Here is a 144179-nt window from a genome sequence, read left to right as displayed (position 1 = left end):
AGTGAGTTGGGCTGAGAAAGAGTGACTGGCCCAAAGGCACCCAGCCGGCTTTCATGCCCAAGGCAGGACTAGAACTCATTGCCCCCTACTTTCTAACCTGGAGCCTTAACCACTAGACCAACTGGCTCTCTAATTTCTTCCGGTATTAAGTTAATTGCCATACAACTGCATCCCTTTCAATTGCCTATTCATCATTTGAATTTAAATTTTACCACATGAAACAGAAGAAGGTTTGCATGTTCTACTCCACATTGAACGGGAATTGCAAGGACTCCAAATGCCACATTTCTCTGCAATATACCAATATTGAGCGTTTTACTTGCTCCACCTTCCAGGCAAGTGCTGAGTGGCTCCAAAACTTTGGGGCTACGTTGGACTGGCTCCCAATAGATCCAGAAGAGGGCTTGTAAGTGGCACACATTTTCAGAGCAGTAATTTGTTGTTCTTGTTATACATGGAGGTAATGATAAAGGAAAACCAGGAAGTGCAGGGATGTCCTTTATATAAACTTAGCTGAATTGTGTTCTCCAGTCTCAAGAGAGACACTCACCTAACCTAGTCTTCGGGGAACTGAGATTTCTTGATCAGTTCCTCCCTTCCAAATAGTTCTCTGCAAGCCTTCCAGTAGTAAGCTTCAGTTGAATCCTTGAAGTACATTTTCTCCTTCTGCCCTGCAATTACCTTTCTGCCACAGGATGTTCACATCAGAGGGAGGGAGGGCTCACTTTTATTCTAAATTATTGTTAAACTGTACCACACATGGCTGAAATTGAAAAAGTTACTTACCAGCAGCTTTCTGTGCCTAGTACTGATAGTCACTTCACTTTATTTTATCCTTTTACATGCCATATCACAAACTGATTTGGAAAGTCCCTCCACCTCCCCTCAGTTTCAAATTATTCACCTAAGTCTTTGGATCCTGATTTGTATATGCTCCTACAGCAGGGCACAATTTAAATTCCTGTTTTGCTTTTATTTTTCAATGCTTTCAGCAAAATGGGAAATGTGAAGAGACAAGGAATGAAAACCGTCATCAACGTTGCCCTCAACACCAAATGAATCAAATAAAAGTGCACTTCCTGTATAATTATAAAATGTACTTGTTGAATCAGTAAAAATAAATAATTTAGCCCAACTGAGTGTGTTCAATTTATTATGTGGGAGTTGTATTCCCCTAAAGCAGGTCTCCCCAACATAGTGTGCCCCCCTCCCAGATATGTTGAAATTAAATTCCCCTAATCTCCACCCATCATTAGCCATGGTCAGGTGGAATGGAGCATTCTGGGAACTTATCCAGAGGCCAGGAACTTGAGAAAGGCTGCACTAAAGAATCAGATGAGTAGTTTGGAGTGATCCTGGATTCTGTAATGCCCCTAAAGGAAGAGGTGCCTTCAGTGGATCACATCAGTTTCAATCAGGTTAGGTTGCTATATTAATATGTTCCTAGCTAAATACGTTTTCATCTTTCAGAGAAAATTCTATAAGTATCCCCTCTAAATCTGATGGCTATTAGAGAATCATATTTTCACAGAGGCTGATTTGGTTCCTGGTTTATGGACTTGCCAGCACTGGGCAAAAGCTTTCCTATTTTCCCTGACTTTTCAGTATTAAATATATTAATATAGTTTACAGCTGTTTTTATGCCATTACCCACCACGGGCTTCACCCTCATTTTATCCTCTTTAATATATTTATTTTCACACCATAATTTGGTATGAATTTAATTTTTAATGGCAGAGAATTTATATTAGTAGTGCATATACAGATATTGGAAATAACAAAGTATAGGATATAAATACATTTCTTTATGAACTCAATGTGTTTTACTCATTGAATTAAATAATTTCTAGCCATTTCTTAGGATGAATCATGAGAGATAATCAGAGAAAATCCCAAGTAAATAGCTGTTTTTGCTTTCTGGGAATTTGCCATTTTCTTTTATTAAATCTGGATAACTTATCTTAGAAAGAGTTTTCTGGGATTATCTCTAAAGTGAAAGGGACAATGCCTTAAAACATCTTAAAATTAAAATAATAATAGTAGTAATATGCCTGGCCTCTTTCAAAAGTACATCAACATTTCAAGCTAAGCACCAATGTTCAACAATTTAAATAGTCCCCACGGTTGTTTAAAACTTTCTTTCCAAGATTTCTTTTCTTTTTCCTCTGTTAATTTTTTTTCCAGTGAAGAATGAAGTTAGTCTGAACATTTGTCTGTGTCACAGCAGGAGGTCATGTCACTTTTAGGCTACCCTTTAAAAATATGCGGCAGGAATAGCACAAGAATTTGAAATGAGCACTAAAAGGCCAGACCATACTTTGGAAACCATATCTTGTGTCATCTTCCTTTCCACATGCATTTATTTTTATTGTATTCCACTGCTATTTCAGTAATGGCTACAATTACCTTTCTCCAGATGGAAATAAACTCAGGGTTAAAGCAGACATTACTTGTATTGCAGGGTGTGCAATCATGCCATTTTTACAAAGCAAAACAAAGCCCCTAAGTCTTGGTAGGCATGGGAAAATTGGAATATTTATCTAGATCATAGTTGGTGAGAGAAGGTGTATATACCCTGCTATCCCAAGCTGGTTGATGATCACTTTCCCTCCAGTTTCTAGAGAAACATTCGTTCCTAATAACCTAAGACAACCCTAGTTCTATTGATTAAAAGATTTCCTTCCCCAGTCCAGCCTTCTGATGCCTTCTGGATGTGTCAGGCTATGATTCCTCTCATCTCAGCAAATGACCACACCAATAACACTTTTCTAAGGTTTGAGGCAGGAGAAGCCAGAAGATAAGGCAACAATGTCCCATCTGCTGTTGCTGCTTTGGGTCCTAAGATAGTGCCTGTGAGAATCGGTGTGAATACTGATACCTTCTTCGTTGCACATTAACCTTCTTTCCTCCCCAACATTTGTTTTTAGTTAACAAAAGGTAAGTGGGAAGTGGGAGCGCTGCAAATTGCCAGGCTACTAGCATTATCGTTCTTTCTAAGGAGGCTAATGTGCACATACTTAAGGATGAAGACTGAACCCAGACTTTCTGTATTAATTTAGAACTAAAGAAGATGAGTGTGACTGCCTTAGAAATATATTTTTAATGACCCTGCAATTAATTTCCATTTTAAACACTTACAAAATGCAAAGAAGCTCTTATGACTCTGACACCAGGTGCTCATCCTTCCCTCCTGTGTGCCTACAAAGCAAAAGCAAGTCTTCCATCCATCTGCAGAAGTTGCAGGTAGGCCATTAATCAAAAACACAGCAGGAACCCTAATGTCATTCCTGCAGCAGGAAACGGTTAGAAGAGAATGCAAGACCATTATTTCTACCCAGACCCAGTCAACCTGAGTGAAGACCGGGGTTAAACAAAAGCCGCTTTAAAACAACGCTATCTTATATGCTATCTTATGTTAAATGTTGCTCATTGCTCTAAATGACTAGAATATTTATAATTTCATTTCTTTTATTTTTTCAAAAAACAAGACTAATAAACATAGCTTCATATTGCTACTGAAAAACAAACAAGCAAAAAAAAAAAATCATCAAACTGCTCACATTTTAAATCAGTATTAACCATGAGTAAAAGAGAACACAGTTGGGAATAGTTTGAGGAAAGGATCATATTGTAAGTCCTGTTTGACTTCAAAGAGACAGATTCATGGTATGATCATGTTCTCAACTGATGCCTATGGGGAGGAATAGAATTGCTCCCAAATCTATTGGCATTAGTAGAACACAATTCCAACCCTGAAGAAAAGAACATAATTCATAATTGTATGGCTAAGGCAATACAAATGCTAGCAGGAGTCTACTGCCTTTCTAACTCTTATTATGGTGTGAGTTTACCAGTGTAATTTTAAGTCCAGCCCAGATTTTCTGGAAAAGCTTGTGAAAATTATTAAATGTATAGATAAATTTTGCAGGTATTATTACATCTAAAGCTCTTGCTCAAACATGTGGCAGCTTGAAATGCAGTAGAGTGACAACCCGTGTGTGCTAGCCCTGCTCCTTATTCCTTTCTACATATTCACCTTATAGTAAGAGAAACCAGCATGAATGCAATGTTCATAGGACCTAGAGCCCAATGTCTATTACCTGTGCTATAGACTCTGTCTGAGCAAATGGGGGACAAGAAATTGGAAACTTACTGGATACCCAAACTAATCAGTGTTCTTTTGCTTATACTAGGTGCTATTTCTCAAACTAGTGAACATCCCAGAGAGGGAAAGTTTGCCTTCATATATTGACACAATGAAAGGTCTTCAGAAGGGTTTCACAGCACTAATACAGATTCAGATTTCACAGATTTCACAGCACTAATACCAGAACATGTCTAATTAATAGATCACTGATAGATAAGGACATTTCTCTAAATATCATAGTTAGATTTGTATGATTTCGCTGTTCCATTGCATAATACCTTTTTGAATAAACAGATTATAAAAGATTAAGCTTCAAATTCTAAAATCACATTTCCATAGGAGAAAGGAGAGCCGTACTCAGTCTTTGTGAAATGCTGAGGGCCATGCTCCCAAAGGTAAGAAGCCAGGACAAAGAATGAGCTGGCCATGACAAAAACTAAATTTGATTTGCTTTAAATTAATTAATTTACATTCATATTATTTAATATGATTGCTCTTTATGTGTTTAATCATTTTCCCCTTCTGTCATATTAAAAATTCAATTCATTAGAAAAACTTTTAGAGGATAAATGCAGATCTCTTGTCTCAGCTTGTGCACCACCTCATTTGGGATAAAATGTTTTCTACAATCCTATAGAAACTGTTCTGAACTATCAAGCAGTTAAGATTTTTAAGGCATGTCAAATGAGAAACGTTGGTAAAGCTGGTTAGCAACCAATATCATCAAATTCTATAATTGTTCATTGCTCTACTCTAGGATGCTGTGATATTATTGAAGATTTAATTTTATAAAGATTACCACCTTGAGCAGCCCTATAGCTTCAATGAATGCATGAAAACTTTCCTGACACTGATTTTCAGAGACAAATCTTAGTTTTTATGGCTCTTTCACTGGGTTGACAATGCTAATGCTGGAAGAAAAAACATCTACAAGCTCTGGAAGTGAAATTTTATAACTAAATAATTCAATAGTGTCAAATATTTTAAATAAATATTCTGTCATTATATTAATTTCAGTAGCTAGACTGACATTACTAAAGAGGACAACTGATCAGTTTGAGTATTAGAGCACTTATTGAGTTCTGAACTGGAAATCGGAAACACTGATTTTAGTTAAACATACCACACGTTACTATTCCCTAATAATTATTTTATCAGTGCTGTGACCACTTCTATACATTTTCTTGAAATTTAATTAGGAAAATAAAAAAGCTCTGAAAAGTCTATTTTTTTTTTCAACTTCTAAAATTACATTCTAATTCTTAATGTTCAATAAAATGACGTTAGGTATGGAGCATCAGGAGTGCTTATAATAACATAAGAAAAATATGGTTTAAAGTCATTTTCAAAGCATTTCCAGCAAATGAAAGGGAAGGGTTCATTTGAGCCAGTCATTTTATCATTTTCAACGGGTTTCTTCTAATGTGCTATTGCATGCTAGAATTAAAGTTGAAATTAATTTATGGTTTCACCTTGATCAAATGCATAAGCAGCTTACTCGTTATATTGCACTGTATTGCTGTATTGTTTTCCAACACATTTTCCACTCAACGTTGGCTGTGAAACTATTACATTCTGGTATGACAAGGAGAAAAAGAAAGAGTCCCACACCTGTCTCATAGCCATTAATCAGTATTCAATATGCCTGTTAATTAGTATGCACAATGAATGCTATCCCGGAAGACTCCCAACTGGGTAATGTCATTTCTACATTAACCTCATTTACTCCCAATGTATTCCTATTATGAGGCCATTAAGACTGGAGGTTATTCACCTTCTAGCCTTATATAACCATTATTATTTCTCCCTAAAACATTATTTCCCATCCATTATAAAGAATCAATGTGGTTCTACTTAATGTCTTTGAATATAGATTGGATAGTGTTGTTTCTAAAAGTATTACTACCGCTTGCACAGTATTTCTGTGGCTAATGTCCACTTTTGGTCCCTGATTTGAGGAATATCATCTGCTTTATAAAAACACTAAGTAAAAAGAAAACATATGATGTGAGGGTGCAAAGGAGAGAAAGACTGAGAGAAAAAAACTGTACGAGAAACAATAGCTAATATGATCGAGCTCTTAAGTATTACGTTTCTTAGGGGCCCCCTATTTCCAAAATTCATCTTAAAGCAGTATCTTTGAAAGGCCAGTTAAATCATCATACACACACACACACACACATACATATACGTGTGTGTGTGTGTTTGTATTCTTTAAAGGTGTTCATCAATGAAAAGCAGCTTTGGAGACAGGGAGGTAAAAAAGGCTGATGATAGTGAAATTACCTAAGTTCCATCTGTGATGCTCAGTCTGAATCCAAGAAGGTTCCAGGACACTGTGGTGTTCAAACAAGCAAGCAAGCCAAGAATTGTTTTATAGCATCTGCTGAGTCAGATCACATAAGCTCAGGGGTTGTCACTTGGATCATCCCTAAACAGTGCCTCAAGAGCTAGCCAAGGGCTCACCCAATTCTATCTGCAACTGTGTTTGGAAAACATTCTATAGTCCTGCTTGGTCCAAAGTGTCCAAAACAACTTGATGAAAAGAATATCATGATGCTATGTGGAACAATTCCAGCCATAAGTGGCATTGTTTCATGGCCTTAATGTTAACTGAACTTCTGGCCCAGCTTTGTTTTGTCTGCTTTTTTGTGTTGGGGAACACAGTAGGCAAACTGAAACAAAAGCTTTAGGTGATGAATGCTGTGGAAAAGCAATGGCAATCTCTAGCTTTGCTTTCTGAGTAGCTGCAGCTTTTCCCTTGGTTGCTGGGCAGAACTGCGTGTGTTGTGACCTGTTCTGAACCCCCTAAACTCATGACAGTTCCGAGGAACCCTCACCTGTATGGAAGTAAGACTCAACTCATGGCTCAGTCAGTTTCTGTCACTGGAATGGGAGAGGGAACATCATTTTAGCCTTGCCTCAGGGGGCAAATTTGGGTTAGGGAGCAAAAAAACCCAACCCTATGTCAGAAGCCTGTATTATTGCCTTATGTGTGGATTTCTAATAAAGTCTGTCAACCATAGTACCTTTCAACCACAGTGAAAGGGAAAACATATAGACATTAAGGTTGAGTTGTCATTGTGCACATGAAGGAAAGAGACTATTTTATGTCACACCAACCCCAAAATGATATGTTTAGAGTGACTGAAAGAGGACTCCACATATGCCACTGTAGGTCTTTTCAATGGGCCCAAAACTTTGGGTTTAGGAATATCTGCAGATTCAGGTTTTCTGCACAGATCTGGTAAAATTTGGGTGAAACATTTCTAAGAGGAAAAATTAAAGGAACAGAGAAAAAGCAATCTGTGATATGGAAGAAAATGAATACCTGGAGTTCTTTCAGTTGTTTGCAACCTTTTTCTGTAAACTAAAGCAATGAGGTATTTCTTGAAGCATCATACAAGCATTCTATGCGTTTTAGATATTTGTAATTCACACATGAAGTTTTAAATTATTACGATTTTACAATGTGGTAAACATAGAGTAAAAGAAATAGGAAAACTATTAATTCAAAGGAAGAAAGAAAACTCCCAAGATTTAGTGGCATGCACATGACATATTACTCAATTAATACTTTAAACTGTAGATTGGGTCATGTAAACTATATTCGGTACTTACTGCATATGTATCTAAAATACAGCAATTTGTACTTTTTACTTATCCAAGAAATAATGTGAGATAAATTACCTAGTGGCAGTAAGTACAGCTGAATATAGCAATGAGTCATTATAGTGAATAGCACATTTGCATTTTGTAAATTTAAATGAAGGAAATGCCCTGAATTTTTATTTCCTAAATAAATGGAGGGGAGGGGAGGAATGGGGGGAATCCAATACTGTGCCACAGAAATGCTGCTGTTGCTATGGCAACAAAAAATACTTGAATCTCTTTTATCACCTTTGTCTTCCTCAAGCATGCCCCTTTTATATCACTTAGGCTGTAATACCATATCCTCTTATCAGAAGGTAAGCCCCACTGACCTCAGTGGGGTCTAGATGTGAGTAGACATATATTGGATTCTTCCATAACAATGCAATCAGTAATAGCAAGACATTTCCCTGGAGTTCATCTTTGCTGAAACCATATGCATTTTTTCATATTGTTTATTATAGAATTTTCTTCTATGTTAATTTTTGTTTTTATTGGTGCTATATGTTTTAATTAACATCACAGACAGCTGTATCTAAAATTGTCCTTTTTAAAAGGTGAAGAATGCATGTGTACAAATGAAAATAAAATATTTGCCATTCATGTAACCACCCATCATCAGTTAAATCAAATAAATCCTTACTGTGGTCATTCATAGCACCAGTGAACAGTACAAACAACACTCAAGAAACATATATAGCAAGAATAGCATTTTTAAAAAGGAAATAGATTGGGGTAGAGAGTTTCATTACTTCACAATAGGGCGCAACTACTTTTTATGTATTTATGTAAGAGTGTTATAGCCTGCTTTAGCCGCAAAGGACTCTATGTGACATACCACAGACTGGCTGTGAAATCACTAGTATTTCTCCTGTGCCCTCACCTACCACCATCACTGAACTACAATAGTCGGTCCATATACTGAACATACAGAGTTACAATGCCATTTTTTCTTTCCTCTTCATTCTTTATTCCTCCAACCTCCATGCATTCGTCTGGAGAGTGCAAAAAGGAAGTTTAATTGCAATCACTGCAGCAAGTACAGTTTTATATTAAATAAATATAAAACATTAACTGCACTAATCAACCAAAGAAAAGCAGAAGCACGTATAATAGCATTAAAGATCAACATAACTTCAACATGATAAATGCAACAGTAAAAAAAGAAAAAAGGGCTGGAAATTATGTTTTAAATAGAACACCTCCAAAAATGTTGATCATATTACTCAAGTCTTCTTCCTTGTTCTCTTCTTGAAAATTAATTCAAATGTTGACAAACAACATATATTATTAATCCATTGCTGCAAATCAGATGTGGGTTACTGCTCCCTGTGTTATATAATAGTTTCTTTAGCCAACATTAATTCACAATTTCAAATGCACCTTTAACATACAGGAACTGATCTAGAGTCATATCTTTATCTTTATCCTCAAGGTGCTGGACTCAGCCTAAGTCATTGTATGCTTTTTAAAAATCATTAGATTACAGAAGTGTATTTTGTTTGTAGATCTCTTCAAGAACAGTATGGAAATTTCAGTTGGTGGTAATCAGACCTTTTCCATAGGTGAGATATTATGGTTTCAATATTGCATGTTCTTCATTGATTACTGGTTCGAGTGATTCCCATATCAATTTTTTATATCAATGTTTATTCTTTATACTTCAAATAGTCCACAGTAGAGGAAAGCAATAAGTAATCATAGCCACTAATAATAGAAAATTCCTTTGGTGCTTACCTTGCTGTCTGTCCCATGTGATAGTTTTAAAAAATATATTTTGATTAAATAAAAGGCAAAGTGGCATACTGAAGATCACAGTATCCACCTCTAGTATAATGTTTACTTAAAGAATCTCCTGAGGTTACACGTAGGTGCCACAGGCATTACTGACAATATAAAATGTGGCTCACTGTAACCCAATGTTTTGTTTGCAAACATGTCCAGCTGAGAGAGAAACAGCTTGCCTGCACACCCCCTTGTCCCAACCCTGAGATGGTCCCCTTCCAATTTGTCAAGGACACAACTGAGCCTTTCTCTCAGTGCCCACCTGCTATTGAAGTGGACCATGGTGATCCAGCAGAAAAAGTGATGTTTTTCATAGGAATATGGAGGAAGAGCTCCTATGTGGAGAATTCAGGTCAGAGAAAGATCTAGAGAAGAAGAACCTTCAGAAGGTCAGTAACCCATTGGGATCCAATTGTTCTGCTGCAGGATTGCCCCCCCCCATCCAACCACAGGTTGCCAGAAAAAAACCAGAGCATTACTTGGTGACTAATTACTTTCAATGGTTGGTTTGTTTTGGTCAGAGATGTACTGATCTTGCAGAAGACCTTCCATGAGGTTGGTATTACCATTGGTTGGTCATAAGCAAGACAGCAAGTTATGGACTGGAGCAGGAAAAGGTATACGTGATGGGCAACACTAATTCAGCAGCAGATAACTTCTTGCTAATATCTTGCTGCAAGCGTTAAGACTCCCTGGGAGTTCTGGCATGACTGCTAGAGAGAATATCATGCAGCAGCAAATTCCATACTTCATGCTTTGTTGCATATCTTGATCGCTTTTTAAACATGGTGTTCATTTTTCAAAAAGTATCTTTTTCATTAACAAATGGTCCGTGACTTCTTTTTAGAATTTCCCGTGGTAGATAAACAACAGGAAAGAGATCTAGTGTTCTAGCTTCACAGCATAACAGAGGGTCTATATCCAGATAGCTCCAGAAAAATGTATTGTATAAAACATGTCCCTATTATTATTGTCACCTCCATTATTGCTGTAATTCCTCCCTTCTGACCTTGAACAAATTTGGGGGAAAAAATCTTGTAACTCAGCAACAGTTCCCAAGCCCTAATTGAAGGAAGAGGGGAAGGCAAATTAGCACATTTTTCTCTTATCCCAACCCTGGTTCTTTTTCTATGGATTTTTATTTTATCATTTCATTTCAGCTAGAGAAGAGCCTACTTGTGGATCTCCTCCCACTGCAGAGGCTGTTTCAGCCTAATTATCTGTGGGAATTATCACACAGTGCATTATGAGACAAGGCAAATGTTGCATCATGCTCTCCCTCCTGATACAGCAGATGGCTATTCAGAAGGACAGAAATCTTTACAAGAAGAGTCCACAGACAACATTGTGCCTCCTTTAGCCCAGTCATGGGAATAGCAGCAGGAGTATTTGAAAGGGAGAAGACCGTGGTTGGTGTTTGATTATTCTTCAGGCACTACATGTCACACACATGGACTAAAACTTTCTTATATCTTACCAGTTGCTTTTGGGAATGTTTGCTTTGGGAATGTTTTCTGACGGGCCACGCCCAACAAGTCAGATGTAAATAGCAGCTTGTCATTGCCATTTTGTGAGAGCGTACATGACTTGCTCACAAAATTGTAAGTATTTCCACTGGCTCCCCAACCCTTGCCTACTCCAGGTCTTAAAGCAATCTTTAGGAAGCAGTTTCTTCTATAAGAGAATGCCTCAATATTAATGTTAGTATCTATTGGGCGGCCTTTTCAAAACTTGGTGTCCTCCAATGTTCTTCAACTCCCTGAATTTTCCAGTCAGAGTAATATTTTCTGAGAATCCTGAGTCCTGAAGTACACATGCAGCCCTATCAGCATCTGAACACTGTCCAGTGGGAAAATCTGACTCCACTATAATTTGTTTTTGGTTGTTGTTTTTTTCAGGACAGTCAAAATAAGACCTATATATTCCATCCATTATTTTTTGACTGACTTTTCATCAGTGCTGATCTTCTGATAGTATCCCTATCCCAATTTTTAATGCTTATTTATATTAAATGTGTTCAAATAATGTTAATGATTTTATATGGATCATACTTAATATTATGATGGAACACGTTAACCACTCTGAATATTAACATGGAAAAGTGGGGTTAACAAATTCAAAAATATATAAATAATGTTAAATATGTAGCCTGCTTTTTATACTGGGCTTATATGGTGTCATAAGCTACAATAAAATACAAGAATGCAAACTATTTTTGCACAACTTCTGGCTAAAGTAATTTTTGAAATTGAATGAAATAATTTGTAAACTATCATTATGATTATATTATTATGATACTTATTTATATTAACATCTGGAAATTCTCATCACACACATAGAAATAGTCAAATGTTAGACTTACGTTGTCAAATGTCTGAAAAATATATCATCAATAAACTATGCAAAAAAATAAATATGAAGATAGGCCAAGTTTAAATCATAAGAATCAAAATTAATTTTTTATAGAATCAAATATTAATCACATACAAATGAGGCAAAATGGGCTAATGTAATTATTACATTTGATTTGCTTTATTTTAATTTCTTCCACTTTTATCTTTCTTTTCATTTTATTGACTGACATTTTATTAAAGTAGTACATATGCCACACTTACATTCTCCAAGATGTTAGAATGAAGTACTTTTCACTGTCTTCTGTCTGTCTTTTATTTAAGAACATGGGAACTTCTCTATTTTTTTTTCTTCCAGGATGGTCTTATAAGAAATTAAGATTCGTTGTAGGAGAGATCTTGTATGTTGAAAACAGGATGCAATATCTTCACATTTATGGCAATGAGAAATGTCTCTTTATGTCACACTTTGGCTGTATTATATTTGAGACCATATTGTTCCTGTGATACACACTTCATTATTCAAAAGATTGTTTAAAGAGTACTATATTTTCTATAGAAAAATCTCAATTATTGTTTAATTCAGTGACAGGATGCAAATTCAAATTCCCATAAGGAAAAGTGGCTAATGTCATTTAAATTGGTTGTAAATTACATATAATACACTTGAGATTGAAACACAGATTGGTTGAACATTATATGAATCCATTCCTTCAACTTATTATGATCATAATATGGAAATGAGAGATACCATACACATAGACTTCAATATTTATTTGTATATTAATATATTTCTTGGAAAATTTTTGGAAGATAATTCCAGCTTAACATTGCAAACATTCTATTTACCCACTCTTATCCACAGTGTAACAAAATAACAAACCCTGTCATAGGAAAGTAACTTTGCATATTTCCTTCCAAACTTCTATACTCTTTTCCCTTTTTGTCTTTTCAGAATATGTTTTATTAGAATATTGTCCAGAATAGCTTTAGATGGAGCATTCATAATGCAGTCCACTCTTTTCTCTGAAAAAAATAAAGTCACATTTCAAAGCTGCTGCTAATCTGAACAGAAACAAATAGGCTAGATAAATCATTTGTCTTAATATCTTCATATCTTCATAAAGATACAAACAGCTATCTTGAAAATAATTACCTATAAACTGGTTTGATAAGTCCCAATTACAGATGTGCCAGATATTATAGTTTTATCTTCTTTGGTAACTTTTCCATGACTTCTAATCATGGTTATATAAATATAACTAAAAGTTGCCACCTTGTCTTCCAAACTCTTAACTGGTATTAAGATATCTGGATAATTGTGTCACAGTTACTTTGTTTTTCAATGATAACATACCTAACAAGAAAAGGACAGTCTAATGAATCATCGCTACAGGGTTTCAAATAATAGTTTAAGTGCATGATTCTATTGAACATACTATTCAACAGGAGGACTTAAGCTGATCAGTTTCCAGATTAACCTCCCACATCCTTGTGCCTTCCAGATCATAAACGGGACTATAATTTCCAGATTTCTGTAGCCCCACATATTTGCAAAGCACCAGCTAGTCCAGATATGAATGTACAGAGGCTCAATATAACTTGTGTAGAAGCCAAATGTAAGCCCAGTACAGCTTTTTGAAAGGAATAAAATAAAAACTACGAAGATCACACCAATAAGACAACATGAAAAGGTTGTTAGACACTTTTCTCATAAGGATATGTGTTGGATCATGAGATTAAGTCATCAATAAATCTTTTTCAGGTACTTTTCATCCAATGTTATAAAGGGTTAACTATATACTTTTCTAACTTGGTGGTGCAATAAATTTTGGGGTACATCAACACACAATATTTGGTCTTGGCCTTTGACCAATATCATTTTGGAAAGAGATTTCAGATGTAAAGATATTAATGTTAAATTATATTCTAAAAATTTGGAATTCAGCTATCTATAAAAACTTTGAATGCATGAGCCTGAAGAATTGCAAAAAAAATTATATGTGCATGAAAACATGCTTGCACCAAAGGTTGGCTTGATGAAATCTATGTCCAGTACATTCAGCCTTTGAATTATTGCTTTATCAATTAAACAGGAAGAATGTGATTTCATGCAGCCAAAGTTTGACTTTTTTAAATTTAATTTTTTGTTTTTTTAAAAAAATTAAGCTACACTATTTTTTCAGGCATATATTATTTGTTATATTTGATTCAGTTATTGTCTATTTTTTTTCCTTACTGGTCAATCTTGTTTTTTGTTTTGTTGTTATATTAAAGAAAGAAGAAAAAAAGAAAGGAAAAAAGGATGCATGTATATGAGGAAAAAAAGAACATGGTGATGTACCTTTGAACATAGGCATTTAGGCCTCATAAGTTTACTAGGGGAAAGAATTGTGTGGTACTTAACATTCACACTGAAGCTCTTTTGCTCAGTAGAAAATAAGCAATTAATGTCAGGAAAGCTCCTGGCTATATTTGTAAGTACTTCAGTGAACTGAACAGGCACAATAAATTATTGCTTCAGAAGTTCCTCTTTTTGTCTCCATTAGGCAAATTGGAAAAGGACAATCAAATGAGTTCCTCAAGGAGCAGAACTTCTGAGCGTGTGAAATTTCCCCAACTGCCCTTTTTCCATCAGTTTTCAAATCTGACAAAGCAACTCTGAAATGCAATAATTGTATATTAGCTAGGACACTACTTTCCAAGGTTATGAATATATTTGAAGTCTGTACCTGAATTATGTTGTTAAAAATCTTTGAGGAAGGATGTGGCCTGGATTTCATCAAGATTCCAGAGCTTATGGCCACAACAATGGTGGTATTCTTTGTAGGAGAATTCTGCCATTGTAAGACAATCAATCCTTGTTTGTGGAAAGAGGTGGACTGGATATTCCTGGACTTTTCCATGCAACTGATCAACAATGACTGATTGATTCCTATAGAGGTGAATGAAGTTAACATGTACCAAGTAAGGTTGTTAATAATTATTTCATAATGGGTTTGTTCCACACAATATAAGCAGATTATATGGATCCTTTTCAGTCAGGATTCAGACCTGGGTATGGTACAGAAACAGCACTGGTTGCACTTTTGGATGATCTCTGGCATGGGCGGGATAGAGGATGTGCATCCATCCTTGCCCTACTTGACCTCTCAGTGGCTTTCGATACCATTGACCATGATATCCTTCTAGACTGACTCAGAGAATTGGGGTGGGTGGCACAGTATTGTGCTGGTTCACCTCCTTCCTCCAGGGTCAATTCAACTCAGCGGTGATTGGGGAGGAAAGATCCTGCCACTGCCCCCTGCTACGCATGGGGCCACAGGGGTCAGTGCTCTCACCTCTCCTATTTAACATCCACGTGAGACCACTGAGTGAGCTCATCCATCTCCATGGGTGAAGTATCATCAGTATGCTGATGATGCTCAATTGTACATCTCCACCTCTGGCATCGTAAGTGATGCTGTAGACATCCTATCCCGGTGTCTGGAGGCTGTGAGGAATTGGATAGGGAACAGCAGGCTTCAACTGAAGCCTGGCAAGACTGAGTGGCTTTGGGTTTTCAGCCCCTCTGGTTCTAGGATTTTACCATCTTTGGTACTGGATGGGGTCATACTGCCCCAAACAGACCCTGTGCACAATCTGGGGTCCTCCTGGACTCAAAGAGCAGGTGGTAGTGGTGGCTAGGAGGGCCTTTGCACAGCTTTGTATTGTGAACCAGTTGTGCCCATTCCTAGATCAGAGGGACCTACTCATGGTCAATCATGCCCTGGTCACCTCCCAGTTAGACTACTGCAATGCGCTGTACGTGGGGCTGCCCTTGAAGAGTATCCAGAAACTGCAGCTGCGTGAGCAGTTATGTGTGTTTCTAGTAGGACACACATTACACCTCTCTTTGTGAGCTGCATCAGTTACCAGTTTTTTTCCATGTCCAATTCAAGGTGTTGGTGTTGACCTTTAAAGCCCTTTATGACATGGGGCTGGGCTGTCTGAGGGATTGCCTCTCCCCAGTTTCATCTGCCCATCCTACCAGATCCAGCAAAGAGGGCATGTTACGGGTTCCGTTGCCTAGGGGGCTACATTTGATGGGCCCCAGGCAGCAGGCTTTTTCTGCTGTGGTGCCTGCGCTGTGGAATCTTCTCCCCACTGAGGTGAGGTTGGCCTCATCACTGTTGAGCTTCCGGAGGTCCCTTACTTGGTTATGCCAGCAGGCCTGGGGACTCCAGGGACGGGGGAATTAGCAAGGTGGCTCCCTTATTTTTAACATCCTTTTATTCTCTGATTTATTTTGTCTTTTATATTTTTAATGTATTTATTGACTGTTTTTAGCTTTGTTTTCACCACCCAGAGTCTGCGGTGGTGAGATGGGTGGCTCTCTAAATTGGTTTAATAAATAATAAATATGCTGAACCACGACCTAGCTAACCACATTTAACCTAGTGTTTTATGTGAAAGGTAGATTTAGGCATAAACTAAGCACATTACAACTTAGAGCCTCACAGTTTGAAAGAGCATCTCAAAATTTCAGAATTATTTTTCATTTGTTACCATTTTATTATAATTTCATATATGAAAATATACATGAATTAAGGCTTATATGACTCTCATTAATTGATTAAGATTACCTTTGTTTCTGTATGCATTCATACCTTCTCATCAAAGAGGGTTCTCCTCCATGCCCTCATGGGTTTGTTATGTAGCATTCTTCCCAAATTCAGTTATTATCCAATCTTATTCTTTGTTAGCATTTGCCAAACAGAACATCTATAACTTCCCATAGTTCATCATGTCTTACATCTGACCCTATATGTTAACCTAGCCCAGGAGGTTAACCTAGGGTTCAGCATGTTATACAAATCCAGAAAATGTGGTCAGATTACTACAGTTAACTGTAGTAGGTGTGTATATGGTGTTTATATTTTGAGGGCTATTTACCTTAATATTCACTCTGTAAGAAAGAAGTATAATGCATATAAAAATATTATATCAATAAAAAACAATACTTTTCTATCCTCTAAGAAAAATAGACCATTTTGAACTCAGAAAAAGAACTAAGCAACGTCAAAAAATATTCAATCTGCATTATGTAATATTAAATATAACACTGTGTGCTCAGATCAGTGGGATAACATAAGGTTGTTCATCTAGTACAGCAGAGAACACAAGCATGTCAGAGACAGTGGAAGATATGTAGCTTAGTGGAAGAAGTGGGTAAGTTTAATAACTATTATTTTCTTACCAAATGCACTGATTGTTGTGCATAGAGATAGATCTTCTTTAGCTATTTTTTCTGCAGATACAAGTACACAGATACACAAGTGGCTCCAGCAGTACATTGTAAGAGTCATTGCAGCATCTTGTCACAATCAGCTAACATGTTAGATGTCCCAACTGTTAAAATTGAGACCCTTGTTTTGTCAGGGATTACATCTCAGATACAATATAACATGGTGAGTAGTTGGTCTAGAGTTGAGCACTAGCTCAAATCAATTCCTGTTGAAAGCCAGTGCTGATCACCTGCCTAAGAAACGTCCATGTATGATGCTATTTAATGAGCTTACATTCCACCTTTTTATCCAAAGGCTACTTTGTAAATAGTGGAGGTGTCATGATGGAATTATAGGGGCTATCACTTATTCATGAAGTCAGCAACAGAAATGAGATCATAACATTTATTATTTTTGTTATGAATCATTATTATCTGCAAACTACCTAGAGTTCCTTAGAACTGAAGCAGTGGATAAACTGCACATTTATAAAAGAATACATGAATGAATGAATGAATGAATGAATGAATGAATGAATGAACAAACAAACAAACAAACAAACAAATGAAATATGCAAGGGAAATCATGTACAAGGACTATATTCCATGACCTGCCACTTCTAACTGCCCTACCAGTAGTGGTACCTTTACAAAGAAGCTGATCACATTAGAAGAACATGAAGACTGGTTTGCTGGATTCGACCAGGATTGTGTGTGCTCTATCTAACTGTAGCATTCAGTTGAGGGAGACTTCATGTCCGCAGAGTCAGTGTTCATACATGAGCATGCCCTTATTTTTAGTTCTATTGTCATAATTAATAAAGAAGCAACTGCAGCCCAACTGGCGTTCTTAACAAAAGCAGGATCCACTGACATTCTTCCATGTTGCCTCATTCCTGGCTAGCTTATTTCATTTACTGAATGCTTTAATGTTGGCATGCCGACATTCATGCCGAATGCTTTAACATTGACATGGCTTGTTGCTCTGTGATGTGATGGGGTGAAGGCAACTCCAGAGTTTGGTACATTTTAAAGATACCTTTGAGAGAATTTCAGGTTTATTACTAACCTTTCGAAGTGTTATCTCAAGAAGAAGAAAAAATATTTATAGCTTTCCTTAAATGTCGCCGCTAAGTTGATGGTTTTAATGTATACTTGTCCCATGGGCTTCTTGCCCATTAAGATAGATTGAGTGACTATTTCTAATAGTCCGTTGCCCTGTGGTTCAAGGCTGACTGGGGATAGCTGATACTCAACCGTATGAATCCCTGCTGAGCATCTAAATTCTATGAGCTGTGGTGAATGGATTTAATCTACATAAAAAGAACACAAACTGATGTTAACCTCTTTTTTCTTTAAGCCTGGTCATCAGGGCAATTTACTTCGTACATTTCTCTACACTTTGGAGAGGTTAGAGTGGATGTTTCCTCTTCTCCCATTGGGGTGTCAGGTGAAAGCAGAAAGCTTGCCTTTTGATGGAGGGCAGTGGACGACTCTCCCAACTCATCCATTGCTCATAATTAATGCTGACTGGAGTCCTGCCAGGCAACTGATAACAATAATCTCTAATAAGGCACCAGCTATTCAGCTTTATTCCTGGACTGGCTCAGAGTTTGAAATTAAATTTGTTAATTAAAACAGGAGCTGTAAAAATTGGGGCCAAGATTTTATATCTCACATGGAGGTAACACAGCTATTCACAGACCACTTACCCAGTTGTCAAAATTAGTCATTTATTCAGGCACATCTATTTGCATATTAAGTATAATATTATACAAATACTGACTGTATTTAAGTACACATAAGAACATTGCTTGTTCAGTCATAGCTAAACACTAAAATAAAAGCATTCAGTGCCTTATACATACATGGATAAAAAGATTTATCTACGTCCATGAAAATGTACATTCATATGTGTGTGTGTGTGTGTGTACACACACATACACACACACACACAGATATATATACACTATAAAATAAAATGTATTGAATGGAATGGAACTTAGAGCAAAACTTTGAGAACATGTTTAGAAATCCATTGTTGGTATTTTCCTTCCTTCCTTCCTTCCTTCCTTCCTTCCTTCCTTCCTTCCTTCCTTCCTTCCTTCCTTCCTTCCTTCACAGATGTATATGCTGCACACATTACCCTGAAAATACATAAATATTAAAACCATACATGTGAACATTTAAAAATGAGCTATGTAAAATCAACTGGGTAAAAAGACTGTAGTAATGCAGAGCCTTATTTAACTTCAGCAAAAAGCTATCCCTTAGCTTAATTTTAAAAAAAAATATTTACATTTCTTAGTGACAAATAATATTTTCAGATTAAGGCCACTTCTCCTAAATGAGACCTGCTAATCTAGTATTCCTTCCTTTCCATAAATCAGACCGGCTTCTGATATTTTGTGTCCTGCACTGGCATGATGGGATTCAAGAACCATTCTCTGTACCTCTAGCTGAACGAGGAGGCATTTCATACACACATCTGCATATACTGCACTGTTGATTATGAAACAGAGAAATCACTAAATCACTCTAGTGCACTAGCAGAGTATTATGGGAATACCATTAAAAGAGCTCACATTCATTAATCACTAAGTGCCTACTGATCACTAAGTTCCTACTGATGGCAACATTTGTAGCTGTGCCACACTCAGTGGGCATAGCTTCCTGCATCTGTAGTAGCAAAGATATCAATATGGATTAATCACATGGACATAATACTAAGGAAATGGCCTAAGAAAAGATCTGCACAGAATAGCACCAAATAAATATCTACTTACAGATCTTTATTATCAAGAAGCCAATGAGTGAGCTGAAAGTCTTTATGGAATGTTGAATGAACAAAGAGACTATTAAAAAGAACTGTTCTTTTTTCTTTTTAAAAACCTTGTGAAATCCAATGCCCTTGTATATGTATCAGGAGAAAATATGCTCTTTATTAAAAACAACATCATCATGAATTCTAGAAAAGGTAAATACTGGATGGAGGGAGGCAATGCTATACCAGATTTGGAAATGCTCCCCCCTTCCCAAAAAATAAAATTCTGGATTACCCTACAAAATTACCCTTACAAAATTAGTTGCAAAACTATGTAATCAAAATAGAATATCCACAGAACCTGAACTAAAATTAATGATCTATGTAGAAGAAACATATTGGGTCCAAAAATCACCATGCAGTAATATCTTCCTGAAGAGAATGATCCCACTGGCCCGTTCTACATGTTGGCTAATACAATATTCTGGTAGCTTTTCGATAGACTGGTCCCCCTTTTTGTTGACTCAAAGGAAGATATGTTAACCAATGCATAGACTGACCCATTCAAAAACTCCATTAGGTAACAGGGAGCTGCATTAGCTGAAGGGTAGAGAGGCCTGCTCAAAAGCCTATCGGTCTGAGATGAACACCATCTGTCATGGTGGAGTGATGGAGGCAGCTAACTAGCCTATTATTCTCATGCCCTCAGTCACGGGTAGCCTACTTCAGCCTGCCACCCTGTTTACAATACCCACCCCCTTTTCTGGGGCCAGTGCATTTGCATAAGCTACAATCCCTTTTCATAGGCCCAGATAAGAAACAGAAGCAAAGTAAATGAACAACTGATAAATTCTAACGAAGGTGGCAACTCCTCGCCTATAATTGCTGCTATGCAGAATGCTGGAATCTGAATCTGGAAAGCATCCACAGAACCTATAGCAGTTAAACGTTTTTATTAATGCCATTCCATACATTCTCCTGCAATGAGATTTGATGCATGAAAACCTGCTTTTGAAAACTGCTCAGAGAAAAAGAGAAATCTGAAGGAAATTTTCAAGAACCTTCAGAATGGAGGAGGAGGAGGAGGAGGAGGAGGAGGAGGATCATCTTTCTGAAGAGAAGCAAACTTTTGAGAAATGTCATTGGAAATTTCAGCTCAGAATTAGTTTTTACTGTAGTTCTCCAATTGAAATAAATGCATACTTACATACATACATAACACAGATTACCCATTCTAGTATGTTCTATTTCAGTTCAAAGTTTGACAGAACCTCTGGACGTATATGCTTTTCTTCTACATGTGGCGTAGCTGAGAGCTAAAGCCAAGAGCTTCATTATTAATTTAGTGGGAGATATATGTACAGTATATATTCCTGACTTGCAACTGGACTGATTAGGATGAACAGGGAAGTCTCCATACACAAGAAATCTCTGCCTGCATAGCACGTTATGCATATCTACATCCACACCCACAGCCAGATACGTCTGTGCAGGTTTGTCACTCATCTAAAACTAAACTTCTTTATACTGCGAACATTTAAACAAACTGGGAAATAAGAAGTCATGTGGTTGCTGAATTAGCTCTGTTAAAATAGGTCAAGTATACCATGTACTCTTTTTCAAAATGTGCTTTTAACTGCATTAATCATTCCATTTGTTGTAATTGTTGTTCCTTTCCTTTTCCACTTCATAATAGGCTTGTATTTGTCAAAGTTCATTTTTTAAAGGTACTTTCCCAGGCTTTCCGAAGAATTTTAAGCTAGAAACAAATAAGATTTTTTACTACATCTTTAACATAACATGGTGGTTCCGCTCGTAGCACAGGAAATATAAACAAATAGTTTATTATGACAGTTTCCATTCCCTTCCTTCCTTTCAAAGAGACAGAGACACACACATATTGCACGTAAAAGTTGTCACCCTGTATGAGTATAGTTAGAATTTAAGGAAAATATAAGATAGAGTGACCTGCTAGCTTCTTTACCCAACATATTCCGGCACAGCATACCCATATGCATACATTTAGCAACTACTTTAGATAAGGTTGGTTCTCAATTACCATGGTGATGAAAAAGGACCTTTGTGACTAATGCCTGCATTTATGACAACAAAAGACTTCAGTGTGAAACTGATTAAGGTCTGGTCAGTTTCAAGCAGCAGCTGTGGTGGGAGGTTCTAATCAACTAATTCATATCAGAGAGCTGAGCTTGTTAACTTGAGGTTAGCACTTTTTAGGGATGCCATTGCAGAGAAAAGCAGCTCAGAGAGAGATACCTTGTTTAAGCAATCTCTCTGACCTGCGAAGGGGGAAAAAAGGGGGGGGGGGAAACGGGTCAGGCACAGGACACTGTAGGAGAGAACTTTATCTAAATCAGATGGCAGCAACCAGCGATCTTCACAATGTCTCTTTCTCTCTCAGTCATGTGGTTCACTTAGTGACCATTTCACCAAAACCAATTGCAGTCACTAAATGAGTCCTACCCGTACATATTGTACGAATCCATTATGCATCACTGGAAGATTATATTTTGTTATGGATTAATAAAGTGACAGAAATGGACATGCTATTTCTCAGGTTTTGATCCAGCAATTATTCTACTCTGCTTTCATCTCTTTCCATTTTACATTCCAGCTCCCACCTCTTTTTGGCCTAAATCCTTGGATTCAGTTCAAAGCCTTACCACTGGATTTCATTTCCAATGCATATAACTGGCTTCTGTCAGTAGAAAACTAGTTTTTCAAATCTGTTTGAAATAATTCAATGAAAACTTCAGGTTGAATGAACAAGGATAGGGTTACCTGCAGAAGGCTGCAAAAATCCAGATGACCACTAGATAAAAGCAAAGAAATTCAGAAAAATTTTAACTCTTTGCTAGCATCTCATGGTTGTCTGGACTTTTACAAGCCAGATCTGGTACCCCAAAACAGGTTGTCTGTGAACTAAAATAGATTTACGTACATCCAATGGTGTATGAAAAATACAAAAGGAAACCAGAATGCCTAAGGACAAAGCCTCCTCCAAAGCTGAGGTTGTGAAGATATAATCAGGACTGTCCTGGAACACAGGGACATTCCTGCAGTTTCTCAAACTGCCCTTTTTCAAATTTACCCTGGTGAATCGTAGCCTGGAGAGTTGTAACCACTATATATGTTCAGACAGCCTCTGTGGTCTTATCTAGGACCTCTGGGAATCTCGACTAATGTTTTAAGATAGCCAGTATCCCTTGAGATAACTTAGGAGTAGGACAGAAACAGAACGGGGCTGAGAGCTGTCATAGCAGATGCTTTTTTTCATATCACTCCAAGCTCCCAGGGTACAAAAATAGATCAATGGGGCAGACCTATATGCCTAACCTTCACATTTAGAATGCGACCGAATATTATATGCCTACTACAAATAAAGAGATAAATCTGTTTTCTTTTTACCTTGGATCTTGGTTTTAAAAAATGGCTATATCCTCACAGCATAACTAACGCAGTGTGTGTACTATTGTGAACTTATTTTTTTGTGCGAACATTTATGTATTTATTTTAATTTTCTGGGGGGTCGTTATAGCACTGCACTCCACAAAGACTCATCATGGTTTGCAGTTAACACCCAATAATCGCCAAAAACACTGCATAATACATAAAACATCCATTATTTAACACCAGCCAAATTGATATTAAAGTTTTCAACATTTAAATTATATAAAATTTCTTTCTAAAATTCAGCCTTCTGGGGAAGGCGACTGTAATCCAAAATTATTTGTAGCTAGTGGTCATTATGTAAACCAAACCTAAGGGCAGACAGGCCACCTTCTTGAAATCAGCATCTTCCTTGTTACAGAAAAACACAGGAACAAGAAATGATTTAATAGTTTTGAACTGCCCGTAAATGGACTCCATGTACGAAAGCAGTCATTTGCTGGAATTCTTGTATCATCATGGCAACTTTACTCCTAATAGATCTTATCCCAAGCTTAGAGAGAACTGGTCCTTGCTTTTCTTCTCCAGTCCTGATTGTTGCTAGGGTGATATGACAGCTATTCCAAAGGGTTGGTGCCACAACAACAAAGCACAACCTATTGTGCTATAAATTTAGTATAGAAAACATTCTTAACCATTATCCATTTTATATTAAGAATTTTATATGAGACTCTGGAAACGTTCACTTCCTATTATGCAAATGTAATTTCACGGTATCACACGCCCATAGTGCTGTCCTTCTTTTTCCCTTGTGGCAAAGTATGCATTTGCTACATTAATGCACATGATATATTGCATTTGATGTGATTTCAAATGATATTTACAGTCATTTCTGTAATGTCATTAACTGACATGAGACATCCCTTGCTATTTCATTTTCTCTAAATACTAAAGAATGGAAATCATAATCAGATTGCAAGGTAGCTTGGCTGTCATTGGCCCTCCTCCCCCCACCCCCATTGTGTTTAGACTTGGCTACTATTAGCCTTTGGAAGATAAAGATGCTGTCACTAGTAGTATCGTCACCTAGAAATAATGTCTTCATAGTTTTTGCATGTATGTTTACAAATGAAAGGCATCAAAAAATTATTGGGGAAAAAAACCTCAGATAATGAGTGAATGACAATTGACAGCTCCAGGAATTGCTATTTTAAGCAGGAAGTATTCTGTACATCAAATGTACAGGCGGGGCGGGGGCAGAGAGAGAGAGAGAGAGAGAGAGAGAAACAAGCAAAAGATTTGCCTTTACATTTTGGCAGTACAGTAACTCCTACCTACAATAGGGGTATCAGCATTGGACTGCAACAATCCACCTGACCACTAGGTGGCATGGCAGCAAGCAGTTCAAGGTTTTTCCAACTGGTGCACTATTTGGTGGTCCTTAGGATTTCTGCAGCCAGATGTGGGAGACCTCGCCTTCACAGACCTGCTAATTTATACTGAAGGGGTTCAGCATAGGCATCCAGGACAGATTACAATGATGCACAAATGAGAAAATGCATATTGTGATGCAATGACACAAATCCCATCCTTTGTCAGTCACAGGGTTTGCATCGTGATGTACATTTCATCAATTCCCCTGTTGTTCCCCTGCCCCACCTTAGATAAGGTGCCTATTTTCAGACAAGCCACTTCTGATAGGAGTGACCTAAAACCTGAATAAATAAATAACAAAATGAAGAAAAGCCAGAGTGTTTACTGAGGAACCCAAATACTTTAGATACAGTTAGAAAAAACATATATAAGGATAAACTAGAGAGCCACAGTGGAAGTGTTACAAGGCAGTCTATGCAAGGTATCATATATATGTCCAGAGGGTGAAGAAAATACAAGGTAGATGTTGGTTGCTCTGAGCTTCCAGATTTTGATATCTTGAGACTAACATGAAGAAGCTGAAGAGACAAAGATATATAAAGTATGTCATCAGAGACATACTGATTATTGAAAATTCACCTCCTGGCTCAATAAGAAAGATGTTGGGAGAAGAAAGTGTGGCTGCATGAAATGAGTCTGACTTAATGAAATACCTGCAACTTTGTAGGGCTATACATTCTAGACCAAGAGATTTTTAAATATATTCTTTTGGTATTGTAGAATTTCTTTTAAATATCCCAGTCTGTTAAGTGATTCAATCATTCTTGGAAGACTGTGAACTGATTGTTATGTTATCTTCAGAACACATAGCAAGTGTTTTATCTTAAACTTGCTATTATTTCTCTCCTGTTGCCCAGTCTTTAGTTGAAGCTGCTGCTAATTATTATCCAGATATCTGAAGTTCAGAGTCCAACATATGAGGAAAGTAACTTAACTCTTTGTCTTCATCTGTACCAGGAGAGGCCGTACAGGTGCATAACACTTCATAGGAAGCAGGTGAGTTGGATGAGGATGTTATACAGGAGTTGCATCTCAGTGAGATGGAGGTGGCTTTAGATCTAGGGTTAGAAAGGTTGCCTGTCCTGGATAGTTTGCCCTCCTGCAGAGGGAGCAGGTGTATAGCTTTGTTGCAGAGGGGAGAGAATAGGGAGAACTCACTCATTCCAACTTATCACTAGATACATTGGCAGTTTCTATGGCCATAAAACCCAATGCCCATGTTTACTGGCTTGTGAACAGCAACCTACCTGGATGGGAATAGCCTAATCTAGACTTATGTCCTCAAAAGGTTACCATTGGATTTCTGCAATGCATTCTGCACAGAGCAATGCTTGAAGGTGGTCCGGAAGTACAGCTGGTAAAACATGCAGACGTCTGATTGTCAGGAAAGAGACTAAATGGGACTACGGTAATTCTTAAATTGACCTGTGAACTGTTCCACTCAACTGAAGGTATATTAGTTAGTATTAATTAATTAATTAATTAGTATTAGTGTATTAGTCTGTAAAACCTTTAAATGGCTTAGGATCTAAAACTGTAGAAGATCCCCTCCCCAATTATCTCCCAACTCATGTTTTAAGAACAGCTGGGGAAAGGCTTCTTGTGGCCCCAATTTACTGTATAGCAGCATTTGGCAGCTTGAAGATGTGTGGACTTCAACTCCCAGAATTCCCCAGCCAGCATGCTGGTCCATGGTAATTAGTACCCAGCCTTCTCAGTGGCAGCATCTTATCCTAGAACGCTTTTACTGGAATAGTAAACTGACACCCCCCCCCCCCCCGGCTGAAATAGTAGCTGAAGACTACTTAATTATGTGAGATTTACAAGTGACAGGGTAGCAAGGAAACAACTCTTACAGAACTGTATGCTGTGTTTTGTCATTCTATTATACATTGCACTTCTCTTATTTCTACTGTCTTGTTCATTAGCGGATCATTTTACTGCTTGGTTTTGTTGTGCTAGGTACTGTCAGAAGAAGAAGATGTTACTATTAATTTTGTCTCAACATGTGGCAGCTTTGGACAACCTTGTCTAGCCTCAGAAATGATCAGAGGCAGGAATGGTTTATATGTGGAGAAGAGATCCCTCCCAGGATCTCCCAAGGTTAAATGTTTGAGCTGAAAAAAGCATTCCAGAAGAAGCAATAGCAAGCTGCTTCTGTACTGTCATGAAGGAAACTGCATGGTTGTAACAACCCTGATTTGAGGGAGTTATCTTCATCAACATGTTGTCATTATTGCTGAATTGCTATGACACTAAAGTGACTTTCCCTTGGAAAGGTGCTGATTGAACTTTGTCAATCCCATCCAGCATGAAGAAAGTGTATAGGACCCTTTCTTTTCACCGAAAGACTGCTCAAGGACAGCACTAGCTGAATTTACTGGCTGCATCAGGTACACTCCTATGCACACACAATGTATATGTGTATCATCCAGAGATTCACTTGTGGAGAATTATTGCTAAAAACACACAGAACTTCTGACACATTCTGAATGCGTGGGGAGTGGGGATCATGACAACTGACTGCATTAGCAGTGGAAAGCACGTGGTAGCAGGAGAGGAACAGTCCAATCATCTCAACTGCACACTCATTCAATGCACGTGTGGAGAGCTAGGTGAATTTCCCAGGATGAAAGCTCATTTGCAGCACAACTGAATCCATTCTATGGCAAGGAAGGAGAGGAGAAACTCTTCTCACTGAATTAAATTTGGGAATAAATTCCAAATAAAGGAATGTAAGATTGTAACCTGATGTAAGATTGGGAAAAAATAAGGATTACTTAAATACATCTCCATCTATACACAGCCTAGGGAAACATAGTTAACTTAGCAGCAGAGAGGTGTTTTCACTATAAATATAGCTATATAAATATTAATATAAAGAACCTATAATCTGATATCTGCATTAAGTATCTGCAACATGTCAGACTTATTTCTTTTCCCTCAAGAGGTGTGTGCATGCCCACACTTAATAAACCTTGTGGCAAGCCCTAGACAGACCAGCTCTGCAAGGCTTCTTTGATAGGAACTTGCTACTGTAATTTGACCTTGTTTTCTCTCGACTGACCTGCGGCACACACAAGCAGAGTTCCCGGAAATAAGGCAGCAGATGAACGTTAATTGAATAAAAGAACCATGCTGCTTCCTGCTGGAGGAGAGCAGGCACCCGACTGGCCCCCCACCGTTTCATTCACACTTCCTTGCGAAATGTTAAAAGTCTTTTTTTACAAGGAAGATGCTACATCCATAGGGGAACAGGGGGAGGGTCTGCTTGGGTTTAAGCCAAGGAATGCTCACTTAGCTAGCTAGACTTATTACTATACTGCATCTACATCTGGAGATAGAGGGCATTGCAGACAAGGGGAGGGAAAAAAAGAATGGTGTGATGTAGTAAATAGTTTAATACCCTCTAGAAAGATCTATACTGATTTTCTAAGTTATTACTGACCAATGTGACCAGTATATAAAATTCACAAATGGACAACCCTATACACAGTTTTGCTAGAAGACCTCTTCTTTTGACTCACAGCAATCAGCAGAAAGAGAGACAGGGCTGGAAGAGAAACTGTTCTTCTTACATATGGTGATCCAGAGGATAACTGTTACATTTTCAGCTTTCTAAATTAAACATATAATATAATGATTTATTCTTGAATTCCATACAAAGGGAATCCCTGGCAAAGCTAGGAGAAGTCAAGAACATGGTGCTCCTACAGCTGAAATCATTGCTGCAGAGGAAGGAGTAGAGCATCCTGAACTTCAAGGTAAATCTTTCAGATATGGATCCCAGTAGTAACAGAGCTCAGCCCTCTCCAACTCAAGCTGCAGCAACTGAAAGCTGGTGAGAGAAAGGGAGGAGGAGGATGGTCACATGACTACTGTGGGTCCACTGCTGCCTCATCATCAGCATCACCAGTGATGTTGAACCCCATGAGAGTCTCCCTTCAGAACACCCACACAAACCTGGGTCATTCTCACTTAGATTTGCCACATCTAAGCTGCAATATTCTGGACCGCCATTAAATGGCAACAGCAACAAAAAGAATTTTCTATTACCTTTGCTGCCTTCTGTTGGTTGGGTTGCAACCCAGAGATGATCAGCCTATTTTCTTGCCCTTTGTTTCTTTACAAGAGGAAGGAAGAGGGGAGCAAGAAGAGGAACAGAGTAGGAAGAAGTGATAGCTGGAGAAGTTGCCCAGGTTTCTGAGGGCTCAACTTGTAGTGTGGGCTGCTTTTTCTGAGACAAAGGCTGAGTCAGAAGCAGCAGTGGAGGAGGAGCTGGAATTTGTGGCAGTGACTCTTTCTTCACTTGCCCCTCCATCTTTGTATGCTGTCCTCCTACAGCTCCTATTGGAATCCCATGCATGGCCTATCATATTTGGGCTACCAGACTTGTCAACAGACTCAAATTCTTTGCAACCATCTAGTGGTCATCTAGACCTTTGGAGCCCAGATAAAGTAGCCCTATCCCACATGATCTGGATCTTTGACTGATTGATTGATATGATTGATATGGCTGCCCATCTCAGATAGGTGACTCTGGGCAGCATACAAGGATTAAAAGCTCAAAAACAACCACATAAAAGTCCCAGGGCCCGAGGATGAAACAATGACCCCACTCACAAACACAAACACACACACACACACCAACACCTAGACCTCATCTAATCTCCTGACCCAAATGCCTGGGGAAATAGTCAGGTCTTCAATGCCTTATGAGAGGCTAACTAGATTGGGGCCATCTGAATCTCTGAGGGGATGCTGTTTCATAGGGCAGTCACTGTTACTGAGAAGGCACAACTCCAGGGTCCAACAAGTTAGCATTGTTTGGTAGAAGGGACCCGGATCATGTCCCCTCTGCTAGATCTAGTGACGCAAGCAGAGACATGGGGCAAGGATCCAGTAGAAATGGGGATCCTGGCAGGTTTCCTCTGCCTACTGTCCCCAAGACCATCCATGTCTTCACCATATTTGTACCCCTGCATTGTTCAAAGAGTTTGCTTCTGCTTCTTGCTAGTTTAAGTGAAACCACCTCAAAATCCAGTTAGTTGCTACAGTCTGTCCAGTAGCAGCTGGCCAGACTTATGTTGCTCTGCTTATTAATTTCCTCAGTAGCCATATCAATGGTATTTTCCTGTGTTACACTGCAGTTATAGAGCTCATGAGAGACTTACAAGATACTGTTCCACCAAACCACCTGCTACTCCCTTCTGAAACTCATAACTGGATTTTCACCAATCATTATGGAAACAAATCTTAAAAATATTAATTTCAGCATCATTTCATAATCTCTGAGGACGACAATTGCCCTTACCCCAGTTGCTTAGCATTTTGTACCTGGAAATGTTACTGTTATCGTGATCTAATCTATAGGCTATTATTTTTTTTAAAATCCACCTGAAAAAACTATATGACCTTAGCATCACCATGGCCCATTAAGGTTACATTATTTTCTAAATGTCACTGTTGTAGTTTGAGGATTTTGTGTTTTCCTGCTGTGTCTTCGTATCTAACCTGATATTCATATTAAGTTTGCACTATATACATGGAGCACACAGGTCTTCAAATGAAAACTGTTTTGTCTGGTTTTTTTCTGACCCATTTGATTGTGTTAGTAAATGGCATTTATGATTTTAAAGCCTGGAATTCAATTTTCCAGAGTAATCATGCAGAATTAAATGGGATTTGAAGGTAAATTGCATGGATTACAATCATAATGCTCTTGTAATATCTTTTAAAAAATAAAATGTTATCAAAAAGAAAAAGACAATTCTTAGCATGGATCACTTGCTTCTTTTTCCTGTGCTATGTGCTGCAGTGCAGTGGGGTAATAAATTCATAAAGATGCAATGTGCCTAGGGATGATCAGGGCATCAGACAAAAGGTCGCCCATCTTCTAGCCTCAATTTCTCAGGAATAGACATGACATTTAAATTGTATATAATTTTGTTTATAACAAAATACCATGTACTACTGGGATCATTTTTACATACATTATGTAGTCTGATATATTATGAGCTATTTGGATCACTCTTTATTTGCTTCATAATATAATGTCATGTGCCATCACCATGACATTAGCTGCTAAGCGCAATAAATATAACTCTTCTGGAGCTGGCACTGATTGTAGGAGCTGTCACAGACTGTGCCAGCATATTCTGAGATTTCAAGCATCAGTTTAGGAGGATTTTTATATACACAGCTGGAAAAATAATAAACTGATGAACTAATCCATATCTAGACTGTGAAATGAAACTCATTCATTTATAGGTATGATTTGTACATAGAACCATTTGTTCAGATAGTTCCTGAAAAGTACCATGTTTAGTAATCACATTAAAAGAATGATTGCCAAGAAAAAACATGCCTTAATACAAAGCGGTACAGATCACAAAATTGTATCTTTCTTCTGTGTATGTTGATTCAGAAGTAAATCACATTAGACTTATTCTCAGAAAAAATGTGCATAGAACTATAGCTTAGACAAAACTCGACTGCACCACCACCATTGAATTTACTTTATTTTGAACCTACTCATGAAGCCCTGTGTCTTGCTTTTCATATTTACTCTTTTGCCTTTTGTTACAGCGCTTGACCTTCTAATGTAATCTGTAATGAATTGCATAGCTTTTGTTGCTGCTCAGTCTTCAGCTGAAAATATAGTAATTCCAAAAATATTTCAAAAAAATGTTATAAAATACGCCTTGATTATTAACATATATCACACTACTGTCCCATTTATCTGAAAGCTTTGGAAGAGATCCAGAAAGCTGAACACTGAATAACATGACATTTGGATAAAAAAGAAAAATTCCTCTATAGGATTACCTAACCAAGACACAATTAATTGGAATGATGCAATTGTTAAATAATGTGGATTTAAGGAAAAATATAATTTTTTCAGCAGTGAAGGATATCATACAGTCTCAAATAGGAATGAGCAATGTTTGACCTCCAGAAATTGACTTCTCCCAGCTATAACCAAGATGGTCATGGGGAAGAATAGTGCTAAAGGTACACTAAGCTGTTCTACTTCCACAAGTAGACCTTTACAGGAGTGTAGCCAGTTATATTGAAACCACTTTCAGAAATTCTTTTCCTTTTTATTCTCCTTGGGATTCTCAAAATTCATAGATTATGGACTGACTGCAGGATATAAATTTAGACTGCATCCAAAATCTGTTGCTGAGTCACTGTTTCTTATGATGGAAATTTACAATAGGTCAATTTTATTATTCTGATTAAAAATCTGTTTTCCTATTTGGTACAGTTCACTTATTGCAATAATTAGTACCCTAAATTCTGTGCTAGTTATTAACGAAGCCAAGGACTGCTAGAAGTGCCTGGTTACATACAGGCATGGGTATCCGTAGATGAAGATAAGTCTTCTATTTTTCCCAACAGTTTACAACAGCGTGCATCTTTTTAAAAAGGTGAGACAAGAGAAATCATTATAAAGTAGTGTTGAAAACATGCATGGGGCAAATGACACGTGCATCACACAATCAGCACACAAATGATGCAGCTTTGATGCTTGTACCAGACATTGTGACATAATCACATCCTTTGCATCATGACGTACATGTCACTGTTTTAACATAATTGCTGAAAATATCCCATGCATTTTAGAAAGGGAAAAAGAAATAAAACAGAAGAATTAGAATGCTGATTATGCATCCCAACATTACCTGAACAAAATGGTCCAATTCCATAAATTACTACATTAGCAAACAAAGCTGCTTCCTCTAGAGCCAGTTAAATTATCTGACTTCTTACTGTTTACTTTAGTAAACACTTTAAATACATAAGCAAACTCATGCATGGCATAGGGATTTATAAAGAGATCCAGAGCAGTATTCTCCTCGTGGTAGGTTGCTTCCAATTGCCATAGACAGAACATTGTTACAACATTGAAATTCCAAATCTCAATCCATTATTATATCCCCAGTTAACCTTTCATTGCTCATCCAGGCTGCTGTTCAAGTGTTGCCCAAACATTGTATTGTGCTATAAAAGTTAGGTAAAGCATTTTCATCTTCTATTCATTACCGCAAAAAACTTACTGCAGCTGACTTTTCTATCAGGTGGATGATGGTTATCAGCCACTAATTTATCTTCTGGACTGCATTTCAGCCTAAGCTCTCTAGCTTTCTGATTCTTTTCAGACTTCCTAAGATTTCTTTTTTCTTCCTTAGATTCCTTCTATGAGTGTAGGTTTATAACTTTCCACTATTATTAAAAGCAGCAACAGAAGCATTATATCATTGTGAATAATATATGAAAATTGTGGATGTTCAACTTGTTTAAGTCATATGGAAGAACCATTTATGATCTAAAATGCTACAGATCATCCACAAGTTTTAACATTAACATTTGTGTGATAAAGTCAGTATAGTTCAATAACTTTGCAATTCTTAAAAACATGTAGTACGTGTTTCAATTTCTAATTATCTTTACAAGTTATTAGGTGACATTAAGCATTTTGTTTTCTTACACAGCTTAGAAACTACCTTACAATTTCTTGTGTGGGAAATGCTGATTGCCTATAAATGCTTGTATCTATAAATGCTGACATTCAGATATGAGGGAGCTGAGCACATAAAAATCTGTCTCTATGTAGGTGTTTCTAGACATGGTCTCTCCCAATGATTAAATCAACCAATATTGAAGGATATCAGGAAGTTTGGTGAGTGAAGAAAAGATGCAAGCGTTCCACTTCTTGACCGAGTTGTGTCTTTCCACCTTTCCACTGAAAACAATCAGCAGCAGATGCTGTCAGGATTACTGAGACCAAAATAGGCTGAGAACTGCTTTATAGATGTTCATTATTATTGAAATAAGCATAAATAAATAAAACAAATAAATACGTATATACTGAGCTCATAGAGCCATCTACATTTATACACGTCATTGCATTTCGATCTAATCTTGTAAACTGGATACAAGGTGAACTTTTTTCAATGAACTTTTCAGTTGCCTGTTTTGAGCATCTTTAAGGTAAACTCCATGGCCACGAGCTGTGTAACTGGCAAGACACATGATGAAAAATCTAACTCTAAAAGTGCTTAGAGCTAAATTAATAGATCATTTACAGTTTACTGTGTTTATAGAGTATTTGGTGCTGGGATATACATAAAAGACTAATGCAGTGTCTCTGGAAAGATAAATTGCTTCCTTTCGTCAAGACTGTTTGATAATCTTTCTTGGGGGAAAAAGTGTTTTTGTAAAATGTATTCACATATTTTACAATTTTACCAATTATTCTCCTCTTCAAACTAGCAAGTAAAACTGAATATATAAAGCTCCTTCAACAAGTTAACATTCAGTGGTTTGGAAAAGGGACCTGAATTGTCTCTGTTCTGCCTCCTGCCATTCTCTGTCAAATAAATAGAAAAATTTTAATCTTTTATAAGAATTTCTTCCCAAAGTCTCCCCGTGAACTTCATAGAGGTTTAACCTTGAACCTCCCTGATCTCATGCAATTCTTTAATCCCTATGAATGTGTGAAGGACACCATGTGACAAAACAAGTATGTATATATCATATTTTGAACTAAAAGAAAGTAATTGTAAAATGGCAGTCAGAACTTCAGCAACAAATAGATCTGCAACTTCTGCAAGCATCTTTCACAGATATTTTAAATAACTCTACATTTCAAGCTTCGTGAGAAGTACAAATCATAAAATTGTTTGGCTTCTGTAATTTACCTCAGTCATAAGGGACTGGTGATTCAGAATATGTTTTATTGTGATTTTGTTTCACCCAGGGATATTGTAATTTGGGATTTAGAATTCAAGGAGTAATAATAAATACTTTGGCATAGTTTAGTTTACATATGAAATAAAAATGCATATTTTAAGAATATCTAAGGAGCTCGATACACATATGTACAGGGAACTATCTAGCCTTACATGAGTGAATTGCTTCAATAAAACCCCGTTACTTTTCTTCTTTCTTTGTGTGCACAAATATCTATTCCAGAACTTCATTTTTGCAAAGCAAGTTGGAGGAGGGGCGCAGAATAGGTAGGTGGGATGAGAATTAAGAAGCCATTTCTCAATTGGAACAGTATCTGCCAATAGAATTGGCACCACCGGATATAACCCATAGTAGTGGCAGTTGGAACCCAACAATGAAGCCCCTGTCTCCCATATTGCTAAGGCCTGAGGTTTTATACCTTGATTTCCTCAAGAGGTGTACAGTTAAGTGACACATCAGTTTTCTATCTCAACTTTTCAGTGAAACTGACCACGGCAAGCTTGTGAGAAGATTAGCATCAGATATGTGAACAAGGCAACCAGCTGCCATCAACAGAAGCTTTTTGATTCATTTTAAATTAAGAACACTGCCTTAGGCCACAACTAGATTTGATTATTTCTGACATATTTCAAGTATGTGTTAGTCTGTTCTTCTTTGTGGGCAGCAGTTTAATATAGCCAATGAAGCAAAAACACTGTAACATACCACATGCAGAAAATTTAACATGGCATTATTCTTTTGCAAGACAGGGAGAATATGATCAGATAGAACTGTTACATATACACACACACAAACACACATACATATATACATACCCCCCCCACACACACACACACAGACAAACACATATATATTTGCAGCAATACTCTATGGGCACATCTTTATATTCCCATAACAAAGACTCAAATATGCCTCACTAACCATTCTTGAAGTACATGTCCTCATGACACAGACTTTCCCTCATTCTTAACCTTAGCCCCAGACTGCCTTGTTTCATATTTTCTGATCCAGTGTTAAAGTGGCATAATCCATCATCTTCCAATACAAGCCTTGCTATATGCACAATATGTGGTTCTTCAGTGGCAACCATGGCTGTGACATAGCAAGAGCTGGAAACTGCCCAGTTTCTATTGCCTATTTTGGCTGCTGCAGGCATGGTCCCTCTCCTCTGGTCATTGATGACTTCCCCCCATAGCTATTTTGGTTTGGGTAGAAAAGAGTAAACAGGTACCATACATTTGCTCTCATAATGCCTGTCTGGTGCTTCACAAAGCTCTGGTCAGACACTATGTTAGCTCTGTATCATCATTTGTAAAAAAAGTGACCCAATTGCTATGTAGCTCACACAACAAAGCATTGCCAAAAATCCACCTGACAGCACCTATTAGCGGCTCAAAAGCTGCCAAGTTGTTTTTACACACAATGAAAACAACAGTAAGAGTGTGAGCAATTGAAGGAATGAGAGGGTACACAAGAAATAAACAAGTGACTGCAACAGGTCAACAAATGAAAGAATGATCAAGACAGATTAGTGCAATAGAGTAAACAAGGGCATGAGACAGATAAGCAAGTGAGAAAGAAGACCCACAGAACAAACCATGGAGTAAGTGCAAGAGACAGAGGAGTGAGCAGGAGAGGTAAGTGAGCAAGAGCAAGAGTGAGCAACAAACCAAGAGGAAGCATGAGAGATGAGTGGGAAAGGCAGGTGAGAGAGACAGAAGAGCAAGAGAGACAAATGAGTCAGAGTGAGTGAAATGGTAGAACCAGAGAGAGAAATGAGGGAGAGCAAACGGAACAAGCAATAGGATGAGAGACAGAACAAGAGTAAGACTGAGTGAGAGAGATAATCCAAGAATATTCAGTGGGAGAAGAGAGTCTCTCCTGCAGTGCATGATCTGGGAGGTGAATGTAGGCTTTCAAGTAGAGCATGAGAGAGCGAGCCCCCCTCCACCCCACAGGGCAGATTCCAACAAATGGCTAAACTCATGAGTTTAGCCATACGTCAAAACTCAACTCTTCACCCAACCCCACCCTCAACCAATATTAAGGAACACCACTGCTGGTGGTTTTTCTTGCCTAGCAGATGAGAGCAGAGACCCTGGTGGAAACACAGCCGCCATTCGCTTTCCCTTAACGTGGCCTGCATTAATCTTTCAGGAAAGGACCTACTCCGTTAACAAGCAGAGGTGCAACAGAACATTGTACTCATACAGTTATAGTAGGCTGGAACTACTATGGCTAATATTCTATAGGACACTGGCCATCACTTAGGTTCCCAGAAGAACTCAGTCAAATGATCAGTCCTTATACTACTCTGCAAACACACGTTCTTGGAAACATGTTGATCTAATTCTTTTCTTATTATGCTAACACTGATAAGGCCTTAGGGCTAATCAATAAACTTTGATTTGATTTATTATGCTAACAATATTTTTAATGGGAAAAGCTGCTAACTACAATGATACCTTTTGCCATGTACATAACCAGAGTCCTAAAAATAAGAAAGTCAGTACAGTGTGGCTGGAACGACTCATCATACCAAAACAGAATTTATATTAACTTTAGTTTATAAACTATCTTGGCTTGTATTTTCAAACCATTAAGGAAAATAGCAACCATCCCACTGCTGAGAGACCTTGGTATTATTTCGGTATCACCACACATTATGGGAGGACTGGAGGTTGATGCAATAGGTAGCGGCAGGCAGTTTTATCGTGGTGATTTTTAAGGCAGCAAATTGTTCCTTCACATATACGGCCTGCGGGATTCCCCGGAGTTCGATAGAACCCTTCCAAATAAAATGCGCGACCTCTGGGTCCCCCTGCGGTGACCGTCTCCAGCTTTACAGCCCTTTCTCTTTACTTCCCCCCTGCCTTCCGGCTTCTTTTTCTCGCTGCCCTCTCGGTCCCTTCGCAGAACACCGGCAAACAGACACGATCCCTCCCCGCCTTCTTCTTCTCCTTCTTCTGCCTCCTCTTCCTCCTCCTCCTCCTCGGAGCAACTCCACTCTTCGCCATCGAACTGCCTCTCGGAGGTGCATTTGCCTGGGGAGGGGAGGGGCGCGTGCCCGCCTGCTGCCTGCGCGCGCCGTGCAGAAGTCGGTGGCGCGTGCCAGCTCTGGCTCTAGCCTTCGCCTCTCCCGCCGGTGGCAGGCATGCGCCCTAGCCACCCACCACCAATTTGGAGGCGGGCACAGGCGCTGAGCTTCTTACTGCCCTGCCCCGCCTCTCTTCCCTCCCCAGAGGGAGCGAGAGAAAGACTGACGGAGACCAGGGCTACTCAGACGTCAGACCGCACAGCAGCGGCAGCAGCAAGAGGAGGAGGAGGAGGAGGAGAGGAAGAGGAGGAGGAGGACGACGACGACGACAAGGCTGAGCAAGGCAAGGCAAAGCAGGACAGGGAAGGGCGCCTGGTAGCGGCACGTACATTGGTTCCTCCTTGCCAACCCGAAGCCGCTGGCACAGCCTGACAGATACGTACGCTGCAAGGACACGGAAGGAAGGGAGGGGGTCCTTCATCTCCTCCAGCTGCAAGAGGGGAGAAAAGGCTGCTGCTGCTGCTGCTGCTGCTGCTAGCGAGGCTCCCCAGTCCACTGAAGCAGCTAAAGCAACCCCAGGCGAAGAAGCGGAGGTAAAAAGCTTTGAGATCGGAAACAGATGGGGGACAAACTCCGGGGCTAGAAAAGAGAACTGGGAGATCCGCCGCCGCCGCGTTTCGCCTTCCCTTCCCTTCCCTCCCTTCCCTTCCCAACGCCTCCCCCTGCCGACGCTCTGCGCTGGGAAGGGAGGAGGGCTCGGGAACTGAAGGTTAAGGCGGGCGGAGCAGGCGCAGGTTTGCCTGGTGGGTTTCTGCCTGCCGCGGGGCTCGGGAGTGATTTGGGGCTGAACTGGGCAGACTCTGCAGGGCGGAGCGGCCGGCTGCCCCGAGGTGACAGGTTGCTGAAGCTCTGGGCGGAATGAGCATTCCAGCTGCGGGACCAGAGACGCCCGTCTCCCCTTGAGAGGATGCTCAGGAGAGACCCGGGAGATGAGGAGGCGAAACGGCGTGCATTTGCGCGTGGCTGGGTGAAACCATCCTGGAGGAAGGCCTTGCCCGCTGTAGTCCAGGCTCATCTTCATCCGATCTGGTCCGGGAGAAGGAGGCTGAGATGGTTGTGAAGCATCCATTTTGCCATCTGATGGGTCTCGGTGCACCGAAGGACGGCAAGCTTAGTTTTAAAGGGATGCTTTGGAAAAACCTCTAAAGATTCTCCCTTGGCAGGCATCGCTGTGAAGTTGTATTTTTGCTAAATATTGGAGGAGGAAAGGAGGTGAACCTAGTCTGTCTTCCACAGCATCTGCCTTTTGATGTAGCAATCCCAAATTTGATCTGAAGTATCTGTATGCATTTTCCAAGAATTGCTCTTCTATTCTGGGAAACAGCATAGAATGAGGAAGGAAGAGAAATCGAAGAGGTAACATTAAAATATGAGAACTGCATGGCTTTTACTGAAACAGATGTATGTATCTATATAATCAACCAATTTATGGTGCTTCTATTTCATATGTCCAGTGGTTCTGCTTCTCTGGTAAAAAGTTGAACCAATGAATTTGGATCTGCCTGTGTTTACCCCCACCCCCACCCCCACCCCATGTATTTCCCTAATAAAATAGTGGCTATTGTTTCTCTCTCGGCACTGAAAGAGGCCTGGATGTTTAGTGAAATGAAATCTGATTGCATTTGCTGTTTAGGGTTAGAAATGTTGCCAAACAGCTGCTGCTTTGTGTTTCAATTGCTGAGGTCCCAGGAGTGGGTTTTGGACAGGGAGGGACATGGTTTGTAAACGATGAAGGAAGAGGGAGACAAGGGTCAAGTGTAGATTTATGGCTCCAGAGATCTCCTTCTGCTAAACTTTGTGAAATAATAATTTGAAAAGATAGTGGAATACCACAGAAATGGGTTTTTAACATCCAACAGTTTACCAGTAGTAACATTTCCTCTACCACATAGTTTGACTATTTCCCTATCCAAAGTAAATTTTATTATAAAAGTATACGTGCATCTTTTAAAAAAATGTTGGTAATAATTGCAGAAATTTTTTTAATGCCAACCACTTTTAAAATAATTTGAATTTGCATTCATAGTCATTTGGAATAAAAATAATTACTTTCATTTCACCTCTGGTTTATTTGTTTTGGCAAAGTAATTGTACATTTTTGTTTTCCTATATTTATGGCTTTAAGGTTCTTTATTGTGATTATTTAAGCATATGTAAACACTTAAGAAAAAAAATTACATCAATAATATGCTACTTTGCTTAGTATATATTGCAGAAAAAAATAAACATTGTATTTTACCACATTTTAGTAAAAGTCTTTCTTTTTTGAGCTATATTGTGCTCCTTGATTTCTAATGCTGTGCATTTGCTTTTTAAAAAAATAGATTGTTTTTAAGAGAAAATATTTTAGGAATTCTTGTACTAAACTTCTATTTTTTTTCCTGCTGTATTATATTCTCTTTTTGAAACAGTTTAAAATAAGGCTATCTTGTACTTAGGAGTAGATAGTTTTATTTTAAATTGTTTCAAAAAGAGAATATAATAGAGCATGTATGTTCCCATTTTCCGCACATCTTGCTTGCTGTTTTGCTGCAAAAATATATATTTGGTTTGTTTGGTTTTCCATATTACATATTCCGGTATGGAGATAAGAGTTCTTTGTCTTTGAAATGGAATATTGGAGATGAGCATAGGAAGATCTACTGGACCCAATGGAGCCTGGAAGGGTATATACATAGTAAAAAATATGCTTTACCAGACTTGTGATAGCAGCTACCCGAGGAAACAGCAAACTTAGTCATTCCCTTTAATATCTTTAATAGAGATCTTCAGCTGGGGGCCTCACTCAATTGCCCCTTAGACCAAATTAAAAAAATGTAAATATAAGAGAGTCAAAAGGTGAATCTTTAGTTTTTATCATTTCATAACAACTGAAACATGTCAAAATCTGGGCTATTTCCATTGCCAAAGAAAATTGCTAATTGAGGAATACAGAGGTCAGTAGTGTAGTTTTTGAATTGATTCAGTTATTGTATAATAGGATTTTATAATTTTAAAATTATAATAATGTTGCTATTTCTGAAAGGACTTTTAAGGACTGAGACAAAATATACTAATAATTTTAGTAATAATACAGGTATAACAATAAAAAGATGTCATACACAGCCATTAGATTTTTCTGTTTATGGTTTGCTGCAGATTTAGATTAATGTTGTAATATGAAATGAATCATTTCTTGGGCACAGTTCAGCTATAATGCTAAACTATGGTTTAACAAGAGCAAGTCATGAGCTAGATTCATACATGGCAAAAAGTCATTATATTATTTGATTTTGGCTTAGTATGAGAACCCAGATTTGTAGATAATTATAGTTTATGACAAAGGTGGGTATTCACTGCGGGGTCAGCCTCCCAGCCTCTTGTTTTCCAATTTTCTGGAGGGTAGCCTAGACTGTGATTAAGTCAACAGAAGGGGCAGGGCCAAAATTTTTCACCTTGCTTTTTCTTTTCTTTTTCTTTTTCTTTCAGTTTTATGGCTGGGAAAGGAAGTGGAAGGCCCTAGGAAGCAAATCACTATTACCATCTTTAACTTTCTCCAATACAAAAAACAAACAAAAAAGCCCTAAAGTACACAGTGATTTCAAGCCATTTTGGGTATCTTAGGGTTGAGAATGGAACTGACTTGTCTTTTAGAATTCTTCTGCTTCTATTGCTATCATTTCTTTTCAAAATTTTAAAAAAAAAATGTACCACTGAAAATCAGCCCTTTTGCTTCCAAATTTAGGTGATGCAATTTCAGAGAGCCAGTTTGGTGTAGTGGTTAAGGCACCGAGCTAGAAACTGGAAGACCATGAGTTCTAGTTCTACCTTAGGCACAGAGACAGCTGGGTGACCTTGGGCCATTCACTCTCTCTTAAGTCTAGAAAGCAGGCAATGGCAAGCCACTTCTGAAATCTTGCCAAGAAAACTACAGAGACTAGTTCAGGCAGTCGCCAGGAGTCAACACTGACTAGAAGGCACTCATACAGTTTCAGCAAGCTGCAAGTGGATGCTTGAATTATTGGTTGCCCACAGCTAATTTGTGGCCTAATGTTGCATGTAAACCAGGCCATTGTACTATGTTCAGCAAACAACAGCTTGGTACAATATGCAAAGTCTGCCATGGTTTCCTATCATATGCCAGCTTGGGAAACACTGAGTTTTCCAATCCTGCTCAATACAAATGAAACAGGACCAAACCATTTTATTGCAAACCAGAGTTTTCTGAATGGAGTTATGATAGGGCCTTGTGACGTATACAGAGCCAGAAGTCGTACTTTCTCCTGAACTTTCATCATTTGAGAAGTGCAGTACTGTATAGCAGGATATTGGACCAAAGGTAGTAACTGGGGTTATGTTTGAGCCAAACATTTATGGGTTATCTTTGTATATACCAAAGCTGTGAATGTTGATTTACTTTTCATAGTTTTAAAAAGGAAGCAGATGAAAAGAACTCCTTCATGAGCAGACATTTTTCTGATGCCCACGGGCAATTTACAACTTGGGAAACTAGTTATGGGCATTCTCTCAAAATAGCTGCTGTTGGTAGACATGGCTGTCCCAAAGCTATATCTGCTGAGCACCAGAATGTTAAGGCTATTCCGTGCTGTCCCTTCTAAGCCAGTAGAACTTAAACTGGGGAAAATTTGGGCAATTCCTGGGGGTAATGGAGCAATTTGTAATTGCTTGTGAGTCGAGGGTCCAGTTTGGGACTGCTGCTGCCAAGATCCTTGTGTAAAACAACAGTGTCTATTTTCTGTTTTTTGCTGGGCGGGGGGGGGGGATAATGACATTATATGAGTCTGGGAAAAGGGGTAATTGGGTCAAGCATTTTAAGAACCACTGCTCTAACCTCTTCTCCCATTTACTTACTCCCATTTGTATTTTTCCTGAGCATATGGAGAGACTTGTAAGCATCGTTCTTGGCTCAGTTTCTCCTTCTTTTACTTTCTAAGAATGCTTGTGTGACTAGTGGCATTAATATAAATAGGGTGGTTGGTATAGGCTAGCTCTTTGATTTTTAGCAAGCTATTTTTGAATGAAAATAAGTCAAGTGGACAGGAGCCGGTGAAGCTTGCAGGTGCTGGGGTGCAGGCGCACTGCTTACCTGTGAATGTATGTGCCTTCAAAAACTGGGGAAAGAATCAACTCAGGGAAATACGAACACTGAAACACATTAAGCAGTTTATGTTACTCACACAGGGAAATGAAAAAGTGGGGGAAACAATCATTCACTCTTATAAAAGAGAAAATGATTTCATTAACCAGCCTACCTCCCTAACATGTGGCCTGACACATTAATTTTAAATATCTTGGCCTAAATACAGAAAAGATGAAGAGAGGGGGGAAAGGATTTACCAAATATGGAGGGGAAGGTGGTGCTGTAGGGGTTGGACTGCTACACAGATCAAGGAAAGTGTCTGGTTAAAACAGAGTATGAGAAGAAAAAGAATAGATTTGGGAGATATGTCTACACAAACTAATGCAAACTATACATACCTTTCATGAATAGATAAAGATTTGTGTTCTTAGAGAGGAAATAAGAAAGAAATAGAGTAAGGATATTTATCATCGCCTCTTCCAGAGAAGGAGAAATGCAAAGGATTTCACATATAGGTGATTCATGAAAATAGTTGCTGAACAGAACAGCATATTCTAATATCAGGGAAGAAAATAATTACCTTAAAATACTTTTTCTTATAAGGCAGCTAAGTATACCAATGAAGAGAAGAGAAAAGTTGGTTCAGGAATAAATTATATTAGATGAGGATCACCAGGAATTTGGTTTGTCTTGAATGAAATCAATGTGCTTTCACTTCTAAGCATGCAACAAGTACACAAGACTAGATAAGAATTACCACAGTAAAGAATGTCCTTGGAACTGGACAATTAATGTCTAGTCTCAAGGGTGGCTATAAATTTTTGGAAAATGACTTCAAATTGCTCTGTGAATCAAGGCTGTGCCCAATAAGAGCTGGAATAAAGAAAATAAGAGACATGCCCTAACTTACGAGCAACTGCTTGATTGTTAACCTGACCATTATTCAGAAAATAGCCTACTCTGTGCAAAAAAGACTACTGTTATTCCTATAGCTATTCTACCATTATGTACTCCATTAGAAGGTGATAACTTTTCACAAGTTCCAATTCATAGGTCTGGATTGGCCAATTTAAGGCTTTTATGTCTGTTTATTAGCAGTGTGGCTGCCCTTAATCAGTTACCTAGTAGAAAATAGTACTATTTCGGGAAATCCCTATTAGCTTAATAACTAGAAGGTATCGCTATCTTCTTAATGCATGGAGGTAAGAGATGAGCAATCAAAATATTTTGTTCCTAGTGTTGCCACCAACTTTTTATCAGCTGGAACTACTATTTTTCAGAACGAGAAGCTGACCAAATAGAACAAGAAGCTGACCAAATAGAAATATTTTATACCTATTTCATTGAGCCAAAGTTTCTGAGTAATGTAATCAAGTATTTGGCATCAAAATACAGAGATCCAGCTAATCTGAGTTCTTCAATACCAAGGCTGCCAATAACCTATTGGAGCTGGTGATGTTATTTTTATTTACTTATTTATTATTTGAATTTATGAGTCGCCAAACTCCAATGGACTCTATAGCGAACAATTGGATTTTTAAAATAATGACACAAGGATAGTGGCTGATTTTTCTTTAAATAAATAAAACTGACTGTAATTAGGCCTAAATTAGGCCTAAAAACTGCCTAGACTTAATGGATACAGATTTATTTAAGATGTTTCTACTTGCAAAACTATAAATAGATTTGAGGAGTTCTGTGTGGCAAAAATATATGCTACAGCAATTACTTTACATAAGTTACGTAAGTCATATGCACTTTGCATATGCATCATTGAGATGTCTGCTATGTAGGGACTAGACCCTCATGACTGATGGTTTCAGATGAATACTTGAGTTCCATGCCATGTTACTTCAACAGATCATGCCCTTTATTCAGTTTCTCCCATATTGCCTTTTTTTAATAGCAATTCAAAACATTTTTACTCAGAAATAAGTTCTGTCTTTATTCAGCTTTATTTTTATGCATGAGGTTTATTATAACAATGGGTTTTTCTCTCTAGGCTTCTGCTCATACGTGCATTTCTTTATTCCCTTTTCATTACTGAGCTGTTATGGTCTGATGTACCATTTTACTAGTTATTCCTTTCTATTCTACTGCTCTCTTGACATGAATATCTTAAATGTTTAGCAGCTAGAGTCCCCAAATCCCTTTGTACATAAGTGTAGACACATTGTGGGAGGCGGGTGCCAAATTAAAGCAGAAACAGTGCTGTTTTTTTTTTAAAAAGAGAGCAACAATATAGAAGATTAAAGATGTCCAGTGTCCAATGTCCATTCTCAATACAGATGTTCAAGAACAAGGGAAAGTTTTATTTCTGATGAAAAAAGACTGGTGGTTTGCTTCCGTGTCTGTCACAGGAATGGAGATGCTTTTTACCTTATAGAGAATTTAATGAGGATACAATTTTGCAGCAGTGATGGTTGTCTAGAGTAAAGCTCATGGACCGGATTGTGCAGAATCTACTTCTGTTTGCAGGATATGTGAGGGAGCAGAAGCTTTTCTCATCTCATCTTATCTGGGCTCCAAATACTACCAGTCAAGATGCATTTTTTATACCTATTTCATTTTTCCCTTTTTCATATAATTTGTTTGTAGGAAAAAGATGGTAAAAGGTGGTAAAATACAGTAGTACCTTGGGTCACGAACGCCTCTGTTCACAACCAATTCGGGTCATGAACAGCACCGTTCGCAAAATTTTGCTTCCGTCTGCGAACTCCGCATTGGGTGACGAACAGGATCTGTGGCCATTTTCCCTGCCATGACACGTGGTCGTGGCTTCCTGTAGGGAGGGGGACTCTCCCTCCAAGCAATAACCGCCTCCCCACCCACCTTCCTGTCCTCCACGCCAGAAGTTGCCTCGAGAAAGGTTAGCGTTCTCTCTCTTCGTACTGCACTGTACTGTATTTTGTTTCATATTTTTGTGGTTTTAAAAAAAAATACATATGGTTCAGAACGGATTAACCGTAATTACATTGAACCTTATGGGAAAATTTGATTCGGGACGTGACCAAAATCGGTTGGCGACCAAATTCAGAGGGGTCAGAACGGATTAACCGTATTTACACTGAACCTTATGGGAAAATTTGATTCGGGTCACGACCAATTCGGGTCGCAACCAGAGTCACGGAACGAATTAAGTTTGTGACCCGAGGTACCACTGTATATGAAACATACTGTACAGGTGGATACAGTAATATCATTATGTGGGCCAACTATAAAATTCTGTGAATGAGGCAGGATGATAGAATACAAAAAGAGCTTCATTCTTTCAGTACAGCTAAAATGTCTCTTGCATAATTAGTGAATGTGTGTAGTATCAGAAATGGGGCTTTTCAAACAAGGGAATATATTAGTTATTCAGTTTCCTGCATTAGGTTAAAATATTTCATGAAGTTAATGACATGTATAAATAACTAGGAATTATGTCCTATGGAACTCAGTTGGGGTTCCTTCTGACTAAGCCTTGTAAATTGGATTTACAAGAATATAAGCCTTAAGAATTAGGATTGCCTTTGTGTACTAAAGTAGCTAAAGTGAAAATGGTTTTCCAAAGATCAATTGATTAAAAAAGAAGAAAAACAATATAGGTCCCAGCAAATCTTCTTGTAACGGCACTGTTATTGACAAATTATTTCTGTGTGTTCCCCAAGCTGAGCAGAAATAGAAAATGAATTTGCTTTGAATGGTTTTCTTTTTAGGCCCAATTGCATGCACTGTAACTATTACAGCCTGGTTTTAAAAAAAGATTTTCCTTTCTTTCTTTATGCCAATACCCTTAAACTCTTATATGCTGAAAACTTTTGATTTGAATACATGGTTTAAGGACTCTTTCTACTTAGTAACTGCTAATATTAATTTAACATTGAGAGCAGTTTTTTTAAAAAATAATGATTTTAAAAATTACATTGCAAGCATAATTTCATTGCAACTTGATTGCTATAGCAGGGTGCCTATATTTTTTCATATAACAGCCAAATTTGGCTCTTGAGTGGCAAGCTGAAAGTCAGGAAAAAAACTAAGTTTGATTTAATTAGGTTTAAATGTTATACCAATGACAAGAAATATAGTTAATAGGATTCCTTCCATACACACCATCTTTCCTTCATGTTTTATTAAAACTTGTAAATTAGGCAGCAACGTTTGTGGGTGCTCTAGGGGCCACATTCCCATTTATAGGGGCTGCGTATGTCTGTGCTATGGCAGTCATCTGTAATACATTGGGATCTGTACACATACAGCTCTTTAATGCAATAATGAAGAATTGAACAATTGGGAAGATGTGCTCCAACATCCTAATGTTGATCATTTAAAGCAGTGTAAAGTCTCAATTTTATCTCTCCTCAGTCATAAAGAGTTTGAAAGAGTAAGAAGGCTGGTATTTTCTCTTAGTACTAAATGCAAGAATATTGTAATATGCTTTCTGTGGCAAAATTCCACAGATGTCATCTGGAGAAGAGTTTTCTGTTTTCTGGAGATCTGGTCAGAAGGCTGAGCAGGAATATGGATTAACACTGGAAGGGATGAAAGCATACTGGGTAGATAAGAGCTCAATCTAGTGCCATACAATTAATATTTTTAAACAATATCACAATTTAGTGTTTTGTAAATCTTTGATTAAACACTGATGACTTTAATTTGAAGAAGCTTTGAGCATGGTTAAAAGTATCTCAATCTCATGCAGTTCACATCACACTTATTTCAATGGAACGTTTGATTTTATTGAATTAATGAAGAATTAATATTTGGAAAGGCGACTAAAAAATCTCAAATCAAGTTCTGTAGATGGATTCTGTTTTCATGGTCAACATTAGACTGCCGTATTGGTGGCAATTGAAAATTTTCTCCCAGGTGCAATTAGTTATCAGTATGCTGTTGTTTAATAAAATTTTCTGTGTTGCTTCCTGAAGGAGGGGATAGTATCTAAAATCCTTGAGTTATGTAAATATATCTTCCCAAGAACACTGATTATATATTATAACAATAATCTCTAACCCAGCACGTAGAGATATTTTATGTCACTTAAAATTAAACACAGGATATCTATTTAAAGCAGAATTCATAATTTGCTGAGTAACTTCTGCAGGGTTTTGTTTTCTGTTTTTGGGTGTTTTTTGGTGGGGGGAGAAAGCATTAAAAATATTTGATGTAAAAGCAGGTTGCATTTACTATTATTTAGGCATTGTCTGAATGCTCTAATGTCTGAAATGTCTTGGGAGTTTAACTCATAATTTACTTCTAAATAAACTTTCCCAGCCTGTCACTCTCAGATGTGTGGAGGTAACAACTCTCAAAATACCCGGGTAGCACAGTCTTCAAGGATTGCATCAAAGTGACATAGATTATTATAACAGGAAGTTGCTACTATTATTCAGGATTCTTTTTAATATTATGATGGGAAACTGTTTTCTTCCTATAACATTTGATCTTTCTGTAATTTGATAGGCTTGGACTTTAAAATGATTGAAAGAGTTAAAAATCTAAATAGAGATACTTATTGGTTAGCTAAACAAGAGGGAAACAAACAAACAAAACCATGCTTGGTTCTCAATTTACAATTTATTTTAACAACTAGTTTCCTTGGGAGTCAATGTTTGCCCATTGAGACAATCTCAAGAATTCATTCTTCTTTTTGACCTTGAATCAGCTGTGGTATGATGCATGTTTAATGCTAATTATTTCCCCCTCCTTGATCAGGTTTAAGAGTCTTTCTTTAAAATTATGATTGAAATTAAGTTTAAATAAATATATTATGTATTTATATAGGTACTGCCAGTGCTCCCCATTCCTTACCATTTGTGCTCCACTTTGTAAATAAGGAAATAAGTTATGAGTTATAAGAAGAGAGAAAGTGGTATCCTTCAATTTCTATTTAGAGATTGTACTATCCTAATAATATGGATAAGTACAATAAGCATTGCAATATTTGAATCTTACTGATGTTTCAAACTTACAATGATGTCTGCGCATGGACGTGTCTGTAGACACCTGGAGAATACCTTCAAAGTAGTTGTGCTGACTCCTCCAGAGGACAGTACTGCTTTAATGCTTTAAGAGGTGGTCATGCAAATGTCAATGCAAAATGCCCATTTTAATTGCTTTGCGCAAACCTCCTATCGTTTTGCTAGAGATGAGAGCCTTAAATTTGCATCATAGTACTAAGTCAGAAATATTTAGATGCTTTCTATAGTTAGAGACTTGAAGGCAGTTGTTACTTTCTACATATTTATGGGCCATGCAAGTAGAGTTGGTAGTACAAAACTGTTCTCTACATATGGCCCTCTAGTATGTAAGTATGTCTGTACGTATTTATATTCCATGCCATTTCAAATCACAAAGTGATTCTAGCTTGTTTCTTAAGATTAAGAATGCAGTTCTTCTCTGGGAGTTGTTGTTGTTGTTGTTCAGTCATTAAGTCATGTCCGACTCTTTGTGACCCCATGAACCATATCGCGCCAGGCCTTCCTGTCCTTCACTGCTTCCCTGAGTTTGCTCAGTTTCATGCTCATTGCTTCAGTGATGCTATCTAACCATCTCATCCTTTGCCGTCCTCTTCTCCTTTTGCCTTCAATCTTTCCCAGCATCAGGGTCTTTTCCAAAGAGTCCTTTCTTTGCATTAGGTGACCAAGTATCTGAGCTTGAGCTTCAGTATCAATCCTTCCAATGAGCAATCAGGGTTGATTTCCTTTAGGATTGACTGGTTCAACCTCCTAGCAGTCCAGGGGACTCTCAAGAGTCTTCTCCAGCACCACAGTTCAAAGGCATCAATTCTTCAGCGCTCAGCCTTCTTTATGGTCCAGCTGTCACAGCCATACATTACTGCTGGAAAAACCATAGCTTTGACTATGCGGATTTTTGTCGGCAAGGTGATGTCTCTGCTTTTTAATATGCTATCTAGGTTTGCCATAGCTTTCCTCCCAAGGAGCAAGCGTCTTTTAATTTCATGGCTGCAGTCTCTGTCTGCGGTGATCTTGAAGCCCAAATAAATGAAGTCTGTTACTGCTTCCATTTCTACCCCTTCTATTTGCCAGGAATTGATGGGTTCACATGCCATGATCTTAGTTTTTTAAACTTTTTTTAATCTCTGGGAGTAAATCTTAGCAATCATATTCCTGTATTTGCACAGAAGTTTAATCATGATTTCTTCATTACTTGAACATTTGTGATCATATATTTGTTCATTGTTCTTTTTGAGATATATTTGTTCTTAGTGCCAGCAAAAAATGACTCTTGCAATCAAGGACATGTTTTTTTTAGTCCATACCCAAGAATTCTCTTGAAATAAATTATATGCATAATATAGTTAATTAATTTTCATAATATTACTTGAAAGTAATTTCAGCACTCTGAAAACTATTGAAGGACTAGGATTTAAAATACTGTAAACATTGTAGGAGGAGAGACACATTAGTTTATGATTACCCATAATTAGACTCTAGTAGCACTTTTTCTAACAAATCTGAATAAAATTTAAAATGAAATGCTATTTAAAATGAAATAAAGCATGAATTGTACATTGTACAATTGTACATTGATCAACTACCTAGATTTTGTTTAAATATAAAGAAAACTTCTAAAGTGAACGGTGGAAGAGACTTTTTAAGAGGCTATGAGTTCTCCATCTCTATAAGATTTTAAGAGGGGCTGGACTGTTCTCAAGGCATGTTTAACTGATTTTCCTTCACATTACTAAAGGTTGAGCTAGATAATCATTATGATCTTTCCAACTCCATAATTCTATTATTAAGAATCCCAGCCACAGATTATTCAACTCAGGCTATCCAGGCATCTTAAAATTTACTGAAATAAATAAATCCTGGATGTTTATTCTTTATCAATTTTGTTAACATCAGGTTAATATTTTAGATAAAATGAACCTAGGCAGTAACATATTACCTTCTCATCATGATTAATTATGCAGAAGAAATACAGTGGTAATTGATTACCTGTTTAGTCCAGCCATAATAATGATCAAATTTAGTAACAGACTAATCAGTTAACAGAAAGGAATTAAAAAGCAACAGAATATTTTGATGATAACTATTGTGTGCTCAACTGAGGAGAAAGTTAAAATACTTTGTTGGAAACAAGTACTTGGATTAGTGGGTATGATTTAGTGACTTTAAGGTGTGGGTGGCAGTGGTTGTGCGGTCATATCAGAGATTTTAAAATACGGAAGCTGAAGGCTTAAATAAATACAGTGATTAATGTAATTTTTAGTGTATAAAAAGTGGATTGCCTTCTGGAGCAGTGTTTCTCAACCTCAGCAACTTCAAGATGTGTGGACTTCAACTCCCAGAATTCCCCAGCCAGCATGGGTATGGGAATAGCATGCTGGCTGGGAATTCTGGGAGTTGCAGTCCACACAACTTGGAGTTGCTGAGGTTGAGAAACACTCTTCTAGAGCAAGAGAAAAGCTACAGAGTGAAAAGAAGTGAAAATCTCTTCTGAAAACAGGACATCTATGATTATTGGAGTGAAGGTTCTTATAAAACTAGATGAAATGCCAAGGAATTGCCAGGACCAGATAGCATTCTCAATACAAAAGAAATTTCCTAAAATAATGTTCTAAAATAAGTAACAGACTTTGGGTGATTGTGTGCTGATAAGTAAAGATAAGTAGGCAATACTTTTTCTACCTATTTCTTTTAAAACATGGTAAAGCAAACTATTTATTTATTTATTTATATTTCAAATTTGTCACTGCCCATCTCACTCTGATGTGGATTGTTGCGTGACTCCACATGAAGAGTAAACACTTAAGTGTTGCATTTCCACATAAAACACTGTATAAGAGCTGAGAAAGATCCCCCTAACCCTTGGAGAAATGACTTCAGTTAGTTCCTAATAACTTGTTTTATTATTATTCAAGAATATCATAAATAAAAAAAGTGGCTGGAACAGCAGCTAAAGTAAAGCTTTTCCCTGCTGCTCAAGTCTTTCTGGAGAGGAGGTTGCAGAGCACTGTGAGTAGCAACGGGGTCTGGGAGGAGATTGTTAGTCAGACTTTGCCCACAGGTGATTTTCTTCCATTTTCAACCAGCAATGGGAAAAATGGATCTCTGGGCCTTTGCCTTTGTGAGCTAGGACGGGCTGTGAGACAGCCTCTTCTACTGCACTTCCTCTGTAGTCCTGCTGCCATCTTCACAGAATTAATTTACTTTCATGAGAAAATCAGCTTGTTCTCCTACAGAAAGGCAGACCTTTTACAGGCCTACTTTGAAAAGTTGCAGACTTATAGTTTGAGAGTTTGGGGTGAATCCAGCCTTTTACTGAATTTGTACCTCAAACTAAGCAATAGTTTACTTAAACATGGTTAATTGAATAAATCACAATCGGTTGGGTCCACATATTAAGCAAAGCCATAAACTATAGTTTACACACTACATAGGCTGATTTCAAACAACATTCCTTGTCAACACCCAATAAACCATGTTATATCTTAATGTGAAATCTTGTCAGAAATTCATGGATCTGTATTTTTGTCACGACACCTTTCCTGCTATTACGTTAATTGAATATGAATTAATTCAATTTATGATCCTATAAACTAAAGGAATATAGTGAAACTGTCTGAAATGTGATTAAATATACTGCTGTATCTACCCTTTCAAATAAGGTTTAAGTTGTTTTTTTTATAGAAAACTAATCACAGTAAAATCATCAGTAAAATCACCATTACAATGCAGTACAGTTAATACATAAAACAATATGTTCAGATAATTTTCTTGCCTTTTTTTCTAGTAATTATAATCATAAACATGGAACAATATTATATACATATATACATATCCATCAAACTTACTTTTTCTTTAAATGAGATTGAAAGCACAGAAAAGGAGCAAGAAACACCAAGCCAAAGAAATTAAAGGCCTGAAATAAAAAGTTGTGCAGCCAAATCTGGATTACACCACTAGATATTATACACTTGTGCATATATTTGTACATAGCTATGTTTGCTTCTACCTCATCCATCTTTGTTCTTTAAATTTATTAACTCTGTTGTTTGAGAATTTCATCAATTCCATCCAGCCACAACTTTCTTGGTCTTCTCTTCTCAACTGATTAATCTGATTTCATTTATTTGTTTTGTAATTTGATCCTCATTCATTCTCTCCAGTAGTAAAACCAACACAACGTATTGGATATTCATTTTTGTATTCTGTCCATGTTTATTCAACTTCCTTTCATTCTTGATGTTACCACCTCAGTTTTACCACACAGACCTTGTAAGTGCCCATTCCATCTCAACTTACTTACATGTTTCTCCTGACATATCCAACTCTCATTGCTATATAACTAAGTTGGCAAGACTCTTGCTCATAGCATGGGTATGTTAACTTATTTCTACTAACATCCATTCTTACAAGTGACATACTATCCACTACCAGCATTTCATGTTTTAAAAATTCTCCATCTGTTTTCCCCATTTTTAGTAAATATTTTACTAAGGTACACACATTAATTTACTTGCTCTAGCTTTTCACCATTTACATATAACTATTAATCATTTGTTCATCTTCCCTGTCAACATAGTTATCTTGGGCTTTGATACATAAATTTTCTGGTCCATTCCTTTGTTGCATTATTATCTAACTTCCACTGTAAATCATTTGGTTCCAAGTCAACAGCACAGTACCTCTGCATACAAAAGTATACATAAATCCATATCCCTAACTAACACACCTCTAGTGTTAACACAAACATGTATGTGTAGCCATAAATACTTTAAACAACCAGGAGGACATTCTTGGTTTTATTTCTATTATATGATACTGACATTATTCACCTATCTCAATTTATGTTCATGCAAAAACATCTGTAATTCAAATCTATTCATTTTATGATGGTCTTTCTCTAAATCAGCAAACATGATTTTCTTTCTCATATTCATACATTTCTTCCTGCTGAAGAGCAAAAATCTGATCTGTATACCTTGTCCAGCGTAAAGCCACACCATTTTGTTTATTGTCACTTCTCATACCCTTTTGATTAGCATTCTGTCAAACCTCTTTCCAAACTCCCTTTACAAACAAAACCCATTATAGTTTTTGTGTTCACTCTTGCTACCCTTTTCCCTTTGTATGGGGGAACAATAAGAGTTTTCCTTCAATCCTGACGCACAGATGCAGCCTTTGCACACGTGATAAACAAGTCACCCGACCACTCCATAAGCAAACGTCATTTTTAGCATTTTTCCAGGTACACACTCTATCCTGACAGATTTACTATTTTCCAACATTCTCACAGAAGTTATGCTTCCTCTTGACTTTTTTCTTGTATATTAACATTTATAGCATTCATTTCACTTCACTCTTTAACATATAATTATCATTCCCATACCAATCTCTAGAACACTCCTTCTAGCATTGTCTCACTTCATTTTCATCCCAAATCTTTTAATTATTTTCTCATTGCTTGAGATTTGTTATTTGTTTTCATCACTTTTTAAAAAATCTTTTTTGTTGTCTTTAACCATTCCTTTTTCTCCTTGATGCATTCTTTGCCATTGTTTTCACTCTATTTACATTATATAGTATTCTTTTTTTTTTTGCAGCAGCAGTTATTCTGTGACATGCATTTTTTTCTCATTCACAGCAGTTTCCACATCCACTTTCCCTTCATTCTGTTGGCAGATTAATATACTCACTGGTCGCCATTCTCATGGATTCTTGGGTCTCTGAATGACCCAATCACTTTTTCTCATCTTATTCTTGCCCACTGAAGATGCAACTTTAATCATTAAGATCACAGAAAGCACCTATGGTTGCAGATGATTGTGTAAACTTATTTTAATTTAGACAGTAGTAAGATAACAGAAAATAGGATAAAGGAACTCTACCATTGTAAAAATGCTTGTATAGATTCTAGCAAGACATGCGTGTGCACACACACGCACACACACACAAACACAAACACATACCCTGGCATCCCTACTTTTTCCCAAAGAATTCCAATTTGCCATGAAATAAGTTGAAACTGACACAAGTAAATGGTATCTACCATTCTTTATTCCATAGTCTATACAACAGACGCTTTGCATTTGATGTATGATGTAACCTATTCTTTAGTGCCTGGCCCAAGGTCACCTAGTGAGTTTTCATGGTTGAATGTAGACTTGAACTCGGGTTTTCCTAGTCTAACTTTGTTATACTGTCTCTCAGTGTTGTCCCAAGGTGTAGAAGTAGGTAGGTATAATCTGTGGGAGTTTGATTAAGTGTCAGACTAAAAAACCAGATGAAAACAGATTGTGGGCATTCATCTGGAATTTAAGTGTGTTTAAATAGACCATCAACTGTTACTGAAACAAGCTTACACCTTACAGTTGTACCATAGGCGTAGCATTTTATGTAGTATGTATAGATACAGATTTGGGAGAATACTGAACATCTCCCAGTACCAGAAAATTCACGTATCTTGTCAGATAACTTCAGCTGCTGGAATTGTTGATTAGAGTATAGGAAGTTGAGACACTTGCTTCATTGTAGATTAAATAATTATTTTGAGTCCCAAATTTTGCACTGACAGAAGTGTTTATATCACATCCAGTTCAAATACTTGTATAATAAATCACATGAAATAATAGTGCAGATAAGTAATAAACTAAATACATTTCATTTTATTTACCTGGGCAATAAATACTGAATAGGATCCCCTCTCTGTGTAGTTTGTGTTTTTTGTTCTGTGTATAATAATTTTTGATGTAGGAAGTGCAAATTTGTTTACTTGTTTCAGTGTGGCATAAATCCAATAGGTGTCTTGTTGCCAGCAGGAGGTTGTCGTACTGGTAAAACAGCTACATACCTTGACATTTTGCACATCAACAGCCTTGATACCTGCTATTCACTAATAATAAACCTGCTGTATCAAAGGTTTCCAAAATAATTATCTTGTTTAAAAAACATTTTTACTAGAGAAGAAAAAGAAATGATGGACAGGATTCATATCATGTGATTGTCCATGCCTTTTAAAAAGCCAAAGTTTTCTTTTAAAAAAAAAAAATCCAGAATGAAACCTCTGATTTAGTAGATGGGGGAGTATCTGTATACACTGACAATAACTTTTATCACGGTTTTGTGAACTTAGTTTATTGGCTTAAAATAGCACTTTTTGTATGTGTGTGTGTGCATGTCTTCAAGTCAGTCTTGAAAAGACCGCCTGGCTTTAATTCCTTTCTCGTTTATTCAGCTGGTTGTTAACGTCAGGAAGTAATTAACTCCAGATCACAGTAATGTGAGTGCTATAGCCTAGTATTCTTGTGACAGGATCATCCTAAGTAATTGCAGGGCAGTTGTTAGCTTTCAGTTGCAGCAGGATGACTCCAATCCTGTGAAGGGCTGAGTTTGTGCCCCTGTGCTCAAAAATCAAGGGTTCTGAAGTAATTGTAGTTTGCCAATAGAAAATCACTGCTATTTCTTAACCTACTAGGCTCCTACTAAGAAAGGAGAAAAAGAACTTCTTAGCAAGACTGCATGGCAGCCCACATTTGCATTATGGCAGCACCAGTAGATTCTGACAAGCTGCTATTAGTATGGGCACAAATCTGGCTTTCCTCATCCTATAATCTCCCTTGGGCACAAGAAAGCTCTCTAGTTTTCTTTTCTTTTTTCACAGTCATTCTGACAGAATTCACAGGTGTTTTTAGCCCAATACTGTAACATTCCCCTTAGTTATGGGTATATATTTATTCTCTGGGCTCCATTAAATATCATATTTACTATGAATTATTAATAGAGTGAGGAGGTTAATAGCCAATAATTATATCAATGATGAAAAAAAAAGTTTCTCCTACTACAGAAGCAAAACTATTCCTTCCATGAGAATAAGGAAAAATGTTAATATGTATTGTGTTTTAATTTCATTGCCTTAGTTTATTTCAGATTGCTTGGGGAAATTATTTATGTCAGTGCATAAATTGTTTCATTTGTCTTGTTCAAGTCAGAGTGTTATAGAGAATTAAGTCAAATTATCAGCATCATAACCACGACCATTGTTCTAGTAGATCTTTATGAATGGGAAAGGTATAGGTGGTAATGCATGATTGTGCCAAACGCTGAAACAAATACAAAAGTGTCTGTTAAGAATAGTATTCATAGTTACGAATTAATAATACATTAGGTATAATGTGCTTTAATGTAAAGTTTAAACATTACCTAATTTTCTGCGATAGAAAAACATTTTCTGTCTTGAAGGTCAGTCTATAAATTCACCCTATTAAAAATGCACCTCTTTATTTGATATTTATAACCCACTTTTAAAAAATCTGCCTTATTTAAAGCATTCTGGGGGTTCCCTGAAAGGAGTTGAAAAGTGTTTGATCTGGCCTACTTTTTCTTCTCAGCAGGTCATAATTACTAATGGAGAAACTTGAAGGAACAGCATTATTGAAATATCCCCAACCTTCCTAATAGAAAAGAAAAACGACCTTTCCTTTGGCAGTTCAGTTTGGAGTTTTACATTCTGCTAATGTCTTAAGGAACATTGTTTCCTGAAAAGGACAGTAGAACATGTTCTGATTTTTCTGTTATTGTATTGTACCATTTTTTTGTGTTTTAATGTGTAGTGCATACAATGCTATCCTGAACCATTATCTGGTGATATTAGATAACATTTATTGTAATATGGTACGTGATAGTTGCTCAACATAAATTATAAGGATTTTTAAAAATTTTCTGATAAATTATTCAGCTTAATGGTGGTGATTTGTTTTTCTGAACACTAAACACTTAGTCAGACAAAAAAAAAAAAGTGTTTTTCCAGGCAACATACGATTTTGTGAGATGTTCCATAATTACTTTTTTCCAAATATAATGGAATATATTTATGCATCAGCTTCATCTATAAAAAATGAAATTAAAGTCTTAAATTATGCAGTTTATCTTTTTGCATTAATTCCCTCATAGTGATATACATCAACTACTCATGTTTTCATTAGACCTCCTCTCCAAAATGAAAACAGTATTAAAATACAAAACATATATTTATAAAACTAGAACAACTTCAAAGTGTAACTAGCAGTTGGATCTCAAGGTCTAAATGGAACTCTGTCATATACAGTATAAACTTGACACAGTCTGATCTTCTTCATGTTGTTGTAATCCATGAAATGATTGATTGAACTAATTCAGTTACCAGTCAGGTCCACTTCTCTAAGCTATGTGCGTGCAAGTCTTCAGAGATCTCCAGATGGCACATTAGAAATTTCAGTTTTTGTTAATATGCATGCTGTCTTTGGTTATACCATAATATGTAATCAAATTACACTTTTATATTACTATATTAATATATGGTTTTTAGCCCATAGTTTGCTTCTGTTGCAGCCATATTGCTCTCAGAACTGTGTGAAAATGCACAATTCTGATATTACTAGGATTACAAAAGAACTTTAAACTCTGAATGTGTATAGAAGAGTGTAAGCATATGATCTTTTTAAAAACAAAAACATATTTAAAGGAATAGCAGTGAAAATTAATGAGTCATTTGAAGTGTCTGTGAGCATATGAAATATTAAGAGCATATGTGCTTGGTGATTAAAGAATGTGGCAGGTAATTGTGATATTGCCATGTAGTTTCCTGTGAAATTATATTCATCATAGAAAAATCCTATTATGGACATTATATGGAAAGCTTAGCATTTTCCCAAATTTATTTTCAATGCTATAAGTACATAATCATGAATAGTTCTGGCATGATTGTTCAATGTTTAGCAGTAATGTGGACATACTTATTTATCTGTTGTTATTATATTTATGTTCTGCTTTTCTTTTGGCAATCATTAGCATCTTCACTGTAACAGCCGTGTAATATACCAAACCCAGCACTTCTTTAAAATCACATCCAAAGCATTGCACAGCTATATTTTATAGCAACTTTTATAAGCTAAAGTTGTTATCTATTATGTAAAGGAAGAGAGTTCATCATTGCCACCCTAGTTGCCCTTCCAACTATACCTTTTTTTTCCAGCTATTTTGATGAAATGCAATTCTGTAGTAAAATGTAAAAAAGAAAACTAAATAAGCTATGCACTCACAAATCCAATCTGCCTTTATTATTTTTATAAATAACTCAAGGCGGTGATCATACCTAACACTCCTTCCTTCTCCTATTTTCCCCACAACATCCCTGTGAGGGGAGTTGGACTGAGAGAGAGTGACTGGCCGAAGGTCACCCAGCCGGCTTTCATGCCTAAGGTGGGATGAACACAGTCTTCTGGTTTCTAGCCTGAAGCCTTAATCACTAGACCAAACTGGCACCTTTTCTTTCTTAAGCTTCCTAGAACCCCCACCCTAGATATTTTCCCAATCCTTCAACAGGTTTGGAGCATATGTAAAAGGCTTCTGGGCAGAAGAGGAAGTGTCCCCTCCTTGTTTCTATAATTAAATAGATTAATTACAGAATCCTTTATAAACGACCCTATTACCACATCATGGTAGTAATTTTTCATCATGCAATAGTATCATATCAGAGGGTATAATTATATACAATTATATGCAATGTAATTCATGAAGTAGGTGTTGATCCTATGCAATGTCAGTTAAGGATAAGTGTAACAGACCAACTTAAAGATATTACCTTATTAAATCAGCAGGAATTTAGGATGTCCAGAAGGCTAAGGGAAGTAACTGGGCAGCATGATCCTAGAAGCCTTGTTAGGTTATTGAGTTACAGTGTTCTCTACTTCGTTACAGAATACTATATTTTCCGACTATAAGACGATACTTTTTTCTAAAATCCTTACGCTAAAAATTGAAGGGCTTCTTATTCAAGGAAGTAAGCTGAGGAGAGAACCGCGTGGTTGCAAAACTGCCCATACTTTGTCTCTGCAAACAGGCTTCCTCCTATTGCTAGCCTCCAATCACGAGTGAAATAGCTTGACTCTGCAAACAGGCTTCCTCCAATCACAAGCCTCCAATCACGAGTGAAACTGCCCATACTGTCTCTGCAAACAGACTTCCTCCAATCATGAGCCTTATGTAACTGACGTCAGCTAATGCTGAACAAACCAATTGGAGGAAGTCTGTTTGCAGAGACAAGCTATCAGCAGTTTCACTTGTGATTGAATGTAATCAGTTATGCAAAAGATCCTGGAAATAGAGCTGCAGAGAGATGGTTTGGACCTCCTCCCACCGAGTGTATCAGGTAAATGTTACCTAATTACTAAATAAAAATGTGTTCTGCACTATCTTTAAAATATTGATTTCTTAATTTGGGGTTGGAAAAGTGGGGGTCGTCTTGTACATGGGGGCGTATTATTGATGGAAAAATACGGTACCCTATTGTCATAGTCTATCTGACAAGTTTTGTTCATAAAATCATGTTCTCTGTAACTCCTCTATTTTTTAATAGTTAAATTGGTTGGACAGGAGGACAGAAGGCCTCTTGAGTCCTACATGATACTCAGTGTCATACAAAGAGTACAATTAAGGAAGCTGCAAGATATATAAAATTCTAAAGAATAGGAAAGGAGCAGTGACTTTTTAGGCTAGAGCAGGATTTAAATACTTCAGATACGTTGTACTAGTTGTACAGATGTGTCCATTTATTAATAGTTGCCCAAAGGAGCTGTGCAAATTTTTCAAAAGAGTTGATTTGGAAAGCACAGGAGCATGTATGACTCACATCTTTTTGCATCGGTAAAACGCCATATTCTTTTCCAGTTCAGCAGCTGCTTTGGCTGTCTCTGGAAACCTGTGCATAAACAGCTACTTCACTCAGCTGGGGAAAGAAAATACAAAGTGGCTCAAGTTAGAATGAAATAAAACATCAATCCAACATAGGGTTGGTTGATTGATGCCCATAGTCTACCTTGGAATATAATCTTAAATTTTCTGTCTGACTGGGAACTTATTTGCAGATTACGAAAACTATCTCCCCTAATGAAAATATTTCCAATTCTTCATAAGAAATATTATCCTGAAAAATTAAATCTTTAACATTAAATTGAAATTGAAATGAACAAAGCAGCTATGTAACATTAATAAGGTTTTTTTTAATGCTTTAAAAGGGAGGCAAAGTGGGTATTTGGTAATAATTGCAGCTGAACTTGGTAGCTGTTTTAAAACAATTTACTCAGTGCATCTTAAACATTTATCTGTGTTTTAGGAGTGACCTCATCAGTGTTTTGTAATTTAGAATCGATTTGTTTAGGATTTCCCAGTATTGTACTTTCCCAGTATTTATTCTTTCTATTTAATCACGCAAACATTTGTGGATAAAACCACTAATGTGGTTGTATAATGAAGAAGGCAATGAACAGACTGAAATTATATATAATTTTTTTTGGTGCATTATATAGGTGTATATTTTTCCATTGGTTTAAAAAAGTAATCGCTCAAAATAGATGAATATTTTCATAATAAATGTGTATCATCTAGGAAAAAGTGGTTGCACAAAAGGGGCTGTAATGCGATAAAGGTGATTGGCAGCCAATATTTGCAAATAAAGTGATACCATGTCATCAGGGTGTATACAGATGTATAAATTTGATTAATATGAATAATTTGTCAATCCAAGAAGACACCCTTGTTCTGCACATGTTGTTCTCCATACATGAAAGTTCAGGAACTGGCCTGGACAATTTATGATAGATTTATATTAAAACAAGCTAGATAGGTAGTTGTTTATAAAACCTATTTATAGGTTATGTAGCCACTGTGTTTCTCTTTTCATTAGGAATGCAGTTTGTGACGTGAAAGTGTTGTGTATATACGTGTATATGTGTGGTACCTAATTAACGATGCACATATAGACAGAAAGCAGGACAGAAAGCAGGACAGAAAACATGTCACTTATGCTTTTTCCAATAAAACATCATCAACTTGCATTTAATTCTAGCTGTAATAGTCATGTTTGTAATGTTTTTCATCATTTTGTTCTCTCTCTCTCTCTCTCTCTCTCTCTCTATATATATATATATATATATATATATATATATATATATATATATATATACACATACATATACATATATATATACACATACATATAAATATACATATAAATATACATATACATATACATATACTGTGAGATTTCTTTTAATGACACATTGCTCTGGCTTGCTTGCTTTCTCTCCTTTGTTTTCTCTCTCTTTCTATAGAGGTTTATTGTGGAATTTGACCTTTTAGCTTGCTATACTCAAAGAGCTTGAACCAGATTAACAGTATATTGACATAATGTTGGCCTTTGGGAAAGTTTTGTTCCTAAAGGCTATAAAATCTAATGAGCAGAGGGATACAAAACATAAAAAACAAAACTGTGTGATAATGTTGCTGCTTGGTTATAACACTGTTAAGAAACATCCTTTATTGAAATTAAAAATGTAACCTTCCTTTTAAAGGCCAGATATCAGATAATACTAGTACCAGTGTTACTATGATATATTTCATGACAAGAAAGATTTGTGCATAGAGTTTTAAGAGTGAGCCGACTGCTCTCAGAGATGTGAAAATTTCTCATGGCTTACAACAGAAAAGGGTTTTTTCCTGACAGCTTGCAGTTAAGATTAAGTGTGTCAGAGTAAATGCCATAGCTGCTTTGATATTCTTGAAGATTTTATAAGTAAAATTTTTGGTCTTGTATTGGTATGTGGTTGTATAACTATAAATGGAAGGGAGGCTATACAATGAACCATCAGCATTTGTAAATTGTTGAGTTGTTGGTCTAATATGGGACATCACTTAATGCTATCTTTGAGCATATTCCAAAGCAGGTTTAAGGATCTTGGCAGGCAGGCAGGATGTGATTCTTTCAGTGTAAATAAAACTTTCCAAACCAAAATGAATAATTTTATCATGAGTTATTTTTAGGGGACCTTAATTTTGGGCTGTTGTCGAGTGTAAACAGTGCAGCTGCTTCCATATGTCACATGATACCATTATATGAAGCTTTGTTTAAAAGTATAAAATAACAGCCTGAATTCTTGCTCTGCACTCTAGCATTTTCTGTAGCTACTTCAGTCTTTAAATTATCTTTGTTTACGGCTAAGTTTAAGTTCCCCAGGACTCTTCATATAACACTCCAGAGATGTATGTTCTGTATAAGTATATATACTGTACACATAGCTAGGATATTGTGTGATTAAAAACTCTGTCCCCAAAAGCTAGAAACACTTAATGTTCTATTTTGGTGACAGGCACCCTTTTTAAAAGCTGCAAATGTTACTTTAAGCAAAGGATTTATGCATTGCTTAAAACATGTCTCTGTTTTGCAGACCAGATAGTGTTGATGTGGATACTTTGGGCAGCTTGGAGATAAAGTGGATGTCAGTGACAGCTATGTAAACTACAATTCTGCAAAGCCCCAGAAATCCTATAAAATGGAGGAACTGTATAAGGATGCACAAAACCTGCCCATGGATGTTACCACCTCACCCTCCGCGATTGCCAACAACAAACTAGAAAATGGAGTTGCCCAGCTGATAACAGCCGAAGCCTGGAATATCAATTCATCAGACCTGATGAAGAAAGCACTTTCGCCGCTTGTTACTGTGCCTGCTCCATCAATATTAACACCACCAGCAGAATCCCAAAGCGGGGTTGCTCTCAAAGTAGCTGCCACAGTGCTTCAGCCAATTTGTTTAGGAGACAGCCCTGTGGTTCTTCCAATACACTTGCAAGTAGCAGGAAGCACCACTCCTCAGATTGCTCCCAATAGTAATACTCCATATGTTATGACCACTCAAGGCCCAGTTCCATTGCCTGTTCTTTTAGAGCAGCATGTATTTCAGCATTTAAACTCTCCATTAGTATTACCTCAGAGTTCACCCTGTGCTCCCGGTACCATTCATAACAACCTGTTCCAAGGTTCTGCTGGTCCCATTGGACAACCCCAACTGTTGGATCAGAAGCCTTCCAATCCAACTCAAGATTCCGTCCTGCCCCCTGTGTTTCAGACACCAGGATTCGCTGCTGTGCTGCAAGATCTCTTTCCCACTCAAGGTGCTTTAGGCTCTTCACCCTATCAACCATCTCCAGACTGTCCTCTCCCATCTCAGCCTTTCAGTTCTCCTTTGTCTCCACTGGTTCCCCCAGCCACCTTGTTGGTGCCATATCCTGTGATTGTTCCTCTGCCAGTCCCAGTCCCTGTCCCTATTCCCATTCCCATCCCAGTTCCCCATGGTGTTGAATCTAAGGTTAACTTAGACTGCTCCAAACCAGCTGCTTCCTATGTTTTGCATTCCTGCAAAGGCACCCAGACTCCCTTGGAGAAGGAAGAAACTAAACCGTGTGATTTTATCCACCACAGAGGAATTTCTCAGTTGAATCGGCACACTGTCATTAAGATGAGTAATGAAAATGAAGTCCTTGATCTTTCTATGAAAACAGCTCCTTTCCTTAAGGAAAACCAGGTTAGTTGCCAGAATGCCCCCAGTGATGGTGCTTTGGACTTGTCAATTGCTTCTTTTCGGAAGGTGAGCAGTACTGAAACAACAAACATGAGCTGCTCTGGGTCCATGATGGATGGAATTGCTCATTCTGTGGCAGATAAACCTCATGAGGTCCCAGCAAAGGCTGAAAGCAGAGTGATCAGTTCCAGCTCCTCTGAACTCCTAAGACAGCAGTCCAAATGGCTGGTGGATCAGAACAACATTGCAACCTGTGAACCCACAACTGGCAATAATATTGAAATTGTGAGCACTTCACAGACAGCCAAAGTGATAGTTTCTGTCAAAGATGCAGTACCAACTATTTTCTGTGGCAAGATTAAGGGCCTCTCAGGGGTTTCCACAAAAAACTTTTCCTTCAAAAGGGACATGCCTCAGGACTCAGTGCTGCAATGTTATGATGTGAAGAATCAGCCCGAAGTCCGGGATAATGCAGAAGCTCTTAGAAAACCTATCAAAAACAGGAGTGTCAAGTTAAAGAAAATGAACTCACAGGAAATCCACATTCTTCCCATTAAAAAGCAGCGGCTTGCAGCCTTTTTTCCAAGAAAGTAATTTATGAAGTTTTAGATGTTTTAAGGTATAATTATTATGAGTAAAGAGATGCACTTCATTTTAAATTACATTTAAACTTTAAACTATATTTAAGTTATTTCAAGATGGAGGATGAAAGAGTGGGTGGGATGGGGAAGACAGCAGAAGATTATATCTTGATATATATTTCCAATGCAATGCTTCCCCCCTCTCCATGTTTTGTTCTAACTTTTCATTAAATAAAAAGCAACATATTTTTCAAGTGGATTGCACATTTTCAGCTTTAATGGAATATAACAAATGAGCAAGTCAGAGGAGTAAGAGCTATTTTCACTGCCATAAAGTGCTTTGATGATGTAATTCTGAACAACAGTGAGTAGAATGGAACTTTCAGAATAAATGTTTGTATGTGTAGCTTGGTTGTTGCATTTCATATTTTTATAATATGCATAAATCTGAAACTGTATGACAGACATTATATTCATATTTATTTGTATTATTTTCAGATTGTTGGGTTATTTTCCCATTTTCATCCTTGGTGCTCTTCCCCATGTATAGTAATGATGTAGTTTAAACAATCTTTATTGAAACAAAATTCTATTACAATGTAAATCTTTATTTGCAGAGTCTAACAAGTATTAATCTTACAGTAATGACTTCTATAACAAAAACTGAGTTCAGTCTAGAGCAAATGCTAAAAGAAGGATGTACTTGCACAAGAATTGAAGATCACATACATCGTTCATCCAGCTTAAGTTGAAATATTCATTGTTGGGTTTTACCACCACTTATATAAATGAAAACAAGGAATGATAAAATATATGTTTGGTTACAAAGTAAATATCATCCAAAGAAATAAAAGGAGGGCATAAAATTAAAAGCCACCTAGGTTACTGTTGGATATGCATATATGGAAGCATTTCTTTTAAACTTACAGCATTGCAGCTGTTAGCAGGGGCTAGAAACTGGTAAAAACAATCATATAACTCAAGTATGATTTTTTTTTAAGATGGGTCTCACACTTAACTGTCTTCATGATACGCTTACTAACATTACCATTAAAAAAATCCCAGATGCTCTTCTAATATCTTCCATTTGCTGACCTATTTTGGTGCCTCTTTTTGCTGTGCTATATTTGTGCCTTGCTAAAAAATCCTAACATTCCTTGTATTGGATTCCTGTGATTTAAGATTAAATTTAGAGACATATCTCAATAATGCTGTCTTCTATGCAGATGTCACTACAATGAAAAATGCTGTGCTTTATTCTACTGTACGCTGCATCCTGAGCCTCTATTCTGACAATAATAGTTTTGGTATTTGAGGGATAACAAAATAAGTAATACAGTGGAACTTGAAATGGAAGTCTGATATTGTGTTTAGCAACTTGTCTCTAACTTATACAAGGATGGCATCCTAGAGGTTTACAAATTGTTCTGATTCCTAGTAATTCTGCAAGATATTTCTAGTTACATGCCTTGTTTTTAAAATGAGGAACAGTTCTGAGCATACATCCACAGACAAAAGGTAGGACCTTGGTAATGAAATGGATGGGAAAATGACTTAAGTCAGTTGTAGAACATGACCCATGATGGATCTTACTTGTTATGAAGACTCTAGTCCATTTTCAAAGCTATTCTAGAATGGGAAGACAAAATTTACTTCTTGTATCCTTTGTATTTGGAAGAAGTTAATCAATGGAACTTTTCAGGATGGTAATTGATTTTTTATATCTGGAGTCACAGGAGAGTTGGAAGAAATATTGGCTGCAACGGTCTAACAATATTCATAATACTTCATGGATAAAAATCACTCATGCTTATTTTCAGTTACGTTTTTCAGGGAACTGGTTGATGAACTTTCTTCAGTTGTTTATTCTGTGATTATGGCTTCTACTCATAAGCCTGAGTGGTGTGACTATGGTCCTGAAACAATGAAAATGTTACCATATCCTTTTCTTGGTTTAAGGAAGCTAATTGGAAAGTTGGTGGTGAGAACCAAGTCTTTGTTATATGAGGATTTTAGTTTAGCCTGTCTTAAAAGGGATATCATTTGACTTGAAATCTTCTTTAAATTATAATTAGAAATATAAAATATTCCACTGTGTAAAGTGTTAATGCATGTAATTGTGATAAGTCAAAGAACTGGATCGAACATTATATTGACTCACTATGGCCTGGCTTTTACCTTGGTTTGAGCATGAAAACAATAGCCACCGTTGATTTTTTAGCTAAAATCCACATAGAGAAAAGATATGTTCTTGGATTTCTGATGGACTTCTGAATGGCTCTTAGTACTATTGATTAAGGTATCCTTTTAGGTCTTCTTACTGGGATAGGAACTTGGGAGACTATGGTGAACATAACTCATGGTTTGTTGGCTTCTGACATCTGAAGGGTTGAGTTCTTTATGCTTTTAAATATCTACATGAAATAATTGGAAATTCCATCCAGGACATTAGATGGATTTTCATTACTATGCAGATAACATGCAGTTCTGTACATTTTTCTTATCTCAATATGGAGGTGATATAAGATTTGAAACAGTACTGATGAAATATTGTTTGAAATTCTGGTGGAAATCTTTTTCTCAGTTTTAGTTAGTGCAATGCTTCTCATGAAATGCTTGTTTTAACTGTGGTTTCTTGGTTGTTTTTTAAAAATTATTTTGTATGCATTAACCAAAATATTGCAGTCAAATAAAATTGGTTTTAGCTCCTTTTAACATGTTGAAGAAATGAAACCATGTACTAGAAACTTTTATCATAAATAATGAAACCGATGGTTTTTTTCCTTTTATCTATCACAGTAAGTGCAAGCTGCACTTCTCAGTTGCAACATACTGAAGCTACAATCACATCAAATTACAGTGTTTTATAGCTGACTGCATTCATTAAGACAATCCACTCGTATCATAAAATGCAGTCAGGATTTATCAATTTACATTATTTTTTGTTGGGATGGTACCACTCCAATCTTCTGTCACACTAAAAGGAGCTATTACTTTTTTTTTTTTTGGATTGCAGGTGTTGAACTGGGAAAAGTCTTATAATAGTTCTGAATACGGAATACAGAATCCACATTTATTTATGGGGGGGGGATCAAGTAATAGGAACTCAGCTTTGCTAAGGGCCAACTTCCATTCACATATTTGCTATGTGTACACGTGCATGTTTTCAGCATGAACTGATGCTGCAATTTTTCTAATACTGCGGTAAGGCTGATCGACAGATTTTGAATTTAGAATCTTTTTGCTTAACTATGCTGCAAACGCTACTGTAGGATTTATTTTGCTTGAAATAACATCATGGTAAAACACTTTTTTTTTTTTTCCTATGAACCAACATTTCATAATTTGCTATGTGGTAAATGGCTGAGTTAACTACAACTCCTGTGATAAACCTAAGATATAAACATAGCCAAATAAGGAGCAGGACATAGAAACTGCACAGAACTGCATGAAAAACTGAGCAACTTTTTTGAGGTTGCCATAATAAAATATCCAGTAATTGTAACTAAATAATAATCATAGTATTTGAAGTTGGTTCTAACATTTGGAGGTCTACAGCAGTTTGTCTAGTTTTGGCAGCTAATGAGACACCTACAGAGCATCTTAATTCTGTGCTTAACAATCTAAAATCCTTTACTGAATGCTTTACTTATTCAGTAGGCTCGATTTCCCATATCCCCATCAGTGTATATATACTCAATGCTCCTAGAGTTACAGTGATGGTCCAATAGGGTGTTTTTCTTTGATCATTTTCTCATTGGCCTGTAGCAAAACAGAGTTCTGCTAGTTAAACTATTCTTGTTTTGGTTACATCTATTATGTTCCTATAAGGAGATAGCAAATACTATTTTGATGACATCTTGTTTCCATTTCATGATCAACTGATTTCATCGTGGCTAGTCATATGGTTCATCAGTACAACAGGGGAATTTAGAAAAACTACCGCTCTGCACAGGAAAGCAGTATCTGCAGTTGCAAGCAGCCAAGCCTTATTAAAGACTAATCCCTACTGCTTGGATGCTTGGAAGTCACTCCAGGTTGCTGCAATTGTCCTTATTCTCAGAAGGAAATATCTGTTCTAAACTAACCTAGTTTTAGGCTTTGTTAAGAGTAACAACGATCATTAAGATTGCTTCAGCAACAGCATTGCATTGTTTTATACATTACTTTAAGTGGGGTGACTGTTTGGCATTCCATTCTGTATTCTATGGCAGGCAAAATGTAGCAAATACTGGAGGATCAAATGCCCTTTGTTATAGCATAAGTATTGTCCATCTATGGACAGACAAGAAACCATTGACTTACAGGTTTACTGCTGTTTATAATGATTGGCAGAAACCTAGGGGTTTGACTCATCCTGGAAGTACCTAGGAAATATGACTGAACCTAGGACTTTCTGTATGCAGAGAATTTGCTCTGTCACTGAACTGCCTTCTCTTCCCATTGTTTCATGTGTACTGATAAAATGAGTTAGAATTTAGAGTCCCAATTTATTTATTTATATTTATATTCTGCCTTTCCTCCAGGGGCTCTAAGCAGCATGAATAGCACTCTGTCCAACAATGTTTGCCACAACAGTCCTGGTTGAGAGTGACTGGCCCTAACCCTCCCTGGCCCTAGTCAACACCTTCACCACCACACTGCATCATCTGAACATACCCCCACACACACATTAAGAATTCAAATATTTCATCAAAAACCGCTGTGCTAAATTGGTGCAAGGTCTTTAGAAGATCTTTATTTTTAATTGTAGCATAAGCAATTGACGAACAGATTGCCCTCTAGGTTTTACTCTTGCTTCTTCTGACAAATTCTATGGATTATGCAACAAGAGCATTTAGAATTTCCTTGAAGCAGTTATCTCATTTGATATTACAATCATCAGTAAAACGCATCTATTTCTAGAAGTGTTCACATCCAGATTAGCTGATCCTATTTTTGAAGGAAGGTGATAATTTATGTAATGTCAGTGTCTAGAATTTCACTTTATTAAAGATTCTTTGTGTTGTTTCAAAGATCAATATATAATACAAGATATATATATAGAGAGAGAAAATTAGTACATGTGTTAGGTTTGAAAGGATCTAATCAAAGTATACTTTAATTGATCTATTAGTAAATACCAAAGGTTGGTTATTTAGTTATGTAAGATGTAAGTAGACATTATATTACAAAAAATAACTGACAAACAGCAAACAACTTTTATTTTCTCCTTAGACGAGAACATCCAGTTGAAAATAGTGAAAAATATATTCTGTTACAAACACCAGACAAATTTGTATCATGTTATATACAAAGTTAAAATTTCAGTGGCATTCTTGTTTCATATGTAGGTTTGTATACATGATGCACTATACATTATTTGCACTATTCAAAGACACATTAGCAAAATGAATAAGACAAACCTCATGGCATAAAATATTGTGTTTATAAAGTTTTACAACCACTTTTAACTTATATAAAATTCCTTGAATAACATTTATGAAATTTCATCTGCAATTGAGTATAGAAAACAACAGATGTGTGTAAAATTGATTGGTATTTGAGTACAATTTTAAAATATCCTTTAACAGTGTGTGAAACAAGCCCTACTCAATGTCTTCTTTAGTATCCATATTTGACTGTTTTCTCCCACTGCCAACATGTCCTTCAAATCTGCTGGATTCTCCAGAATGAATTTAGAAGCATATAGATTCAAGACGAAGGAGAACAAGATAAATTCCCATGGCACTAGTGGAAGTTCATTGGCATAATATATGTCACTCTTAAAGAACACAACCACTATGATATGCCAAATATATGCTATCATAACATTGACTGAAAGAAATAAGCATCAAAAGATATGAAAGATATCACAGCCTTTACAGCTTGTTTGTAAATACCTGAGCATATATAAATAACTGCAACAGTTTAACAAAGCTATATATTGGAGCTGTTGTACGCTCTTATGAGAAGCAAAATTTTGCTGGTATAATATGAGTGCCAGAATTCCATCAGAAAACAGGACATCACCAAAGTGATCTCATTTAAATTCCGCCTCAGTAATTTAAAGAAATACATCTCTTCAAAAATGGTTTAAAATTTTGCCATTTTTTAAAGCTAAACCTGAGTAATTAGTGTATTACTAATAAATACACTAATACAATAAACAAGGCATTTTTAAACAACTAATGTGTGTTTTTTAACTAGAAGTTTTTTATATAAAAAGGCAATAAGAAATATAAAAACTACATTCCTTTCAGGACTATATCTTTCCTAGCAACACTTGGACAAACAGAACATCTGATCCTCTACTCAGAAAAAGTACATAATTGTCCCTGATATTATACTGGCAGTGACGGCAAAGTGTTTTACCATCAACACTTTTTGCTTATGGACAGAGCACCAAGGTTCAGATAAATTATACATCCAAGTGTAATTCAATTCCTCTGTTAAAAGAAGTCCCTGACATTTTTATATTTGAAAGACATTAGGGAGGCAAAGAGAAAAAGACATCCAGCTTCACCTCTCCCCATCACTCCATTCTTTTCCAGATACTTTCCCAGAATAAAATGGCTCAGCACAACATGAGAATTCAGGAATATTGCATAGTGCCAAAAGTTCCCCTGTATGAATCTGTTCATCAGTTATTTCTTCTTCTCCCATTCCCCTCCTCTCCATCCCCCACCATGAAATGAGAAACAAAGCAGACAGGCGTTAGTGAACAGTACGAGGACACATTCATCCAGCAAAGACCATTCACATGCGGTGAAGGGTGCCTGAAGGTAAAGCCTTACAACTAATTAAAAACTCTACACACGCTGAAACCCTTCTAGATCATACACCTGATAATGGGTTTCATTGTATTCCTCCCTGGTGGCATAAAATCATGTTTTAGAATGGGAAAGGAAATATATTTAGGCAGTTGTCTTCCACATTCCACCAGCAGGGAATCTCAACATTATGTGACCCTGTGCTGTACTGGAACAAATGTGATGGTCTTAGGACACAGCTTGATGCTATATTAACACCTGTAAACTAGTGACAAAATGTGTAATGCACATTTTGTTTACTGGTTTAAAAACAAAACAAAAAACAAAAAATTCTGCAGTTTATCATTTGTCACAGTGCAAAAATACCTTTAAAACACTCTTTAAAGAAAAATTGAACACTATGTACAATATATATATGCATGTACCCACACACATAAATATACAAGTGCATGAACATAGGTTTATGCTAGATGGAATGTCTCAATACAATGTTTCTTGTATCCCTGTGAGCAAACTGAAAAAGTATTTGCTCACCTTGGGAGTTGGCTGCTCAAATCAGCCATCAAAAATTCCTTCTTAAAAAAAAGAAATATTTCCCCCTTAAATTGTCAACACTGCAAAAATGTATTCTCATAATTTAAACTTGTAAAAAAAAAACTTATTTGTTTTTCTGCACACAACATATACTTACAATACAATTCATATGGCTATTCTTTTTATGGAAATCTGCTTCACATAATATATATATATGTGATTATGTTAACTAAAGAGTTAATCGATTAAAAATAATACTTCCCTCACCCCAGCATATAAATTCAGCCACTTTTACAAAAACTTCCCTTTTTTTGTTTTTTGTTTAAAAGAAAAAAGATCCTTTGGAATTCAGCTGTTTTGGTTCTGGATGAAAATGCATCGGTTGAAGCTGAACAGGTGAGAATGTATTTTGCAGCTGCTCATATAAATACTACTTCTCTGCACATTTTAAAAAGTTTTTAAATATAAGAACGTGAAACTTTTGACATTAAATTTCATGTTTAAGAAGTATCTGTAAAACAATGCTGATTTAGGACATTTCTTTCTGATTAGAGTAGTAGAAACAATATGCTGGAAATGCCTTTGTGAGCTGAATGAAACTATTTTTGATCCATTCAATCAGGCAACATTTCTGCCCTATCATGCTGCCTTTGGAACCTGAGGGGTTGTCTACTTAAAATACATCATCACTGTGCATTTACTGCCTAGAACTTTCCTTGTTTAAGTCTTTCTATATGATAACACAGTTTTAATGCTGGGCCCAATTTCAGACCCATATACTTCATTATCATATCACTCCTCAGTAACAGAAGAGCCTTCCCATCAATTTCCTGTGAGGAAACAAGATAGCAGTAATTAATGACTAGGTTTCAGAACAAGAATATTACTCTAGACTAACACAAACACAACTTCCCTCCCCCACATCATCATCTCTTCCAACAAGAGAAAAAATGGAGAGTCAAATCTGAACATCTTGGAAATTATCATAAGAGATTGACAAACCTTCAGAATTTATATTATTTATTTATAAATCAAATGTATATGCTGCCCATCTCACTATCAGTGACTCTTAGTATAATTTGTGTATATTTAATTTATTTACAGAATCAGTTATTTGTATAGAAAGGTGCAGTATTATGATATGAACTAGGCAAAGCAGCTTTGGATCTGGTATAGTTGCACCCTGTCCACTTCCTTAATGCAGAACATGGAGGAGCTTCCTGAGCCTGCCCATATCCTGTGTAAGCTCAGGAAAAAGTTCACCCAGGCATTTGGTGAGGGAGAGTAAGACCCCTCACTTGCCATCTTTCATCTTAAATTGATTTAACTGCAATTTCTTTGTTTGATTTTTGAGCTGCCCAGAGTTGTTGGGAATCGGGCAATATACAAGTTTAATAAATAAATAAATAACAGCTGTTAAGGACAAGCAAAGGTGCTCATGCCAGATCAAAAGCAACTTTGCCTGCTTTGGATCTGCAGGACCCTATTTCTGTGCTATTTCAGTTCTCATTATTTTTTTAAACAATTCACTTCACTGGCTGTCAGAGGGCTCCACTGAATCCATCTCCATGGTGGTGATGGATAAACATTTAACCTTTTTTTCAAGGTCAAATTATTAGTGGCCTGAAACATCTCCAGATCCTCAACCCACATCCGTTATATCCCTTTTTGACCTTTCTAATGTTAGGAACAGTTGACCTCTGATGCTGATGGAGGAAGCAGGATCTGGAATTTGAAAATCTGATTTTTTTTCAGTTCTATCTCTGATCTAAGAGGAGGTCTAATGAATTCTTTGTCCCTATAACAGTATCTCAGTGGTCTTACTCACCTATGATATCAGTTTGGAAAACTGAAACTAACAAATAGGTAAACTAACTGGAATCCATTTTAATCCTATCAAATTCTTCAACAGGGAAGAAAGAACATTTTGCATGGATCAAATTATGTTTTCCTGTTGTAAGATTTTTCTCTGTATATTTTTGTGTAATTAAAAACAGTTGCCCCCAGGCAGAGCAAAAATTCATGGGACATCAGGACTAAATCTATTTTTAAGGCTAATTCTGCATCAAGTAAAATTTACATTGACACAAAACTCTTTCCTAGTGCAAACTTTAGTGCTGGTTTCCTACTTTTAATACTCTTTTGGAGAAAAAAATCCTATCAGATTTCAGAGATATACTGGAATACTTCTATTTCATATGATTCCTAGGCGTTATAAAAAATAAGCTCTGCTTTTCTTACATGTCTCCTGAAGAGTTCTGCATGGGGTGCTAATGCCTGAGGATCTGCTTCTTTTACAAATCGCATTACTTCATCAATTGACCATGTCGAAGGGTCTTTGCTGAAGAGACGGGAAGGTTCCTGTTTTAGTGCACTGAGGTCAGGTCCTGTTGTAGAGCTTGCAGCTTAAATATACAAAAGGATGAAACTGAAGAAGCTGGAGAAATATCTTTGATGTAACCCATTTTGGGGATGTGTGCATGCATTCACATAGCTTTTATATTTATTGATTAATAGAAAGCAAAATATATCATAAAATTACCTTTTCCTGCTTTATGAGCATAATCTGAAAATACCTTTGCTACTGTTAATGCAGTGGCAAACAATACATAACAGACACACACACAAAATACAATGTGGGAAGGCAGCTTTCCCAACCTGGTGCCTTCCCAGATGTTGACTCCCAAAATTCCTAGTTATTATGGCTTCTGAGAATATTAGTTCAAAATTCTGTAAACTGTTATTTTAACCCACCTAGAGAGTACTAGGTTTAGAAAAGCCATGATAAGAGCTTGTTTCTGCTAGTACTTAATCATACATGTTTGCCCTTAAAACTCCTCTGTGTTGGATTTTTCTACATGGAACAACATGTCAAGTAGCATTTACAAAATAGAGCAAAAATGTTCATTTTGCCTGAAATCATAAGTTATGGTTTGAACCACAGAATTATGTTGCGATTCAAATAAGGCATAGTGACTACCTCAAGAGACATCCAGAAGCAGAACACAGATAAGCACAATTTGTGTGATTCTTCTTATTCTTATTCGCTTGCTTGCTTGCTTGCAATAAATGTTAAATTACTTGGCACAGGCTGGGGGTAGCTAAAGAATGTCAGTAGAGCAAAGTAAGATTCTGGTTTGGGCATGTCTGCTAAATTTGCTGGCTCCTTTTGCACACTTAAAATATTAAAGTGCTTTTAGGGCCAGTTTTGTGAATATACATATTGTTGTGCAGACAAACAAAGCATGTACTTTTAGAAAAGGCTCAAGTATACCTTCGATCCTCTGATGCAATCTGTTCCTGCCAACTTCACAGTAACTTCTGTTTCCAGTAGCAGTTGATAATTTCTGTAGATTTGGTGCTGCATTTGAGGTAGCAGATACTGAAGGAAGAGAATGTCTGAAATAGGCTGTGTTCCCTGAGGTACGATATTCAGTGGAACTCTGATGGCTTGGACTTGATAGGGCGACTGAATTAAGTGCAGAATCCATTGAATTCTCAGCAAACCTCTGCTCCTTGGATGTACCATTTTCTTCATTTGGCAGGGTTTCTGCTATACAGAATTTAATACAAACAGATTATTAGTAAGAGATAGGCTTTAAAGTGATGTCTACTACAAAGATTTTACTTGAAAGTTTGCCTTTTCTTTAACTCCCAGGTGTAAAATGAGAATAAATATTCCCTACTTAACAAAATATTACCAAGATAAATAGGTTAACAGCTCTGTAGGGAATATAGTATGACTAACTTTTCAACCTTACTGGCCACTCCATGTCATTTAAATCGGAAATACTGTGAAAAAGAAGGGGAAAAAATGCTGAAAGAGAAACACAAAAGAAAATGATCCAAGTATTAAAATCTAACAACTTATCAAATTTCTTGACATTGGTAGTGAGCTGTCTAAAAGGTAAAGAAATAAGAATGGATTGTCAAATTGAAGCCAAAGTTTAGGAAAGGCACTTTTGCATGCTTATATGCACCAAAGCAGAATCCTGTGTTGACTCCCAAAACAATAATTTATTACCTAAATTTATGCCAGTTACTTCTTAAAAAATGCACAAATTGATTAATTAACTGAAAATTGGAAGAACAGTGGGGCAGGTGAAGATTCTTCTGAACTGTTTAAAAGGAATGTGAATTGGTAGGCTATGGCAGGTCTCTCTCTATATGGATAGGCAAACAGCTTGCCAACTTCAAAAATGATTTGAAAAGAGTGCTTTGGGCTTCATGTACCTCTCTGATATTCAATAAAGCAGATTGTCTTTCTCTATGATTCCATATGAGATTGAAAAAAATGCTTTACCCCTACTGATCCATTTCCATTATTCGTACACATGTCATGGTCTACAGTGAGGGAAACTGCACATATCAATTCTTATGGCATGTTGAATGACACCCTTCTTCCTAATAAGAGAGGCTGCTAAATTTGGATTTAGACCTCTCAGTGATTTTCAGAACATCAATTCCCAATTTGATATATCACATCAAAACAGCTCTCCTTCCTTCTCTCATCCCTGGTACTATTGTTGTTTTTTGTCTGGAAGAACTGAACTCATTTTGATACTTAAAATACATTCCTGAGTTTAGAAGTATTTAATTCTAATCTGGTTGGTGGATCTGAAATTTCCATTAACAAATAAAGTAAATTCTACAGGCCTAAACGCTTCTCACTGCTACTGTATGGAAGCCTTGACTGTGTGTAAAATTTGAATGTGTGCTTCTGGATAGGATGTCCAGAAACGTAGTGAAGTGTGATTGACTGACTTATTTATTTTGTACATTTGAATGGACAGCTCCATCATATGATTTGTGGCAGGATCACATTTTAGGTCCTTTGGGTGCCTTAAGTCTTGCAAAGTTTTAGCATCTCTTTCACAGAAAACCAAATAAATGGGGGCGGGGGCTGTTTTCTGCATAGGGCAAAATGTTTAACTTAAGTCTCTGCAAGACTTAATGCACCAATTTCAGCCCTTGCCCCTCCACAAACTGATCCAAAAATATCAATTCCACCCAGCCCGTTGACAGCACAGCAATGACCCTTAGCAAGAAGATGCAGAACATCCGGTTCCTAGAATGAAAAAGGTAGTTTATCCCTACTGTAAATGAAGATATTTAATTTTCAATTACCTTCAGATGGATGAGCTTCAGTTCTTAGAAGCTTAGGAGATAGGGGGACAGCATAGGGGGGTGAATCCTGAGAATATCGCTTTGTACTTCTGCTGTCTGATATTTCTTCTTTTGCTGTATAATCAAAGGGGATTAAAGTTCTATAAATACATGCAATAATTCAAATATATACACAGTTAAAGGTTCACTTTACAAAAATTTCAAATTTCTATGGTAGCAAGTTTCCTCCAAGAAATGGTTTAGAATCAGTAGATACGGCAAGATGCCCCAGATTAGCAGTCACAGCAGGTTCAAGAAAGCTTCTCTAGACACACATGGAATACAAGATGGATGGATGAAGGGCTACATTAGCTAATAGTACCTACCTCATCAATCTTTCCATGGAAAATGCACATGGATCTTTCACTTCACTGTGATACAATTCTTTCAGCCCATGTATTTTTCTACAATATTTACTTCAAAGCATTCCCAATGAGGAACTTAACTATGAGAAATAAATATGATATAACTCACACAAAGAGTGGACACTTTTTTCCATAATGAGGACTAAATCAGAAGCACACCACAAACTAGTGAACTGAAACTAATTTTCTCATTTTAGTGTGTAATTGGCAAAATAGGCAATAATTAAAACATCCATATTGAACCACCTTGCCCCTTTTTTGTGAATATGCAGATGTCACGTATATGCCAACTTTCAAGAATGGGGAAAGAGACAAATAGTTATGGGCATAATTAGTTTTTCTCTATTTCTACATTCTCTAACTTACGCAAGCCACAATTTTGGCAAGCACATTGTTTGTATATTAAATTGCAAAGACACATAATTAGAGGATAATATGAAGTCCATCAAAGCCTCTGGTGAGCCCCCTAACTCTCCACATGTTACCACTCAGTTACAATTTTCAATGTTACAGAAGGAAGTTTTAATAAAGTGGGAAGAAACTGCATATCTGTCCTGGCACTGCAAGGTAATTTAATGACTGTAATGAAAATTCCTCTCCATAAACTAAAGGCAAAATATAGCTATAATTAAAGCTACGAGTCCACCACAGTTTAAAGATCAATCTCAAATACATACAGGGTAGTATTTTGTGGGCTGAAATGTGAACATCCCAAATATCATTTTGAAAGAATATCTGTTCTGTTCTTTGTATACAGCATGTGGAATTAACATCGGTTTAATTATACTTAGCATATATTAGGCTTGTTTCTTTTCAATTCTAATAGAAATCCTAATATATTTATATTGTGAAGTCCACATAACTGCAAATTGTCTGTGATCCAAGCATTTAGCATTATATTTATAAGGCTATGCTCCAGCACAGCATGAATCCTGATCCCAAAGCAGAATATAGTAAGCCATGTGGTTTTTAATTCACCTGAAATAGGACAGAACTTACTCATCCAGTTTCTGAGTCAGAATTGTAATATACAGGGTTTACCAAAAGCCAAGCCCCATAGGCCAATAACCATGGTTTATTAATTTTTTTTCAGAAGAAATGTTACTGTACTTAGGAACGTTTAAAGGTCATGCATGAAACAAGGAAGTATTTAGAAGAAGATGTAATGTTAATGTAGTTTATATAATAAACTGTCTATGGGGCCTGACTTTTGGAACATCCTGTATAATTCAAAATGTCAGTGTGTTGTTAAGGGCATGGCGTTGTACTGCATGCCAAAAATAGAAGGAAGGTATAAAATAGTCATTTTTGGCACCTGTTCATATAATATCTTAGTGAACCGTAACTGGTCTTTCCTCACTGAATGATCCTTGCAATCGGTCATCCTAATCATTGTGGTTTGGGTAAGTGATGATCAATAAAGGTATTATTGTTGTTGTGACAATCACATCTCATTGCTGGACAGGTTTTCTTTATGCATGGTGATATGCTCAATAACCCTTTATTGTGAACAGATTTCTTCCTTAATTTCTCCTATTCTCACACACGGCTGGCATCTCAGACAAATTGAACTGGCAAAGGATGACTTGGAATGCTGAAGAAAAGCTCTGAAGGAGCATGTGCTATGCTCAAAAAACATAGAAAACTGATTTCTGTGCAATTTGACATACTTCATCCCATCACAGTAGCTCATCTTTCCTAGAAGTTTTGTTCCATTTGATGAAGAATAAAAAGGTTATGGACCATAACCCAAATGTGTAAAGTATACGTTGGAAATAGCTGCACTAATTTCTTCCACTAAATTCCATGTAAATGTTATTCCATGTTAAAACCACCTTTAGGGTTCTTTTCCCCTTCATGTTAGATAATGAAAGACAACGTTCTAGTTTTTCCAGTTCACCAGAATCAGGAATAAAATGAGACAAGTCTCCTCCCTTTGGACAAGACAAGTCAGCTTCCAAGCTGGGGGATCTGGCTGTGAAGCAAGTGGTAAGTCTTGGCATTGCCCTAGTTTTGATTATATCCATCGAAATAGACAAAAATCCTTGGTTGATAGCCACAATGCTAGTGGTTGTTTGGTCATTACAGGAATAAAGCTAAAAACCTGCATCGCACCTGATTAGCTGACTACAAGCAAGTAAGCAATGTGAAATCAGGACTGTGTAAGCTAAGCATTTAAAGGCATAAAGATCTACAGATACTTATTTCAGATCAACAGATTTCAACAGGCAACTGTAAACTAAAGAATTTATCACCCTATTTTCTTCTCTTATCATGGTAGTCACATATCCATAGTAGGACTGTCCAATAATTTTGATTCGGAGGGGAAAAGGTGTTTCTGAATGGATGTGGGAACTCACATCACAATGGTCGGCAACTTGTGAAGGAAGCTGCATCTTTTCTGGGGCTCCTAGGAAAACATGTTTGATTTAAAGAGCTGCCAATAGCTATAACATGCATATTCTGAATCCCATTTTCTTCTTTGAGTATGGATTGTTTTGTAGCCCTAATACAGTGGTTTTCAGTATACTGTACCTTACTTATAATTCTACAGTGGATAGCAAGAATGGCTGACCTTTTTTGGGCTCAGAAGCTAAATAGGGTCAGTCCTCCTTGGTATTTGGACATCAGACTACCAGGAAATACCGTGTCTGCAGACTACACTGGGAAGTAAACCAAACACAAAATCCCTGAAAAAAGTAATGGCAATATCTTCTGTATTGTTGCCAAAAAAAATTACATGAGCATGTCCCGTAAGTCAAAGGATACTTTAAAACTTTAGAACTTGTATTTACACATACGTGGGTTTAATGTATGGAGAAAAAGCAAAACTACCATCTACTTTTTAAAATTCTCACTAAATTACTTTGCACTGGGATTCAAAAGGATTGTTCTACTGTTGCAAATTGCTTTTTTTGTTGTTGTTGTTGTTTCTAAATATAAACCATAAATGCTAAAATATGCAAGAGCTACAACAAGGAAAGGAACTAAAGTAATCAGCATATTACCTGACTTGTTTTTATCCTGTTCGATGGGACTATGTGCATTTCCCATGTAAGGACTAAAGGGCTGGCTACTGAAAAGATTATCACACTGTAGGCTGTGGCAGAGTTTCTCCAAGAAGCGCAGAACAAAAGATGCACTATTCACAGAAGGAAGATTGATGGCATGTTTCTCCCCATCAAAAGAGGCTGTCAGTAAAAAGTTTTTAAAAAAAGCATACCAATATTATTAAATACAATTAAATACCACCAGTGCCTAACAGAAGCCATCTCCCATTCAATGAATCTTAGGAATAAAAAGAAGGCAGCAGTTTTCGCACTTTTCTTTACCAGGCTGAGCCCCAATGCTTTGGACCGTTTAGCTCTGTGCTAATCAATATGCTCTTTTTTTTTTTTTGCCAAGTTTGAAAAGCATGTTTAAAAGCTGTTTAAGTTTAAAAGTATTTGAATAATATTATATATTTCCTGAATATATAATGTTATTCAAATACAGATAGTTCTAAGGGTTCCTCCCTGCCTCTCTGCAAATCTATGTTCTGTTTGGGCTATTAGTAGCAATTAGGAACACCAGCTCATTTCTACTGCCCTAAGGCCTATGCTGCCAATCTGAAACTATTCGTTTTATACTTGGGAATGGATGGGCAATCGATTCCCAACCAAGAAAAGCACAATGACCACGACTGAGAACTCTTGTTCCACTTTCACAAGGTTAAATAATGTTACCTGAATTTTAAAAAAAATTATAAACCCCCAACTAAGGAATAGACAACATGCAAAATACATCCCACTAAAATATTGCAATGAGTGAAGAAAGTCTATTGCAATTCAGTATGGAAAACTGAAATGTCTAGCTCTGTCATACTCCATTATGCCATAAATATTAGGGCTGTGCAATGCTTTATGTTCAAAGGCAAAAGGATTCTTTGGAGTGCACAGGGTACAATGAAGAATCTGGGTACAACTCTTTTAAGAGCTTTTTCCAAGGCTGCTGTCTATAGCTATCATAAATCCTGGAAAAAAACATGCTTGATTTAAGGAGTTGTAGGCAGCTGGTATGTTTGTGCCTGCATTATGCTCCAAAATTCTTTTTAATCTTTGAATCCAAAGCAATGCACAGCCAAATAAATATTCTATGTAAAATAACATTATCTTACAAACAAGCATTATTCATAACTCTGAAATTTTGCTATGATATCAAAAGCCTATCTTTATGTGTGGAAACATCTATAGAACATCTGTATGAAGATGAGTGTCTTCTAGAAGATACCATTTAATCATGCTAGATATAGGGTGTGACAACTTAATTAACCACAGAAAATTGTCTCATCTGGCATTAATATAAAATATAACAAAGTAAGGCAACCCTTTTTTAATCCCAAAATTATAAACAGGCATCCAAATGTGTATCCTGAAGACAGCTTTTGCCAGAAGCAAAGTGACAAGGAGCAACTCTAATTTTGAATTAGAGAATTATTGACTTCATAGCTGTTAGGGCACACAGCAATTAAGGAGGACACATTATGTAGAACTCTGACTTTTCCAAAACAGCATTCAGCTAAGACATAAGCTCATAGTGGGAAACTGAACACATTAGATTTTTTAGGTTAAATGTTTTCAGATAAAGCACAAGAAACGGAGGTGCTTTTGCTTTTACATTATAATATTAAATATTTCTGTGTGCTTTTTTGGAAAAACAAGACAAGACAAATGCAGTCAATTTGAATATAACTCATATAAGAATAGAGAAAGTTACAGGCTTGTTCATTATCAAGTATATAGAGTTTTTATTCACTTTTAAAATATTCCGCTGTCTGCTGCTTTTTTTTAAATACTGATTTATTATGGTTACTTTACAAAAATAATTGGCTAATTGCTACTGAATATGCCATTAACAACAAGCCACAAGTCTGGCTTATCCTGTATGTTAACATTATGCTGGTGCAAAAAAACTCATTTACTTCCCCCTCTTTGTACAAAAGGGTAAAATGAACCAGAAATGAACAGCTTCATATAGTATTAAATTACGGCCAATTAGCCAAAAAATCAAGGCTCACAAACCTAAAAGGGATAAGTGAAATGAAAATGTTCACCAGAATTTCTGATTTATTGTTATGCACAAATGCAGTCTATGCAAAAATATGAAATATAAAATATAAGTCAAGTAGAATAATGTACCAGTGATAATCTCTCCTGCATGATGCCCTGCCTTGAGGAATCCAAAGACAATTTTTGATTGATAGGCACAATCTACACAAGCTTGGACAGCCTGCTGAAGTACTACATTCACAGGACCTGGTCCAAAGTGATCAGGAAGTTGCTGAACTTTCTTTTTATCAAGATGAGGCCCAGAATTTCCATGTTTGTTAACATAGACACAAACTAAAAAACAGAACAAAACACAGTGTACTGGTTTCAAAGCTGAAAACATCTTTATCTTTATTAAAGGCATCCCAATGACATAAAATGTAGGTTCTCTCTGAGAAATGAACAGCAGCAAATAAAATCCATCTTTGCCTACCCAAGAAATTCTTATCCTGCCTTGACTTATAACCCCAAAAGGAACTGGGATCCCAGCATTCCACTTATAGGGTATATCTAGATGAACCACAATGTACACATTAAGTACATGTTCACATTTATTGCTGTTCCAATCATGTTTTTTGCTACAACATTTCCCAGAGTTAAAGAAAAAACAGAATGCCCTAATATAAACTCTTTTTCCATCACTCTTTCTTTTGTTCTCCCTTATCAAACATCTGCCTCCCATCCCCACCCCAAAGTACTCCAAGGTTTGGCTTCCACAACCAGATATGGAATAAGCAAATATTTTGTCAAAATCACATTGAATGCATTCACAACTTAGAATCATCTTATCATATCTGAAATTCAAAGCAGAAAAACTGGATTAAAATAGAACCAAAGATGACAAATGACTATTAGCAATAGGAATGAAATTATTATTTTTTTTGCTCTAGGTTGACTAAAATAGAAGGATAAAAGGGTTGTGAGACAATGATAAAGAGGAACAGGGATAATAAAGGTACATATAGTCAGAAGACATAATCAGTGGGAATAAAAGAGAAAGAAAAGGGAAATTTAAAAGGAAATTTGAATGTGGAAGACAAGAAAAGGTTGGTTAGCAACTACACAGAAATTTTGAAAACAAGAAAATAGTTGTGAAAAAAATAAAATATTATCAGGAGATTAGACAGATAGAAACCACACAGCTACACTGAAGATAGTTTGGAAAAAAGTAGTCTTATTTATCTCAGGCACTATCTACTTGTTCTAAGGACAGAAAATAATGCCACAGAAGAAACTGGTATTAAGATTTCCAAAGATGCATAACTTAATTCCATTTAACGCCATATACAATGTGTTTGTTTAATATATACTGACACTTGCATAAAGTATTGCTTTAAAAATTGCACAGTGATGAACACATATTCAGTGTTTTTCAAACTGATATAAAATGGCAATGCATATTTATTTTTTATTTATTTATTTATTAAATTTATCCCCGCCCATCTCCCCCTAATGGGGGACTCTGGGCAGCTTACAACTCATTAAAACAATAAATAAAAATACAATTATATAAAACCTAAAAGCTATATGAAACAATTACTAAAAAAGAAAGAGTCCAGGAGGCCGATGGTTCAGAGCAACAAATGCCAGGGCTCTAAGGGGCTAGCCAACCCCACACCTGATGTCTTCCCTCCCTACCCCAGGCCAGATGGCAGAGCCAGGTCTTCAAATCCCTCCGGAAGGCCAGGAGTGAGGGGGCCAATCTCACCTCCGAGGGCAAGATATTCCAAAGAGCAGGGGCTACAGCAGAGAAGGCCTGCCTTCTGGACCCTGCTAGTCAGAGCTATTTTGCCAAGGGGGTCTGGAGCATGTCCTCTCTGTGTGATGGGGTGGGACGGGTTGAAATCATGGGGAAGAGGCGGTCCCTCAGGTAACCTGGTCCCATGCCGTGTAGGGCTTTAATGGTGATAACCAACACCTTGAATTGGACCCAGAAGCAAACTGGTACCCAATGCAGCTCATGGAGCAACAGTGTTATATGGGTCCTTCTTGGGACTCCAAAACCTCATAACTACTTTTAGAATTGTTTTTGTCCCTCTAAAACACCATAGTACCTTAGAAAAAATCTAGAATAATCAGAATCTGCCATACACAAGATTTTTTTAATAGGTAAGTTTACCTGTTGAAATAACAGCTGCCATTGCACCAGTGATACCAGGGGCCTCTCTGTACATTGGAGAGGTGCTGTTGTCCACTTTTGCAGAAATAAGAGGAGGAGGAGGAGGAGGAAAGGAGGGAGGTTGCATTGCTGTGTTTTTTTTCTGTTGAAAAAGAATAACTTTTTATTAACGTAAAAATATATATTTTTCCGCAAACAGTCAAATCACCTTTAGGTCATTATCTGTTGACACAAAACTCTATTACAGTGAATCACTGAATGCTGTCAAAAGAGTATAAAATCTGCAGCTTTATATCTACAATTTAATCCTGATTTGAGGTACTCCAGAAGGGGCAGAAGCATGATCTCAGCTATGACTAGCAACCATATGAGAGCTTTCAGAAGCCCGGCCATCACATAAAAAGGCAACCACTCCTGTGTTGCAAGGGACATCTTTGGCAGATTTAGTCAACTGCTATAAATTTATGCCTCAGCAAGTTTTTAAAACCAGAGTAGAAATTATGGTAAATGTCCTTTTGACCAGTTGCAGAAACATGCTGATCTATAGGACCGCTATTCTATTCCCATTTCCTTTGAATACCTCCCACTGAAAGGAAGTTCCACTGAGTTCAGAGATTGCGTGTATGTGTGTGTGTGTATTCATATACATGGGGGAGAGGAAACACAGTGTTAAATTAATCAAGTTCAACTCATTTCCATTAAAGAAAGTTTCTTTCTTTAAATAGCATGAGTAGAAGAGAATCAACAAGAAAAATGTAGACATATTTTCTTTGGCAGTCACTTTCAGATTAAGAAAAATTAGTAGCTCAGGAGGACAGATTTTAAAATCTGGCAATTTAAGTCCAAGTAAACTTACTTTTGCTTTCGATACATTAAAATAATAAAATCTATAATTTATAAATCATAATTTGCATTTGCACAGCATTAAAACACTTTGGAAAATGCTTTCAAAAATAATATGTAAACATAGGAAAAGTGGGTTTGGAAAAGAAACATTCATGCACAGGGCAGGGGAGTGCAAGTTATTAATCAACAAAACAGAAGTTCTCCTACCATTACACCTATGGAAAAAAAAAATTACTAACCTTTCTTCCTGGTTTTAAGCCCTTTTTCCTTTTCTTGAGGTTTTCTTTGTGAGAAATGTTTTTGGCCACCGGAATATTTTTGGGAGACTGGACTTTCCTAAGGACAGTGGATAGAGCCAGTGGTTTTCCCCGAGTGAGTTTCTTGCCTTTGGGTGTTGGAACAGGTGAAACCGATTTCAGTGGAGGCTGCACCGAGCACCGTGTTCCTTTGGAAGGAGACGTCTGTGCTTTGGTATTATTCTTTGCGCTAGAAACTGTGGAAAGACACAAGGACCATCTGTATGGAATCGTTAAGGTAACATCCAACCAGCAGGATCCCCAAATGTTTTTAAAAACCTCAGTTGCAGTTTAAAAGAGGCTTATGATCAACCTTCAATTAATTTTAGACTAGCTTTTCAGCGAGATAAGGAAGCACGCCATTTCCAGTAATGGTGTTCAGAAATCTGCTGGTGCGCATGTTTTTCTATGCTAAGAAAAATCTCATTCCTGTATATAAAACTTGCTAGAAGCACAACCGCAGGCCTGGCTCTTTTCCCACCCTCAGCCCTGGGAACTCCAGCTGGGATATAACTGGATTATAGGAGAATTTAAGGTCAAACTACACGTTACTTTAAAGATGCGATAGTGATTAAGACTTTGGCTTTTTTATTTAAAGTAAATGCAGTGAACTCGACTGGATCAAGAAATACTATTGTGGGGAAAGGAGGGCAGTTTTAGCTTTTCTGCCCCCACAGTACTTCCTGTCTGGGAGAAAGCCTCACATTAGCAATTTACTTTGTCAAAAAGTGATACAATGAGCTTGGCAGGCACTTTAAAAATTAAATGTATATATAAATAATAAATGATACAATTTACACATTTCAAAATACATTTCTTCTATCCCTACACATCTACTAATCAATCACCAGCATGCATTTTAAAGTTACTTAGGCTGGTGTTTGATATGTTTTGCCTTTTTATTTAAAAGTAATAAAAAGAAATGCTTCATATCAAAATGCATGATTAAGATTAGATCATAAAGTTCATTCAATCAGAATTTAATTATCATTCACCTTATATAATCTGACATTAGATTTGAAAAATTTAAAAAAAGTAAATGAGACAGCTATCTATAATTAATAGACCGCTTTGCTTGGTAGTCTGCAGTACTGATAAAATAAGTACAGATTTCATTGTACGCACAGAACATGCAGGGAAAAGAAATACATTATAAGCTACATGAATAAACTTAATCTTTAATAACTACCTCAATTTTAAAAATGGTTATCATACAAGCAAAATCAAAACAGCAAATGTACAAGAAATCATTACACTAGGCAGATGCATACAAATACAGTACATCCATGGAACAATGTAATAAATCTGTTTAAAATACTGTAAGACTGATTTCTTTATAGCATTTATGCTAAATAAATACCAATTGTTAATAGGTTACATAGGAAGAGGTGTGGGTTACTGTCTTAGCTGGGTTATTCTAAAATGTCAAAAGCTGATAGACCAACAAATTTCACAAATACAAAAGGAACAATTTTCAACGTCAAGGGTATAGAAAGGGTATGTTTCAAACTTTTTCAAACTTTTACATACACATATATGCATTCGTTTTCTCCTCTTGGGTCACTGCTATTCCAAAGGTACAGATATAATAAATTAATCTCCTAAACATGCCATATAAATATTTCTTTTTCCTACCTTTACATTCCAGAAATGTAAATACCATATATGTTAGCCACTAAGAAGATTCAGAACCAAACTAGCAGGAACTTTTTTTTTATAAGGCCTGAGGGGGAAAATGCTGCTTGACTACTAGAGTCTGAAATATTGCTCTAGCAAATCAGGAGAAAGTTATTTGCATTTGTTGATTTAAGAGGAAAAGAAAGGGGAGGAACAAAGTGGACTGGAAACTGTTAAAGCAATTTACATATTGTCTATGGGCTCTATTGACAGTGACCGTCAGTCCCCTGCTTATACTTCCTTCACGCTGCCTCTAGGAGAAGAGCAAAGGTTAGGGAAGGTCAGGAATTTAGAAAGCAGTGAAAAGCCATGCAAAGAAATTCAGCTACCAGCCAATACATCTGTAGACAAAATTTTCTCAAGTGAAGTACAGGAACCAAAAATCTTAAAACAACTTGGTTACTTTAGAAGAATTTGTTTCAAAAAGTCAGTGTATTAAAAAGACAAATTGACACATCTCTTTCAAATTAATACCAAGCATGCAGAAGGGGAAGGACAGAAAACACTTTTGTTCTTTCCAGGGCATTTCTTTACATCATAATGGCCCTTTCAATTCCACAATCCAAACAAAACATTTTGTTTCTTGCTGCACTACCAAAACAATTAAGACATCAATTTTTCAGGTCATTTGTGCACTGTCTAGTTATGCAGCAGCCTGTGCTTATACATTACCAACAGTCCTAAAGAACAACTTAAATAACAAAATTTAAACTGAAAGTGCTTGAAATTACTAAGGCTATTTAATGCAGCCTCCAGAAACAGTAGAAGCAAATAATGCTAATGTATACTTCTTCATTTGTAGTATTGCTAAATTGGTGTACAGGAGCGCAGATTTTCAATAGCACAATAATAATAACTGTTTAAATTAATGTCTTATATCAAGCAGGATGTTTCAGTCCCTTGACTTTCCACTAAGGAGATAAGCTATATTTGCAATTTTGCTTTTTAAATGGCTTTTAGTGGTTTTGTATTTTAATGTTCTGATGTGACTTTTTAAATTGTTCTTCACTAATTCAACTAGTTAGCTATATACCTTGTGGAAAGACTAGAAATAAATGAATTCAATTATTTCCACAAGTATCATACCGATGTTCTCACATGACCACAAGCTATTTCTAAGCATTTTCTACAAATTAATGAAAAAGAAATTGTGTTCACACCTAAAAAAAAAAATTCTACAGATATCGGAACATTATTTTTATGTATCGATTTTAGGATCCACACTAAGATCGTTCAATATAATCAAACTCCAGCATAACCAGCTACTACTTCAGTTATTACTTAACATTCTTTAACATAACAACATATCTTTTGTTGTGTTTCATGGTATTTAAATTTTGGCTGCACTTTATGATTAATTTTCAGAATATACACCATAAAGATGCAACTTTAAAAGCTTAATCAATCTTCTTAGGCACAGACCATACAATTTTAACACATAAAGATTCTTACCACTACTTCCTGGTGGCTGCAGTGCATCTCCTGTTAAATCACACCATCCAACTGGAAAGATATCTCGAGAATCATATTTACACCAATAGTCAAATGCCCCACGCCAGCCATCAAAGGTTATAAAAACTTCGTCTCCTCTGACATCCCCAATGGTTGCAGGACATATTAAATAAGGATTTTTTCTGTCTATTGCTTCTAGCTTCATTCCAACCTTAAAACAGTTTTGAGAAGGCTTTGGAGGTTCCTATCAAAATAAGAGAAAACAAGCCAATAAATGGATATGCAACTTTTACTTAACCAAATTGTTTCTTATTTATGCTCCAAAACATAAGCATAAATGTTCTGGAAATAAAGTATTAACATTTTACCATTGTTATCAATTTCCCAAGAATCCTCAATGAGAAAAAAATATATACATTGAAATTTAATTTACATGTAGGTTTTATGGAGCATAACAAAAATTAAAAGAAACCCAAGACATTTTTACATTTTTGAGAATTTAATAAAGCTTTATTTTATTAAAGAAAGATCTTATTACTAAAGAGACATAGCTGTCAAACTACATAATATTTCTATTACCTTATTTATGAAAACAGGAAGTTATTAGAAAGGCAAAAGAGTTTTCAGTGACACACTTGTCAATGTCAGAAGTATGAATAGGTCATTTACAATCACTAACAGTGTTTCTCAACCTTGGCAACTTTAAGATGTGTGGACATCAACTCCCAGAATTCCCCAGCCAGCAAGGGAATGGCTGGGGAATTCTGGGAGTTGAAGTCCACACACCTTAAAGCTGCCAAGGTTGAGAAACACTGCTCTAACATGATACGTAACACCATGTTTGTAAACTAGCAGGAGAGATTGTTAGAAAACCATTCATACTCAAATAATGTGAATTCAATAGATGTTCAAGTCATAAATTACTACCATGGAGGATTTTTGTCCTTTCTTACTCTTAATCTTTTTGGTTAATTTGCAAGTTCAGTGAAGGGAAGCTCATATTTTCTATTAACGTATTCTAAGTTAATAGTATTTTATCTGTCCAATTACCAATTCAAAAGTTTCTCTTCTTTATAAAAGGTAAGTATATATAGCATTGACAGTTCTGATTCCATTAGTTTTAGTGCTGATAGTTTTGAACCATTATTTGATAATATGGACATGGTGCCAATTTGCATATTGACTCATATATTTTCTACTAACTTCCCATTTGATATTTTACCTCTTCTACCCCATATCCTAGTTATATTCAGTGCCTTTGGCACACTGCTTTCTCTACATAATGTGAGAATTCTGAGCATTCCTAATACAAGAATACCACATTCTGAAAACTACAGAGACTATTGATCCATTTGCCTGAACACTCATTCCACGTACAAGGTTTGTTTTGCTTGTTACATAAAAGATGCAAAATTTCTTATTAATACAGCAATAACATTTTGCTCAGAGAAGAAAACTCATAACTGACTACCCTTGACCTTGGAACAAGATATAAATTGACCATATAAGAAATAAATAATATTTTAAAAACTGATAAAACTACTGAAAGATAGTTTGAAAACCATTTCTTACTCATTTTCAGTGAATTTACTATGTAAGTAAAAATATTCCTAAACAGAATTCTATGTTAAAATACAATGAACACGTATTTAATATTTTAAAGGGAATGTAAAGTATTTATAGATTTCTCTGTCAGAACCTCCAGCAATCAATCTATCTGCTCATTAGTTGCTTGCTTCGTTTCTACCATTTGTTTAGGAGGGGGGAGGGGGGAGTAAGGATAGAAAGACCGTTAACCCAGATGGACTGTTATCTGAAGCCAGGAATGTACAAGGTCGTACCAGCATGAGAACCCAGGGCTGGCAGGGGAGAAGGAGGGGTAACGAGGGGGTAAAAGTAGAGTGAGAAAGCGCGGGTTTTTAGTTTCAGCAATACTTTGAAGCTGTATGTACATCTCAATAAATGAACTTCTTTTTGAACTTCTTATGAGTTTCAAGAGATTTTTCTTCATTGGGATTTGACATAACAGACCTGACATTTTGCTGAAACTAACTCAAGCACATTTTATCTGAGGAGACAACGCACCAAGGAAAATCCCATAAATCAACATGCCCAAGGAGGAGAAGGGAATCGAGGAGATCCTGGCCACCGAGGGCGGATCCACGGAGATCGAGATGGGAGCCGCGGGCAGGATCGCGAAGGAGCCATCACCCCCGCTGGAGATTGAGGAGATTCTGATTCCAGCCCAAGCGATCGAAGCCCAGGTAGTGATGAAAAAGATGGAGTGCCGGCGTGGCCAATTATGGGAACCTCAGAGCCTGCTGGAATTTTGGGAAGCCACCAAAGAACCGCCAAAGCCTTCCCAACCCAGGTGGTCAGCGGCAATCGGAGATGTGACCAGGGCTACGAGAGCTGCCACCAAAACGTGGGCCCATGATTCCAGATGCTGGAGGGGGAGGTGTATGCCCTCTGCAGTGAGATGCGAGCGGTGAGGGAAGAACTGAAGCCCTTGACAGCCATGCTGGGGAGACTCCTATCAACAGGGGGACAAGGCCAGCCACCTGCTGGACCGGACCTGGGCCAGCAACCTATGGCCGGGGGGCAGCACAGCAATGGGAGAGGCTCCAAACCCCAGGGTCCCCAGCTGGGGCCCCAGCGACCAACCCTGGGTTCAGGGCCGCCCGGCTGAAAGTGAAGGCAACCTGCTGAAATGATGTGGCCTCGACAAGCCATATGGGGGAGACCGAATGAGCTGGCCGGTTTCCTGAACCATGTCAGGATCTGCATGGGGAGTTGCGGTCATCTCGTCCTGAGCGATGCCTGGAGGGTCACTTATGTGTCCCACTATTTGGTGGGTTGAGCGGCTGACTTGCAAGAAGCCGATGCCCCAGAGCTGGAAGACTTCGACAGGTTTATGACAGCATTGCAGGATCAGTTCAAGGACCCCTGTGCTCATACCCAGGCGCAAGAAGCTATCAAGGAGCATAAGCAAGGTACCCGGTCAGTGACCAAATATGCCTTGGAGTTTAGACGACTCGCGGCAAAACTCTGTGATTGGCCAGAGTCCTTCAAAGTGTGGCAATTCCAGAAGGGGCTGAATCCCAAGCTATGGGAATTGGTGTTGATGAGAGGATGTCCTACCATGCTACAAGGATGGATAGCCCATGTTTCCATGATGGAGTCCTAATGGATGGCTGTTTGGGGATCAGGCCCAATGACCCAGCTGAAGGCAGAGACCACTTCCCGCCCACCAGCTTCTAAGGGAAGTGGGAAAGCCATGGTGACTGGAGCAGGTGCCCGGCCGGTGGGAAAGTCCTGTTTCAACTGCAGAGAAGAGGGGCACTTTGCATCCACCTGTCTGAAAATCTCAGCCCAGAAGCTGGTCAGAAAGCCTAAGCAAACTGGTAAATCGACATAGCTGGTGAAGCCGGAGAAGAAAGGAACAGCCACGGCAGGTGAGGAGGAACAGTTCCCAATTCAACTGATGATTGAAAGTGAACCAAAAGATGAGGAGCAGCCGGCGGAAAACTCCAGCTGCCTGCTTTAAAGTATGCCCGAAAGCAGGCAGAGGACCCGAGGCGTGAGGAGTCAAATCCCAACTCAGATGACAAGGACATTCAGGTGAGTCCCATGACGGTTGGGGTGAAAATAAAGGCTCTGCAGACTACTCGTAAGGTGGAGTTGACAGCTTTAATAGACTCTGGGTGCTCCCGATGTTTGAGTAATCCCATTCTGATGAATGGGCTGGGACTATGGGTGTGGAGACTAAACATCCCATTGCCTTCAGGCAGTTGGACGGTTTAACTGTGTGAGGGGGACCTGTGGAATATTACATGGAAGTTTTTGAATTGAGGATTGGCTCTCATCAAGTGACTTTAAAGTGGTTAGTCGCCCCCATTGCGGGTCACCCCTTGGTCTTAGGAATGTCCTGGTTGGAACTGTGGAGAGTGTATGTGGACTGGGGCACCAAAAGCATGCTTTTTCAAGATGGGACAGGGACTGGAAAAGGGGAGGACGCTAACGGGGCACCCAGGATAGCGGTAGCAGCAATCAGGGTGCCAGTCCTAACCCCAGTGAACTCAGGAGCTGCTGTATTAGTTCCGGAGGAATACCGGGACTTGGCCAAAGTTTTTAGTGAAACCGAGTCGGATCAGCTGCCACCTCATCGCACTACTGACTGCAACTGAACTGGAGTTGGGGGCAAAATATCCCACCCCAAAAATGTACTCAATGACTCTGAAAGAAATGGTGACTCTCAGGGAGTTCATTGATAAAAATCTACAAAGGGGTTTCATAGAACCCGCTAAGTCCCCACTGGCAGCACCTGTGCTATTCCAAGAGAAGAAGGACGGGTCATTAAGACTATGCACAGATAATAGGGGATTGAATGCCATTTGTAAGGAGAACAAATACCCCCTCCCACTAATGAAGGTTTTATTAGCTCACTTGGCGAAGGGGAAAATTTTTACAAAACTGGACTTGCGAGATGCTTACTTTAGAGTGAGGATCAAGGAGGGGGGTGAATGGAAGACAGCATTCCACTGCCTCCTAGGCTGTTTTCAATATGATGTGATGCCATTCAGGCTCTCAGGGGCCCCGGGGGGTCTTTATGCAACTGATAAATGAGTTGTTACATGAGCATCTGTATAAAGGAGTGTTGGTTTATCTGGACGATATTCTGATCATACTGAAAATTGGGATGAACATGTAAAATTGATGAGGGAAGTGCTACAGAAATTGTTGAATGCACAATTGTACACCAAACTTACAAAATGTAAGTTTCACCAGGAACAGATTGATTACCTAGGGTATAGGATTTCTAGCCGAGGGGTGGAGATGGACCCAAGCAAAGCCTGTGACGTGGTGGGCTGGGAAGTGCCAAAAATAAGCCACCAGTTGCAAAGTTTCTTGGGATTTGCTAACTTTTACTGTCAATTTATTCCCAATTTCGCCCAATTTGCTCTGCTTCTTACTGACTTGGGGAAAGATAAAGTTACTGACTAAGTTACTTTCCCCTTACTGACTAAGGGGAAAGATAAAGTCAAAGCCCAAAAGCCAGGGATGCCCTTAGATTGGACAGAGGAATGCCAAGAGGCATCTGAGCACCTAAAAAAGCTGTTCACAGAGGAGCACATCATCAAGCATCCGGATCCAGACACACCATTTGTAATGCAAGCAGACACCTCCGATGTGGCAATTGGGGCAGTGCTACTGCAGGGAGAAGGAAGCCTTCGCTGTAAAATGGGTGTTAATGAACTGGAGACACCTCCTGGAGGGAGCTGAGATGCCTTGTAAAGTTTGGACTGATTATAAAAATCTGGAGGCTCTGAAATCCCCATGGAAGTTATCCCCAAAACAGGTCTGATGGGCGCAATTTTTAGCCGATTTAAATTAACCCTGAAATACATGCTGGGGGGAAAGAATTTCCTGGCCGATGCATTTTCTCGACTGCCACCACACAATAGTCAGAGATAAAAGGTTGCGGCACCAGTAATTCCCATGTGTCAGGATGCTATGGCAGCGGTCACCAGAGGGCAAAGTAAAAGGGAAGAGCCGGAGCAGGGATTGTTAAAAGAGCTAAATCTGCATCTGCAAAAAGATGAATGGTTTCTACAAAATAAGGATTCTCTGGCAGAAAGGAATGGGGCTTGGTGGATGGGAAACAGAGTATATGTGCCAGCCGAAGCTAGGAAATTAATACTAGAGAGGGGCCATGACAACAAAGTGGCGGGACACTTTGGGTGTGTGAAAACTCTGCACCTTCTCCAGAGACAATTTTGGTGGCCGGCAATCAGGAAAGATGTAGCTGAATAAACAGCTAGCTGTCCTACTTGTGCTATGGCAAAAAAACGCGGGGGGAGACCAATGGGCTTGTTGCAACCCGTAGCGACTCCCTCCAAACCCTGGAAAGAGATCACAATGGACTTTATTGTAGATCTTCCCGAAAACAAGAAGCGGACTATAATTTTGACGGTCACAGACTTGTTTTCAAAACAAACCCATTTCATACTATGTGCAGCAATTCCGTCAGCAACCCAGTTAGCAAAGATGTTTATTCAACATATATACCTTTTACACAGCATTCCCAATCGAATAATCAGCGACCATGGAATTCAGTTCACCTCAAAATTCTGGCAAACTTTCATGAAGCTCATTGAAGCCAAACGGGCTGAGTTTGAGTTACCACCCACAGATGGATGGGGCGTCTGAATGACAGAATGCTGGGTTGGACTAGTATTTGTGGTGTTTTGTGAACCATCAACAGGATAATTGGGTTGATCTATTGCCATTTGCAGAAGTTGCCTACAATAATGCTGTGCATGATAATACGGGTTTTACTCCATTTAAAAAAGCCATGGGTCAGGACTTTGTGCCCATCCCCAAACTCCCGTGTGAAAAAACCGGCGTCCTATTGCCAGACAAGTGGGTTAAACAGATGAAAGATTTATGGCCAATTACAGAAAAAGCATTGGAAAAGGAGAGAGAAAGTTACAAGAAACATGCAGACCAAAAGAGGGCACCTGAAAAGAAAAGGAAAGTGGGAGACAAAGTATTTCTTTTAACACAGAACTTGAAATTGACACAACCATCAAAGAAATTCGAGCCAAAATACCTCAGTCCTTTTGAAATTGAGACAGTAATTAACTCAGTAACTGTTCACCTTAAGTAATCCAAATCGTTAAGAAAAATCAATCCTGTGTTTTATTGTAACTTGTTAAAACCGTATGTAGAATCAGAGCAGTGGCACAGGGCTCCATCCATCCCGGAGCCTATAATGGTTGAGGGCGAGCAACATTTTGAAATAAAAGAAATATTAGATGTGAGGAAGGATAGGGGAGACATACAATTCTTAGTCAAATGGAAACATTTCCTAAAGTCTTTATCTGAGTGGGTTGCTAGAAAACACATGAATGCCCCAAAACCAATCAAAGAATTTTATAAAAGATATCCTGATAAACCAAAGTAAATGTAAGAAACAATTAAGAATTAGTATCCCTGTGTAAATTTCTGGTTGTTGTTTTCTCTATTTCAGGTCTTCCCGAGCCAGCTTTGAAGCGTAGCTTTCTTTTGGAGGGGCAGCATGTCAGAACCTCCAGCAATCAATCCATCCGGTCATTAGTTATTTGCTTCGTTTCTGCCATTTGTTTAGGAGGGGGGAGGGGGGAGTAAGGATAGAAAGACCGTTAACCCAGATGGACTGTTATCTGAAGCCAGGAATGTACAAGGTCATGCCAGCATGAGAACCCAGGGCTGGCAGGGGAGAAGGAGGGGTAACGAGGGGGTAAAAGTAGAGTGAGAAAGTGTGGGCTTTTAGTTTCAGCAATACTTTGAAGTTGTACGTACATCTCAATAAATGAACTTCTTTTTGAACTTATTACGAGTTTCAAGAGATTTTTCTTTGTTGGGATTTTAACATAAGAGACCTGACATTCTCTGCATTTAAATCCCTTCTATACATTCTTAAAACAATCTTTTGTCTACCTTTTTTCACTTTTACTCTTTATATCACTAAGTTGGGTATCATATAGGAACTGACACATTTGTCTAGTTAAAATATAAAGAGAGATTATCAGGCATGTTTCACATACATGCATTTAATATGTTACTTCTAACTTGTAAAATATCTTTCAAATGGCATGTGTAAGCACAGCACCACAAATGAGATTTTGTCTTGAATTTGTTGCATATAATCTAAGTCAATTTTGTTTTTATAGTCTATATGGCACTTGCCAAAATGAAAATGTGCAAATGGTTGCTCTCTATTGGGATCATAGCTTGGCCTTTTTATGCTACAGTAGACACAGAACACAAAGGACTTCTCAGTAACCAAGCTTCTTACCTTCTTAAAGAATGTTGCAGGTGCCATTTCAGCTCCATTTAGTGTTCTTAGGAGGAACATTGGCCAAGAAGATGCATTCATCTGGAATCCTAGTTTGACAGTAGATAAGTTGTACATAATGGATATGATTTAGGACAAAAGGCAGAGTAGGGATGGGGGTGGAAGCAAAGCACGGATGACCCATCACCAGTGCAAAGCGCATCAAATACAATCCTTAACATTATTTATTTATCAAATTTGTCACTGCCCATCTCGTTGAAATGATTCTGGGCAATTTACAGCAGAAATAAAATTCATTAAAATACAGTCCTAATAATAAATAACTTCCAAGAAAGATGGAGTTGGCAACTAATTCAAGGCAGCATTGTCAGGGCGCTAACCACCCCCAAGGACAGTTAGAGTCCATATCACCCCATGTACACTGGCAGAGCCAGGTCTTTAATCCTTTTCAGAAAGCCAGGAGGGTAGGGTCCCACCATACCTCTGGGGGGTAGAATATTCCAAAGGGTGGGGGAAATGGCAGAGAAGGCTCTCCTCCTGGGCCCCGCCAGCTGACATTCTCTCCCTGACAGGGTCCACAACATGCCCTCTCTGGTTGACCGGGGGGACGGGTTGATGCAATGAGGATGAAACAGTCCCTCAGGTAACCTGGACCCATGCCATGTAGGGCCTGAAGGTTATAATGAACACCCTGAATTGGACCCAGGAGCAAACTGGCACCCAATGCAGCTTCCACAGCAAAGGTGTTACGTGTGCCATCCTAGGGGTACCTAATATCCGCGTGGCTGCATTTTGAACCAGCTGTAGCTTCCAGATACTCTTCAAGGGTAGCCCCATGTAGAGTGCATTGCAATAGTCTAACTAGGAGATGACCAGGACATGAGTGACTGACCGGAGAGCCTCCTGATCCAAGAAGGGTTGTTAACTGGTGCACCACTCAAAGGTGGGCAAAGGCCCTCCTGGCCATGACTGTGACCTGCTCCTCAAGCAGGAGTCATGAGTCCAGAAGGACCCCCCAGATTATGCACCAGGTCTGTCTGGGGCAGTGCCACCCCATCTAAAACCAAAGATGTAAATTCTCAGATACAGAGGGGCCTCCAATCCACAGCCACTCCATCTTACCAGAGTTCAGCTGAAGCCTGTTGTTCCCCATCCAGATCTCCACAGCTTCCAGGCACCGCGAAAGAGTGGTTACGGCATCATTCAAGTCACCCAGGATGGAGATGTATAACTTGGTATCATTGGCATATTGATGACACCTCATCCCATGGTGGTGGGTGATCTCACCCAGTGGTTTCATGTAGATGTTAAACAGGAGTAGAGAGAATAGCAAACCCTGTGGCACCTCACAATGGACGGGCCATGGGCTGGATCTCTCACCCCCAATCAACACCGATTATATCCATTCTTTTTCTCTTGATTTATGACTATTTCATTGTTTGTTATTTCAAAAAATGATGCCTTTAAATCAAATTGTTGAATCATGTTTCCTTACCCAGAGGAGGCTGAAGCATTCCTCCTTTCTTTTCACACGTTCCAATTTGCTGTATGTCAGATGAATCCACTAGCCTCCAGAAGTCATTTTTGTTGTCACTTCCATCAAGCCGCAGCCTTAATCTAGTACCTGTGATTCCAATAACTGTAGCTATACACACAGAAGTAACATTCCGGGGGTCATGAGCTTCCAATTTCATGCCCACTTCAAAATCATTGCTAGGGGGAATCCTAGACTACAAAAAGGAAAGATAACAAAAGATTTACAATATAGTCTAACAATGTCTAGTAGCTTAGGTTATTAGATAGTAATATACATAGACCAGTCTAGGGAATTTAATGAATGAGCACTTTCCCACATCTAAAAATGAGCAAGTTGACACTGCAGCAGTTTGCTAATTATACAAATGCATACTTTTACACTTCTATAACAAACTGACACATACATTCTAAATTTATTTCATGGTATTCATCACTCTGTGTAACAAGCGATCAGCTACCACTTTGTCTTTTCTTTGATTAGAGACATCAAGCAAGGTGACTATTATTTCCTACCATATGAAAAGAGGGCAACAATAATGCCTCTTATATTAGTAATTCTCACTAACATGAATATACTACATACTGCATTAAGTGCACGCTATGTTAAAAGCTACAGTTGTAAGTAAGGCCATATATCTTGGCTGTTTACAAACACATTGATTTTATGAGTGGAACTTAGTATTTTAAATTGTCACCTGTCTGAAACATTGTGAAGGAGCAGCTACAGATCCAGTCTCTTTCAAGTAGTTATCCCAGTTAAAATATTCTAGGGAAAAAATGGAAATATTTAAACATGCTGTTTTAAATATAAAGACTACATAAAAAGACTTAGGCTATAGGAATGTAAATATAATCTTACAAGAATTTACAAAAAGCTAAGAATATTTTTTTCCCAAACATGTTAAAACTAATTTTAGAAATTGTAAAGAAATTCAGTTTTTTAAATAATCTTTTTAACCTGCACTGGATTAGTTCCAATGTTATGACATTTGAATTATCAAATAAATTAATTGGAATTACTCAAATGTTGTTGTACGCATATTTTTCTCAGAAGATTCTATCTCATAGACACAATGCATTGAATGTGGCCTTTTAAGTACAGAAAAGTGCTAAATGTGGGAATCCAAATTAAAGCATGCAAGACATATGGCTGTTAAGCCTCTCCTTTGATATATCCAGCAAAGGTGAGCTCACCATCTCCCTGGTAACCAGTTCCACTATCACTACTCTTACTGTTTGGAAGGTTTTCAAATATTCAACTACAGTACAAACTGTCTGTAATGTTATTCTTTGTCCCGAAGTACAGGACATTCAGGTATTTCAGGAGTGCTAGTATATTTCCAGTCTTCTCTCCTCAAGACTAAACATGTCTTCAAAGGACTTAATTCACTGATTCATCCTCACTGCCCTTCTCTGAATACTTAAAAGATTGCCTAGAACTGGAAGACACAGTACTCAAGATGTGATTTGACCAAAGCAACATATAGTGGAACTAGTACTTTCTGTTATTGGGAAACTATACATGTAAAGATCTAGTCTAAAATTACATTTGTCTTATTAGCACACAGTATTTAATATTTTACTATTTCATGTATTGAGGCCAAGGAATATTTGCATGAAAATAAAAAGAAATATCATTTAGACAGCAATGAGTCTAAACTGTCAAACCTAATTTACAAGAAGGATTTATCTAAATGATAATATTCAATGTAGTTATACTCCACAAACCAAACTGTACAATAAAGGTATTGGACAGAAACATATATAACATTCCTCTGCTATCTATATTAATTCAAGAACAAGGTTGTTAAGGCTATTAAAATCTGCTTAAACAATCAAACAAAAAAGGACATACATCAAATACTTGAGGAATTCCCTCACATGTCCTGCATCTCAACTCATTTGATGTTTAGTTCTAAAGCAAGCAGAGGCTAGTCCATATTTTGTATCATAGGAGTTTGACAAGCCCCTGACCCTGACTGAAATATATATCAAATTTGTCACCACCCATCTCGTTAAAAAGCGACTCTGGGGAATTTACAGAGAAGATAAAATTAATTAAAAATACAATATAAAAGTAGTCCTAAATAAATAATAAATATATTCCAAGAATTGATGGTAATTGGTGAGTATTAGGCTCAGGGAGCATCACCAGGGCGCCAGCCACCACCAGGGTTGATTAAAACTCTTATTGTCCCATGCAAACTGGCAGAGCCAGGTCTTTAGTCCTTTCCGGAAAGCCGGGAGAGTGGGGGCCCACTGTACCTCTGGGGGGTAGAATATTCCAAAGGGTTGGAGAAACGGCAGAGAAGGCTCTCCTCCTGGGCCCTACCACCCAACATTCGCTCGCTGACAGGATCCATAACACGCCCTCTCTGCCTGCCCAGGTGGGACAGATTGATGTGATGGGGGTGAGATGGTCCCTCAGGTAGCCTGGACCTATGCTATGTAGGGCTTTAAAGGCGATAACCAACACCTTGAATTGGACCCAGAAGCAAACTGGGATCCAATGCAGCTCCCGCAGTAAAGGTGTTATATGTGCCATCCTTGGGACACCCAAGATTGTCCACACGGCTGCATTTTGACCTGGCTGTAGCTTCCAGATACTCTTCAAGGGTGCTATGTATATGCTACATATATAGGCAGAATCAATATAGAAGAGAATATATATAGCTCAAGGTTGAACTGGTGAGTCCTTGGTGCTCTCTGAGCTTGGTTGTTTGCTTGCAGACATTTTATTACCCGACTAGGTAATATTATCAGTGCAGTAATGCACATTATCATGGCACCGATGTTACCTAGTTGGGTAATGAAACACCTGCAAGCAAACAACCAAGCTAAGAGAGCACCAAAGACTCCACAAAATCAATATAATCTATAATGTCAAAATAACCAAGATATCCAGTAGGTTGCACTCCCTATCATCCACTGATTGCTAAACATTACCCAACTGAGACAGGTTCTTCAGATGAGGTGGAACTACAGCCAAACAATCTAGAATTTTGGAGTCATAGTGGCAGAAAGCTGATGAGAATATTTGAAGAGAATAGTTCCAATGCTACTTGAGGACACCAGGTCAAGAAAGGCTGCACTAAAGCTACCAAAACCAGACAATAATCTGCATGAGATTTAAGGTAGCTTTTTCAGTACAGTATTGTTTTCTTGTAAACACAAGAGATCTTACTCTATAGACTGCATCTACTACTGCTGATGGCCTCTGAAATTTTTTAACAAATATGAAAAACCGCAATCCAGAAGGGCAGATAGTCCATGAAAAGCTTTGCTGCTCAAACTGAAGAAGCTGAAATGTATTCAGCACATAAAAGAGTCAGCCAGTAACGCCTTCCTCCAACAGATTGAAGCTAAATTATTGTAAATCTGTGTGCAATAGTCTGCAGTAGTAATAACCCTAAAACTGTTTTGCTTCCTGCTGCAAACAACAGAAATACGTACAGATGGCAGTAGAGACCACCCCTATGGCCAATCATATATGCTAAGAGATACAGCATGAAAGTAGGTAATATCATGTTATCTTTTCCTTTAAGATACAGACACCTCTCAGTGAATTTAACTCTTATTTTCTTACAGTACTTACTTTATTCATTTGCACCTATTCTTTTAGCAGTAACAAGGCAGCCAAATAGGAAAGGATGTTCAGATATTCATAGTGAATGCAAAACAAAGTATTTTATATATTGCCAGTAATAAAATCTGCTTATGCTAGTAATCTATGTACATTTCACAAGCTATCATGTAGACGTGCAGAATGGCCAATGTCTATGTGTTTTACTCCATTAATTGCTACACCTAAAAAACAAAACAATTAAACTAAAAATAATACTATGCTGCCACCCAGTGTTTCTGGTTGGTAAGGTCTCTTTCAAGTTGAGCTTGATTCCTGGTGACTTTATGGACAGTTATGTAATTTTCTTGGCAATGATATTGAAATTAGGTACTATGGGACGACTAGGAAGTTTCTTGGCAAGTAGCTGAAGTTCTTCTAGAGTGATTCAGTGTTGTGCTGATTATTCAACAGTAGAGTGTTGACTTTTATTAGCCTTTATTGCAATTTTTCAGTTGTTTCTAAGCATGCAATGAACTACAGATGACACAACTGTATATTGCGCAAATCCATCTCAGGAACCTGGCTTGTGGTAGTGCTGCTTTGTTAACTGAATCATGTTTCACTTTACTCATGGGTAAGCATATTGTATGAGAACAAACATTATGTTTCAAAATTTCAAATTTGTTGTAGAATAAAGAGGGAAAATACAGATCGCTTTGCAGTACAGGTAGTCCTTGGATTACAACCACTCATTCAGCAACTGTTCAAAGTTATGACAACGCTGAATGAGTGGTATTTACAACTGGTCCTTGAAGTTCCAGCCATATCAGTACCCCTGCAGTCAAGTGATCACAATTTGGATGCTTGGCAACCAGCTTGCCCTTACGATGGTTGCACAATCCCACAATCACCATTTGAGATCTTCCCTGCCAGCTTCCCACAAGCAAAGTCAGTGGGGAAGCCAGTATGGAAGTTTAAAAGTTGCTCCCATAAATTGATCCTGCTTTTTCTCCCGAGAAGCCCCACCCTATAGCACTCCCCCACGTGCATTCCATAACACACGCCTGCCTGGAGCATCCCCTGCCTGTCCATGCCCCCTGCCCACCCACTCCATAGTGCCTGCCCACAGTCCCCACCAACCAGCTTGCCTCCACACCATAGTGCCTGCCCATGGCACTCCCCACCCCCGTACACTCCATAGCACCTGCCAATGGCACCACCGCCACTCTGCACTCCTTGCCTGGGGATCCTGCCTGTTCCTGCTTACCAACCCACAAGGTCCTGGAGTTACAATGGCATTTGGGACTGGGACTGCCGTCGCTAAGCGATGCAGTCACCTGACATCGCATTTACAACCACATCGCTTAGTGACAGAAATTCCGGTTCCAACTGCCATTGTAACCCGAAGACTACTTGTATTGGAAGACAGCCTGCTCAAACTGAAAAGATCCTGATGCTGATGCTTCTCACAGAAACTGATGGGAGATATTAATTTTTATGACTTTTCTTCAATTTTACCATTTTCCCACTTTTTATAAAGATCTGCTTTCTAAGCTTCCAACTCCATGTCTGTTGCATTTTTATGAAATGTAGAGATTTTAGAAATATATCTGCCAAGTTTTTTTTTTACATATGTCCATGTCATTTCAGTTCTAATTAAGATTGAAATAACACCAGCTTTATGAATAGCAATAAAATGGCTTTCCCCCTTATTATTACTTGTACTCTTGGAACTTGTTCTTGTTATAGCTTTACAAAAACTCTTTAGATAAGGTTATAAATTTAGACAAAGCAATTTATCTCTGATTTTTCTAAATGCATAGGCCTAATTTAATTGAAGTCAATGATCCAAGGCAGAAATCTAATAAGAATACTTGGGTTTTTCCTTCATCTCTTCATCTTTATTCCCCTTAAAATTTTGCTTTTTCTGTTTTTTCCCTTTTTTCTCCAATCTCTCTTATTTAAGTTATATCATTTTTTTCCGCCTAAATACCAGAAACCTGTATTTCATTGGTAATTCCTCTGGTGTCACAAGGTTTATAGTATTACTGAACAGTTTACATTGTCATATTGGCCCAGGATTCAGACTTCCTAATCAGAAGACACCTTTCATTCTTCACTATTTGGAACCAAACTAGGCAGATCGTGGATTCATCTAGAAGTAACTCTCCCACAAATACAGAAAAGAAAGGGTAGGGGGAGAGAAGACAGGGCACTAACACTTCTCAAGAAGCCCTCCACATGTCTTTCTACTCAGTATACATGCAACCAATACGTGTCAAGGATTTCTGAATTGTTTTCTTTATCTATGTTGATATATACAGGTAGTCCTCAGTTAATGACCACTTGTTCAGCGACCATTCAAAGTTATAACAGCACTGAACGAGTGGTAGTTATGACCAGCCCTTGAAATTTCAGCCATCACAGCACCCCTGAGGTCACATGATCACAATCTAAGTGCTTGGCAATCGTCTCGCACTTATAACAGATGCAGTGTTCCGCAGTCACATGGTCACAATTTGCTATCTTCCCTGCCAGTTTCCTGCCAGCAAAGTCAATGGGAAAACCGCCAGGGAAGGTCGCAAGTTGCTTGGGTTAAGTCTCTCCCACCCATGCATCCCCCCCAGCCCCTCTGCACTCATGCCATGCCAGCCACCCATACACCTTCCCCAAGCCTCGCTATGCTCACACTGTACCTCCCCATCTACTTGCGCACCCTCTCCCACCCAACAGCACCCTCGTGCTCCATCCCTGAGCCTCGCTGTGCTCTACACCTCCCTGGTCACTTACACTCCCTCCCTGGCCACTTGTGCACCCTCGTGCACACTCTCCAACCCAGCAGCACCCCAAGCCCCGCCACATCTCCCTTGCCACTTGCACACCCTCTCCCACCAGGCAGCAGCCATCCCAAGTCCCTGTGCATTCGCGCCACACCTGGCCAGCCACCCATACACCCTGGAGCCTTGCTGTGTTCATGCTGCACCTCCCCGGCCACTCACACACCCTCCCCAGCCACTCGCACACGCTCTCCCACCTGGCAGCAGCACCCTCACGACCCTCCCTGAGCGTGCCTCCCCCACCACTCATGCACCGTCCCTAAGCTTGCTGCGCTTGCACTGTGCCTCCCTGGCTACTCAACATCCTCCCTGGCCACTTGTGCACCCTTGCACACTTGTGCACCCTCTCCCACCTGGCAGCAGGCACCCCAAGCCCCACTGCTCTCACACTGCACCTCCCCAGGCACCCACACAGCCCTTCGCTCCCTCTCCCACACAGCAGCAGCAACTTACCTGCCTGCCCACTTGCTTGCAAAACTACCTGGGACTTGAAACTTTCTGCTGGCTTCCCCACTGGCTTTAATTGTTGGAAGCCTGCAGGAGGTGCTCACTTAATGACCCATGATCCTCACTTAACAATAGCAACAGGGACTGCAGGGATTGCTGTTGCTAAGTGATGCAGTTGCACTTACGACTGCATTGCTTAGTGACAGAAATGCTGTCATAACTCAAGGACTACCTGTATATTTACAGTACCAGTTTTAATACATTTCCAAAAGTGTACGTGTGTGTGTAATATATGCATGCATTACATTACATTACATGCTAAACATGTTCCCAGAAGAAATTTCCTATTTTATCTGACAGAACATTATCCTCTCTAATATGCTTTGTTATTTGCAATTCTATCACTATTCAAATCTTTAAAGTAGTATTATTTCATCAAAAATGTATATTTACCAAGGAAGTTCCATTTTCATCTACCTAAATGCTACAATGTTATTCCTTATAATAGCAATCTCTAGTGGAGAATGCTACCAGGATTATGACCAAAGCGTGTTACTGAGAAACAGAGATATGACCATGCTTTGTATAATTCCAAGGTTTACACACTTAAAAAATAATTTATAAAACATTTAATGGGCTTAACCAAATTGCTTAAATGTAATTGTGGTTCTTCAGGTGTTCACCTCTACATGTACACCTATGGGTACTGCATTTGTGTAGAACCCTTATTTGATTCTTCTAGAGCTGTGGCATTTTTTTCAGCAGGAAATGCTTTTGTCCAATGTGTGCATAATCCTGGGGATGGTTCCTACCTTTCCCCTTAATTTCTACCCATGCCAAGGAAAAAAGTTCAGATTGCTATTAAACTGGACACCTAAAGCGGAAAAAGTGAGAGCGTTTTGTGGATGCAGATGCCCAAAGAAAGCAATATGATCTTCTTTGCACTCTCTGTGCCTCAGATGTATGGTGGAGTAGCAAGTTTATCTCCTGGTGGGAGCAGATGCCAGAGTTAATGAAGAACCCAACAAAGAACTGTTCAGCCAAAGAAGGCATCCACACAAGCTTAAGCACTGAGATCATAATGTCTAGAGAAGGTTAAAGGTTGAGATTATGTGAAGGTTCTGCTTAGGTCAGGGAATGAGAGCCCATAAAAGTACGCTTAAAGGAAGCATTCACCATAATTCTAACAGGAAATTGGGAACATTTGGGATGTAATGAAATGTGAGAATGACTTTGGAAGACCGAGGGGGTGGGGGGAGAGATGCTGCCTAGGGAACAATCAGACAGAGGGGGGGAGCCCCACAACTGAGTAACAGGCAGAGAAACTTAGAAAGGATCTGCCCTAACCTTCAGGTGGTAAAGAGATGGTGGGCGATTTGTATTTTCAGACTTGAAAGATTCTGCTACCGTAGCCTTACAATAAAATAGAATTAGTTCATCTTGAGTTTTCTGTCTCTTCTACTTGGGAGGCTGATATGGGATCAATGAAAGGTACTGATATAATCTATACAGTTGTCTAGAGCCCAACAGATATCTAATATATAAACCTCTTAAGGTTATAGCTGCTTTTAGAAAAAAGAGAATAAAAATCTGGTTCAAATGGACTCTGACACAATTTTAGGCAGAAGACAAGTTCAGGTTTTCTGTCAATGTGACTCTAAGGGGCATCAGTTTCAAGAGCATGCAATTCTCCAGCCCAACCGGTGAGTATCAACACCAACATTCTTGAGAGCTAGAAACTGAGTATTCATGGTAGAAAGAAGTTCAAACATATCACTACAGAGAAGATAGCTGAAAGGACTGGAAGCTTTACTGGCATAGATATTCAACAATCCTTTGAGAAATTGTTTTGTGATCGGCTAATAAAACACCAAATTAATTGTGCCCGCCACAGTAGTTGCTATATAGATCTGAATCAAAGTGTCATCTATGTTACCTTGTTTCAATATAAGAAACAAAAAGATCAGTTATAATGAATTGTTAATGGGATTTGCTCTGAAGTCATATATAAATGACTTCCATACCAGTTTTAAATCTTCATGACATCCTTCATGAAGATCTGTGAGGAAGAGCCACAATGAGCCACACAATGAGAAGTGTGTTAATCCAGATGCATATCTCTAGGCAGATAAAGTAAGCTTTACCATCTGGACAAAAGAAACTGTATTGTGAGTTAGGATTGTCTTGGTCATCAGTGCTTGATCAGAATGCAATAATAAAACATGTAACATCCAGAAGCATGAGTAGAAGGCATATTTATAGGAAAGGACCAATCTTTATATCAGTGAAAGTATTTCCTAGGAACCTCGTCAGTGTCTGCTTGGAACAAGACCTATGTCATTATGCACTTGTGTGGACACAAACATACAGGCTGAGCTGGCAAATAGTTCAGGACAATGTCTGTTAAAAAAAAAAAATTGTCAATATATTGTCTGAAATTATTTGAATGGTATAGTCTTGAAGAATTGGCATGAAAATCCCAAGACTTTTCTGTACTGATTTCATAGAGTTGTAACGTAAAGAAAACTATGATGGTACATCTTTTGGACTGTCAGTGCTTCATAGTGAGATGCTCAGCTTAGCATTCATTATCAGTGATGGATAACTAAAAGGGGAAAGGTAGGCAATCTCGGTTAAGGTGTGTTAGCCCTACTATGTAGACTAGACCAAGCCAAGAAATCAACTCCACAGGAAAACTAAAACTACTTTTATTGACTATAGTAACAAACTTGCAGGTCTGATTGTGCTTTACCTCCTTCCCCATTCTTATATTTGTGTGAATTACGGAAGTGTCTATGTGAGCCACTTTCACATTCCTTTTGCATGTTTTGGGCTTATGTTGTTGTCCTCCTCTCTTTGGTAATTAATCTTGCCTATCTCATGAAGGTCATCTTCTTCACTCTCTACAAGATGGCAGGTCTTCCCCACTACTGCAATAATTGACAAATCCAGCTAAGAAGAAAAAAACAGGTTGAGACAGGATGTAGTTCTGATAAGAAATGATCTAGTAACCGTTGCTGAAGCTTCACACAAAGTACTATTACAATAAAGGTCCTGGAGCCTGGCATAAGGAACCATCACTATAGAAGTACTTGAAGCTGACAGACCTGTACTTCCAGAAAACATAAATGGGTGACCAATACTATCGTGCATTTTGTGCACATCCTTGAAAGCACCCTGAATTGGAAGTGGTAGGCTCTACTTAGATGCAAAGCTAATGAAATGGAAGGAGATGATGAAATCAAAATAACGAAAGTTTTGATGGCACCAAATAGTGCTGCAGCCAAAAGTGTGACTGAGAAATGCTCAATAGCACCTGAAATCAAGTTTGTAAAATTTTGGCAATATGCCCAATTTGGTCCTTTCAAAGCAGGAGACTGACTACCAGTTGAGGGAACTTGCCTCCACAACTGGAAAATTTGCAAAATAGCATTCAAATAGCCAAACTCCACGACACAGTTAAGACTGACTAACTCTCCATAAAACATTTTCAATCTGAATATGTTTTCAATTCTTCCTCGAATTTTTTTTTCTCAAAAAACATAAAGGAGGAAATAAACAGAAATATGTATATGGGAAAAAAATCAGCTAAATGACATAGAGAATCCTAATGCAGGAGCTAAGACAATCAAAATAAACTGAGAGGAGCCATGGCATTTATCCCAGGAGCAAGTGCTTCCCGCCAAAAAGTTATCAGATCAGTTGTGTGAAAGAAAAGAAACCATATGCTTGATATATGGAAGACCAAGAAAAGGAACTTTAAAGACACCTGAATTTAGGAACTGCAGACTGTCAAATGAGAAAGGAAAAAGAGTCACTGAGCTGGATAGAAATAAATGTTCTAGCTAGAAAGAATAGCTTGCTGATATCCCAGGAGATTCCTTTTGGGAAAAAAATTATGGTAAGAGGAAAAGTTAAAACCCTTCCCCACTAATCTTGTCTACACTAGGAGTTACGGTGGGAGAAAGGTTAAAGTTTCTTGCCATCTATCAAGTGCTCAGGTTCAGAAAAGAGAGCAGAAAAGTTTGTGAATATGTGTTTGTATACTCAGGCCTTATCACTAAGAGCCAGTGCACTTTAATTGTTAATGGTTCATGGGGTCACGAAGAGTCGGACACGACTTAACGACTGAACAACAACAACAACAACAACAACAACAAATCAAAATGGAACCAGGAGGGCATCTATTATAGTGAAGAATTTGCCTCAGTTAAACTTAGTTCCATGAAACCTGTTTTATATATCTAACTACACATTTACTTCTTTACTTTGTTTTAAATCCATTTTTGTCTAGAAATCCAAGGTGGCACAAGCAATATTCCCTTTTCCAACAATTCCCCACAATAAGGCCACAATCTCCCTGCGAGCTTCCATGGCAGGTCTTCCTGAATCTAATCCAGTGAACTCAATGCAATGCAATACACCCTTGGTCCTACATATTATCTGATGCACCACACTCTGCTTAACAAATTCTAGCTATTTCCCTTCACAACAGGTAAAAGAAAAATATTGAAAAATATGCCTGTGGCAATCAGAGGGCAGCATCTAGTAACAATGAAAGGTATACAACTTCTGGACAATAGGAATGTACACAAGTTTAATTCTAAACATATTTATCCCTGTGTATCAACTTATTTAGGTATATATTATTTTAAATATTGCCTTTCTACACCGTTTCCTTACAAGACCAACAACAAGGGAACACTACAGAAATTCTAAAATATAAGTAATGCTGGCAATGCCTCCATTCTACTCAAATGCAATTATTCAAAATATAATCTTAAAATATTATATTAAAAACATTAGAATGAAATATACTGGGGAAAGGATTCATAAGCATAAGTAATATTCAGACAAAGGCAATGCCAAAATAAAAGACCTAATGCTAAAGCTTTATCTTATAAATCATAAAGACGCTTAGTTGTTGGTAAGTGACAACCTTACATAATAATTAACCAAAACTGAAATACTTTCAAAGTTAATTAAGTTTGTTGGTTTGAAACTCTGTGGAAATGTGACTAAGAATATTTTTTGTCTCCTCCTCTCCTTGTAGTTGTCTGCCCTCCTTTAAAAGGTCTCTTTGAGACTGGAGACTGCTCAGCATATCTTCAAGAAAGCTGGAATGGAAGAAAATCATTAATTCAAAACTGGGAAAAGGCACCTTCCAGAGAGATTTTTCAGGGGCGGCAGAAGACAGAAGGAAATGAGAAAGATTATTTTTAAAAAGTCTGCTTACACCAAAATCTGTTCTCTTTACATTTACAATACATACCATTATGTAACAATTGGTTGCTTGACAGATTACTGTTCCCATGTTTTTCTTTTTTTATAGACTTGAAATCTAAAATAAACATAATTTTTACACATTTTGCTATACACCTCCATCAATATCATTCAATACATTTATAGAATTCTATTAATATATCATTATAGAATTCTACTAAATGCTACAGGATTCATTTTTAGGTAAGTAGGTACAGGATTTGTGCTTAAACTGGCAACATTAAGAATATTTCAAAAGATGTGAATACTTTCAGCTGAATTTATTTCTAAAATTAAAAATGCGGTAATTCTACCATAAAGCATTGACTTTTAAAAACTTACATTAAGGTGTAATGCAAAAATGCAAGCACTTTGACAAATTTAAATGGCAGATTACTTTCAATAGGTATTATATAATAAATTACAACTGCAGTGTGTTCTCAGTAATAGTGATTTCAGGTTAGGTATATTGTCCAAAGTATTAAATATTATTCTGCATAACCCCTAATTATTTATCCAGTGTTATACAGACACCAGGTACACATGCTAAAGAATACACAGATCAAACTATCTAATATGACCTTTGGCTTTTTAAACATATCCAGACAAGAAAGAGTAGAAGACGTTAGCACAGAATACAACAAATACTTAAGAGTTACTGAACAACTCATTGTATAAAATGTATTTGATTTAATTCATGGTGGTTCAACACGATTAGAGGAGAAAAGATGCAATGGCAGAAAGATAAACCAGTTCCATTTAAAGGCACAGGTGCTAAATGGATAATTCCTCCAGCATGGACAGATATTACTGACACTGGCAGTAAGGGCGGCTATTTCCCTCCCTGGAAGTTCCATCTAGCACATTTCTTCATTGCTGCTACTGAGCATTTTTTACTTCAACCCAGGAAGATGAATGAAAGAAAGCCTTTTGACATCCATACGTACTGCAGAAGAAACAAGGATTATTATGTCTTCCAGTACTATGTTTGTACGCTATGGAAATAATGTAAAAAGAATGAGTAGCCAATTCAGACATCATTAGGCAGAAGATGACAGGTTCTGGATCTTTTACAAACCAATGCTTCAACAATAACATAACCATATTTTTAATATATGAAAAGGCTGAGTTATGCTATTACTATAGCTGTTATTCTGTCTGCCATCTACAGACAACAGTGCTGGCTATACAGTATTTCCAGAATTCTGAGTGCATAGTACATACTGCATAAGTATCTCAATTTTGGCTGGTGTGGGTCTTCCGGGCTGTGTGGCCGTGTTCTGGAAGTTTTGTTTCCTAACCTTTTGCCAGCATCTGTGACTGGCATCTTCAGAGAGCAGGAGCACAGACAGGAGCAGTTCTCTCTGTGCCCAGGATGAGGTGATCCTTTTGTGGGTATTTATAGAGATCTGAGGGGGTGGGATGGGGGTGTGTGGTTGGGGGGTTAGAGGGGTGTGGGATTTGGGTTAACGAGTGGCTGCTTGTTTTGGTGTCCTGTCTGTGCTCTTGCCCTCTGAAGATGCCGGTCACAGATGCTGGCGAAACATTAGGAAACAAAACTTCCAGAACACGGCCACACAGCCTGGAAGACCCACACCAGCCATCGTATTCCAGCCGTGAAAGCCTTCGACAATACATATCTCAATTTTGTTTAAATAATGAAACAAATATTTGAACAGAATTACATGCATATGTTATACCCGGTCAGATTCAGAGCTTTGTGAGTTTTTATTGATGCACTTGAATATAAGACATGGCATGAATAGCAAAAACAACTTAGAATGTTTATCAGATATTTAAAAATGCCTATTTTATGGAAAAAAAGTCTACCAGATTATTAGACCAGGGCAGTCTAATAATTCTGGATTCAAAGAAGAAAAGGTGATTTAAAGCATGTTCATGTAGCTCCTGTTGGCATTTTCTTAAACTAAATGTATCTTTTTCATTGATCATACAATCCCAGGAAAAGGTATAACTTTTTTAAGGAGCTGCCAACAGCTGCTAAGTGAAATCATTCCAAATCATCTTCTTAGCTTCAAATCCATTTGGTTGCAAATTAATTTAACGGAATAGCACATTTAAAGACTTTTGCACATTAAATTTGCAATTTTATGAAAAACATATTATTCTCTTTCACAAATCAAATTATATCTAGCAGATTCCATAAAATGTTTACCCAAACCAAACAGTTTTAGTTTATCCCAATATCTAGAAGACAAAATCAAAATTTGAGTTCAGAAAAAAGACGTTTATACCATTAGCTATCCTGCAAACATCTATATCTCTCTTTCATGAAATTATGCTTTGATCCTGGGAAATTATATTATTGGTTGCCAAAATTTTCCTAGCTTAGGAATTAAGAGTACCCTTAGATCTTATTAAACTTCTGGAAGTAAAAATCACACTTTTTGAAATGCTTGAAAATTATGACTTCTGTTTCCTCTTTTACTATCTTATTGTTTCAACTTTACCTGTTTTCCCCATGGTAAAAAGTCTGGTTCTCCCTGTCACAATAAAAATAAAATGTTGCCTGAAAAGTTCACTCTTCTTTTTCAGTAGAGTTGTTTCCTGTAAAGCAGTAATATAACAGATTAGGGGGGATACACATGCGCGCGCGCACACACACACACACAAATAACTGTATGAAATTACTAAGTTATATAAGGAATTGAATTAAAAATAAGAAAACACCTTCACTCTGTTCTCACTCATCTCCCCAAAAACGTGTACACATTTTTTTCAATGTCATATTCTTCAAATTTTAGATTTAGACCACACTGTTAACAGTAAACACTTCTATTGAAGGTTTCCTTTTGTTTATATATACAAGTAGAATAGCATTTGTATTAGGAATTTGTAGTAGTTATAAGTTTAATGCTAGCAGCATATAACACTAAACAGAAATTGATTTATTTGCTTTAGGTTTTTTTTCATTTTAGCACATTGACTTATTTGCTTTAGTTTTTTCACTTTAGCACATATACAATGTTACACTATTTATTTTGACTGACATTATAAAACAGTTGCAGCAATGAAACTGTAAAGTTTTTGTTTTATTTACTGCACGAATATGCCCAAGATAAAAAATTAACTGATCTTAAGTCAGTTAGATCCCTTTTAAGTCTGGTGTTCCACTTAAATAATGTGACCATTTATTGCCCCTGCTTTCCTGAAAAGTGCAACCTTGATAAATGCTTGAAGTTACATATGCCTTTTATCAATATCCAGTTCAGGTCAAGAAACTGATGATTACTGAGGAAAAAAATTCAACAGCATTTGCCATGTGTTTATATGGAATTTGCTGAGATAGATATATGAATACAATAATCCACCACATCTTTTTGTGGTCTTTGTATTTTGGACTAATAGTGCAATTGCACTAATAGTGCAATTCTGCATATGTTACTCAGAAGTTACTGCTGCCAAACTACATATATCTTATTGCTAGGTAAATAGAGTTACAACCTAAATTGATCCAATCGGTATTAACATAGACACTGTCCAAAGGCGTTTAGGAAATTGTCATTAATATTATGACACACTAAAGAAAAAAAAAACAGGAAAAGGAACCTCACAGCCTTTCCAATGAGCTATAAATGAATTTAACCTTGCAACTGGTTTACTTGTATCTTTGAACTGCATAATTACAATTTGTTCATTATCAAATAAGGACAAGCATCCATCAATAAACTATTTTTTATGCACAAGTCTATTACAGCATAACCCTGCCTTTTTAAAAGGTAATCTAGCATATAAGGTGCAGACAACTTGCTGAAACACTGACTAATAAGAAGCATTCAATCAGATACAGTGATTTTTACAGAATTCAAAGTTTCAAATATTTTGTTAAATGGAAAATCCCAATTTCCTGTATTATTTAACTATGGTGTAAGTTATATGTTCATTTAAAACTTTTTGTATAAAAATTGCATATATATGAATACACTAACAAATCCTTGTGCCTAGTCTTATAAAATTGCATAACACATTTAAGAAACTAAAATCTGACCAAATTAATCCTCATAAAATATTTGAGATTTAGCCAGAACAGTTAAAAATATGAAACTTAAAATGTTAATTTATTATACATACTGGAATAATGAAATAAAAATATTTACTCTTCATGATGGTACTAACATATTTTCACACTTATGGATTTTAGGAAAAAAAATCTAAATTTTGAATAACATTTTGATAACCTTTAAAATTCAAGTGCACTGTACACAGATTGTAATAAAAGTCATTACTTCTCCTCAAAAAATGAAATTCCCTAGGATGATTATGTCTGATCAAATCCAGGAATATTTTACACAGGTATAAGAAGGGTAATATATGTATTATATTATTTTATATTACATTTATATTATGTATTTTTAACTTAAAAAGCTCATGTGCAAAGATACTAACAAGAATACAGTAAAAATATAAAAAGAATAAATATAGCACAGATTTCTAAAAAAATTCATTCAAAAAATGAAAATCCATTTAAATAAAAGGAAATAGGAGCTACTGCAAAAATCTGTCGAACTCAAACAGATTTGAAAGCTATCTTACAACCGAAAGGTGATCCAAGTCATCCTCTTTATGTGCAGACAACTTTAAACCACTTGTGTTTATCTTTCTATTGTTGCTGTTCTACCAGCAGCAGATTACACTTGCTCCTGTAATAAAGATTCCAGTTCAGCAGTGATTATATCTCTCTAAGCCACTGAAGTGCTTGCTGGAAAAACATAAAAAGAATTCCAGCATTTCAGACAAATGAGCATCTAGACAGAGACAAGACTGTCAGCTAACAGAGAAACTCCATCCAAAGGAACAGGATGACCAGTAAATATTGCCCATAACCTATTCTGTAGCCTATGAAATTCAACCCACAAATTCGTCCAGAATTCTAGATCCAATGCTGAACATCAGGAAATAATTTATGTACAGTAGCAACGTCCTAAAGTACAAGTACCATGGGCAAAAATGTACTTGCCTCATCAAATATTGAAGGTACAAATTTTCCAAACATGGGGATTAATTTCTCTTCAAAAAAGAAGAGTTTTCCATCTCCAGATTCAGTACAGGAAAAGCAGTCAACTCATTGTTACTATTAAATCATAATTACATGTCAGTGCATCCACAATGTAGCATTAATTATTAATGTTGCGATTTCCTTCCCCTTCTCATTTATTCATTGTAAACCTAATATATTTTCAAACACATCACTTGGGATTTGTTTACAAATTGCCATAATGTCACAATACTGGGGCCATGTATTGCCAAGGGTATTTTTACCCTTAATTGCCAGAAAAGAGAACAAGCAAAAGATGTCAGCCTGAAAGTATGGTTTTAATTAAATGAATTCATCTCTAATAATATTATATATATCAAAGTATATGAACTATTTTAAGTCTAAATTCAAGGTCATCAAAATTATCAAAAAGGATATTTGACCATTACTATATTTTAAAGGACTATGTGCTCTTAGATGCAGTTAAGTAATTGAGTCTGCTTCATAGTTTTATAAGACAGGATTAATTTTGCCTTATTCCAGACTGATAAACAATCTAAAATATGTTTTGACTGAGGAATAAAAAGTAAAATATTACCTAAACTGTTAATTTTAAATTTATAATACCTTAAACTAGCCTATTAACATACATCTCAATACGTGAAACTGACTTCTACAAATTAAGGGGACAGCGGGGAGAGGCAGGCAAGAATTGTAATGATAGAAAAATAGGCCTGAAGTGTAGATTTCACTTTTGAAATGTGCAGGATGAATAGGTTAATGTATTAAATGCTATCTTTCATACTGGTAAGTGGAAGTGATTATTTATACAGTGCAATTATAAATCTATTTTCAGCACTTTAAGGAAAACATTCATTTAAGCATACAGTATGTTTTAAGCAAAATGATTTTGATAAGGAAAACATTCATTTTAAGTATACAGTATGTTTTAAGCAAAAAGATTTTGATAATTAGAAAAAGTGAGCTAAATGAAATTGCTATTGTTTTATTAGTGTGCAGAATTAAATAAGGAATGGAAATACTTTGAGTGCCCATAAACACTTTTCATTAACATTATTTGGTTTTCCAAATTACAATGATTTTAAACAACATGATTAGAAGGACCATTCTTCAGACCAAGAAAAAAAGTAACATTTATTCAGAACTATATAATTTCACTGAACTAAACACCTGTGAATGGTTTAGTGCGCAGACTCTGAACAAATCATACCTATTCAAATTGCTTTTCTGCCATGATACTCACTGATTTGTAGTGATGCAATCACTTTCTTACCTAACCCTTCCCATAAAGTTACTTTAATGGAGGAAAAGAAGATTTTTGTAAATATATTTACATTAACTAGAATCTTAAATCTGTACTTTAAGGATCTCTTTGGAGTTTAGCCACCTTAACAAAACAAATCAAATTAAAAAATCAAAATTATTTCTTTATTACAATTCGCATTAAGTAAACAGAAATAGCTTTACTAATAAAACCCCCTAGGAGAAAAGCCCTCAACTGCAGGGATCAAGCAAAATTGTCACCTTCCCCCCACATGCTCCTCAGTACTTTGCATCATTCTGTGTGCCATTTAAACTAGAAGTGAGACAGGAGTTTTTATATTGCTCTAAGACTAGGATTATTGTTCTGAAGGCAAAACCCAAAATACACTTACATTTGGTGCTTTTAGAAAATTCTAGATATTTCATTTAACCATTTTCATGATAGTACAATTTCATGTCATCAGAAATAGATAAACCTTTTAAACAACAATTTTCCAAGAGTCATGGAGAACCATCAATCCAATCCAATCACGTAAATTTAGTCAGAATTAAAATTGCACTCTTTTTAAACTGTTGTTTCCTCTTATATGCATTTGCTGTGTTATAAAAACAAAGAAACATTTATATACTATGTATAAAACCTTTGTATCAGAGGAAAATCCAACTATTGGACTAGACATTCCTCGATGTGTTTAAGATAAAACAATTTTCAGAGACAAGCTGCAACAGAAAACAAATAAATGTACCTATAATTGCAGGCCAAATTATAATTTGTATATCATCCTAACTCTACTTGTTTCATCCTGCAATACGACTCCTTATCTGTCTTTGTTTATCCTTAAAAGGTTTTCACAAACCTAAAATAAAGTCAGGTTTACTCTATTACAAGCACAGATATTGCAGAATTGATGGACCTAAGCAGATGAGTAAGCAGTTGAATATAATACTAAAAACTCATATGAGAATGGAATAAATTTAGCACTGACTCACCTTTAAATATATAAAATTCTTGCACTCCAATTGCAGACCTTTCAATAGTAACAGTCAGCACTCCAATGACATAAATGGCAATTAAATGTGCTTTGTTCTATCATATTTTGATCAATGTTAAGTACTGAGATTTTTTTTAATATACTTTCTAACTTTCAGATAATGTTGTCTATCTGTCTATGCAGATTATCTTTTGTACTACTTGCAAATGCAAAAGCAAGTAATTATTTGATGTACTTGACTTATTCCTCCTGGAATCAGCCACATGTATTCATATATAAGAAAACTGTATGGAGTTTCTCAGCAAGTCATATTTGCAGGTCTACTAAAACCATGTATTTTTTTCATCTTGTGTGACTTCTAAGTTTATTTTCAAAGCTTAACTATAGATCAAACAGTTAATTACTTTGGACTGATTAGTCTCCCTCTGCATACATTGCGACTGGAATATTACAGCAGCAAACTGCATGGACAAGTATAAAGCAAAATAAGCTTCCTTTAACACAGAGACGGTTGCAGTTGCACTATTAATTGCTAGTATATCATTTAACCATTGTAGGGCTGGAGGAAAGAGGGAAATATCAATAGTGAATTAGCCTTTAACTTCCACAGCCATGATATATTCCCTGTATTTTAAAAAAATCTCTGTAAAAATCTATTTTTATATCTTTATCCCAAACACATTGCTTTCACCTTAGTACCATTTTTTTTCTGTATACTTGGGTACAAACCTCAAGTTATCCAAACTTTATGCAAATTAAATAAAAGATGTTTAAGAACTCAAACTTGGGGAGATTACGTTCTTATGTATAGGACTAAGCTTTAGAGTAATTGCATCAGTACTTTATTTTACACTTTGATTACAAATGTTTTTAAGTTTTCCCTAAACTGTATTCTGCAGTTCAAGAGAAATCATAAGGATTAACTGATCTAACTCAATCATTATGTACCTACTAGCAAAATAACTTAGATTTTCATCTATAACTGAGCTACAACATATTGTATTAACCCAATGGATCAGCCTTAGTATTTTTATACCATAAGTTACTGAACCTTTACATTTCTACCAAAATCCTTACTGTTTTTCAACAAATATTAGATTTTTATTTAAAGTGATTATGAGTGCAATCCTACATATGTCTACTCAAAAATGTGCCAAAAATCTGTGCAAGGCAACTAAGTAGAACATTTCAGTCTAGACTAACTAGTCTAGTATGCATACACAAAAAGCAGTTCAATGCATTATTACTTAACAAATATTTCAGTGTGCTCAATGGGGCTTGCTCTTTGGTAGGAATCTTTAGGATTAACATCATACAGCACAATGCTTTGCATGCTTACTCAAAAGTAAGCTACGCTGAATTCTACTGACCTCCTTCCAGGATAACAGATTGTACCCTTGGTTCAGAACTCACAAAGAAAATAGGCACAGGATGAAGCTACAACCATAAACCCATGTTCTTGGGAGAAATGAGTGGGATTAAAAGTGTGTTTGTTACGGTCAACATACACATAACCCCAGAGTAATACATTTCCTGAAACTGCTTGTTCCTGCACGGAAGAGTATTTCTAGGCACAATTTTGCACTAGAGAAACAATGTGTTGCTCTGTTAAAGTACCCTCCACCCGTCGTCAAGGCTCTTTAGGCCCACCCGTATTGACTTCGGAGAAAGATCGGTCTTAATTTACATGGCGAGAAGAAGAAAGCAGAGCGCCCAACACCTTGGTGACAAGCAAAAGAAGCGCATCTACGCCTCGGGTGCCTGTCTGCCCAGCTGAAGCGCCGGCCAAGACAGATCGCTGCCGCAGCGACAGCTGCTCTGCGAACAAGTGAATTTTAGGCGCCACTCCTCACGCCTCATGCCAAAGAAGAGGAAAGGGAGGGCAGTCCTCAGTTGGAGGAAAGCTGCAACTTGAGGAGGTGTGTCCTCGTCTACACTCCTGTCAAACCTACTCGGAGCAATCCAGAAAATAAAAGCCAACTCAAAATGCGCGGGGGGGGGGTCGAAATAGCGCAGAGCTGCCGGGAACACCTTTAGTCCCCTGCGTTTAGCCCGAAAAACTTAGAAAAACGAGTCGCCCTTGCCCCCGCCCCTTCCTCAGTGCCCATGATTATTCCCGCCCTACTTAAGTGAAATGCATGCGAGCAGCAGCCCCCGACAGAAGAGTCGCGTTGTTTCTTAACTGATCCATACCTAGGGCTAGAGGCGACAGCTGTGCTGGCTCAGCTCTGGTCAGGAGGTGTCAGCCGCTCCTCTCTCCTCCCCTTTCAAATAAAACCGCGCAGCATTCAAAGAGCAGAACTGCCCCTCTCATCTCCAGGAGCAGCTCTCTGGCTGGCCTCCACCTAGCAGGGCTTCCCGAGAGAGAAAGCAAGCGAAAGCGGGAGGGGACGAGACCTGCCGTGCCCCCTGGCTAAATGCAGGGGTGAGTTCCCCTTGCGAGATCCCCCACCTCCTCCTGCCCCTCCCCAAAGAGGAATGCGATTTTTCCTCTCTCCTCGCTTCGCCTTTTGATCATCAGAAAGGTGGACGTGGATGTTTAGCAGGGGAAGGGGGGACGGGACGGGACGGGACGGGGCGGGGGAGGGGGAAGAGTCACGCTTTGGCGGCTAGAAATTCTTTCCGACCCGTTAAAGTAAACAACAAGGTCAGGGGGAGGCGACGCGCGCTCCAAACTGCCCTGGGACCAAAAGGGAGGGTGCAAGAGGCCGCGCAGAAAGAGGCAGCTCGGGGGGACCTGACGGAGAATTGGTAGGCGCTTCACCCCCCGGCCAAACCCGCCTAGAAGGCTGGGGCAGTCGGGGAGGTTGCGGGCGAGTATCCGGAACAAGTGATCCCGTCCCCGCAGGCAGCGAATACTCTGCGGCGGGCGGCGGACGACTGCTGATGTGACATCGCCGCTTCCCCTTCTGCAGCCCGCGCTTTGGAGTGCGGGATCGGGGGATCCCGCAGCGATGAGAGGAGAAGGCGGCGGCGGCGAAGGGGGGAGGCGGCTCCAGCTCTGCCTCTTTTCTACCTCGGAAGCCAAAAATGCACGGAGCTCCTCCCGGGAGCCGGCGGCACTCACCGTACACAAGGAAGCCCCGGTCTCTCAGCACGCCGGCGGCCCGGCTCGCCAGTCTGTCAGCTGCGCGGTGCCGCCGCCGCCAGGACTCACGCCGCCGCCGCCGCCTCCGCCATGTTCCTGGGGCGTCGCGCATGCCCGGCAGCGGCCCTGGGGGCTTCTCTCCGCCTTCGCGTCTTGTCTTCACGGCCCCCTGACGAGGGGGCGGAGGGGACTGGTGGCAATTCAGCCGCTGCTGCCGCCACAGTTACCGCTATGCTAGTGACCCGCGCGAGCGAGCTGGGGTGCTGTCCCCGCGCACGCGACGCCACTCGTCGGTGCACTTGCTGTTTGTACCGCTGCGGTGTGCCTGAAGTGGACTGCCGCCGATACCCCACCGTAGTCGTTATCCCGAAGCGATATAAATATGGGCTTTCTCTGAATAGAAGTGATCTTGAATTGACAAATAATGTTAGTATTTATGTAATAATGCGCTTTGGAAGCTGGGGAAATGAACGGTGCAAAAGTGAAACAATGTGCGAACTGCATTTCTAACCTGTCTGAAACAGATAAGCTGTTAAGTATGAATGTGGGAAGAGATTGTCAGAGACCCAGAGACAGAAGAAAGCAAATCGGGTGTCAGAAGAAACGGTGGGAATTGCCAGGGAGAGAAGCCAAAGCTAAGAAAGACAAAAATCTGAAGAAGGGATTTAGCAAAGAATATCAGAGAGCTATTGGAACAAACAGTACCAAATTATAACAACATCTGTAATGAGGTTGTAAATGAAAAAGACACAGAAAAACAAGAAGTCTTCCAAAAGACCTCTGAAGTAAGAGGGAGATTCCAACCTCAAAGTGATATGCTGAACAACTTTAAAAGACAGTAACAGGTTCAAACAAATATAGAAGGAATATACTGAAATTTTGTCAATATCCAAGATAACCTTTTCCCTATTTACAAGAACTTCTAGTACTAGAAGACTAAGTTAGATCAGCACTCCAGTCATTGCCAGGTTAGAAGGCTACAGGAATTGTGGGCATAGCTACAGAAATAGAAGGAAAAGAAAAATCAATAAAGGTTTTAAGCAAACTAGAGTAGAAAATCTGGAGAATGATGCAATGGCCGACATTATAAGAGATTGATCTACATGCCAATAACAAAGAAAAGAGAGTTAACAGTGTGTACACTATTGCATAATATGTTTAATTTCACATGCTGACAAAATAATGCTTAGGATCATCCAGATTAGAGCCCTACATGGAAAGAAAGATGCCAGATTTTCAAGATGGCTTTCAAAAAGGCTGAGGAATAAGAAACTTTTTTGCTGAAGCATATGAAGAAAGCCAGAGGATACTAAAAAGAAGTCAATATGTGTTTCATAAATTATAGAAAGGCCTTCAGTTGTGTTGACTATGTCAAGCTGTGGAAAGTCCTTAGGAAAATGGGATTCTTAGAACATCTCATTTTCCTTGGGCAAAGCCTCTACACAAAACAGGAAGCCATAGTTTAGGTGGAACATGGCAAAACAGACTGGGTTCAGGTTGCCCCAGATTGAGACAAGGCATCCAGCTTACGTGATGAATATATATCGAAGGGGGCTGGATTGGAACAAGATCTGAGTGGTTTTAAAATTGGAGGAGGAAACATTAATAACCTGCACTATGATGAAGACTGCTATGCTAACAGCTGAAAATACACATCTACCTTAGAGCATTTAAACCTTTCTTGTTTTATTTTCCTTTAATATCTTAGTTTCCTGCTGAACCATGTTTCTAGATTAGCTTTTTCCAATGTGTTGCCCTCCAAATGTATTGAGAACTTAGAATCTCAATCAGTGTGATTTTACTGTTTGGGAATTCTTAGAGCTGTTGCACAACACATGAGCACATCAGGTTGGGAAGGCAAAGAAGGCTGCTAATGAAACAAATCAGAAAGTCCTGATAGAAGTTGTGAATATTTATTTTATTTATTTTTTAAATCAATTTAGATAGCCACCCATCTCACCACAGGCAACTCTGGGTGGCGTACAACAAAGCTAAAAACAGTAAAATACATTAAAAATATATAAAACAAAATAAAACAGACAATAAAAGGAAGTTAAAAATAAGGGAGCCACCTCACTAATTCCCCCGTACCCTGGAGTCCCCAGGCCTGCTGTTGAGTTTTAAAAAAAAAATCACACAGCTCTTTGGTAATTTATTTATATATTTTTTTAAAAATTCATAGAGTAAAAGACAAAACAAGAGAAAAAAAGGAAACGAAGTGCCAGAAATAAAAATAGAGAAAAAAACCCCCTAAAATTAAGAAATATGACTTCCAACCTTCTTTTCACAGATAATTACAATTTTATAGTCCCTCCTCCCTCTTAGATATTATATACATCCCTTTAGCCCCTCATTTAATCTACATCTTTCTTAATCTTCAAACTCATTAATCATCATGTAATTTCTTTCATCTTTCAGCAAAAAGTCCATATAAGGTTTCCAGTATTTCAGAAAGTTTTTGCTGTTTTTCCCTGACCAGGCAGTCAATTTTGCCATTTCTGTGAATTCTGATGTTTTCATATTCCATTCCTCCACTGTGGGTATTCCTTACACACACACACACACACACACACACTATTAAGAATTTTTATTATAATAGTAAAATCTAATACAAACTAAACTTAAAGAAAAAGAGACTAGAAAGAAGTACAAGAAAAAAGAGAAAGAAAAGAAAGAGAAAAGAAATATATAAAGAAGTGACTTCCAACCTTCATCACAACAAGTATAAACACATGTAGTGACTCTTTACCCCCTAAGGTTACAAACATATCTTCATCTCATATCCCATCTCTTATTTATAAATCCATAAAACTTCATCTTTTCAGTCCTGGTGTCAGCAGAAAGTTCATACAGGGTTGCCAGAAGTAACAACTTATCTTGTTTTAACCTTGATCAAATAAACCAACTTTATATTCCTTCCTTTTACTTCCAACAGTCTTAATCTTTAGCTCATTCAAATATTGTCATAGGATTTGATTTCTCTTCATTTCTTCTTCATCCCACCACACAGAGTTCAAGACTTTAACAAGTAGGAAAACCTTTGGTAAATCCAGTAGGAAAAAATTATCCAGGTCACTCTCTTAATATGTCATTTGTATTTCCCTTTTAAATTTTAAAAATTCAGCCACTTACTTTTGTAGATCCAATGAAATTTCCTTTTCTAAATCATTCTTTCGTCCTGTCAGTTGTAAATCCACTTTTGATACTATCTCTATCTTATCAGCCAAAATTTGTTCTACATCTGAATTTCTTCAATAACAAACTTAAGGAGTTTTCATCATGTCTTCTGACTGCTAGCTGGTGTTCATGGATGGGCTCTGCTAGTCTTCTGCCTGTCTGTCCTACATAGTGGCTGTTACAGTCCTTACACTGTATGTTATAAATGACTCTTTTTTTCTTCTTGGTCTACTGGGTCTTTTGGTTTACTTAAGATGTTTTGGAGGGCTTTAGTTGGTTTGTGTGCTATGGTGATGCCATGTGTTTGTAATAGTCTGGTAGTTGTTTCTGAGATGTTTTTGATATATTGTAATGTTATCCTTTCCATAGCTTGTGTTCATTGTGCTGTAGTGGGTTGAGTGGTCAGGCACTTTTTGATAAAGTTGTGTGGGTCTAGCAGTCAAAAAAACACAATGAAAACTCCTTAATCTCACAACACGTGGACAGACTCAACCATAGTTTCAACTGGGAAGCTGTGAGCATCCTAGACCAAGCTAAATCCAAAAACGCTAGGGAATTCCAGGAAGCTTGGCATTCAGACAAATTAGCCATCAATAGACACACAGAAATAAAACATATTTACACACCATTCAAAACAGACAATAAAAAAGCTAAGAAGAAAATAAAAAGAACAGACCACATCCTTTCCAGCAGCCTATACCCAGATAAGCAGGGATTAACACCAGGCAAACAATCAAGCAGAAAACAATATCCTAATCATGAAACTACCAAGGAGAAAACCACAGCCCCACCAAAACTGGTATGGCAAGCAACTGTATATAAACAGGGAGCAAACCCTCCACTCACTAGCACTGGTGTTACCTAGGTGGGTAATGAAACATCTGTAAGCAAACAGCCAAGCTCAGAAAGCACCAAGGACTCTACAGTTTAACCCTAAGCTGCATATATTCTCTTCCATTAAAACTAAATCCCTCTGCAACCAACTGTTCTCTTGATTTCAACTTATATTCTCCGTGTTCTTGTGCTAACAACTCTTGATAAGTTATTTCTTTTTACCTGCTGTTTTTTTCCTATAAAATGCTTCTTGTACTAAGAGCCATAAGGACATTTTTGGGCACAGTCTGGGTTTATATCTATTACATATTCTCAATATGGAACTTCTGACATAATGAGTTTTAAATTCTACATTAACCTTAACTTTATCATACCATAGAGAACCATGCCATAATATTTTTATAGTTTTACATAATTAAAAGCTAATACAGAATTAGAAGATATACAAACAAAAAGAAGAGAACAAGAAAGAGAAAAAGGAGAAAGAAGGACATATAAAAAGTGACTCCCCCCTCCCTCCAGACAAGTATAAGCATTTACAGTAACTTAACACCTTCTCTGATATTACAGAAAAAAACTTTTCTTCCCATTTTTCATCACTAAACAATAACCAAATTATATTTAAAAAATCAGTCTTACACAGCAAAAGCATTAAGAGTACCAGTAATAATAACCTATATGTTTTAAGCCTAAACAACTAAATCTATTTTACATTTTGACTTATAACTTTCTCTAATAAGTAAAACATAAAAAATTATCCCCATAAGCATAAAGAATATCAATAATAGTAACATATATATTTTAAACTAGATCCAAAGATCCCTTTTACATACTAACTCCTAAGTTTCTCTAACAAATAGGAAAAGATTCATCCCTATATTAAGAAAATCTTTACATCATCTTGCAGTCCTGGTAAGAAAAAAGATTCCAGTAATAACTACCCAGAATCAAATCTTATCAATTTAACCCTGGTCAAATAAGTCCACTTTGAACTCCTTTTTCTTCTTTTTAAGTTGCTTGTTCAAATAAAGTCCCACATTGTGATTTCATATCATTTTCTACCTGTCTGTTTTCAGAAGCAACTTCAGAGATTTAATGTTTCCCTTCTGTGGATCCAGAGTAAAATAACTCTCCAACTCTTCTGATTTGTAATTGTTAAAACAGCCAGAATAGTTTGTATATCCATTACAACTTGTTTCTCCATGTCACTCTTGTTTTTCATTATGTTGTTCTAGGTATTCCAAAATGTCCAGTACATTTCTAATATTATCTCTCAACTGTCTTTTGGGTAAAAACCAACATTGATCTTCACGAACAAAGCATGGTGAGGGAAGAAGAGGGTTGTTATTTATTTATTTATAATCTAAAAGTAAGTCATTTACAAGATGAAAATAAAAGGCAGGCTTCTCCTTTTTTTATTCCTCTTTCGCCTTCTCTATACCCTTAAGGCTCTAGTTCAATCTGTCCTGTAGTTTTAATGACACAGTACTCCTATTACACTTATCTCCTTGTTTTGAAAATTCCACCAGTTGTCTTTTCCCTTTGATGTCAAACAATCAGCATTCCCAGGAACTTCTGGTCTGTTTATCTGATTAATTCCAAATAACACCAAAAGCACTTTCACCAAAATATCAATTTTTCATATTTATACAATCCGCTTTATCCGTTTATAACTTACTTGGTCAAAATCTTGTTAAGCTCTTTGCTATTGTTTTAAAATCTTTTAAAAGTATTTCCTCTTTGGTTTACTTTCTGTAATTCAGAAAGAAGTCTAACCAGAGGCTGTTTTCTTTGTCCTGCTGTTTTTAAAGACCTCTTTTAAACTCTAAACTGATTGTATCCAAAAATGAGTAAAAAATGTGAAGGCTTGGTCGAACTTAGTGTCCTTTAAAAGGCTGTGCTTGCACGTGTGAGCAAGCTGTTTCTTCCTTGACTCCCTGCCGCTCTACTCATGAGAAAACCACAAGACTTTTATCCTGCAGTCTCCTCATAAGGAGCAGCAGTCCAGGGTGCAGGTGGATAATCTCTCTCTCTCTCCTTTATCCAGAAAGATTTCACTGGCTAGAAATCACTGCTGGCCACTGTTCAGTGCCGCAACACCATCTCCGCTGCTTCAGAGACATCTAGTCTGCCATAGAACCTCACCCAGAAGCCAGCCATCCAAACAATTCTTTTTCCCACTGAGGTACATTTTATTTAATTAATTATTTCAACTGTTTCCAATTACCAAGTTAATAAAACTCTCAATTTGGCTGTTGCCTTATCCTGTTTTTAACTTTCTTAATCCAAATTCCAGGCAAGCTTTTTGCTTCTAATTCCTCTTTATTGTCCTGTCTCTTAACTTTTAATTCTTTCCATGGGTTGAAGGTCCATTCATCTGTTTGATATTAGTTTCTCTGTTGCATCGAAGGTCTCTATTTGCTGTGAATTCTTTTTTCCCCAAAAATGTGCTTTAGCAGACTCAGTGAGCCCAGTGTCCATTAACCAACTCTGTCTGAGGTTTTGAGCTTGCTGTTGTCTTCTGCAGCTCTCGGCACTCTGCTCAAGAGTAGCTAACCAGTTCCCTTTGGATCTTGCCAGTCTTCTCTCGGGGAGCAGCCCTTCGCAGCATAGATGGGCAATGTCGCAGCTTCCTCCTTGTCTGGGGAAGCTCTGTTCGCTCAGGCAAAAGCCCCATTACCAGCAATGTCCTCAGCAGCATCTCTGCTATTTAGCAGAGGCATGTTAGCCCACAACTGTTCTACCTGGAAGTCCAGCTCTTTGGCAAATTCTTAGTGGTTCTTTTTATATGCAGTTAAAGAGCCTGGACTCCCTTGCAAAATTTCTGCAAAATCCAGGATATTTTCTATTATGGTAAATTTGTAAAGGAGTTCAACAGAACTGACTTTCCCAAATAACCATGTCTGGCAGAAGTTATTAATCTTATTTCACTATTAAGGTTAAGAAAAATGCCAGGTAGGGATTTCATCCACTGAGAATTATTGAAGAAAAATGTGAACTGGTAGACTCTACTTTTGGCAGCCCATTTCACATTCCCAATAACATCTCACTTTATAAAAAGAAAGGAAGTAGGCTAGACCTTGTGATTCTTAATTACACTTATCAAGCTAAATAGATCTATAAAGTATATCCAAAATTATTTTATTTTAAACTCTGAGTTGAGAGTGAGACTCTGGCAGAGGCAGCAGACAGTGTTTAGAGAGATGTTCAACACGTGATCAATGATAACCTTTGACAATATTAAGTCTACTTTGATTTCATCCATAAAGAGGGATTATTAGAGAAATTAGAGGTGCCCACTAGAGATTGCTATTGCTTATTTAAAGGCTATATGCTGAGGCCTTCCTGAGCATTAGGTGTCTACCATAAGGCCATTTATTGAGATATATTCCCACTTAAAAGGAATGGGATAAGGTTGCATATTAGCAACTTTGTTTTTAACATATAAACTCAATTGTTTCTGTTCCAGATTTTCCAATATTATTGTATGCAGATGATGCATCAGTTCTGTCTGACTCACCAGTGGGCACGGAGGGATGGGTCACAGGTTTTAGTCACCTTTTTGAAAAGCTGAAAATACAGTTGTATACACTATCAGCCAAGATATTGATCTGTGCAAAAAAAAAAAAAAAAGTGCCAGAAAGACACCTAGCAAGTTAATAGGTTTAGAATAAACAGATGTTTGTTTATGAGTACCTTGAGATATACTTCCAGGCCTCTTTGTAATGGAGGGATTATTCTGCCATTTGTGTTCCAAGAAGCATAACTGCAGTTCTTAAATTCTTCCATGCATGGAGAGGCATTTTGTCCTGGTAACTTGTATGACATTTGAAAGTAAAGTTATCCCTCAGCTTCTTCACAGCAGGGAAATTGGTTGTAATGAAGAGTGTACAGTTAACTTTCTTGGCTATACCCAGCTCATGAGAAGTACAGTGCTTTGCCTTTGGCATTAATATTTCTGGAGGCCAGAACTTGGTGGCATGTTTTTCCCTATTAGGTGTTGCCCCCAATGATTATCGTAGATCATTTAACTCCAGCTAATTACATAATGGAGAAGCCCTACTGTGTGAGTTTCTCCTTAAGCAGCATTTGATAATGCTGAATTACTCATTAGACAATGTATTTGGAACATGGGTTGCCAAATTGATTGCAGTTTCCCTTTGGGTATCCTGGACCATGGATTTTTAAAAAGAGGAGTAGGCCAACCCTCTATCTTTTTAGAATGACTCTGAATCTCATCAGGCCTTCTGTTCAGCAAGGTTCAGTGTTTTGCTCTCTGTGATGTCATTTGGAAAATATCACAATAGCTTTATTGTGCAGCACCTGCATCTTTGTGGTTCAGATACTGTAGAAACTTTGAATCATATAAAATTTGACTGTTCCATTTTACAAGGTTTTATCTGCTGATTTATCCTATCCTTCAGAGAATTCCAGACAGAGAAATTGACTACTATTCTTGTTTATTTTCTGTACTGTATGTTATGTGTTGTAGTTATCGATAACTTATTGTTCATTGCATAGAGTTTATCAGATTGTAGCACTATAGTAATATAACAAATAAATCTGTCTTACAAATTAGTTAGCCTGCCTGCCTGCCTGCCTGCCTGCCTGCCTGCCTGCCTGCCTCCCTTCCCTTCCCTTCCCTTCCCTTCCCTTCCCTTCCTTCCTTCCTTTCGTGTGCCATCTGACTCCCAAAGTCTCTGGGCGGCTCACAAGTAAAAATATTAAAAATATATATCCCAATATGACCTGTGAAGTTGCTTGATATTGTTCACTGCTACCTACAATCATTTATTTTATTGTCTTGTATTAACAGAGTCCGTCCTCTATTTTAGTTATAACTTTGGGTGATTATAAAAAAAAATTGAATACTATTTCTTTCAGCCTATTTCCCAAAGCTATCAAAATCATTTTGATTTTTGTCCTGTCTTCTAGGGTATTAGTTATCCCACTCTATTTTGTACCTGATGCAAATTTGACAAGCATTCTTCCCACTTCTTTAATCAAATCATTAATAAAAATATTGAAGAATGGGGGGATCCAGGACTATCCACTTGTCTTCAGTTTGATGACCTATCTTTGATGATCATTCGTTGAGTACAATTTTTAAACCAGTTACATATCCATTAAATTGTCTAACCCACACTTAAGTAGCTTGTTAATCTGCATGTCAAATGCTTCGCTGAAATTAAGGTATATTGTGTTTCTGGTATTCCCACAATCTATTATGAAAATTACTCAGCTGCCCATCCTTCACTCCCCAAGAAAGAGAAAAATATTTAGTCTGGTAAGATTTATTTTTGCTGATTTCTGGCAATTACCACATTATTTTCAAGATGCTACAGAAGGATCTCTTTATTATCTGCTCTACAATCTTCAGAGGTATTCATGTCAATCTGATTGGTCTGCAATTTGATGGATTTCTATTTTTCTCTTTTTGAAAGTAGAACATTTGCCCTTGAGTAATCATCTGCATTTTGCCACTCATCCTGGATTTCTCAGAAAGAATATATAAGGGTTCAGTTAAACCATAAACTAGTTCTTTCAGTACTCTAGGATGCAGTTCATGTGATCCTCAAGATTTAATCCAAGATAATCTCAAATCCAGCAAGGTTACTATATACACAATGGTGGAAAAATACAGAAGTACCCACAATAGAGGAGTGGACTGTGAAGATAGCAGAATTTGCAGAAATGGCAACATTTACCTGTTTGATTAGGAAGAAAACAAGCACTTTTATAAAAGACTGGAAACCTTTTATGGACTTCTTGCTGAAAATGGACAAAAATGAACTAGTAATTTCTGGACTTGCTGATTAAAAAGGGTTGAATATGAGAAGAAGGGAAGCATATAGAGTCACCCGTTGGGGGAGATGGGCAGCATACAAGTTTGATAATAAATAAATATAATGCAATTCTAAAGGTGGAGAAATGATAAAAGTTTGTTTGTATCTGCTGTAAAGAAGATCAGAAGCCATGTCTTGAACTTTTCCCTTTTTTCTCTTTTTATTTCTTTATCTGTACTTTTTCTCGCACTTTTTCTTCTTTTATCTTTTTCCTTTTTCTATTTTCTCTTTATATACTATTTCTTGTTTATCTTTTAATCATGTAAAAACTTTCAATTAAAAAAAAAGCTTCGGTCCTATCTTCACATCCTGCCCCTCCTGATTTTCTTCATGACAACACATAATTTTTGTTGGAGAAGGGTGAGCTAAAATAGGAGATGAATAGCTCTGTCTTTTCATTGTTACTTATTAGAATTTTGTCATATTCATCAAACAGTTAATGTCCTGATTTTTAAAATGTTCATTTTTTACATATTTAAAAAATCATTTTTATTTCTTATTCTTACCAGCCTTTGCTAACTTCAGCTCAGGCTGAGCTTTTGTTTAATTGACACAGCTCTATAGTTCCAGGCTGTCTGTGTCTGTACCTGCACCTGTCTTTGAGACCTGTTCCTCATTCCATTTCTTGTTCCTTTTTTCTTTTCACCCCTTCCCTAAGCCTTTTCTGTAACCACATTGTGATTGTGTGTGTGTGTGTGTTTCTGCTGTCTTCCATTTTTTCTCTCTTCATTGACATTGTTTCCAATTGTGCTTTTAATATTTCCTCTTTTTTAGGTCTTCACACCCATCTTGATCTCCTTTTTCCATTAGTTTCTCCTGCTGTTGAATCCTATTGCCATTGCTCTGAGTTTATGAAAATATGCTTCTGGATCTAAAACACTATGTCACGTCTGAACATTTGCAGCCATCAGAAGCCTTCAATGTGGCCCATACAGATACCACTACATTTTGTAGATGCCCTCACCAGTTCTATTTAAGGTACTATCAATTCCTCCCTGTAAACTGAAGTGGGAAATGCAAATTTCTTTGGAAATTCAGATAGAATTTGTAGATAGAAATTATTGCCTCTGAGGATCATGTTCTCCCAAGAGAGGAGGTGATGCTCTCCAGATAATGGAAGGCCCAGTTGACACAGACTTGGTTAGTGGCAAAGTTAGTTGGTAAACATAATCCAGTGACATCTAAAAGGGCACAGTTTCCTCACATTTCTAGCCCCATTGTTTTTGAATAGTGAAGAAAACATCTTTACTTCACTTGGGGTATGTACAGTAGAAAATCTTTATTGGCTTCTCAGCTTGTGCATGAGCTTGTGCACAAGAGTAATTTGTCACACAATGGTATACTTTATCCTGGACATGAAAAAGCTGGGGTCCTTGTACTGGGATATAACTATAGATTTGTTTTAAAAATGATCCCATCAGTTAAAGTCCCAAGTAGGATTTGAGGCAGATTATAATTGTGTATATAGCTCAATCCGCACTCTACAAGCATAGAAAGGAAATCTGCTTCTAGGAAGGAAATACTGCTTTTTGGATTAAAGTGAACATGTGACTTACCACAGAAGTTCAGATTTTGTAGTGCATGCTCATAAATAGTATCTGCTATTTAAGCCATGAGCTAATAACATTGTTCATCCTCTAATGGGTAGATTAGGTTGATTTTTTTTTCCAGACATTTTTTCTATTTCTGAAGACCATACCTAAACTTACTGATAGCACTCAGTTCCTTTTCAGGAGCCCTGTTTTGGCCACCTAGCCATTGTAATTCTACTCTAATGATTGCTGTTAATGCTATGATACTACATTTGTACATTTAGGATTAAATCTACATTAAGGGACACAGCTTCTTTTTCAGACTGAGGACTGTACTTTGGGTGATATTTTATGAGCCATACTTCCAAAAGTAGGTGGAACAGGACCAAAGGAATATGATTTAATTCAGTTAAAATCATTCTTAGTGATAATGATATTGAACTAATTTGAAATATTACAAGTTGGTGGTGACTTTCAGAGAAACTGGAAGCAATTTCCAAGGCTCTGGACTTTGGCCTGTACACCCTTGATCTAAGACCCTGATTTACATATTTACCAGGAAAAATAATGAAATAACGCAACAAAAATTCCTTTTAAATACTATTTATGGGCATGCATGACAGAATCTGAACCTTTGTGGTACTCACTTACTTCTGTCACTAGACACATATAACTTTAAAAATAACAGAAATGGTAGACACATCTTTCCAAGAATATGGGGAAAGGATTTTGAAGAAGTGAAACTCATGAGAGCAGAAAAGCCAAATTTGTTCTTATACTTTGTACAATTCATGTAAATTTCAAATCTGTGTATTTTAGCAATGGGAATCTATAACCTCCATACATTTCAGGACAACATAAACCCTGGCCTGGGAATAAGGGAAGCAGATATAACAACCACTGGAGGGCCACAAGTTCTCCACATCTCATATATTTACTATACTATGATACAGTCATGTATTTTGGGTTTCACTTTGATGAAGTTGTCTCTCAAGGAGTACTAACCTTAGCAGCAAATTGAACTTTGTTGTTCAAAGGCAAAGGGGACAGAGAATAAGTAGTGGCTTTACAGAACTCTTCTTACTTGCCAAGGACATCTCAGAAATAATCACGAATGGTAGGCAAGATGGACAGGATAGACTTTTGGTTTGATCTTAGGAAGGCTACCCTTATGACTCTATAATGTAGACTGCCATCTGTGCTACAAGGTGTCATAAAATGAAACTTTTAGCATGAATTTGCCAGCTAAATGCATGCCTCTCTCAAAAATATATTTCTCTGACTGCAGGTGATTTTTGTACAATAGCCCACTTCATTTACATGTTAAGGTATTTCTGCATTTCAGTGCTAGACTACTGTAAAGGGCTTGCATCATGCCACCTCCTCAGAACTAATTTAAGAACTGTTATCCTCAGCTCATAGCAACTGTGAGAACATTAAAATTATGTCTTAATTTATATGCCAAGAAGGAAATAGGGTGAAACAGAGGATAATTATTTGCTAAAAGAATATAATTGCATTGATGAAAAAACTATAACTGGTTCAATGCAATAAACCATTTAAAAGGTGGCGTAGTGGTCTGATAGAAGAAGCAAGTAAAAAGGACAGAACTGCACCATTAATAGGGAAATCAGTTATTAGCAGTGCATAACTAGTTGTCAGCTACCCTAGTGCTCTGTGTGAATTGTATAACTATGAAAAAACTCTTTTCCCTATATGCCACCTATGTCTGCTTATCAGTGTAATTGATTGATACATTAAAAGCCCTTTAAATGTTATGCCAGCTACGTGAGAAATACGGCTTAGTATTCTCTAAATGACCATATTCACATTTAAATTAACTCATAGGTAAGAAAGAGCTTTTTTTCCCCCAAAAAACATATATACTGGGTAGCCTATGGAACTGCCTCTATTTTGATGATTTGAACACTGGAATCAGAGAATGGTGATCCCCACATTCAGATGCTTCAGTTAACCCACACTACAACAGTAGCAACTCTCACTTTACAAAATAAATACCAAAATACACTTTACCAAAATAAATGGTACCCCAAATGGTTTTGTATACCAGAAATATCTATAATTTCTTAATATTTATATACCACTGTTTCTCCTTGATCACTAGCATACACAGGTAGTCCTTGCTTAGCGACCACAGTTGGGATCGGCAACTCTGTAGCTAAGCGTCACGGTCACTAAACGCAAAATCACATGACCACAACAGGCTTATAACATCACTTCCCCTTTGGTCATTAAGCAAAATATCAACATGACTTACAATTTTATTTCTACCTTCTCTATTAACTCTGCTTGTTGCAAGCCAGTTCTGAAACACACAAATGGTGATCGTGTGACCATGGGACACTGCAATGGTTGTAAATGAGTGCTGGTTGCAAAGTACCCAGGTGATTATGTGACCATGGGATGCTGCAGTGACCATGGGATGCTGCAACAATTGGTCACAAAGTTACTTTTTTTTTACATCATCATAATTTTTAATGGTTGCTAAACAAGACAGTCAGTAAGCGAGGACTACCTGTATAGGACTCCTTTAAATTTTTGCTGCATCAACCCTATGGTTGATTGTGCTAAGGTACAGTGACCAAAATCACCCAGTAAGTTTCCATGGCCAAGAGTAGATTTGAACCTGTGCTTCCCTATTTCTAATCCAACACCATAACCACTTTATTGCACTATTTTCTGTCTTTGTTAGGAATTATACAAGTGCTATTGATTTCTTATATAGTTCTGCTTTGCTTATTCATCATCAGCATCCTTAGGAGTCACAAGGGTGGTGTCAGATTGATAATAGTGAGGACATGACAGAAGCATCACCCTTCCTCTAGATGGGTCACTATATCGCACACACCCCCAAAGGGGGTAGACCTCACAACATTGGTTTTGTCATTTTGATGAAAGCAACAAGATCATGCAGATTCTGCTGCATAGTGATGGTGATTAATTTTAGCTAAGGGCAACAGATATCCACCGTTGGTTTGTATATCTAGGTTATGACTTAGTGCAATCTTAAAACTTAGTTTTAAGTGCAAACTTAGTTCCAATCAACCAACCAGATGATGGTTAATGACTTATCATAGTGTACAAGTCCATCCAGTTGTGGCTTATTCAATAATTTTTTATTAAGCAAACTCTGGTTTAGACTATTGTGTGATATTCCTGTACCTGGTTTTAGTCAAAAACCTGTAATGCTTAACAGCAGTTACCTCAGGCTAATATTTCATGCATCTGCAATGTAATGCATCATGCAAAGCATGATTCGTCCATCATGCAAAGCAACAGGATGGCATTCCTGCTAGGAGCTACAAAGCATTAGACCCAAACGCTTTACAGGCATTCCAAGACATCTTGAAAGACATCTGATTCACAGAGGAGATGCCTGATGACTTCCATAATGCCCTCATCATGGCTTTCTATAAAAACAAGGGAAGCAAATCAGACTGCGGAAATTAGAGGGGTATCTCCCTGCTGTCCATCTCAGGCAAGATTTTTGCCTGCATTCTCCTGAACAGACCTGTAACTGTCTTAGAAAGGAACCTCCCAGAGGCACAGTGTGGCTTTTGGCCAGAATGGAGTACAGCAGACATGATATTTGCCATGAGGCAAGTCCAGGAGAAGTGCATCGAGCAGAACAAGCCTCTTTACTCTGTCTTCATTGACCGGGCAAAGGCATTTGACATTGTAAATAGGGAGGTTCTCTGCATCATCCTGAGATGTTATGGATGCCTAAGGAAATCTGTGTAGTTGATTCATCTGCTCCACAATGGAATGACAGGACAGGTTCTTTACAACAGTGATACATCAGCTGCATTTGGGGTGCATTTCCAATGGGGTGAAGCAGGGCTGTGTACTAGCCCCAGTCCTGTTAAATTCTTTGCTTGCATGCTGTCACGTGCTGTCCAAGGTCTGAAGGAGGGAGTGTACATCAGGTACCAATCAGATGATTGAACGTACAAAGTTCCTCCATACAGTCATCCCAGAAACCCTCTTTGCTGATGACTATGCCCTCTTAGCACACAAAGACAGTGATCTACAGTTGATGCAGAACAAATTTTCAGATACTGCTATGCTCTTCGGCCTTACTATTAGCCTGAATAAGACTAAGTAAAGTACTTTACAAGCCTGTGCCAAATACCAGGCTCATAGAACCAAAAATCACTGCTGACAACACCCAGCTAACAAATGTAAACAACCTCAAATACTTGAAAAGTATCATCTCGAGTAATGGGTATTTGGACAAAGAAATTGACCCCAGGATCATCAAGGCCAGCCAGGCCCTGAGGCGGCTGCATACCAGAGTGCTCAATCACCACAACGTCCGTATCTCCACAAAGCTGAAAGTCTACTGAGCTGTGGTTATCCCTTCTCTCCTATATGTGAGTCCTAGACTCAGTACCAATGACATATCAAACAACTGGAGAAATTTCACAAGTGTGCCCTCTGCTCCATCCTTGGCATTCAATGGCAAGATCATGTCTCCAACCTGGAAGTCTTGGATCATGTAGAGTCCACCAGCAATGAGTCCCTGATCATCCCAGATGTGGTGGGTGCAACATATCAGAATATGGGACAACCATAGAGCAACTGGCAAGGCATAATGGTGAACTGAAGACCTGAAAGAGACCTCGAGATCATGCACTCAAGTGCTACAAAGACACTGTGAAGGAAACCCTACACCACTGTGACAACCAGCCAAGGGAATTAGAAGCTGCAGCCGCAGACAGAACCTGCTGGCGAGCCCTGTGCTATGAAGCCTATACCACCTTTGAAGATAGGCACTGCCGAAAACTGATGGAAAACCATGAGCAGCATCACAGAATAACACCTACAGTTATTGTAACAATGGACTTCCAATGCCCCCACTGTGTTAGACTCTGCACTCCCACTCCGTGTTCAAAGATGAGCAGCTTCTTTGAATCCAAAGGACTACCTATATACTGTATATAATCAAGCAGGTGTAGGAAGCTGCTGAATGTCTTTTAAATATTTTTTCCAGGATACAAGCCAGCCTGCAAAAGCTCTAGTCTATTGACTTGAGTAGGATTTCACTAGACATATTTGAATCATAGAACACTATTAGGTTTCAAATGCTGTTTCATGTGAAGTGCAACAAAGGCATGAACTATGCTGATGCAGTTTAACACCGAATCATAGTTCACCACCAGAAATATATAAATATCATTCAGAGAGTCAAAGATTAAATGAGAAGATAATAGCCTCAGAGAATTCCCAGTAAAAGCTAAGAATGAAATGCCATGAAGCCTGGTGCAGTCTGTGGTTTGTGTGGTTAGTGAGCCAAAGAACTTTTGGAAGAGACTGACAACTACTCAAGCCAATGAGACTATTTATTTTAATCACTCTTTTATTTTGAATAATAGATGAAAAAGGATTTCTACTTATAAGTGTGTGTGTGTGTATCTTCAACACTGTTTGGGTGTTTATCCAAGACAATATTTAATTTCTAAATTCCATTTTAGTAAGCAATATAGCAAAGCATTGTGGAAACTACACTGAATTCTTCATATTCTGCAGAGGGCACAGGATTTATAAAGCCATATGGAAAAGGAAACCCATATGAGTTTTGTTCTGTCAAGTATAGACAAAAATGTTAGAAGACTTTAAAACTCTCCCAAATGCTGATGAGATCTTTGTCCAATACACACAACTCAGTGAGAGACAAAGCAGAGATTATTTAGTCCAACCATGTATACAATGTAGGATTCCACTACTTTAGTATCCTTGACATATGGACATACAGCTTCTGTTTTAAGTATTTCCAGTGAAGGTCATTCTACCATCGCTTGACATCGTCTGTCCCATTGTGGAACAGCTTTTAACATTAGGAATCTTTTCTCTTTTTTTCTTTTTTTAATAATAATTTTATTAAAGATTTACAATAAGAAAATAAAAAGAAAATAAAAAGAAAAATAGAAGGTCCAGAAAAGAAAAGAAAAGAAAAGAAAAGAAAAGAAAAAATAAGAATATAGTAAAGAAAAAGAAAAGAAAGAATTTACCCTTCATCACAACAAGTATAAACAATTTTAGTAATTTATCACCTTCTCTTAAAATACAGCAAATGTTCCCTTCTTCCCATCTTTTATCTATAAACAAATCCTTAAAACCTTGTCATTTCAGTCCAGTCAGCAACAGTCCATTAAGGGTTATCAGAGATAACACCATGTCTATTTTAACCTTGATCAAATAAACCAATTTCCAAAAGTGATTAGAAAAGGAAGTATGCTAACCCACTGTCCTTTTAAAGGTGCTGACTGTGGTTTGAGCAAGATGGCTATTCCCTTGTCTCTAGAGCTCTAAACCTGCTGGAGATCACTGTCTTGCAGTCTCCTCATGACGAGCAACTGTCTGGAGCACTTGTGGGCAATCTCAAGTCCTCTCCTTGTCTAGAGAGGAATTATTACTCACCGGCTCTTCATTCCACCATGGTCGTTGGCTCCACTTTCCACGGACCCATCTCCAGTTTGCCGTTTCTTCCCCAGAAGTCCAACATTAGGAATCTTTTCTGATGTCCAAACAAATTCTATTTTTTGTAATTTAACACATTATTTCTTATAATGTCTTCTTGAACAATTTTGAATAATTCTGCTCTGTCTCCTACATGGCATATTCCAGACACTTAAAGACACTACAAATGTACCCACAGTCGTCTTCTCTACAGGCTAAACCTACTAAACATTTCCTCATAGGTTTTTCCTTCTTGGCCCCTGACCATTGTTGCTACTCTCCTTTAGAATGCTCTGGTTTCTCAATATCCTACTTAAAATGTGGGTCTTAGAACTGCACCCAATATTCTAGGTGAAACTGAATCAGTGCAGAATGGAGAGCTTGATACAGTACTTTTATTGATACAACATGGGATTGCATTTGTTTTTGAAGTTCACCACTGGTTAATGTTGAGCCTGTGATCCACCAAGATGTGCATTAAGATCAATGACACTTACCTTGGAAAAAATACATGTGGGACTATAATCTAAATTATATTTTTAGGGTTTATATTTTTAAAAAATTATTAATAACTAAATGGGTTAAAAATATCAATGTGGCTAAAAACTCTTTAAGGGAGTCAGCAGAGGAACATGCTGAAGCTAAAATATATGTTAAAACAATGTTATCAAACATTTATTATAATTTTATTATGTAATACAAATGCAAATGTGGCTGTTAAGTCACAGGAGTGCATATACAGTACTATTTTAATGAAAAGGTAAGCAGTGCTTAAATTAAGTCATTGGAATTGCATCTTCTCATTTCATTCAGCAGATGTCAGTATAACACAGGCTAGATGATAGTGCTAGAGAGAAGCTAAAGGAAAATACATATCTTCTGAATTTTGTACAAAGCTAAAGGTCTGTTTTTCTAATCAAATGTCCCTTGCTATTTTACAATATAAGATAAAAAACTGCCTGTTTCAATGGGACCTGATCATAGCTAAGCTGGAACCTTTTATAAATAAGACTTAAGTAAAACTAATAAAGCTTAGTATAATCTAAATCATGGTTTTAAATTATGCATAAGTGCAAATTTTAAAGTTTTTATAAAGATTTGTAACAAACTACAGTACAGTTCCCAAATATTGATAATTTTAGTGTGTACAAACCTTAATTCACAAAGAATGATATCAAGTATCCCACCTAGAGTTGTTAAAAATAAAGGTGGAGAAGGGAGGGAGGAAGGGAGAGAGGGAGGGAGGAAGCCGGGCGGGCAGGCGGGCTACTTCCAGCATTTGATCATTGGCTACGTGTTGCAAAAGAAAACACGCACGTTTACTTTGCCATCGTTAATTGAAGAATCCCTAATTTTCTTAAAGAACTCTAGAAAATAGTTTAAACACCTTCAATACATTATTATTCTACATTATTGTTGGTCGCACAGTCAGCCAGATGTTTAGACTGGATTTGGCATTTTTATCCACCCATTGAGTCCTTCCCAAGGACCTGGAATAGGCAGATATTGTTGTCTGATGGTGTTAAAGATATCGTTGCAGGATATAAGCTGTTCCAAGTAAAGCTGCCTTTTGCAATTGATCGATGGTGATTTTGCAAATGCCAATGGTCTTCAAGTAGTACTCCAGATGTTTTGGGATTGCACCCAAGATGCCTACAACTATTGGTACTATCTTTGCTTTCTTTTGCCACAGTCATTCTATTTTTCTTTGCAGGTCTTTGTATCTTGTGATTTTCTCCAGTTCTTTCTCCTCTATTCTGCTTTCTCCAGGTATTGCAATGTTCACTATCCAGACTTTTTTGTCTTTCTTATCAACATTGTTAAGTCTGGGGTGTTATGTGGCAGGTGCTTGTCTGTTTGGATTCTGAAATCCCAGAGCACTTTAGCTTCTTCATTGTCTATTACTTTGTCTGTTTTGTGGTCCTACCACTTCTTGCTTGAAGGCAAATTGTATTTCTTGCAGATATTCCAATGCACCATTCTTGCTACTTTGTCATGCCATTGTTTGTAATTGGTCTGTGTGATCTTCTGCATTGCAGGAGCTAACTAAATGGTTCACTCTTTCTTCAGTTTCTTTGCAGAGACAGCATTTGCTGTCTGTTGCTATCTTGTCAATTCTGGCTTTGTATGCATTTGTTCTTAAGGCTTGGTCTTGTGCAGCCAGAATTAGCCCCTCTGTGTCTTTTTTCAACTTTCCTGCTCTTAGCCATTGCCAGATCTTGTTGTTATCTGCTTTGCCTGCTAGTTTGTGTGTGTGTGTATGTGTGTGTGTCTGTGTGTACTGGTCATGTAATACTTTGCCTTGCCATGTCTCTTTTCTATTCTTTATTTGGTCTTTCTTGTAGGCCAGTTTGGTCTCTTCAATATTCAGTAAGCCTTCATGCTGTACTAGCTTCAGTGCATCTTCTTCACTGTCCTTCAGATATTCTTCCAATGCCCTTTTTTTCTTCTTCAACTGTCTGGTGTACTTGCGACATTCCATGCCCACCTGTGTTTCTTGATAAGTAGAGTCTGTCAACATTGCTGTGTGGATGAAGGGCATGATTCATTGTCATTATTTTTCTCGTCTTCCTATCCAGGGCTTCTAGTTCTGCTTGAGTTCAGTCCAATATTCCAGCTTTATATCTAATGACTAGAATTGCCCAGGTGTTAATTGCCTTGATGGAATTTCCTCCACTGAGTTTGGACTTTAAGTTCTTCTTCAATCTCATGATGTACTGACTACTAAACTTCTTCTTGACTTCAATGTGCTTGATGTTGTCAGCTTGAAGGATGTCCAGGTATTTGTAGTGATCTTCTTCATCCAGACTCTTGATATTATTTCCATGGGGCATCTTGATTCCTTCAGTTTTCATTATTTTTCCCCTGTTGGTAGTAAGGGTGGCACATTTGTCCAGTCCAAACTCCATTGCAATAACCTGGCTCTATATTCGGACAGTGTTGAGCAGCAATTCTATTGCAGATTGTCCATGTAAAGGGGGTAGAATAGCCTGGCAGATGTTTTTGATGTTTAACAGACATGACGTGACTTGTTCAGTATTGTTGACAGAAGAATCAGTGCAATGACAAACAGTAGTGGTAATAGTGAGTGTCCTTGAAAGATTCCTGTCTTGATACTAGCCTCTTCCAGTCTATCACTATTGACCAGCAACTGTGTCTTCTAATAAAATATTGTTGGTTGCACAGTCAATCAGATGTTTAGACTGGATTTGGCATTTTTATCCACCTATTGAGTCCTTCTTTGTTGTTGGTGTTGTTGTAATAATAATAACAACAACAACAATAATAATATCTCACCATATTGTTTATGGGAGAGACATTCTTCATCTGGCTCCTCTGATGAGACCTGTCCAGTATGGTTGAACCTCTGGCATAATTCTCATCCTCCTTGGAGCACGCAAGCCCCACAACCATGTCAAGGTAGTGCCTCACTTGGGCACAGGCAGAATCTCCAATTTCAGTCGAATTGGAAACATTTCTACCAATCCATCAGTGGGCAGTCTGCAACGAACCAGTCAACACCTGACAAAGAAGAAACACTGCAGTTCTGGATGCAACTATGGGACAACCCAAAGAAATACAACAAGAATGCAGCTTGGATAAAGGAGATAGATAAGAATAAAAAAGAAGCTGAAATGAAAGAATTTGTAATAACAGCAGAAATGGTGGAGAAAAGGTCAAGGAAGATCAAGAATTGGTCAGCACCAGGTGAAGATGAACTGCATGGTTTTTGGTTGAAACATCTGACTGCTCTGCATCCACTTATTGTTATTGTTATTTTTATTATTTCTGTTGCCTGGCAGGCAAAAAAGATTTGATACAAGAAAATGTAATAACTTGATAACATCAAATGTAATTTGATAAGAAACAACATTTAGTTTCTGACAGCATTTGATCAGTATTTGATCAAGGAATCAGGAGATGTTAAGCTTAATAATTCAAACATTAAAAACTCATGAAAATTGTGGTGACGTCTATGTTTTGTAGATTTGGGAAAATTAGCAAATATTGAGATCAAACTCCTCAAGTAGAGGGTGGGGTGGGGTGGGGTGGAGAGTAAGACATCCACTTTGCCTTGGGCTTCAGCTCAAAGAGCATCTTAAATTTAGGTACTTACTATTTAAAAAAAAAATTAAATATTGTAATTAGATCTCACTCCTTTCTTGGTACCTTATTTTGTTTTACGATGTCATAATTTTAACTTTGATTAGGAGCCTCAAAATTGAAAAAATGGCCTGGGTTTATCTGGATCTATGCAATCACTTAAACATTTTTATCTCTGTTTAACTACAGACTGAAATGTTGACTGTTCTTTTTGGTCAACATAATTAAAAAGGGTTGTTTTCAACAGCAAGGTAAAGCAATAAGTTTTCAATATGAAGGTAATTTTTCAATTACTACAGTATAAAAGTTTGGTATCATAAAAAACAATACACAATTATCAATCATTGCCCAAATAATGCCTTACTTGTCCATTCTTTTGGTTGAAGGTTCTAAAAGAAATAGAAGTCACCCAACAATATTTCACAATGAATCCTGCTTTTGGTTTTAATGTCCATATTTCCTAAGGCATTCAATTAAGGCAACATAAGAAATTGACTGAATTCATATTGTTAGTGGCCAGGTTTATTATTGTAAAACACTGGAGAACTAAAATACATTTTTCATCAAATCATTTATGGAAAATTTCTATGGCCAAAAAATTAACACAAGAAGGACCTTGAAAAATCCTACAAAAAAAGAGTAGATTTGTCCAGACACTTGTGTGTTTGTATATGCATGCACATAGATACATACAGTATATAACCACACACAACATTTAAAATTATGTATAAATGCATATACATACCCAAGTTTTTATTCTCTTTCATTTGACTTTTGGTTTTGCTCTGTGTTACTTTCCTTTTTAACTCCGTATTAGTTTTTTAGTTTGTCTTGTTGTTTGAAAAAATATCTATGTATACGTTGTACCTTAGTAACCTTGAATATAATATTGGCAGCAATTCCCAAATTTTAGGAATTTCCCTAATATTTGGAGCAAATCATACTATGCAAATATATAGTATTATCATTATTGTTTTTACCTTTCACCATATTCCTTTTTTTATTGAAAGCAACTTTTAAAGCTAGACCCTTGGTATGTTAGGTACTCTATACCACAGAATATAAAAGGAGTAATATTCTTTTCTTTTATTGTGTGGTTCCGAAAGGAATAGAAATCCTTATACATTTCTGCATATTTTTCACTCACAGCAAGAATGAATAATGAATGGTTAGAGCTGTTCTATGCAAAGTCCCGCTGTTTTAATTCAGATAATGCTTCCACAGATTTCATGCATTTAAGAATAATTTTATAAGAAGCAATAGCTGTGATCCTTAAAACACTGTATCTTATATAATTATTTCACACCCTTGCAAAATAGGATGCCTAAATGGAGTCATTTGATTAAAATTATTTCATAATATTATTCTGGTCTCAACTTGAGTTTATGTATGTGTG

General features: G+C 37.5%; 2 protein-coding genes across 14 annotated transcripts; one reads left to right on the top strand and one right to left on the bottom strand.

The window, feature by feature from the left end:
- Positions 1-37804: 37804 nt before the first annotated feature.
- Positions 37805-65075, top strand: RAI2 (retinoic acid induced 2). Of its 2 annotated transcripts, none has more exons than XM_007433041.4 (2): positions 37805-38195; positions 62955-65075. In XM_007433041.4, the coding sequence occupies exon 2, from the start codon at positions 63060-63062 to the stop codon at positions 64680-64682; it is 1623 nt and encodes a 540-aa protein (XP_007433103.1). In that variant the 5' UTR covers positions 37805-38195; positions 62955-63059; the 3' UTR covers positions 64683-65075. The 2 variants fall into 2 exon arrangements, with proteins under 2 accessions (XP_007433103.1, XP_088001015.1); XM_088144889.1 differs by lacking the exon at positions 37805-38195 and adding an exon at positions 38216-39018.
- Positions 65076-68481: 3406 nt separating this feature from the next.
- On the bottom strand, positions 68482-121094 carry SCML2 (Scm polycomb group protein like 2). 12 transcript variants are annotated; one of them, XM_088144885.1, is made up of 16 exons: positions 119916-119980; positions 112922-113018; positions 110461-110529; positions 110159-110305; positions 99035-99105; positions 98299-98533; positions 96804-96892; positions 88964-89207; positions 85778-86031; positions 84693-84834; positions 82664-82867; positions 80495-80677; positions 77083-77196; positions 75230-75508; positions 74197-74360; positions 68485-72785 (listed from the first exon to the last, which is right to left on the bottom strand). In XM_088144885.1, exons 6-16 carry the CDS (start codon positions 98495-98497, stop codon positions 72660-72662), a joined length of 1998 nt encoding a protein of 665 aa, XP_088001011.1. In that variant the 5' UTR covers positions 98498-98533; positions 99035-99105; positions 110159-110305; positions 110461-110529; positions 112922-113018; positions 119916-119980; the 3' UTR covers positions 68485-72659. The 12 variants fall into 12 exon arrangements, with proteins under 12 accessions (XP_088001014.1, XP_088001013.1, XP_088001006.1 ...); XM_088144886.1 differs by having other exon boundaries at positions 98299-98528; XM_088144882.1 differs by lacking the exons at positions 110159-110305; positions 119916-119980 and adding an exon at positions 120790-120916.
- Positions 121095-144179: the final 23085 nt, after the last annotated feature.

This window comes from Python bivittatus, unplaced genomic scaffold, assembly GCF_059951505.1.
Source record: "Python bivittatus isolate LINGU-HERP-01145 unplaced genomic scaffold, Pbiv_v1 ctg000350_np1212, whole genome shotgun sequence".
NCBI lineage: Eukaryota > Metazoa > Chordata > Lepidosauria > Squamata > Pythonidae > Python > Python bivittatus.
The sequence above is the reverse complement of the archived record's forward strand: the minus strand, read 5'-3'. Positions and strand labels throughout refer to the sequence as shown.

Coding starts and splice junctions, on each gene's coding strand:
- RAI2 (XM_007433041.4), top strand. CDS start 63,060: ATGGAGGAACTGTATAAGGATGCACAAAACCTGCCCATGGATGTTACC.
- SCML2 (XM_088144879.1), bottom strand. CDS start 120,922: ATGCGCGACGCCCCAGGAACATGGCGGAGGCGGCGGCGGCGGCGTGAG. Junction 96,893..98,298: donor AATGCTTCAGCCTCCTCTGG/GTAAGGAAACAT, acceptor CTGTCAAACTAG/GATTCCAGATGAATGCATCT. Junction 80,678..82,663: donor TGCAGGAGAGATTATCACTG/GTACATTATTCT, acceptor TTTTACTGACAG/CCTCTTTTGATGGGGAGAAA.